The sequence below is a fragment of the Cupressus sempervirens genome, chromosome 9, assembly GCF_028749045.1.
Source record: "Cupressus sempervirens isolate cs-2001-9-10 chromosome 9, ASM2874904v1, whole genome shotgun sequence".
NCBI classification, from domain to species: Eukaryota; Viridiplantae; Streptophyta; class Pinopsida; order Cupressales; family Cupressaceae; genus Cupressus; species Cupressus sempervirens.
Genome location: NC_143126.1, coordinates 448,754,998 through 448,884,065, shown reverse-complemented (window position 1 = coordinate 448,884,065; position 129,068 = coordinate 448,754,998). Strand labels below are relative to the sequence as shown.

The following is a 129,068-nucleotide window of genomic DNA, read 5'->3' as shown; positions in this document are numbered from 1 at the left end:
TCCATTTGTCATTTTGCTTCATCCATGTGCTTTTCCGCCTCACAAGTTTTTCCTCTATGATCAACTTGGGCCAACGATGTGTTTCCAGAACTTGGGTTTTCTTTAATTAGCTTATCAATCGAACCAAAGTAACGGCTTCTAATGGATAGGAACCCACCTCCACAAAAAGGATCTCATACAGAACTATGGTCTTGACTTTAAGATTGTATGTGATGAAGTGCTTTTGAATTCTTTCTACTTGCTGCCATTTCTGTTCGGACATACTACCTCCCCACACTTCACATCCATATAAAATAATTGGAGTGACCATCAAACCAAAAAGAGTTTTCATGGTCATCCAATCCCATAATTCTGCGTTCCTGCACTTGTTTTGTAAAGAGTATAACGCCTTCCAGGCCCCTTGGATCCTTTTTGATCTGCAAGTATCCCAACTGAGTTTGTTACGAAAATCGATGCCCAAGTATTTGTACTCTTCCACAATCTCAAGTGGGCTATTTTCCAATAGAAACTCGTCTTGTATGCCCCTATTCTTCTTCAGCGAGAAGATCATAATTTTGGTTTTACTAGTGTTAACTTGCATTCCTACTTCATTACAAAAATTTTCTAGTGTTGTCAAGTGCTCTTTCAAACCTTTAGCTGTTCTAGCAAGAATTATGAGATCATCTGCATATAAGAGCAATCTTATCACAAAGTGGGCTAGCTGCACCCCCTCACCATTGGTCTTGTTTATCCACTCTTCTAACTTGTCAATATAGAGCCCGAATAATGTTGGAGATAGCGGACACCCTTGCTTAACCTCAATGTTGTTGTCAAAATTTTCTGATAGCCCTTCTATCGTTCTAATTTTAGCTTTGACCTGCTCATATAATCTGTAAACTGCTGACCTAAGTTCTTTAGGAACTTCCAACTCTTCCATTCTATCCCATAATTTATTACATGGCACTGTGTTGAATGCTTTTTAAAAGTCCACGAAACAACAAAAAGCCTCATTCCTCAGAGTGTCCCAAACTTTCTCAATCAAGTATCTAAGAGTGATGCCATGATCTATAGTAGAGTGCTTCGGTCTAAAGCCTGCTTGCCCTATTGCACACTTGCCTTCTGTTTTAGCCCAGTTGTTGATTTTTTGTTCTACCAAGCTGCCAAATAACTTGCCAAAAAGTGGATTGATCATGATGGTTCGATAATTAGAAGGATTATTTATATCTCCACTTTTGTGGAGTGGGATCACCACACTTGTTGTCCATTTTACAGGGAAACCTTCTCTATTGACACTGTTGAAAATTTTAGTGATGTGTGGTGTGAGGGTTTCAACACCCCATTTTAAGTATTCAGCTTGAAGCCCATCTATATCTTGCGCTTTACTGGCAGCTAACCTCCTTATGCCTTGGATAATATCTTTTTCGCTGAATAACTCCCCTGTAGTCTCTGTTTCCATGGTTCTACGTTCTCCTAGATCACACTTGTAGAGAGTCTTGGCATATTCCAACCATTTGGTTACTGTTATGTTGTTCTCTATCTGAGTTTTTCTCTACTGAAGTTCTATCCAAAAATTTTTGGGGTTGTTTTTACCAAGATTAATCAACTCGATTATTCTCTTATTTACATACTCTCCTTTCTTCTTTTTAATTAGCTGATCATACTCCTTTCTACTTTCTTTATTTATGTTCTTTTTCCAATTTCTTTTTGCTGTTTTGCATTCTTCATCAAACCACGGATTAGCCGAAAAAGTGTTCTTGGCTTCTCTTGTGGCCCTAGATCTTTTACACTCCTCCAGTGCTTTAATGATAGTAAGAACAAGATTATCCTTGTCCATGAAATGTTGTTTATCAGATTCGGGATGGTTTCCCGAAACTCTAGACAATCGCAAAAGAGAGTTTTGGAAAGTAGCATGGTTTTCTTCTGTCATTAAAACTTTTCCAATTAGAATCCTCTTCCTCTTTTGTAAAGGTTTTGGGACAATATGTTGATCTTTAAAGTGAGTGGCCACTCTTATCAAAATGGGGTTATGATCAGATTTTAGCTCCATGGGGCAGTCCTCTATCTCAAAGTTAATTATCTTTGTGACATATTCTTGCGAGCATATTACATAGTCAACAATACTTTGTCCATTGTATCTTTTGCATGTGATTCCACCTGATTTAGGCCACTTTTCCAAACCATTACATATGACCATGTTATATAGGTAGCATAAACTTAGTAATTCAACACCAAAATGATTAATTTTTCCCATGCTATCCTGCAAAGATCTTTCCCATTTTTGTGTCCCTTCTTCTTCAAGCCAAACTAGGTTTCTGCTTTCCCTGTAGCTCTCCTTAAGATTGAGAGTTTGGTTGTTTGCTGTTCTAGCATTGAAATCCCCTATTATCATTATTTCCCCTAGAGAGCTAACGGCTGCTATGTCTTTTTTGAGTGCAGCGAATGGGTCTTCTCGATCCAATCTATGCTTTTTATACACTTTTGAGCCTTTTGGGGTGAAGTAACAGACAACCACCCTCGTAGTAATTTGATTCTCTATTATTTTAATCCAAATATACTGCTTGTTTACATCTTCTTTCTCTAAGTTTACAAATCTGCTCCAAGTTTCTTTTATTAAAACGATGATACCTCCATGCCCCTTACCATTATCTATCTTCTCGTTCCACAGTGATACCTTCTTATACCCTTCAAAATCTGGAACCCTACATCCATCATGCTCATGTGTCTTGGTAAGCATAATGATGTCATTATCTTTAGCTATCAGCCCTAACCCAGGTCCTCTTCTCCAAGGATAACCTCTACAGTTCCAACTAACTATAGTTAAATGTTCCTGGGTGGGCCCGAGTTCCTATTTATTGTGTGTGATTTTGTCACTAATTTGGGCTTTGCCATTTTGTAGCCACGCCCACTTACCGTTTTCTCTCACTGTTTTCACTTTTTCCCATTCCTTCCTCCTTTCTTCTTGCTGAGTTACGGTGAGGTCATCATCAAGATATACGTGTGTGCCTCTAAGAAACTTCCTCTTGTTGAAAATGTTGTTTTTATCTCCTGTATTCCTCATTGTCACTCTAACATGTCTGTCTTTGCCTCCGCTAATCCATTTTTTGATTCTTTGTGCTTGTATGGTTGTTCCATGCCAGTCTAATTGGTCTTTAAAGAAGTCTTTAACTAAATTCGTTGTTTTCTCCTGTTCTCCATAGTCTCGTAGTCCTTTGATGATAATATTTGCTGCTTTCTCATTTCTTTCTTTTTCCTCTCTAATCTATCTCCGAACTTGCTTTTCTATGTTGTCAATAGGAGTGTTTGCTGGTCCCTTTACTATGTTAGCCCATGATCTAACTTCTTCAATTTGTTCTCTGAGTTGATTCTCTTTTATTTTTATATTGGCCATGACATCTTGTATATTTTTCATTTGTGGAGTTTTATCTCTTTCCGTAGGCTCTCCTTCTCCCATAGTACTTGCTGCTGTCCTCTTTTCTCCTACTTCTTTCTTTAACAATATTAATGCATACTCTCTTTTTTCCATATTAAATTGCAATTTTTGAATTTGTTCTCTAAGTGACTTGACCTCCGCTGTCAATTTCTAGTTATCCTCAGTAACTCTTTTCATTGTGATAGTTTCTATTTGGCTCCTCTCTTCAAGTGCCCACACCCTCTCCTTCAAAGCTACCAAATCGTTTACAAAGATGTCTGGATACCACGTCATAGGTGTCCTTGTGGGGCTGTAATTATTTGGTAGCCCATCTTTCACTGTGTCTATCACCTGAGAATTATTTGTCTTCTCTTTACCATTAATATCTCTGATATTATCAGACCGCTTAATTGTTTCAGAGATTTCAGTCAGCCTCAGATTTATTTCTGCCTCCCTTGAGCTGTCTGAGGTATGTGGAATCGGTTTCAGAAGTAAAGCTGCTAACTTCCCTCTTTTTGCATTTTTAAACTTTCGTATCTTTCTCCGCCTAATTATTCTTTTATATTGCTTGGCATTCACATAGGTGTAGTTTCCTCCTATGGGTGGTCCACTGGCTTGTGAGAAGCTCAAAGTGTTTGTGGGTAAATTACCATTTGTCCCTCCAAGATTGAATGAACTCGTGTGTCCGGCTGAGGGTCCTGGAAGAATGAGGAAGCTCCCTTGATTCCACTTGATGATGCTGTTGTGCATTAAACTATCCCCGTATATCAGGACCAAGCCATTGTTACCAGAGATGTCATTATGTTTCGTAGCTTCTCCCAGATTAGTTTGTTGTTATGCTATAACAGGTGCCCTGACTATCAGATTCTCTGCCACCCTGTTACTAACAGATCCTGTGTTTTGCAAGGTGGACCCACCTAGTTCTAGCTGTGTCTCTATTATCTTTGGTTGATTAATCAATGATACTTGTACAAGTATATTCTCTGCAGGTGTTTCTGTGATTTCCTCATTTGTTCCTTCCATGAGGACACACTGGTGCCTTGATATAGATTCTTTATGTTGTTTTACTGTTGTAAATTTACCAAAGCCAGGAGCAATAATAAAGGAAGCCCAAACAGGTGTACACTAAAATGTAAGAGGTAAGAATAAGGGAAAAGGCATACCTGGGATCTACCTCTGGAAGCTCACAAATATGGACCCACTAGTAATAACAAAGCCTTTAGCACTAGATGACTGGGCCCACTGGTTGCCAAGACTGCCGACCAAACCAAATCTGCCCCTGCACCGATTGTCGCTATTGTTGACCCTACCTTGAGAGAAGAAACCTTTGATACCTATGCTACCTATGTAATGTGATCCTACTTACGTAATGTGCTTGTTATATCCGCTTCTTTTATCCCCTACTGCCTATGTCTAGCGCCTGGTTTTGGGTATTGATACCAAATCGATGACTTGAGTGTGGGCAGCTTTAAATATGTACTAGTTGTTTGGTGATGCCAACCACCTTGCTATGCCTTTCTCCTAGGCCATTCGACTTCTCCCACTCATGAAGCTTGGTTAGCAAAGTCAAAAAACTTGGGCTGCGTGTTAATAAAGTTTCTTGCCCACGTGAGAGGTGGAATTTTAGGTGCAGGGATGTAGTTTTTAGTTGGGAGCTTAGTTAGTATTAGGTAAAGTTAGTTTGTGAGAATGGTTTTAAATTTAGGTTTCTATTTTATTAGTTTGTTTTGTAATTTAGTTTGTTAGTGTAGTCCAATGTTAGTTTAATTAGTTTAATTTATTGTGTAGTATTCGAAATCATTTTAGTATGTTTTTTCTTGTTTTAATTAGTATTTTATAGTAAAGATTAATGAATAAGAATTAGTTTAGTTTTAATGTTAAATTATGTAGTTAGTATGGTTTTAAATTTTTTTTGGCTACTTTAAATGTTTTATTATATAAAAGATTATATTGTTTTAATATTGTAATAAGTATTTATTCTTTAGAATTGGACAAGTAGAGTTAGTTAAAACTTTAGTTGTTAATTAAAGTAGATTATAATTTAAGTTAGTGGTGTTAATGTTTTTACTTAATTATTTAGTTGTTTAATTTTAGTTATATTATTATCTTTATTAGAAATGTTTTTGTTTATGAATTAAAGATGTAATTTTTAAAGAGCCATTAAATATAATAAAGGGTTAAGTCTTTTAATCAATTGAAATTTGTTTGTTTAATTTAATTAATTGACTCAACAATGAACATTTAAATTTATCAATTTATTCCTACATGATGTCTTTTAATCTAAGTTGTAATCTTAAAAGTATTGATAGGAGACCTCGTATCCGCCTTGCAATGTACCTATATTTTAACTGTGAAACAACTTTTCAAACTTAGTAAATTTATTTATTACATCTTTAAAATAAATAAATAATTACATGTGTTTATGCCCCATGTATTTTGGGCATGACATATTTACATGACTAATATCTATTTTTAAAAATTATTTTCCATATATCCATACATACATTTTAATAAGAATCAATAAATTTTAGTCATTGTAGGATAGATTTCAAAATATTGGAATACTGGCAAACTGTGTACTATAACTACATATAAATATCCTTCAATCGAATACTATAACTAACCCATACACATACACATAATTTACATAAATATATTTCTTGATTTGATTTAGAATGAATTTATTTCAATCATATTATTTGAAAAGTAATAGTAATAAAAGTATATTTCACATTATGAACTTCACTTTAGTAACTCAAATATAATAATTATCTTTTTATGTCAAATGAGGATGACAACTAGAACTTCTTGCTCCTACAAATGATCTATCTCTAGCTTGCAAATTCTACCTACCTATTTTTTTGTTTTTGATTAAGTAAAACAGGTTTTGAAGGGTGCCTAAAACACTGTACAAGTCTAAAGATTTTCAATAAGTGCAGATACAAAAAATTCTACCTAATTTTTTTGTTTCTTTAACTATTTTTTGTTGAAACTCTCTTACATTCATGAATTTCACATAGATCCTTAGTTAAGGATATGGTCTTGTAATACCTTATGGAAACTAAAATATCCACTAAAATCCCTAATCCACCCTTTGAAGCATAGTTATAAGGCCTAGTTTGCTCAAATAGGAACATTTTGTCAAAATGGTTACAATGACTCAAAATGACTTCGTTAACCATAATTACATTATCAACTGATCACATTTATCTTATTGGACTTCACACCTTCATGTCTCCTCCATGGAGAACTTATGGTGAACCTTGTGTCCTCAAGTGCTCTTGTACTAGTCAATCTATAAATATGATTAATATTAATAAAAATATGACTAAGGCCTCTATCGATTAAAAACTATATAATTATTTTATATTTATCAAATGTAAACTTTTTTATATAATTAATTATATATTATTATATTTTAGAATATTTTCTAAATAAAACATATAAATGTAGGAACCTTTTTTTTTTTTTTTGCAATCAAGCATGTTTGTTGGAATGGATAACAAATCTAGGTGCATGTTCCTTGTTTATCAACATTATACTTAGACAATTTTCTAAGTATAATAACTTTAGGCTTATCCTCAAGTTCTATTATCTCACAATAGGTAATATGTTTCTATAAATGACAACCCTAACAACTACTCTTAGACAAATTGCCAACAGTATCCCCCTTTAACATTGATGACAACATATGGAAAAAATTGGCTAAGCATGCAAAATTTGTGAAGTGTTCACAATAGCCTTTGAAAAAATTTCAAAATGTCCAAACTATGGATCGTCTTATGATTATACCATCATTCATATTTACCGTGTCCCCCCTTATATTATACTATTCATTTATCTTATGACTCTTCCTTTCAATATGTTCATTATGCATGTGCATAGTACTTACAAATCTTCCTTCTTCTCCCCCCCACCATTTGACATCAATGACAAAGGTGAGTCAAAAACTATATATAAGTCAAAAATTTGGTGCCTTCTTCTTTCTTCAAGATGAATGCATGTCCGAGAGTGTCATATAACTAGAAAAGTTCTTCTTTAGGTTTGTGAATTCAGTGCCCCATGAAGTTCTAACTGCATTTGCAATACTAATAACGAGCTACACAATGCATAAGATGCCAACTCTCTGAATTTTAAGATCAGTAAAACCAATTTTATAATATGATGACTTAGGTTCTAATAGTATGTCCAATTGTCTTTGTACTAAGATATCTTGATGGATAAATGATCTCTAAGTAGATTGGATCTTTTCAAAATTCTTTCTTTGTTATTCTCCAACATCCTTAACTCATCATATGCCTTACTAATCCTTTGATCTATTTCAATAATCTTGGCATCCTCCTTCAATTATTCATCCATCTTTTCAAGTTCATCTTTTTCTTTTTTCTTTTAATGACATTAGTAATGGCATGAGTATGCTTGTGTGTTAAGGCACATTTAGCATATAAGTTATTACCCTCTAAAATGCATTTTCTCATATCCTTAATGCAAACATCCAACACTATTTAATCATTTCTGATATTATCACATAATATTCTGAAAAGTTTTGCATTATATTTTGTTCACACTTTGATATTTGATGTGTCCTCAAGAGTTGAAAAATGGTCATCAAATTCCTTAATAAATATTTTTTTCTTTTTTCTCAATGTCTTTCTCTGTTAGCTAAATAGGAAATGGAAGTGTACTTAGTAATCTCTTAGTTGCTTTCTCGAAAACATTTTGAGCATTCTGACCCAATTTACTTGATTTCTCTGCTATCTTGGAGAGTGAGAATTTTTTTATCTGAATGTATTCTCCAAGTCCATGTCCTTTGTAGTTAAGCTTGTGGTGTCACTTCCCATTTTGATAAATAATGCTTAAAAAGGTGAATTTGAAGTTCTTAGGGGTGTCCTTACCAGTCTTTTTCACATGGGGTTGCAAGATTTGAATATGTGTGTATTGACTGACCTCCTATGTTCTCTGACTTGTCTCATTTATCTTTTATGGCTTCCTCTACTTCCTACTCTTCATTCTCTCTTTGTCTTTCCTTTGGTCATGATTCTATAACTGGACCATGGTAGTCTATTACTCATCATTTTTCCTTTGTTTTGACAAACTAGTGTTTATGCTCTCAAAGATAGGTGGCAAGATAGATATACTTGGGTGTGGTCAAGTCAATAGAAGTCATTTAGGTGTTTCCTCACCCTATTGAATATCTAGGTCCTAATGATCTTCCCTTTCATGCTCCTTTTCCTCATCACTGTTGTTATCTTCAACATTATCACCAACCAAATTGCCAACATTGAATTTTGATTGATCTTTGAAAGGGTATTCAATATTCTCAGCAATAATTTGAATTCCATCTATACACATATATGTGCTATCAATTTATTGTGCAGATGTATCCAAAATAGTGTTGTCTCCTCCTTGTGTGTCCTTTGTTATGGTGGTATGCAAGATACCTAGTTCATTCAGTACTTTATGTATCACTTTTTCCATTTCTGCTTTAACCTCTTCACATAGTCCTCCCATAATATGAATAACTCTCAATTTATTCTTCAATAGTGGCTCTACTCTTTTTAGAATATCATCCAAATGCTCTTGACTTTTAATTTAAAAAAACTTATGAATAGTAGCTTCCCTTAGTTTCTTGTCTTCCTCAACTACTCTAAGTCTTGATGTATTTAATTTATTGTACATCTCTTCTGGTAAAGTGCCATGCAAGTTAATAAGGTATTTCTTAAATTTCAACATATATTTGATATCAAAGGCATAAATGAGAATATCAAAAAGCTGCATCCTATGATGGAGGTTACCATAGGAGGGAAATATGACATAGACAATGAGGAAAACATGGTAACTAAAAAGGATGTCAACCCCTTGGTTGAGAGCCCAAGCAATAAAATGAGATTGAACAAGAGGAAGAGGGACATGGAGGACTCTCTAGATGAAATTCAGCTGATGACTAATGCTGCTGAGACTATGGAAAAGCTAGAGCTCAAGGCAACAGAGTTGGTCAAAGATACAGTGCCTTGATTGTTTTTCCTGGCTTTTCTATTTTTCCTTTGGTTTTTTAGGTTTGCTAGGCTTGCCTACTCCTTTAGAGGCTGTGTTTTCTTATGCTTAGTTCTAGTGGCCTTCTATGGCTTGATTTTTTTGTTGTTTTTCTTCATGATCTGGACTTTAACTCAATTTTATTTTGTTTATTGTTGGGTTTCAGGAACCCATTAAAACCTATTTTTCTTAATCAAAAACATATATTTGATAACTGGAATACGAAGATTCCTCTTTTTATTTGGATCATAGTTATCATAATATTTCTCCAACTACTCAAGATTTCCATTATCCATAATCATGTTATTCATTGCGCTAATCTCAGGTTTCCAACCTTTTCTCTTCTTCCCACTGCTAGATTGAGGCTTATCTTGTGATGTAAACATTTGTCCTCTGATCCTTGGATTTTCTACTATTCTATTTGTATATTCACTTTGATTATTTCTTCCTTTGTAAATAATCCCAATCTTAGGATTTTTAGGGCCCGGTCCTTGAGCCATCTCTTTTACTCTCCTTCTTCTTCTAGGGGTTTCTTCTATCTTTTCTTCCTTAATATCAATCACAAAACTTACTGCAAGTTTTCTTGTCATAACAGAAGGTAAAATTCTTATATATCTTCTTGTCTATGGTGTAGTTTTCATATGAGTAATAGTTACTTCATCTTTTGATTGTGTTGTTGTGAAAGGTGTTGCCACTGGTACTAATGAAGTTGTTGATGTAGGATTTGCTTCAATTTCCAGTGGCTAAACGAGAAGTATATTTGACTGTGCACTAGCCCTCATTTCTATAGCTATTTTCATGTCTTCTTGAAATTATTGTCTAGTCATAACAAAGCCCTTAAGCATTTGATCAATTTTCCTATCCACTTTCTTCTTAATATCTTTACTATATAATTGGACTATCACTTCGTTAGACTTTTCTTCATAAGTTCCCCATCTAGGGAACTCTTCATCTCTCTCTGACTTTAGAATATTGTGTGCATAAGTATCCAACATTTTTTCGAACACCTCATAACCCATTGGTTAAATGGATATATGTCTTAGCTCTACAACCTCCATGCAAGTATAATCAGATTCTACCATAAAAAAAAAATTCATCCTTGTATTTCTCAATTACTGATGCAGGGATTTTCAATCTCTTCTTGATCTCAGTTTGAAAAGACTTCATCATTTAGAAATATCCTCTATCATCCTCTTAATAGGTTTCTTCGTGAAGTAATATGTAATCATTTCCATTATGAACTTATCTATAGTCCATTCATAGTTTGGCATACTAGGACATCTATTCATTACTTAAAAGAATAAACGGATTATCAATGATTCAAATCTAAAAGGTGAATACTTGTTTTTCTTTATCCTTACAATGTTGCCAATCAACTAGTGTCTTATAATTTTACACATATTACCTTTTATTTTTCAAAAATCATTTTGTCTACACCATGTATAAATCCAACTGATAAAGAATTAAGTTTTGAATTGTAGTTCATCTTGTAGCCAGCAATCTTACTTGTCAATCTTACATCTCTTTGTTTGATTTGTCCTAATCTCATGCCTCTTCCATCCCAAGTAGACATAGTGTTAACTTCAACCAAATGCTTAACCTTTTTTCTAGAGTTAGGTACATTGGTTCCACTGCTCAAACTAGTCAATTTATGAATTGCGTCATTAGTTATCATAACTGGTATATCTCCTACCCAAAACATTTCATCATGGATTCTGCTAAGTATAATCCTCGTCCATTCAGGTTGTTAAAACTTTTCATAAATATGTATTTGATTATGTTCAATTGACCTAAGTTCTCATACCCTTTCTTAAATGTCAAGTCATTATTGTAAACCTCATTAATATCTTTGTGAATTTCATTATCCCTAATCACTTAAAATTTTAGTAAATATATGAACATGCATCTTCCTCATGTAACACCTATCTAAAATTTGAGAAAATGCTCCCATAGAATCATCTCCCAAAGACATGAAATAATTTTTCTTTAATTGACATCTAGGTCTCTCTCTAACATCACCTACAACTAGTGTTTCCATATCTATAATAATATCTCAAATAAAATGTAAATAACAATCTTGCAAATCGAAAAAATACCTTTCCTCATGTTTTAGGGCTTCTTTGTAAATTCGTTGAAAATCGCCCCACTTGCTCATAATTTGCTTCCAAAGTGCTTTGTAAGCTTTCTTCACTTCTTTGTCATTCAAATGGTGATCAAAATTTATGATTTTAACTCTTAAATCCTTGCATGATTAGATTTGTATTAAATGCGCAAGTGTGTACATACAAACAATTGTTCTTCATACTAGTAACATTTATTTCTTCAACAACCTCACATATGACTATATAAACTTTTGTGGTGTTATTTGTAGACTTCATAATATAATTCCAAGCTACTATCAAGCTCACACAATCTAAGTCCAACATTTAGGACCTTGATAGATTAATTAAGTGTGATATCCCCTATTTATGCCAAAATAGAGATAGTTCATGTTGGTGTGAAGGGTTTACTCCTTGAGACCATGCCCATATTGTCTTCATATGTTTTTTTGATCTTTTTCACCCACACTTTAGTGTTTTCTAGTGCTCCTTCCCTAATAAATGTCTTATCAATGCTTTCCACTTGTTTTTGCTTTACATTCTCATTCATTCTTGCATTATTGTTCATATTTCTTCTAGGATTAGATGGCCTCATGTTATTTGATCTTGTGTTAGGTGTTCTCATATGCAAATCCTGTTGTATGTCCTAAGTTGTTAGAAATATGAGATGTCATAATTTGTTTCCATATCTTGGTTCAAATTGATTATAGTTTGTAATCTCTAGCAATATGTCTGAAGTTGTTGCACTTGTAAGACATAACTTGATGATAATGATGTTGTTTACTCCAAAAGATCTACTTGTTGCATTATTAATCCTTTCCTACATACTATTATCAAATCTAGGTTTCCTACAATCATTAGATCCATTGCCATAAACTAAGAAAATATAACAATAATTAGAAAAGGGTTAGAATACTTACCTATGCAGTCCTTCTTCATGTGTCCAAGTTGATTTCATTTGAAATACCTTCTATTAAATTGTCTCCTTGGAACTTTAGGTTCTTCAGGCTGATTTGATACTTCTTTGATTAGATTTGTTTAACAATTAGGTTGTTGATTCACACATTTTTGTTCTTCAGTAACTTCAAATCCTTTAGATGATTCTCCTTGAAAACATCCAGTTCTTGTCTTGTCTCCAACAAGTCTTTGTGCCATAATTTGTTTATAAAGTTTCTTAGTGCTTGTGTATAACTTCCCAAGACATTTCTTGGTTTCTTGGTTTGTATAAGATCTCCTTTCATAATAATATTATACTTCTCAAGTTATGCAAACTATAACTTTGTAGTCTCAAGTTTAGATGCCATCTTAGTAAGTTGAGATTACAGATCTGCACTCTTAGATCTCAAATATGATTTACCCTTCTTCTCATCTTCTATCTTAGTCATCTTAAGTGTTGAAATTTTAAGTTCATGCCTCAAAAATTCATTCTCCTTTAAAGTTTTGTAGTTGACTCATGATCCTTATTTTTTCAAGTGTTTTCTTAGATTTTGTGCTCTCAATTTGATCCTTTAACTTCTAAATAAAGTATTCTGCATCTTAAAGCTTGATCTTCAACTTGTTCCCTTCATCACTAAATGTATCAAGTTCCTTAGGAGATGCTTTAAGATTCTTCTTCAAGTATACCAAATCCATAGTGACCTCCCTCAAGATGTTAAACTTCTTTTGAGTAATTGATCTATGATACCAATTGTTATAAAGTAAAGTCTTCCAATATATATATATATTATTTTATTTATTTATTTAGTTTTATTTTTTGGGTGGGGCAGGGGGGGAGGAGGGTGAATCATTATATGCTTTAAACAACTTTTTGCCCAACTATGGATATCAATTACTAATCTTAAACTTGCATATATAAATAAACTAAAAAGTAAAAGCATGCACAACGTAAAGAAACTCATAATACCATATTTTGTGGGGATGGTACCCGCAAAATGATCCACTAATCAAAAGTATCTTGTGAAAGATATTGACCCTATTGGGACTCTATTACATTTGTATAGTGTATATGTCCTTATTAGATGACTAGGCCTTATCATAAACCTCAACCCTATTAGGAGTTGGTATTACAATACAAAATACAAGCTGAGGCAATTGGGCAAACATGGATCATAGATAACTTTACAAGTTATAGAAAAAAAACCTTTAACAATGTTGATATCTTCAATATTTGATTTATCCTTGTGGTTCCACTTCAAGCATCACATATGAAAACTATTTTCTCTACTATGTGCATCAATTTTTCATCTATACCAATCATATGATGTGCACATATAGAAATCATATCATAAAAATACAATTAGAATCTGTGTTAAACAATTTAAAGATTCTCCTTTATACCCAAACCTCTAATCTATCGGCCTTGTGCTACCTTGCACATTACCAAATCTTCAAATCAACTTTTTCCATGTGAGGGTTAACATATGGGATGTCATACCTACCTTGTTATGTAATTATCTTGTCAAGCCAAAATAATTCCTTGACCAAAAACTCAATATACTGCCAGTTACCTTGTTCTGCGTTATCAAGTCAATCCCTAAAAAACTTTCCAAAATTCAACCACATGTTCTATAGTGTCTACACTATCTTTCTTAAGGTTGCATAAGCTGATATGCTTCCAATGAAGCTTGCTAAAAAAAAAAATAGTTCATTTGTTTAATGCTTATCAATGTTATACCTAGACAAATTTCTAAGTATACTAACTTCAAACTTATCCTTGAGTTTTGTTATCTCACAATAGGTAATATGTTTCCATAAATGACAACCCTAACAATTACTCTTAGCCAAATTGCCAACAATATTCCTTTTGCAAGTAATTATTTGTTTTCTTGGATTCAAAAATGTGATATAGATTATTTTTGTATTAAAAAAATGTAATTATACCATCATAAATTGGAAGCACTTCAATTTAATGATGGTTTAACACCTATTTAGTAAGATTTAATGTTATATTTGTATTAAATTTATATTTCTCCCTTTCTTCTCATCTCCTTGTATTCCTCCTAGATGAAATTTGGGTACGATTTAATATATCCTCCTTAGTAGTCCTATTTTATGACACAAATATCAAGGTAGGAACTATAAACTTAGGTCCTTCTTTATGTTCTTCCAATCACTCAAAATCACTTGTCCACCTTGAAACTAGGTTTTCTTGATATCTGCACCCGATTTCCCAAAATCATTGATTATTTTAGGACCCTTGGGGAATCTCGAGGATTTCCAAGCCTTTAGGTTAGGGACATAATGTATCTCTACCCCTCGTTAGGGATATAGTGCATCCCTAAACAAGGACCTATTTTAGGTCCCATTTTTGGCCCTTATGTTGGGGTTGATCTGAGGCATAATTTCTCTTGCTCGGTTGGCCATCAAGAGAAAATTTATTTCAAATCCTTTATAAGCACCTTATTTTCTCCATTTTTGATCCATAATGTACCTATCTATATGCACACACATACAAGAATTCAAGTACATTCAAAGAGATCCTCTTGCAAGCTATTGGAGAAGAGGTCTTTTGCATTCAAGGTGCTTTTAAAGAGCTTCAAAGGAGTTCATTTGTGGACTTCATCATCTATCTTTCTTATTCATGCCACAACATTTCAGGATCTAGCTTCCTCCATTGGGGATAATGGAGCTTGTCATCAAGAGAGGGTTTCATATTTCATCCTTCTTCTACCTTCACCCCTTTTTCAATCCAAATTAACTTGGTAAAGTGAGTTCATTGCACTTGATTGAGAAATCCTAATTTGTAAGGTGAATTCATTTATTTTCTTTACATTTCCAACATATCCAAAATTTTATTATTTCAATTCCACAATTAATTCCTAAATAGGGGCTTGAGCAAGGAAAGCCCCCCATCAAAAAAGCAAAACATTTTTATTTATAGGTTACAGATCTTAGAAGAAAAAATAAAGTGCAAATTAGGTTACCCTTTGTGCGGAACTTCAAAGATCCAAAATTTGTTTCATGATTTGACACATAAGGTCAGGGAGATAGTGTGTTTGTACCCCTAGAGAGTGGGCCCCGACCTAGGTTGACATCGCCCTTCTAGATTGACCCTAACAAAGAGCTGAATGCCATCTGGCTTTTGTAAATGTCATAGTTCAAAGTCCAAAAACTAGTTTTGTTTGCTTCTTTAAGCAATATAAAAGAAAAAAAACGTAATCCAATGTTTTATCCACTTTTCAAGGTTAGCCATTTATTTTCTTTATTCATTTCAAGGCACTTACTTTTCATATCTATAGGCTCAATTGTATTTCATATCTCTTGCTAGGTAAGGGTTTTAAGGATCTTGCATTCTTTCTCTTACTCTATAATCATTAGATCTTGGTTTGCATTAGTGCTCCTTCATCATTTGGATTGCATTGATCTACTTAGATTTAATTACCTTAGAGTTAGTGTTGAAAGGATCAATCTCTTTAACTTCCCTTTGAGGTATAAGATTAATCAACCTCCAAAATGTGGAGTAATCGAACCCTTTTACGATTGTTCACATTTCACCTAATATAGTAACCTCTATTCATAATACTATCCAAATATTTTTGTTAACATGGCTAATATCTATTTATTTATTTATATATTTTCCATCTATTTCATGCATACATTTTAATAAGAGTCAACAAATCTTAGTCATCCTAAGATATATTTCAAAACATTTGAACATTTGGCAAGATATGCAATATAACTACATATGAATGTTCTTCAATTAAATATTATAATTAATAGATACACGTATAAAATTTACATAAATAAATTCCTTGATTTGATTTGGCATGAATTTATTTCAATCATATTATTTGAAAATTGATAGTAATAAAAGTATATTTCACATTATGAACTACAACTTCAGTAACCTAAATATAAAAATTACCTTTTTATGTGAAACAAGGATGACAACTAGAATTTCTTGCTCTTGCAAACAATCTATCTCTAGCTTGCAAATTTTACCTACCTGAAAATTTTGTTTCTTTAAGTAAATTATTTGTTGAAAAGTCTCTTCCATTCATGGATTTCACCTAGATTCCTAGTTAAGATTTCTCCCTTATATCCCTATAATGTTTCTTTTAACTATAATTTCTTGAAAACTCTCTTCCATTCATGAATACCTAGATTCTTAGTTTAGGACATGGTCTTATAAGACCTTATGGAAACCAAAATATGCATTTAAACCCCTAGTCTACCATTTGAAGCCCTTACATAGTCATACTGCCTAGTTTGCTTAACATAGCAACATTTTGTCAAAATGGTTACAATGAATTAAATGACTTTGTTAACCATGATTAGATTATAAAATGAGATCACATAGACCTTATTAGACTTCATGCCTTCATGTCTCCTTGCTAGAGACTTTATGGTGAACCTTGTGTCCTCAAATGCTCTTGTACTAGCTAGACTATAATTTCTATGATTAATATTACTAAAACTATGACTAAGGCCTCTACAAATTAAAAAATATATAATTATTTTATAACTTTATATTACTTTTATCACGAGTAATCTTTTTTATATAATTAACTATATATTATTATATTCTAAAATATTTTCTAAATAAAACATACATATTTAAAAACTTGAATTTTTTTACAAATATTACTAATTTACACTTATTTTCTAATTTTGCATTATTTGTATTCATACAAATAATTCATATCATCAAATATTTTCATTTCTTCTCATTAAGAATTGCATCTAAATTTCACCTCACTTCAAACTCTACTTAAGATATATGATAATAAAATGTTTATTGTATTTAATATATGCATTATTAACAATATTGATAAACCATTTAAATTTAAGATAATTTATTAAAATATTTGTAAACTAGAAACATTGATAAAAGTATTAAAAGGATCAAACCATGGTTTAAAAAATCACATGACTCATAATTAAGTGTGAGAATCTAGGGGAACACTCCTAGAATCCAAAGACAAGGAATAAAAATAGGACAATGCATATGCAATAGACTAAAATGTAAAAACTTAGAGACAATTTAGTTTGTTATTTAGACATATGCCCAAAAATAGTTGTTAATAATAAACACATTTGCTATCAAGTAGTGTGGCAATGAGAGACTTCAAAGAGGTTGTCTTGGGCCTAATTGAGCAAGCATATGGGGGACTCTGTGAGAGAAACAAATTTCTAGAGTTAAGATCAATTAGTAATTATATTCACCCTAGCGAAGCCAACAAGGATGATAATCATTATGTCAGAATTTTTGTCAATCTGAATCTCAAATGCTAGAACAATGTGAAGAATGCTTTCATTGGAGAGTGTAACAAATAAAGTGCATCCAATGAGATAGAATTTTGGTGGAGATGTATAATAAATAAAATAACAATTTTAAACTATTTTTGTTGATATCATTCATTATCTACTTTTATTATTATGAAAAGAAAATATTAGTAGATTTTAAAAAAAATACATATTTGTCAAAATCTTTATTAATTAGAAGAAGATTTGTGAACAACAAATGTCAAAATATAAGAATAATTCATAATGATTTAAATATTTTTACTTTTTTTTATAATCCTGAATATATTCTAAAGTCTATCTTATATCATAAATTAATAAATGAATTTTTAAGTACAACTGCTCTACACCACCTCCCCCAATTTATTTAAAAAAAATCTAAAATTCAAGAGTTCACATTAAACTCCAAGATGAAAAAATAGGAAAACGAGAAAACTGTAATGGTGATGTAATAAATGAATGAAAGAAAGATTGCAAGGTCGTTAGCATCATTCAAAAGTCAGAAAATTAGGAAGCATCTAGTTGAATTAAAAAAAAAAGGTCTATGTTAAATTAACATGAGTTGTGTCACAAAATAATTTTGGAGCTCACATGCCTTGTTTATGCCAGAGCTACAACATAGGACAAAATTTGAAAAATGTTTCTTGCATGCCATATGTCCATACCTATTCCAAAGCTCCCTCCAAGTTTTGGTGGCAACAGTTTATACCTTTAGCCCAATGACATTGGGTTTTGGAGACTGGCTTATCATTTGTTAATCCTTTTCACTAGTAGAATCATTACGCTTTGTGTGATGTTTAAGCTAAGCCTAAATTGAACAAATACACAATAAACTTTCATCAAGAAGTCTAACAAATAAGGTGCATTCAATGAGATAACATGTTGGTAGAGATGTATATTAAACTAGCACTTGCACCTTTTAAGAGTGCAAGAGTTAAGTTGATACTTTTATATAGTTTAATGAGTGTTTATTAAGATTTGATGATGAAATTTTCAATTCAATCATAGATTTCAACATTATATATAACAATGTTATAATTAACCACTCTAGTGTGTGCATTTCCATAGATTTGGGATGGAAGGAAAAGGCAATATCATGTATAACAAATTTGTACATTCCTCGCAGGCAACTAAACAAAAAGACAATACATATCAGGTAAGATTTGATGACGAAATTTTCAATTCAATCATAGATTTCAACATTATATATAACAATGTTATAATTAACCACTCTAGTGTGTGCATTTTGATAGATTTGGGATGGAAGGAAAAATCAATATCATCTATAACAAATTTGTACATTCCTCACAGGCAACTAAACAAAAAGACAATACATATCAGGTAAGATTTGATGATGAAATTTTCAATTCAATCATATATTTCAACATTATATATAACACTATTATAATTAACCACTCTAGTGTGTGCATTTCCATAGATTTGGGATGGAAGGAAAAAGCAATATAATGTATAACAAATTTGTACATTCCACACAGGCAACTAAACAAAAAGACAATACATATCAGGAAAAGATAATAAACATGCATACCAAATCTATACATTTCTTAAAGGAAAATGAAAGAAAAGATAAATTATATATATAATAAATTTCTCATAAAAAGATGAAGGAAAAGAATATAAATATGTATAAGAAATCTATACATCTCTCCTAGACATATGAGGAAAAGGAAAAGTCATGTTCATCTTTCATCAGATTTAACCATCATCCCTTGCATGCTAACATAGTGTCAAAATTATGTCAAAGTGTAGAGTAATTACTTTAATATATTTCATAGAAGATGCCCCAAATTATGTAATAAATCACAGACATTCACATTGATATTACTATGTGCAATGAGTTTGCTTTGTGTCAGATATTAAAGATCATCCGTCCGTTTTTGTTCTTTGTTTCAAGTTTTATAAGTCCAAGTTTCTTTCTTTTCCTTCAATTTGAAAAAGTGCCCTATGAGCTTACTTGTTTAAAATGTATATTTGTTAACCCAACCCATGATTCTATGAAAATATAATTACTAGAAAATAATAGTATTATTGTCATGCAATTTAATTGATATATCTGCGACCCACCATATAAAAAGAGCAAGATTTTCCTGCTTTAACAATTGAAAAATCCCTAACACTCTAGTATTTGTTAAAGCTTACTAAATCTAAAAGAATTGAAAATTAAAATCTACAACCATTAAATAACTGATAATTGATCACAAAAACTAATCTTGATGCTTTGGTTTTAGACCTTGGGAAGGATTTATTTGATTTGATTCAAGTGGAACTAAAAACTTGAAGTAAGTGTAAAATAATTAAAAAATAATTCCTCTTTTTTTTTTTTGGGGGAAACTTCTTGAAAAGTGTCCTTGATAGCTAAACTAATATAGCATATTCCATAAAGAGTTCTTTAATCATACCAACAATCTTTCCATAGACTTCAATTTCTCAAAAATTGAGTTAATATTGTTCATACTTTTTCACAAAATCAGTTGGAACTTGTAAAACATAAGAAAACTTAAGTACCAAAGAAATAAGCATGTGGGCAACCAATCTGAGAGCTAGGGAAGGATTTTAAAACATGAATTGGTCATGGAAATATCTATTACTACTTAGTAACTCATTAATATGCTTGAGACAATACAAAAGTTATGTTTGAATTGCAATATTTTTTGTTGTTGTCATAAGTATTTCTTTTCTACCCTTTGTATTATTTTTGTCTTCCTCATTCTTGACCTATCTTTCGATACTCTATCTCTACCTCAATTTTCATATATATGCAAAACTACAAACATTAAAAATGTTCCACTAGTGGCCTACCAGAATTCTGGTGAATCTCTCCATACTATTGACTAATTCCTTGTTGATGCACACAGTGAGGGACAACTTGTGTGGGTAACAAATAGAGCTTTGACAGCAACCCACCCATTAATAGGAATAACAATAGAATTCTATTGGGGAGAATCAACACGATTAAACTTTTGAGGAATTTAACCCTCGACCTCCACATAGAGAATAATACGTCTTGGTTTGTCATTCAAAAAATCATGTAAATAAATATTTTTTGGAGATCATATGTAGACTCAATCTAACATAAATTATAGTAATACAGGACAAACATTGGATTCACCAATAAACATCTATGCACAAACAATCTAATATAAATGACCTCAATTCTAGTTAGATATTTAACTTCAAACTCTTGCAGGTTTAGGAAGAGAAGCGTATGTCAGAATTTATGTATGTTAATTGTTCTCAAACAAAATTCGAATCCTCCAAGCAAAAGAAAAAATAGAACAATTTTAATAGAATATGTTAAAGTTCTTGATACTTGCATTGTTATGTGATGAGATTGGAGAGTTTTTTCTCATGCTTCAATCTTTTTGTTCCCATAAAATCAGATGATTGTAGTTTCTTAGATGCCTTGCATTTTTATAGATTTTGTACAGGTGGTTGGCCAAATATGGTGGTGAATATATAAGGCTGATCTTCAGGTACTTCTACACAAATATGCATTTAATTGCATTTCGTGAGACAAATAAACCCACCACTCCTCATGTTGTCATTGAAAGCGGAAGAGTGGTGGTTTATTAAGCCTCCATTAACAAAAAGCAATGAACAAAATAAAAACAAAATTTCTCAGGTGCACGGATTTTGCATCATAATTTTTGGATGAGACATTTTACTTTGTATTGAGAAAATAAGGGATTAAAAATCGTCACGAAAAAGTGGAATTTTCATAGGTATCCGACACTTTTCTAATGTCAGATATTTTTTCTGTCTATCAACTTAATAAAAAAATAATAATTTTAAAGTATTTTTGTTGATATCATTCAATATCTACTTTTGTGATGAATATAAAAAGTTATAAGATTTAAAAAATTGTCAAAATCTACATCAATGAGAAGAAGACTCGTGGACACCAAATGTCAAAATATTTATCTATAGGAAAATAAGTCATTTGATTAAAAGGGAATAAAACTTTATGTATTTGAAGATACATTATTATTGTATTTGGCTAGTACTATTGCATGCACTAATAATGAATTAGTTCTATACATATCAACCAATTACATTCAAATATTTTAAACTCATTTCCATATTTCTAAAGTCTACATATTTTTTATCAATTAAATTTATTTTAAAAATATTTTTCCTCAATGATAATTGGTTCAATTCAATTGGTCTTATAGGACCCATTTTTCTGGCTCCCTCCATATTTCATTTTTAATGACATGATTTCCCAAAATTATTTATAAACATAGATATATAAAATTGTAATTAAAAATTATTAGTTCGCTCTAAAGCAGTGTATTTATTTATTTATTCTTCAATCTATTCCTACTTATTAATATTTAATTATATTAATTTTTTAAAATCCATCTTAGAAAATTACACAACATACATATAGTTTTTAAAAAATATATAATATAAGTCTTAATTATCATATAAATAATTATACACTTTTTAATTCTTTATTTTATCTCTTCTAAATAGTTAATCTCTATCCTACTTTACGTCTATATGAATATTAAATATATTGATAATTATAATGATTTAGCTAATATTCTTAAATACATTTCCATTTTTTTCATAGTTATTATTCATCTAACGCAAGTACATGCCACTATATAAATGGTAGTTATTTTTTAAATTAAAATTATTTTTTGAATCTAAACATTTAGAATGTAAAGTAATAAGGAAAATGATTTAATTTAATTTTTTTATAGATCCTATAGTCTAATAGCTATCTCAAATTGATATGTCCATTTTTAAGTGCAACACACTTGACCCTTATTTATTTTAAAAAGAAAATCCCACCAAAAACTACTACTTTTTGCACAAATAGATCAATTGTAATAAAAAATAATCAACTATTACTACATGTGTTATTAATGCCAATAGACATTCTACAATGACAGAATGGGTGGAGTGGGATGATGTGAGAGTGTTAATGTTATCTTTTATTCTTTTAGGTTAAATTTGACAACCATCCACATGTCAAAAGTTTAAATCTTATTATAAATAGAATATACTTTCTAAAATAATTTAAAATAAAAAGTTTAAGTTAATAAAAAACTAAATAAATAGAGATAAAAATAAATAAATAATTTTAGATGTAGTAAATTAAATTATAATTATTTTGTAGTGGATATCTATCATCATTTCTTTAGATAGATTTATTTAAGATATCTATACTAGTTATCATTTATTTTTAAACATTTTTAAAAAGTTAAAAAATGATTAATGTGTTATTATCATTTATTTTTTAACATTTTAATGTTGGGGTCGTATGGGCACCCACTTGTGTTATAAAATTTAAAAATAACAAGAGTTGCATGCTTTTGTGCTTGCAACAATAAGCCAATACGTGCTTGATAATAACCTTATTTAAAAAATAAATTTTCAAGCGAACAAATTAGATTATTAATAATTTTAAATTTAAATAACATAATATTTACTAAAACATTTTAAATATATTAATAAATATTTTTCATTTAAATTCAATTAATCAAATATACAAAAAATAATTAAAAAAATTCTATTATGAAAAATTAATAAGATAGAAAAATAATATGAAAAAATTAAGGTCTCTAACAAATATTATATTGATTAAAAAAATTATAGAAACTAAAAAAGAATATTTAACTATAAAACTAAACTAATATAAAAAATAAATTAAAATAATCTAAAAACTAAAACCTAAATCAGTTTTAAAAATAGAAAGTTAAATATATAGAGATCATGAGCTAATGTGATCACAAGTAATTATTATTTTAAATAAACAGGAAAATAAAAACAATAATTAAAAGTGAAGATTTAAAATATAATCTTATGTGAACAAAATAGATTATTAATAATTTTCAATTTAAAGAAGATAATATTTACTAAAATATTTTAAATAGATAAATAAATATATAAATATATATATATATACACTTTTAATGTGCCGAGTAGACTTTTTAACGTGACCGATAGCGCTGGCACGACACACCCACCGGTACCACGGGGAGAAGGGAGACTAGAACTCGTGACCAACCCCCTGCAACAAGGAAGATTTAGCCAACCAAGCTAGGGACCCCGCCTATTAATAAATATTATTTATTTAAATTTAATTTATCAAATTAAAAAAATTATTTATAAAAACTCCATCAAAGAATCTATTATGAAAAATCAATAAGGGCCCGTTTGGTTGCTGGAATACAATCAGAATAAGAATAGAAAATTAGAATTCATTTTTAATTCTTTGTTTGGTGCGTCAAATTGGAATTGGGAATAGAAATACGTATTTCCATTTTGCCCCAAAATGAGCATTTGTCCATTCTCCAAAATACTTGTAATTGAAATTGCTATTCCCATTCCCATTTTGAATTTTTTTTATTTGAAAATGTTTTCAGATCCGCTTCATTATAACTTTCTGTTGGAGCTCCCCAAAATGAAAAATCATGGCCATTCTCAAACTGATGATACTGAAAAAATATATATATTCCTCGGATTCTACTCACAGGAGACCAGTGCACAATGGCCAACGAATCACTTAGCAGCGTGATTTGATCGTTCGATGTGGGGATTTGGATTCACCCGCTTTATTGTTTTTTGCTTCAAATTCTTTTTCATGAATTTGTTAAAAATAAGCGTGTGAGAAGATGAAACCCTCTATAAATTATGTTTTTTCTTTTTCACTCATAAAATTTGATGGGGTTCGAACCTTCAATCTTCAATTCAAGTTTGTGCAACCAAACAAGAGATAAATGAAATTGGATTATAATTTCATATTCTCATTCCCCATTTTCATTCCCATTCAAATTTCTCTTCTAATTTCCAATTCCTATGACTGCAACCAAACGGGCCCTAAGAGAAATACAAAAACATAATATGAAAAAATAGCAAGGTCTTTAACAAATATATATTCTATTGACTAAATAAATTATAGGAACTTACAAATAATATTTAAAGAAAAACTAAACTCTTATTAAAAATAATTAAAAAAACTAAAATCTAAATCAATTTTAAAAATCAAGAAGTTAAATAAATAGAGAAAAATAATAATGTGGAGTAATCTTAAAAAAAAAACCCAATAGTTAAAAGTGGAGATAACAATTAATTAATATCTAAACAAGAGTTAAAAGTGGAGTGAGATAAAAATTGACTGGTAAATAATTAATGGGAAGGATTTACAATTTTTCGGTCAAATTGATAACTTTTCTATCAAACTAACAATTTTTTTAATTAATTGACAACTTTTCCATAAAAAAACAAGAGCTCTTGTGAGCAGGAGTCTCTGCCTTTACGTGGTTGGAAAATAGTGAATTTGGCAAACAAAAAGCAAAGTGACATCTTTTACGAAATTCTGGATGCATCAGACAATTGTATATTACAGTCGTCTATGTGAAAAGAAAGGCATGTGCTTGATGACAAACATAACACTTCATAAGACATAATTACATGCATATCTATAATCACAATCTTTTCTCTAGAACTAAGCTTTGAAATAACACTTAGCTGGATATTAGATTCTTCTTTAGGGGTCCTTTTCAAACTTGACATGCTCAGTGTAGGAGGGCACATTGGGATTTATTCAAAATTTCAAACATCAAAACAAAAAACCAAAGATAATACAATTGGAAGTTTGTTACTCAAGGTGAGATAACTTTTTATGCTGGCCCTATGCCAATTTACAACAATACATGGTCAGTGTGACCATATATTACTTTGTTTGCTATAAAGCTGCTCAAATTTGCACTTAGTTCCCTTGTTAAATCTATGGATGGTTTAATCTTTATAATTCTGATGAGGTTGTCCTTTTAGCTTTGACTACAAAAACTCAGAAAAGAGACAAATTGCTTCCTAAACTCAGGATTCAAAAGAAGAGAAGTCGAAACTTACAATGGTTTATCATGGAATTCTGGATGCATCAGTACTTGGTGGCGACATAGGGGCATGTGGAGAATGCAGACACTTTTATTCGCAAGCTGTAGAATGAAGTGGACACATGATGGCAAGGATGGATGCTGCGTCTATAATTGTCGAGTAGCGCTGCACTGTTTTAGAACAAAAATATATCTCGCTTTGTGAGCAGTTTACGCAGGTAGAGAATGAGAAGATGCGGCTTACGACTGCTTTGTATAAGAGGGCGATGGAACTTGCGTAGGCGGTGGTCTTATGATATTAACACTAATAAATGCTACTCTACTTGTATTGTCGGTGGTCTTGTTCTGATAATAGTAATAAATCAACTGCATTAATATTCTTGCCTTTCGCTACTGACTTAGCTGATGTTGTGTTTTGTTCATTAATAATTTTTATAAAAGTCAATAAAACCCCAACAAAATAGTGTCAACCAATCATAAATTTGTATTTAGCATATGATAATTTCATTTTCTTAATAATATTCCTCAAACTTTGCATATGGCAGGTAGTTACCAAGAAAAAAGAGATAGGTGGGTGAAAAAAATGACATATCAGCTAAAAAATTTAATTTCTTCGTTAAATTCTTTGGTGGAAAATAAATAGTAGATTTTGACAATTAGCAAGTAGGGCTATAGCCTCACCCCATTTTCACCCAGTGAATTGAGAAAGCTAAAACGTCCGAGCTCCACTTTTACAGGAGTAGGTTTCAACTAAACCTGTAGCCGGATTACTCCAAAAAAATAGAATCCAGCCCCTCCTACGGTAGCTCTGCCTAAAAAGGATTTGGGAAACCTGCGGCTCCTGCGTCTCTTCCCCTAAACTCAGATTTTTTAATGAACCGGAAAAACTGCAGTTGCGATGTAAGGTAGTTAGGATCAGTCAAAACTGGAAAAATCAGGAAGCTTCTCTTTAGGCTATAAAAGCTTGTGTTGAATTATGATGAGTTGTGTCACGACAACTGTGAAGTTAGGTGGGCTGTTTCATGCGACAGGGCCGCGATTAATGCCCAGTCTCGCCTCCCATGCTGTGTGTGGCGAAGTCTATTCCCAGTAATTATTAGCAGGTCATTAGGACAAATTACTTTTAAACTAATACTCACATGGTGCCGTTGAAATGATAGTCACGATCTTGGCAATGTCGTGCCATTTGCGAAGCATAGAATGCAAATGGAACTCTTCTCAAGCCCAACCCAAAATGGGGTACTCAGGGACTGGAACCCGGATCGCACTCATACTCAACCAATTTCCAATTCAGACAGGAAATTGATATCGTTGATGAGAGGCATTATCGAGAGAGAGGTTCCCGATTCCCAGGTTCGCCTATCCTCCTGCTGCGTTATCTGTAGAATTTATTTACGACCATGTTGGAAATTGGCTTCAAATTTGATGCTACTCATTGGCTAATACATAGTTTTACAATTGAAAGGACTCAATTTGAAAGCGCTTTTGTAAAATTGAACCATACAATGAATTAGTTGGCTCTATTTGTTTGAATTCAGGTATTGAATTTCTTGATAGGAACTATCCCTAGGGTTTTTATGTCTTACTTCAGAATAAGTAAAGGGATAGCAGTGATCTTGCCAGTGTCAGACGGTATTAATGTGTCTGGTTTAGTTATATTTGTTGGTCAAAGCTTCCATTATAAGAGAAAATCCACAAATTGGAGAAAACCTTCCATTTTCTGTTGTTTCAGATGGATAAGCCGAGTGTCGAGCTCCGGATCTTCTCATTTCTATTCCAGATTACATGCCCATTTCGTGTGTGGAGTCCAAATTGTTCTTACAAGTTTTTTGTAGGTCCCTGAAAATTATCGATTGCTATTTTAGTGTGGATTTATGTGTACAATATAGAAAGGTTAAAACTTATATTCTGTTGGGGCCCAGCTAGTGGCTGATCACTCTTGGTCTTTGTTACCCCACTCTTGGTCTTTATTGCTCCAAAAGTGCTGTGGTGGTTTGACACTATTCTAACTTTCGGCTTTAGAGGGGTTACCATAATTTATCTAATTCTGACTATGTAAATAAAGATTTGAACTTCGCTCATAGCTATCAATACTAATATTTTGGAATATTTGAGCTCTTGCTTGAGAATGCGAAATGATGTTTTTGGGCATCTTCATTATATGCTGAGAGTAGAAAGGATTGTTTGAGACTTAAGCCTAAAAATCACAGTTGCAGTTTTTCTTGATGGGCCACTTCTAGTTGCAGGAGGTGTCAAGACAAGTTCTTTTATACACAATCTTTTGTAAATCACCTTAATTTAACTATGAATTGTGAAAGCTTAAATACACTAAAGGAATTGTTTTAGAGACTTGAGCATAAAAATTGCATTTTTCCTTGGTAGGCCTAACATAGTTGTAGGAGGCATCAAGACAAGTTCTTTTATATACAATTCTTTTATGAACTACCTTAAAAATGTATGGATTGTGAAAGCTTAAACACTCTTAAAAATATAATATTTTGGCATCTTGTAAGTTTTACTTGAATATCAAAAATAACTCTTAAAAATTGAAAACATTGATTGCCAAGGCAAAATTTAAACTTGAGTTTGTATGACTATGGATTGAACCTTTTTACATTCTTAGTTACCAAACCTGGCCAGATCTGGGCTTTTTGGACTGGCAGAATTTGTTCGATTTGGTCTGAAGTTTTAAATTTCTATAGAAATTCTACCAAATTTTATTTCGAAAATTCTGGACATCCAAAGGTTTTTGACTTCCTGAATGAACTTAATTTTTTCAACCATGTAACTATGGTTGCATGTGTAACTGTCAATTTTTGTTGAAAATTCCGGAGATCAAAGTTTGAATTTTTTGAACTGGGTAACTATAGTTACATGTGTTAATGTCAACCAAAAAATTTAATGTTACAAAAAACATAATAGCAATTGAGAACCTCTATATGTCAATCGAACATTCAATTTCAAGAGAAACATAACAGCATTTGAAAGCCTTTCCATACCCTGCACTGAGATTTGCCCATTCAGAGAGAAAGCTCTATGTGCCTTAATGAGAACCCAGCTTTTGGTCGTTTAGTGTGTTCCTATATTTACAAGTAAATTAAATTGAGTTTACATGTTGTTGGGATCCATGGATATAGTTATCATTCATTCTTTTGATGTGCATAATGTCTACTGAAATGTTTGAAAACAGTACTAAATGAAATCTTGACTTTAAAGAAATCCGGTCGGATGACTTTAAAGAAATCCGGTCGGAAGACTTTGGGGTCAGTGGATAGGGAATCTGAGACTTTGTTGAGAGCTTTCCATCATGGTGTAGATTATGTAGAGCTGAGAGAATTGTTAAATGGTTATTACAGATGCTGGTACTAAAAATATTGTAGCCAACAGGTGGAATTTTCATCTTTAATTGCAGATTGCTTTAAATCTTTGTCTGCAACACTCACTGAAGCTTGAGAAGCTTGAGATAGCTGTTGGAATGAGAGGTCACCATGGATTCTCATTTAGATGCAGTTGAGTCATCATGGATCATCATGGGTTCTCATCTAGTTGTGGTTGAGTCATCATGGATCATCATGGATTCTCATCCAGTTGTGGTTGAGTCATCATGGCCCTTTCATCTAGTGCACCGCTAGGCACTCGCTGTTATGCATCCTACTAGTGGCACATTTTTATTGAGACCTACTATAAATAGCAAGTATTTGTTAGCAAACTTACTGTAATTTTGTTTGGAGACTTACTATAAATAGTATTTCTGACGTTAAACATGTAGTTGTGTGAATCATACTTACTAATTTTAGTAAGTTGTCTTCAATTAGGACTTTGCAACTCGGTTGTTATATGCTACTCAAAGTCATGTTTTGAAGTACATTTTTGAGTTTGTTGTAATTGTAAAACTTCCTGAGAAATAATATTGAAAGATATTTGCCCATGGTTTTTTTCGTAGTATAGTTGTACCAGGTTTTTCCACATAAATCTGTTATGTGTTTTTGTTCTTCTCTGTAATTTTTAGCACTTGTAATTATCATGAAAATTGGTATCAGAGTGAGGCTATTTGTGTAGAAGTTGTTTGTTTTAAGAGGTGAGCAATGGCAGGAAGTTCTATTACCAAATTCAAGGTGCAAAAGTTTGATAGTTCCAATTGTCCTCTATGGAATCTTAAGATTCAATCCTTTTTAGTGAAGGATGAAAGTGATAGAGTTCTTAGAGGGGTATCATCAAAACTTGCTAATATGGGCACAACAAACAAGAATATCACGGATAATACGTCTAGAGCAACAATCCAGTTAGCTCTAGAAGATCCAATTTTGTTCAAGGTTGCAGAGGAGGAATCTGCTCACGACATGTGGAATAAGCTTGCAAAGTTGTATTTGTCAAAGTCATTGGCATAAATAATCCTGTAATGAATGTAGTTGTATAATTTGAGAATGCGCGAAAATCATCAGTCACAGATCATTTAAAGATTTTAACAGACAATCAAGTTGGCTTCAATGGGTGTGAAAATTGATGAAGAAGATAAGGCAACAATATGACTATGCTCCTTGCTAGAAAGTTGGGGTCAACTAGTTATGACTCTCAGTAATTCTGCATCAAGTGGCTAGTTGGCCTTAAAAGATGTGCTAGCTGCAGTAATCTATGAAGATTCAACATGGAAAACATCTCAAGGATCTTTAAATGAAGCCATAGTCGCTAGAGGCAGAACTCAAGAAAGAACCAACATTGAGCATGAACAAACCGGGTCTGATTCCAAGGAATGGAAAAAGGCAAGTGCTGGAACAGCGGCAATAATGGACATGTCTATAAGGATTTTAAGTTGCCAAAAGCAACGAAGGAGAGTCCTAGTACTTTGAGGAAAACATTGTAGAAGTTCAAACAAAATTGGAAGATGGAGAGGTATTAACTTCTAATCTGAAAAGTTGTGTACTTTATGTCTGTATTCTTGATTTTGGTGCCTTCTTTTTATATGACTCCATATAGTGACTAGTAGTCTACCTACTGGGCTTGTGATGGAGGTATGATTTACATGGGAAACAACAACCCATGTGAAGTTGTTGGTGGAGAGGTAAGAATCAAGATGTTTGATGGAGTAGTTAGAACTATTCAACATGCTTGACATGCACTTGGTTTAAAGAAAGAATTGCTTTCACTTGGAGTGTTTGATGAACAAGGTTATCGTGTCAATGGTGAATATAGTTGTCTCAAGGTAACAAAGAGTTTTAGTTGTGCTAAAGGAAGAAAATGTGAACGATCTCTATAGGTTGGTTGGAAAAAATGATAATGGAGAGATTGTTGTGGCATCTAATGTAGAGATGGACACATTGACTGACATCAAAGGCTAGGCCATATGGGTGAGCAATGTTTCAAGGTATTGCTAGATTGGAATCTTCCCCCAGGTGCCAAATCCAAAGATTTGAGTTTATGCAATCAATATGTTGTCACAAAAGTTTGCACCCACGTCCAAAGTTTTTACCTAAGGACAACCTTGTGAAACATGGAAACAACCTCCAAGTTGTGGGACTTGAACTGTGAGGTTGAGTCTTCGGAGAAGGCCGGCTTCCTTTACTATCAGGGTGCACCTAACTACTCTTGGAGAGGAAAAGGGAGAAGGAATGCATGAAAAGCAAATCTACCTATTCTAATCTAAGGGGGTGATGCACCAAAATAGAGTGTTCAAACCAATCTCTGCCCATACATGCACTATTGAACCATCATGACACCAAAAGATATACACATTTAGATTTGCTTTAATCTAACAATCACATGTAGATCAGAAAACCCAAAATGAATGACACAAGGAAAGAGAAGATTCACTTATATATCATTCACAGGCCAAAAGAGATACAGTCATGCAGATTGCAGATCTCTACAAAACACCAATGAGAGGCAAATAGCTCTTGCACTTTCACATTAATGGCTGAAGGAGATAAAGCAGAATATCATACAGTTCAGAGGCAAAGGGAATTTACACTGAAGTTGCAGAGCAATATTAGAGAAGTCAGACAAGAGTCGACTTTTACAAAATCTGCAAAAATTGCCTTTATAGTTCAGGCATAACTGAGATATTTTCAAACTGAAATTACTCTACAACCATTGCCATTAAGTCCTACAGAGAATAATCATGGAGATCTGAATAAAATATGATCTAAGCACAGATCCGGATGCAATGATATTTGATCTTTGTTAGAACAGGGCCCTGAGGAGACAGAAACGACGCCATTAAATTTTTTGACCAAGTAGATGGATCGGATTAGAGGTGATGGAGTGTTTTCCCGCGTTCATTGAGTTCAGCATTCATACAAGAGTGGTTGGCATTGATCACAAGGATTAGATTGCGAAACAAAACTTGATTTCCCCTGTTTCTAGCTCGTGAATCAGCAGGTTCAAATAGTCAATTGAATATTGCACCCAAGTTAGGCCACGTGGGCCAATAACTTCATTTTATTTTGCCACCCCGCAAGTCTCCACGCAGTTGACCGACATCTCCTTATTAGTTGTGCCACCTCCTCAAACCCTAACCGCATGTAACCGCCAACCGCTCAGCCCCAACTGTGCTGCCTTCACTGTTAATACTTTGGCCGGGCCCGCAAGGACATGTGTTGTCTAGGCGCTTCCCCGCAATGTTTTACTTCCTCATAACTTCATAATGCGGGAAAGCCCTGATCATTGATCTTTGCAAGATCAACAATCGAGAAAGACTCTCTATTCACTGCGCCTGTCCATGAAAACTTGGGCCCATGAAACACTTCAACATCTGACTTAGCCTGACCTGGCCCCAACTGGCATCACCCTGGCAAACAACTGGCACCACCTGGAACAAAACTGACTCCACAAGGACACACGGCAGCGAGGTGCATGCCCGCATTATTTAATTGCCTTGCATCTTGTTAATGCGAGGAAGCGCCAACCCTTGATCCTCTTCAAATCCACGATGATTATAAATTCTGCAGGACGGTATACCTAGTCAGCTAGACGGACCAATGGGATTTCTTCGTTGTACTCTGACTTGCCTGACAACTGCCACCGAGGACGAGCCGTCAATACCTCTGAGAAAAGTGGGTCCATGACGTCACACCAGCCATGTGTCGTAAGGGCGTATATTCGCATTGTTTAATTTCCTTGCAACTTCATCTTGCGGGCATGTGCCAGCCGTTGATCAGATCGCATCAGACAGTGGAAGGTGAATTGGGAACATGTGAGGCCGTGGGACAGGAGTCACAAAGGGGCATGCTCGCATTCCTTAATCTTCTTGCAACTTTATCTTGTGGGCATGCGCCAACCCTTGATTTCGGGAGATCCAACAGTGCTCGTAACATGTGCCCACTGAACTTGTGCAACTATCCTCCGTGATGTCATTCAGACACGCGTCACCAGGGCGCTTGCCCACATTGTTAGGAGGTCTGACAGAAGACAAAATGCGGGAAAGCAGGTGCCAATCAAAATGCCAACTCATTAGCCACCTTGTCTACCCTCTGCGGCTCACAAGAGAAAGCGGACCCACTTGCCACGCGTCGCAAAGGGGCTTCCCCGCATTACGTAAAGGTCATGCATTTGGAGAATGCGGGAAAGCGCCCATTGTAGATCGCCAAAGATCTAATGGCGCAGAAAGTTGCAGGCCAATGAAAACAAAACATAAGGTTTTAAATACTTTATTTTTTTGACATTTCCAGGGCATTTAAAATAATATAAAAGATGGAAGGTGACCGTTGGGTGAGGTTTGCATTCAAATTCAAATTTTGGCGGGGAGGGCATAAAATGGCAACACAATATTTATTTGGAAAACATAATAGACTAAGTTTTTCTAGAAGCACTACCAAAAGCAAAGATATATTAGATTCAATTCATTGAGATATTTTGGAAGCTCCTATTACATCTATTAGAGGTTCATCATTTTTTTCCATTCATAGAATGACTATTCTTGTAAGATATAAATTTATCTTCACAAGAAGAAATTTGAGCGTTTTCTTTTTTCAAGAGGTTTAGGGTTCTGGTAGAGAATAAATGGGTAAGACAATAAAATGTCTAAGAACAAACAGTGGAGGTGAGTTTTGCGCAACAAAATATAACTAGTGTTGTACTGAGCATTGAATTGCAAAGCAATTGATGGTTGCTAGGACACCACAAGAAAATGGTGTTGTTGGACGCATGAACCATGCTATTATGGAGCGAGCCAAATGCATTTTGAGAATTGATGGTTTGGAGAAGATGTTTTGGGTTGAGGTTGGTAGCACATCTTCTTTTTTGATTAATTTGATCACCCACTCCTTCTCTTCATTAGTAAATTTATGAAGAAATAAGGAAAGGTATACCAATTAATTACTCATTTCTCCTTGTTCTTGGTTGAGATGCTAATGTACATATTCGTAGAAAGAGGAGAAATAAGCTGGACAAGAAGTCCACAAAATGTATTTTTCTTGGTTTTGTAGAAGGTTCAAATAGGTACAGGATGTGGGATGCTGATACCCACAAGATTATAATTAGCCAAGATGTGTATTTTAATGAAAAGTCAATGCAAAGAGGTGAAGAACAACAAGCTATTGAAGTTATTCCACTAATGGTGGAAAAATGTGATGATAATCTAGATGTGCTTGTATATCTGTATACAAACCACCTCATTTACATAAGTGCAAATTATCCAACATTGGGCTTTCCTTTGTTATATTTTGAAGATAGTTGGGGGAAGAGCCAGATCTAATGGCAATAATACCTTCTTTTGAATTGCCCATGGGTTTCATTTCTTTGTTGGGGTACGTGTCATGCATGCATAGGTTTTTGAAGAGAAAGGGAAGGAGCAATGTGCGAGAGCATACATCGGCGCGACATGTGTCAAGGGCAGAGTTTGGGGCAAAAATTCATTTGAAAGTATTATAAGGTCCAAAATTACTAAGAGTGGGGGGGGGGGGGTGTGCGTGAATCATTAATCTATTAGATTCAAACTTTTACCAAATATGCAACTCAAATCAGATCCATTCATTAACTATACAACCACATGCATCCAAATTTAACTTGTGAAGCAATAAGTAATGAAACACATAAAACCATCCAAAAAATACAACTCAAGAACATCGAGATTTTTCATGTGGAAACCTTGGTCAGAGGGAAAACCCATGATGGGAATTAGTACTCACAAATATTTTCACTATAATGAAGTATGCCGGGTTAAAGGCCTTGTGCTGTTAGGAGCTTACAATAATGCTTGGTTAACAGAAGACCCTGTTAAGAGTCGCCAAGTAAAGGGATTTTCCTATGGCCCTATTAGGAGTAACCTTGTGAAAGGATTTAAAACTCAATTAGTGAGCCACCCACTTAAAGAATTTAATCTTCAAACCCATTAGGATCCTTCTTATCTTGTTAGGAGTGACCCGGTTAAGACAACCTGTTAGGATTCAATGAGTGAGATGATCTGAGAGTAATGTTTCTTCTCTTCTTGTACAGATCTAGCTAAGCACAAATTCTATCTCTTCTTGTAGATAAACTCATGATCTACACTTCGCAAATACATCCGACTGAAATACAAATATATCCTTCATTTGTTCCTTAATAGAGACATATTACATTTGAATTTTACCTTTAGCTAGCCAAAATGCATTACAAATCCCTAATCCATCATTTTCCAATTTCAGTCAGCTTCCAATTTTAATCACTCATTGAACTGACCAAGAACACTTAAACCTCTTCACCTTTTCCAATATACATGCATGACTCCAAGAAACTCGATCACCACAAATGATACAAGGCCATAACATTGTTCCATATCATACTGACACATCACCACAACACCTTTATCATGAAAAGATTCATTGGAGTCGACCATGACATCACATTAGCGGATCAAACATAAATGGTCCAAGTATTTTATGAACTCCTTGCACAATGATTTTCAATTGATTAAAACAATGTCTTCCAATACACTAAGCACTATGTGATCGAAACATGAATCACATGACTGAGTCAAGACAATATATCTTGAACCACAACAGTTGATGCTACACAGATTTGATAAATCAATTGAATCAATCATCATCTGTCAGTACTGTTCTTCTTGGTTGCCTTGTCATTCTTCAATCGATTATGACTTTCATCAATCTGACCATGGAGGTATAACAAGGTACATACATCTACTTTGGATTGGTTGTTATTAGCACACGTATTTCGATCTTTTTCTAAGATAAACATGTCAAACTCTCTCCTAACATTGTGATATTACTATCAAGATTCAACTGTGTAGTTTTTGAGCCAGTACTCATGAAACATGGGTTAATGAGTCTGATTTAAAAACTACATAGTTGAATCGTGATAGTAATATCACAATTTGACTTGTTGTGGAAAAATATCTCCTATTTATCAATTGATGAGCTTAAGGGGCTTTCTAATGAATGGTTCATAATGCACAACACTTGGTGAAGGTTTTGCAAATGGGGTTGCAAGCAGAGTGGGTTTAACCATGGATGAAACTTCGGAGTTAAGTGCGCTCAAGCTGGAGTAGGACTTGGATGGGTGACTTCTCGAGAAGTCCCAGTGCTTCACCTTTGTGAGAATCACCTAAATCCAATGAGTGTTAAGTGTTCCATTCATCCTCATGAGAGATGGGTTCGTGTGAGCCACTACTCATTGTAACATAACGTTTTCCCAGGTCTAAATTAACATCTATCATACTCAAAGAATACAGTTATTACTTTGTTTCATAGGAAGACAGTTATATCATTCAAATTCATGTGAATAAGATTTACCGCTAAAATCAGTTAGACTAAATTTCTTAACTTAAAAACTTGAAATATCATCAAATGAAATTATTATAGAATTTGAAAACTACATACCTCGGAAAACTGAGATCGAATTCAAACTAGGGATGCTTCTGCAACCACCCGGGTTAGTCCACAAATACACTATAACAATTTCACATGACAACTATCATCTAAAAACCACTATCTTAAAATCAAATGATAATTACAATTAAAAAATTCTATTAGTTTAAATTAGGGCATCATTTACCATCGGTTCATTTAGGGCTTCTGATACCGCTATCTCACTTAGGGCTTCCAATACCACGGATTCATTTTAGAACTTCTGCGACCACAGATTCAATTTAGGGCTTCTGCGATGATGGATTCAATTCCAAGGCTTCCCCGACGATGGATTCGATTTAGGGCTTCTGCGACCACAGATTCAACTAGGGCTTTTGATACCATGGATTCAATTAGGGCTTCCAATACCATTGTATCATTTAAGGTTCCAGCTGTCACACAATCATTTAGGGCTTCAGATTTCTTTCCTTCCGATTGCTTAACTGTGATAGTAACTCAGGGTTAGAAATATACTTATATTTGATATGAAAAACAATCCACGATTCTATAATGGTAACAATAAATTAACTGAATTTAATCTTACCTCCACATAACTAAAAATGATAATACCTGTTTTCGATAAACAATTGAATGCATAGCTTATATTTGTCTGCCGCAAATCCGACATCTTGAGAGAGGTGAAACATTGTCAGGGGCTTAACCACCCAACTTCGGACCACAATATATCCCCACAGAATCTCTAATGAGAAAGGCCCTCCCTACCCGGAAATGACAGGGAACATCATTCCATCCACTGGGCATCATGATATATAACACGCCATACGACTTGGCAGCAATAGTTCACCATAATAGGAATATGCATGAGCTATTAATTAATTCATTTTGATTGACAAATATTGAAATGTCATAACTGATACTGGTTCATATTAATGATGGTTCCTTTCTCACACCTCATCACCCATCTTCTTGGCTACACAGGCAGGTGAGTCCTAGGTATCTAGAATTCTCAGAACAACCGGTTTTGTCAATTAAACATGCATCCAACATTTCATTAGCTGTGATTACATAATTATTTTCTCTAAAGATCTCTAAATTGAATGACTAATTAATTAATTCCACCATATTGCCTGGTGAGTTCCATGGTGTTCGGATTTACGATAAAATTTTCATCTTTGTATGGTTTGAATAAATGTATAACATTCTAAGCCAAATTTAATTGCTCTCAGCTTTCATTGCATTTCTATCTCTTATATGCATGATTGATACACTCTAATGAATAAAGAATCATCTATGATTTAAGAATAGTTTCCAAGAACTAGAAATCTATTACCGCCCATCATGTTTCAGTCTGTGATTATATTAGTACTAGTACATTGGATTTGCTTTACATTTCTTCACCTTATCATGCATCATTGTTGATCTGATATTCAAAATCTCCATTGCAAATATATAACTAGATGTACTTGGTTCTAAACTGAGATTGTTAATTTTTACATATGTCATGAATTACATCGAGCTACAAAATGAATCTATTTACTATCCCATGGATGAAAACACATATATCATGTTATGGGTTCATTATCTCAATCTTAGTTTTTCAATTTATAATAGAATATATTTGATTTTACTAGAGAAGATAACATTCTTAAAAAGGGAAAACAAATAATTACACATTCGAACAATATAGGAAGATGTCTGAATTATCATATGTTAATGGCAATGATAATAAAGTAAACAGACGACAGACTAGAAACATAAGCTTCATTGTTAAAAACTGGAATTATTCATACTTCAAGTCGAAGATATATGGAAAATGATTTACTGGTATAAAAAAAAATGTAGTATCTTATATTCTATATGAGCTTTCCTTTCTCATAATAGATTGCCGACCCAAATTAGCAGACGTGTTAACAAGGAAAGTATAATTAAAAGAAAATGATTGTAAGAAATGGGTAATCTTACTCAACTCTCTCTCAATCCAAACCTGGGAAGAGTCCGCACCTGGTATTAACTGTCTACCCTGGCTTAGTGGTTTGAATACAATCGATTTAACTTTCCAAGCGGATTACAGGCAGGGCCGAACTTAACCTCTGCAGACGGCTAACATAGAATCACAGGTTGCTAAGAAAAAGAAGGACGATGATGGATACAGATGCAGGATGCCAAAAACAGGATGATGCTCAGCGGCATGGGAGGTGTACTCCCAGTATCCCCCTCATGGAATTTGAGAGGTACATAATATACAAACCCGACCATGTCTGTAAAAAGCTGAAATCGAGACTTATTGGCTTCCACACATTATCAAGAAAACTATACGATTTCCAAACATTTAATTCAATGTAAATCAATTAAAAGCAAGAACATAAGTTGGAAGATTATAATCGATTCAAATTTCCAAGCATTTAATCGATTAACAAGGAAAACATAAAAGAATGGAAAAGAGAAAAAAAAGTTGAAAGATTATGACTCAGAAATTATAATAATCAAATGTTATTATAATTGTTAAATTCTTATATGTACAAGCAACATCAAGTTATTTATTATTAAATTATAATGGCACTAAATCATTTTTATATTTAAATGCACGTAACAAGCAACCTTGGCCTCTTTGCCCATCTTACAACATTAACATTTCATAATAATCATTTCATGATAGAATATACACTTTATCTTCAAAGCAATATACAACAACTCATTCTGTAAAGTCAACATTGTGTGTATCATACATGTATATCAGTGTGTCAAAGGGTAAAAACATGATATACTATGCAAGATCATCATAAATCTAATCAAGATCATAGGCATCTGAAACAATTCAAAAGATTCTCATTCATTTGTAAATACTTGGAAATTCATCTTTCCCATTTCTGTGATTCAGGCTTCCATGCCCATCTCATCAAAAGTTTACATCTGTAAACAAGCATTGATAGTTCCAATTATGCAAGTGTGTGCTTACTCCTTACTGGAGCACATAATGATCTTGTTGTTTAACCAACATCAGAAAGGATCATGGTTCACAATTTTGCTTGCATTCAGTTCAAGTTCAAATAGGTAACAATCTATTTCTATCATTAATTTGGGTTGACAAATCTGATCATGATGGATTTAGATAACATTTTGTCAAGATTATAAACTGTGTTTGGATTGCGCAAGTCTCAGCATCTGGACCCTTTTTAATCTTCTCATTCTCGACAAAGAATGGCCCTCCCTCCAGGGATGAGGCATATGTATCATTCTGGTCCTACCATCTGAGTATTCAGGTGAGTTGAAGTCCCAACAGTTATTCGACAAAATAACTGAAGCGTTTGGACAATCAACAAGATCAATTGTTCTGGCAAATCTGCCTAATTAAAGTCCCAACAGTTATTTGTCAAATAACTGAAGTGTCTGGACAATCCACCTTGGCCAAAGATTTCAAAATTTGGGTCATCAAACCCAATCTCCACCACTCAACTTGCCAATCCTATTTATCTTTTTAATTAGGTTTCGTCTTTATGATATCATAGTTTATACATTTGTCCACTTTATATCATTTCAGCCTTCCTGGCTATTCTGAATGATTTTCTAGTTTTGATTGTGATATCCGGATATGCAAAAATAAATCTTTTTCAACATATACATTTTTAGTTTCTCAAAAACAGTGCTGGACCCAAGGTTTCAGCATTGAATCCAGTGCTTTGATACCATATCTAACATAACGTTTTCCCGGGTCTAAATTAACACCTATCATACTCAAAGAATACAGTTATTACTTTGTTTCATAGGAAGACAGTTATATCATTCAGATTCATGTGAATAAGATTTACCGCCAAAATCAGTTAGACTAAATTTCTTAACTTAAAAACTTGAAATATCATCAAATGAAATTATTACAGAATTTGAAAACTACATACCTTGGAAAATTGAGATTGAATTCAAACGAGGGATGCTTCTGCAACCACCTGGGTTAGTCCACAAATACACTATAACAATTTCACATGACAACTATCATCTAAAAATTGCTATCTTAAAATCAAATGATAATTACAATTAAAAACTTCTATTAGTTTAAATTAGGGCATCACATACCACTGTATCAATTAGGGCATCATTTACCATCGGTTCATTTAGGGCTTTTGATACCGCTATCTCACCTAGGGCTTTCAATACCACGGATTCATTTGAAGACTTCTGCGACCACAGATTCAATTTAGGGCTTCCGTGATGACGGATTCAATTTTAGGGCTTCCGCAACAACGGATTCAATTTAGGGCTTCCGCGACCACGGATTCAACTAGGGCTTTCAATACCACGGATTCAATTAGGGCTTCCAATACCACTGTATCATTTAAGGTTCCAGCTGTCACACAAACATTTAGGGCTTCAGATTTCTTTCCTTCCTATTGCTTAACTGTGATAGTAACTCAAGGTTAGAAATATACTTATATTTGATATGAAAAACAATCCACGATTCTATAACGGTAACAATAAATTAACTGAATTTAATCTTACCTCCACATAACTAAAAATGATAATACTTGTTTTCGATAAACAATTGAATGCATAGCTTATATCTGTCTGACACAAATTCGACAGCTTGAGAGAGGTGAAACATTGTCAAGGGCTTAACCACCCAACCTCGGACCACAATATATCCCCACACGATCTCTAATGAGAAAGGCCGTCCCTACTCGGAATCGATAGGGAACATCATTCCATCCACTGGGTATCACGATAAACAACAAGATCACATGATCTCTAACGAGAAAGGCCCTCCCTACCCAAAATCGATAGGGAACATCATTCCATCCATTGGGCATCATGATATATAACATGCCATATGACTTGGTAGTAGGAGTTCACCATAGCAGGAATATGCATGAGCTATTAATTAATTAATTTTAATTGATAAATATTGAAATGTCATAACTGATACTGGTTCATATTAATGATGATTCCTTTCTCACACCTCATCACCCATCTTCTTGGCTACACAGTCGGGTGAGTCCCAGGTATCCAGAATTCTCAGAACAACCGGTTTTGTCAATTAAACATGCATCTGACATTTCATTAGCCGTGATTACATAATTATTTTCTCTAAAGATCTCTAAATTGAATGACTATTAATTAACTCCACCATATTGCCTGGTGAGTTCCATGGTGTTCGGATTTACGATAACATTTTCATCTTTGTATGGTTTGAATAAATGTATAACATTCTAAGCCAAATTTAATTGCTCTCAGCTTTCATTGCATTTCTATCTCTTATATGCATGATTGATACACTCTTATGAATAAAGAATCATCTATGATTTAAGAATAGTTTCCAAGAACTAGAAATCTATTACCGCCCATCATGTTTCAGTCTGTGATTATATTAGTACCAGTTAATTGGATTTGCTTTACATTTCTTCACCTTATCATGCATCATTGCTGATGAATTGGTGTTCTGATATTCAAGATCTCCATTGCAAATATATAACTAGATGTACTTGGTTCTAAATTGAGATTGTTAATTTTTACATATATCATGAATTACATTGAGCTACAAAATGAATCTATTTACTATCCCATGGATGAAAACACATATATCATGTTATGGGTTCATTATCTTAATCTCAATTTTTTAATTTATAACAGAATATATTTGATTTTACTAGAGAAGATAACATTCTTAAAAAGGGAAAACAAATAATTACACATTCGAACAATATAGGAAGACGTTTGAATTATCATATGTCAATGGCAATGATAATAAAGTAAACATATGACAGACTGGAAACATAAGCTTCATTGTTAAAGCTTGGAATTATTCATACTTCAAGTCGAAGATATATGGAAAATGATTTACTGGTATAAAAAAAAATGCAGTATTTTATATTCTGTACGAGCTTTCCTTTCTCATAATAGACTGCCGACCCAAATTAGCAGACGTGTTAACAAGGAAAGTATAATTGAAAGAAAACGATTGTAAGAAATGGGTAATCTTACTCGACTCTCTCTCAATCCAAACTTGGGAAGAGTCTGCACCTGGTATTAACTGTCTACCCTGGCCCAGTGGTTGTGAATACAATCGATTTAACTTTCCAAGCGGATTATAGGCAGGGCCGAACTTAACCTTTGTAGACGGCTAACATAGAATCACGGGTTGCTAAGAAAAAGAAGGACGATGATGGATACAGATGCAGGATGTTGAAAACAGGATGATACTCAGCGGTATGGGAGGTGTACTCCCAGTATCCCCCTCATGGAATTCGAGAGGCACATAATATACAAACCCAACCATGGCTCTAAAAAGCTGAAATCGAGACTTCTTGGCTTCCACATGTTATCAAGAAAACTATACGATCTCCAAACATTTAATTCAGTGTAAATCAATTAAAAGCAAGAACATAAGTTGGAAGATTATAATCGATTCAAATTTCCAAGCATTTAATCGATTAACAAGGAAAACATAAAAGAATGGAAAAGAGAAAAAAAAGTTGAAAGATTATGACTCAGAAATTATAATAATCAAATGTTATTATAATTGTTGAATTCTTATATGTACAAGCAACATCAAGTTATTTATTATTAAATTATAATGGCACTAAATCATTTTTATATTTAAATGCACGTAATTAAATATTAATTAAAATAATATGATGAAAGGTAAATTAAAATCTTTTGGGATACTTTATATATTTTAACCCAATTGTTTTAATTAAATTATTTATTTAAATAACTCATACAGTTTGACAGATTTACCCTGTTTCAAATCACTAGGTCCTCTACCAGTCTGCCCGGTGATGATGATGCCCCGCCTAATTCTTTTCTAACAATGCTTCCACCCCTTCGACCACTTATTGCAAGGAATTTCTCCTTAATTAAATTATTAATTATTTTATCATAAATAATCATAACAGTTAATCTTTCATCTTAATTCCATGAATTCGTGATTAACGATTGACTAACATGTCATCTTCACTTGAAAACATATCGACCAACCATCTTACCATTTCACCAGATTATATCAAATTAAACTGCCATTTGACTTCATGCAAACCTCAACGGCTATATTTCAAACTTGGTCAAAAATTGGGATGTAACACTCATGAAACATGGTCAATGAGTTTGACTCAAAAACTACACAATTTTTATCCTAACCGTAATATCACAACTTGACTTGCCATGGAAATAAATCTCTCCTAAAATGTCCCATCATTTCTGGATCTAAGAAGAGTCTAGCAAATGTGTTCTTGTACCTAGTAGCAACTTCACTATCTTATATTGTGGAGTTCTCTCTAGCAAAGAAAGTGCCATATTGCTATAGTACTTGGGGGATAGTTTATATGCAAGGAGGAAAATGGTGCGTTCATATTGTTCCAACGATGATGAATGATTATTTCCACCTTTTTGAATTTTTTTTCTTTAGTGTCATTTTGGTGCAGCCAAGGACAGAGGGACCTCAAGGAGATCTGTCCAATCCTTGCAGCAAGAGTAACACAATAGAAACAACAAAGAGCAACTGAAATGAATAAGATCAACCTCCTTATTATTAGAAATTTAGTCACAATGGGCTTGCAACATGCATTCTTTTATGCCAGGCATATAGGCTTGATTACAAATTGAAATCCCTTAACCTCAAGCTTCTAAGAGCTAATCTTCTAACTAATGCCCATGCTAGGATTAAGTACCTAAAGTTATACAATTGTGTGACCAAGTCGGCCTAAAAGGATTACATTTCCCAATATGAAGAAAATGTGTTATAAAATATATTGGAAGGCAACAAAATGTTTCCTAAAGATCTTCGTGATTCTAGGAATTGGACAAAAGTATCATCAAGCTACAACCTCTACAAACTATGCAAATTGATATAGGATGAAGATATTCAAGATTTTGTGGCATGGACCAAAAAATCATTGAGAAATGTTCTTGCTTGTTCCATGTCAAAACTACCAGAGATGATTGTAAAGCAATGTTGGATATGGGCACAAGAGTTTGAGGAAGACAAGTTATGGGAATCACTTCAGTTGGCGGGAAAATGCAAGGGAATGATGGAAGAGAGCAATTGGTTGATGTAGCAAGAATCCGATGGTACCCCTACTGGAGGTAATCCAGATCCCTGCAAATAACCACACAATGGAAACACAACACAAGTGTAAGGTCAGATACCAAATGCAACTCTTTATTCATAAATAACTGTTTACATGCAATGTGCTTGGTTGTAAGGCCTTTCGGGTTAGGGCCAAATACAAAAGCAATTACAAAAACAGTTCTACAAGATCCCTTAAGATCCAACTCAATCCTAATCCCAGCTAGTCCAAATCCACACTCTGGTAGAAAACTCCAAGGAAATCTCAACTTGTGCTCGCAAGCCCACTAAGCAATCTCTTGGTTTACCAAGCCTCAACTACTAGCCCTTCAAAGTTCGCTCCTACACTTCATCCTCTTCTCCAAGCTGGATGATCTACTTTCTCATGCCTTAAGATTGTTAGAAACAATAGTCCGCCAAGATAACTTTGGGGGGGGGGGGGGTTGAATCATTATCCAATAATTAAAACATTTATCAACCTTAAACAATGTTATCCATTCAGCCAAAGTAAACAACAACCATAACAAGATGCACATAGACAATTATGCCAGATATGTTAACTAGGGAAACCCTTGATTAGAGGGAAAACCCTGGTGGGAATGATGCCCACAAGATGATGTACTAATATAAATATTCCTTGTTAGAGGATGGACCCTGTTAGGAGTCTATTACAACATTTAGTGCATACGAGTCCTTGTTAGAAGACTTTGAATCCCTATTAAGAGATTCCAACCCTGTTAGGAGTTGTGGAAGACAGAAGGACCCACTGTCCAAATAGCTTTTGGAGCAAGATTGCTGAACTCACTATCCAACTAATCTCTCAACTATTCCTTGCAGAATAATTGTATGTATTGAACTTTAACTTCTTTCCTCTGTCCCGTTAACCTAACCAATCACTGTCAAACCTTGTACACCAGGTCATGAACCTCGGATCCAAGTATCAAACTTCGGATCACACAATAAAACCTCACCTATGAAGTTAAGTTCACTTCCGCTTTGCTCATCTTATCTTTGCATTTTGCTCTTTGTGCTACTTACAATCATTCGCATTCCTCCATACATGATAAAGGAAAATGTCCTTCCTTTATACCGAATCCATAAAACAATTCCCTGAGTCGACTGTTACACCTTCTCAATTAATTATTATAGGACCACATTAAGAACATGTTACACTTAGCGATATCATTAATCTTTTGCCTTGCAACTTGAATAACTTTTCATACACGTAACATTATGACAAGCGAGCTTAGCCACGTCATCACCAACATGTCTTCTTCACACCTTTAACTTCGGCTTCTCGGAATAACAACTCTTCTAAGAGATATAACAAGTTTACCAGAACATGCCTCTGTAAACTCTATCTTAGAACAATCTTCACCGAAACTTGCATAACTTCTTCCAGACTTAATATCTTATTCTTTTGAGGTTAGCTGCATATACTAGACACATAGTATAGTCTCCCTTTAACCTTGCTACTGAAAGTACTCAACGATTTGTCCGTATCAACTTGATCTTTACTGCTATTCTTTTGTCAGATACCACAGAAAACTGTTATGTTGACATCAATGACAAACACAGTCATGAATGTAACATATCATCATGATAATGATCTAGTCGTGTTTCTACCATACTCCCCCATAGGGATGAACAAAAGGATGTGTTCATCTTGTTCAAACGACGATGAATAACCACCTTTTTGAAAATGTTTCCTTGGTATCATTCTCTTTTTTGTTGTTTTTATGACCTTAATATTTTCTATCATTGAGTCTATGCCATCATAGATCTCCTACAAACATCGTGTATCTATATCAACAAACTTGATCATACTCATGATAAGCTCAATGAAATTCAAGATATATTCCACTTGATCCCACCAATTGTCATTTAGAATCAATGACTTGACTTTCTAGGTCCTGTATGAATTTGACCACTTTGAAGCTCTCCATTGCCTACTAATCCAACCATGGCACCCAATGCCCCTCACACCTTATAAAGTTATCTCAAAACAATTGTATGTGATACAAATCTGGTCTTAGAACCTAGGATTATGACTAAATGCTAAGATAAATTTCTAATCTGTTAATGGCATGAGTACATTTGCCTATCTAATTTCAAAATTTTATGTTTCTGCAGAAAAAAATGACGTTTCTTTTTCCTATTTACAACTGTAGCTTTCATGTGTTCTTACCTAAATATTAACTCCTATTTTGACACTTCGTTAATTTCATGCTCCCTAATATAACTCATAAGTGTTAAACTATTATGCAGCTTGTGGATGATGCTACTCTTCGACGTTTCTTATATGCTCGAGAATCAAATGTGAAAAAAGCTAGTGAGCTATATCTGAAGTATAGAAAATGGAGAGAGACTTTTGTACCACTTGGCTATATCTCAGAGTCAATGATCTCAAATGAACTTAAGAAGAACTTGGTATGCATGCAAGGGTTTGACAAAAAAGGAAGGCCAATTGCGGTTGTTCATTTTGCAAGGCACAAACCTTGCCATAAGACTTTGGATGATTTAAAACGTAGGTTACATTTTTAATTGCTGCTAATATTGTTCAATGGCTAGTTGCAATCTTAAGATCTCCAATACATGGTTAAAACAAATTTAATAACGTCTACCAGATCACGTTTACCTGCAGTAATTCTTTAAGGCATTTGATGCTATCGTTCCTGTATAATTTTAACTTATTTATAAATGTTGTGCAGGTCTTCTTGTCTATACTCTTGATAAAATGTCTTCTAGGTATTCCTCTTTTCAAGTATCTTATTTCTGTTGGTCAATTATATAATCTAATACTAATCTATTTCACTTACTATTTAAAGTTTAAACCTTAAAATAGATGTTTGTATTTGAGCAATTTTACAGTACACAAGGAGGACAGGAAAGCTTTTCCGTCATAGCAGATCTTGATGGTTGGACTTTCAGGCATATAGACATTCGTGGAGCCCTTGCATGTGTTGAAATATTACAGGTTGTATTGCAGAGGCATAAATACCCATATTTTTTACCATTGTGCATTGATGCTTTTATTCTGTTAAAGATATAATAAGATTCCTCTGCCAAAATGCCTGTATATAGTATATAGTATGTTTATATGGGGTATAACTATGCCCCATTGTTGCATGGTGCCTATTTGTTTGCTCTACATGTTCTTATTATAATACTTACTGTGCATGCTTGTTTTAAACTTAAGAAGGCATTCTATGTGAAGCCATAAAGTCCATAAACTTGATGCCAAGATTATAACCTGCATATTCAAAACTCACTGTTGGAGTGGGCAATTTTAATGACGCATTGCTCATTCATCGCCGTATTACTGCATCAGCTTCATTCCATCAAATCAGAAAAAACCAAAAACTAGCCATTCTGCAACTTTTCAATTATGCAATATACATAAGGAATAATACAAGCTTGAAAATGTATAATATGGGTTATATTCTACGTGAGGAGAAGTATAGGACAAGTCAGACCAATTGAATATATGAAGACTATATTCAAATCTTATTGTATCTGTATAAATTATTGGTGGAAGTCAAAGAAAAATTGAAGACTATATTATGCAGCAGACAGCCAAGGTCAAATCAACGAGTATTTGACAATCATATGTTACTGTTTAGAGATAAATTATTTTGCTCTATATGATACTATACATTGTTTTTGCTCTAGAATGTTACTAGTGTTAATTATGCACGACCAAACATTTTGAAAACACAACAAGTGCAAATATAGAGCTGTCTATGTCAATCCTCCCTATCTCTAATATTGTATTATGGATTGAGAAACTAACCTCACAGTGCAGGAAAAAGAATATGTCAACTATCATACTCTGACAATTGACCGAGATGCAGATGGAGGCAATTCTGATTGTCACTTGGACATGGGAGGTTTCCACTGCTGCTTTGCACAAGGCTTAACTTCCTAACCATTGGGATAACAAGGCAGGTCTGGTTGTGGTCTATGTGTGAATAGATGGTTCATATCAACCAGACAAGGTTCTATTTCAGTGCACTCTGGCAGTTCCTGGCTTTTACTCGAGAGTCCTGAGGTGACCTGTTTCCTTGATGCTTGGTCATAGTTGACCAAGAAATAGGGATTTGTTGAACAAAAACAAGACATAGAATGCCCTTTCCACGTTATCTAGAATTATCTTGAATTATACTGATTACTATAATTTAAAAATTCATGACTTGCAAAATTCAAGAGGCCCAGATTTGACCCAGACTCTGCAACTTGGCAAAAGATTCTGGAAACTTGGCAAATGACTGTAAGCTGCTGTGCTTGATTTAAAATGTTCAACATTCTTTAGTCCACAAAAAAGATAAATGTTTAATCATGCTTCCATGATCACATGACATGCCCTTGACAGGAAGATGTGCACTATCTGGGCTGTGACTAGAAAATCTGTCCATGAAATTGCTCTTTATTGACACTTGGCATGTACATGGTGTTGGGTGGATATTTTGCAACCGACAATTTGTTTAAATCCAATTGCAAAATAGGTAGACCAGCCACAGCGTATGATACAAAGTCTCTCCTACCTTTAAGGGAAGCCTCCCCCTTCTCACCGTTCCTTGGATCAACTCAAGGTAAACAAGAAGTTGAGAGATTTTGTAAGGGGTGTTACCAATTTTATTTTCTCTTATCTTTTAAAAAAGAATTCACTTACCCACAGAGTGAGTAATGGGTTAGATGAAATCTATAACTACACTTCTATCTAATAGTTGGAAATAGTGATACCGATAAACCAACACCAACTCAAAGGTTGATTGAAAGCACACCGATTTGACTTCAAGTCCTGTTTTATTCTATTCTATAAGAATAACCTCTACCATTGGGGCCCAAAGACTTCCAGAAGTAGTCAATTCTAACTATTTTTGTGAATTGAGACAGTAATAGAAGTAGTCAATTCTAACTATTTTTCTGAATTGAGACAGTAATACAAGCTACAATCAAAGCTTCTAGTTTATGTATCACCACAATCGCCTTAGTCAAAGCTTCGGCTCCGATTGCTTCATAACTCGTTATGCTCAATTATTTAAACAACAATAACAACATGGATCAAAGATAACAGTCACAAATTACAATCAAAGCTTCTAGTTTACACTATTACAATTGCTCTCAATTAAAGTTTAAGTTCTAATTGCTTCTTTGTATTCACTTTTCTTCAAAATAATACTACACAAGCAAAGTTATGCTTGCACAATTTTTCAAAGCTTTCTTGCATACAATGAAAGATGATTTTACACTGAGAGTACACTTCTTATATAGCAAAACAAGTGAGAGAAAGGAGGAGGAAAAAGTGGGAGCAACTCAACCACTTTGACCCGGTAATGTTAGATAAAAATTATTGGATTACGTGTCATGAAGACATGCAATTGTATTACATGCAATTGCATCACATGCAATTCATTTTCTCCAATTACAAAGAATGAAAATACACTTGAAGCAAAAGTTGAAACTTGTTGAGTGAATATTTTGCAATTGACATTTTTGTGAAAATTTAGTTGCAAAATAAGTAGATCAGCCACAACGTATGAGACAAAGTCTATCCTACTTTAAAGGGAAGGCCCCCCCTTCTCACCATTCCTTAGATAAACTCAAGGTAAACTAGAAGTTGAGAGATCTGTAAAGGGTGTTACCAATATTCTTTTCTCTTAGCTTATAGGAAATAATCCCCATACTTGCAAAACAAGTAATGGGAAAGATGAAATTTCTAACTACACTTCTATCTAATAGTTGGAGACAGTGATACCGATAAACCGACACCAATTTAAAGGCTAATTGAAAGTATACCAGTTTGGCTCTAGGTCCTGTTTTAATCTATTCTATAAGAATAGGTTGTACCATTGGGTCACAAAGACTTCCAGAAGTAGGGAATTCTAACTATTTTTGTGAATTGAGATGGTAATACAAGCTACAATCAAAGCTTCCAGTCTATGTATTACCACAACCGCTCTTAGTCAAAGCTTTGGCTCTGATTGCTTCTTAATTCACTATGCTCTATTATTGAACAAAATAAGAACATGAATCAAAGACAATAGGCACAAACTCCAGTGAAAGCTCTAATTTGCTCTATCACAATTGCTTCTAGTCACAACTTCAAATCCAATTGCTTCTTTTATTCACTTTTCTCCCAATTTTGTACTACACAATCAAAGTTAAGCTTGCACAAATTTGGTAGAGCTTTCTTGCATACAACAAAAGATGATTTTTTACAATGAGAGGGCACTCCTTTATATCGGCAAAGGATTTGAGGAAAAAGTGGGAGCAACTCAACCAACTCTGACCTTTTCTAAATAAACGAGAGAAATTATTGGATTACATGTCATAAGGATATGCAATCGAATTACATGTAATTACATATTTTCATGCAATTCATTCTCTCCAACTACAAACATGAAAACTAAAGAGGGAAAAAGAGAAAAGAGAGTTGAAACAATCCTAGGGATTGTTCTGAAGGGCCTTGTACTTGATGATACAATCCCGAATGGTCATAGGATCAAGAGTTCCTTTATTTTCTGCCATTACATTCACCTTGATAATTGCATCTTTTGATAGTCTTTGACTCTCTTTGATAAATTACTCATTGTCATTTGAAAACTTGATGTGATCAAGATTTTTCTCGTTCGAGCTATCGTGAATTCTCCTTTGTCGATTTACACATTCTGGAGTCTCTGACATTGGAATCTTTGACATTTCAAAAACCATCTCAATGGTGTTTGGATGTAAACTTGGAACAACATTCCATCAACACCTTTAACTCTTTTTTTTGAGAGCAAAGTGCTTGGCGCCTTGCCACATGAACTCAGGTTCTCGGACAATCATTTGGATTGCTTCCTTGGATTTGAAACACGTTTTCTTGATAGGATATCTATATTCTTTGAAGAAGTTTTGACATATCTTGAAGAGTGCGCTGCAACATGAAGATGAAAACATCTTTCAATGAGATTGGATCCATGTAAACTTTTGGATTTGAGTTAGAATGACGAATCTACAAGGGGTGAGTGTTTGAAGTATGGATTAGATACTTATGGAACACATGATGTTTGAAACTGAACCAGAAAGCATATGTATTTGGGTGAAAAGGGCTAAAATTGGGCTCTCAAGGGTGGATTGCATGTAGGCAAATATGGGCTTTGGTGGGTATGGCCAAGAATGCAAGTTGGGATGCATATGGATGTGTGCAAATGATGACTTGGTGTTTAAAGAGTGACCTTCTACCAAAGCCAGATTCTTCGGATGCAATTACATATAAAGTGATTTACATATAATCATGACTTGGTGTAAACATGTAATTAGGTTTGGAGGATGGAACTACATGTAAGTGGGTATGAATGTAGTTACATGTAAATGCGGATGGAGAATGAGATTACATGTAAGTGTGAATGGAGGATGGAATTACATGTAATAGCTCTTGGAATGTAATTGCATAGAAGGAAATGGATGCAATATGCTTTGACATGAATTGGTGGGATATCGAAAGATGTGATGCACTTGCATGGAAAGGTGAAAATGAAATGGTGTGATATGCTCTAGCATTGTTGGAGAAGAATGCTTAACCTTTCCAAAAAAGAAGGAAATTAAAACAAGAAAACATCAAACAAAAATATGCACAAAGCAAAAAACACACACCTTTGGTTATTGAATCAAACATGACAAATAACAAGTTGGCTTCCTATATGCAATTTCAAAATTGGAGTTTGGGAAAAATCCAAGCATGTGAAAATGAAGGTTTTCATCTTATTTAAAGGAATTTTGCACAATACATGGCATGTCTTTGAACAAGTGTACAATAGCAAGCCATAATATGCAACAAAATAGCAAGATACTCATGAATTGACAAGCACAGTTGAAAGTGTCTACTTACTTGGAGATAAAAAGCCAGAAATGGAGGAGATATAAGTTGTAATGAAAGACTTCTCTCCAACTTTGAAATTTTCAACCAAATCTATAACCTTTTCAAAACTTGCAATGATGGATTCAAATGAGTAAGGAATAGGATGTTTGTGGATATTAATGCCAAAAACGTGCTCAATAACTTCCAAGTATGCAAATGTTTTTGCAAAATACCAAGTATTTGGGCTTTTTTTTACCAAAAATGTGTTCTCATGTTACCATGACATGAAATCTTTTAGCCATGAATGGTAAAAATGTGAGTCCCAAAGGCAACAATATGCATCCAAACTAAAAGACGACCCTCCATTGATGGAAAATGTGAGCTGGAAATGCCAAAATGTGGACGTATTTAGCAAAAACGTGGCTCCAAAATGCATATATATTGGTCATTTTTGACTTGTGAATGCAAAAATGTCTTCCCTAAATGCCAACACATCAATCCAAATGCAAAAATGTGGCTCCAAAATGTAAAAACGTGAATGAAAACACAATCTTCTGGGAATTTTTAGCAAAAATGTGCCCTAAAAATGCATGGGAATGCAAAATTGTGGTCTCCAGTAGCATTTGCATGTGTTGAAATGCCAAATCAAGGTCTATGGATGCATTTGCATGTTAAAATGTATTCATATAATGGCAGGAAGTGCAAATCGTACTTTCGAGACCTCATTACATATTTAAAATATGTAATACATTCCATGTGTTTGGATGTTTTTGGCTTTGGAGTGCAAACATAGAGTCTTGGAGGGTGATTACATTAGGTTTGAATGCAAAATTGGATTCTCCAAGACACATTACATATAAAATCCATTGGTTGGAAGTGCATTTACATGTAAATGAACACTTCGAAGTCCATTACATATTTCAAATATGTATTTACATGTTTTAAAACTTGTCAAAAACAAGCATATATTACAAAACCACACTCTTGAAGGCCCTTTGTATGTTTTAAAATACATTAAGTGTAAAAGAATGCAAATCACACTCTTGGAACCTCATTACATATTTCATTTTAATATGTAAATGGTCATTTCCGTGCAAGTTGCACTCTTGGAGGATCGTTGCATATTTTATCAACTTAGCTTTTATTTGTGTAAGTCCATAAAAATGACTTTATAGTGCAATCACACTCCTGGGATGCAATTGCATGTAAAGGACTTTTTTCATGCAAAGTGGACTCTAAAAAGTTCATTACATGCAAGCATGCAAATGAGTTTAAAAGGTGCATTTGCACAACTTAAGTGATCAATTAAGCACATGTTTAATTGATTTTTGAGGAAATATCACTTAATTGGGTCAAAAGTAATTTACACAATATAGTTTAATATATAATGTGCAAATATCATTAAAAAAGTAATATTAACTTGGATGTTTTGAAGTAAAAGATAAAGTAACTCAAAAATTAAATCAAACTATATAATTAATCTTTTCACTTTAGTGAAAAATTAAAAAGCAACTCAACTTAAAAATATAATATAAAGTGGTCTATAGTCACTTAAGTGATAAAGTAGCCTAAAAACATAACATAAAGTGAATTTATGGTATATTTTTCAAAAAATGAATGTGAACATTAAAATTTAACATGATATTTTAAATTATGCAATTGCATTTGGAGAGTCCACCTTTTGGGCACTAAAATAGTCATGTCTTTTCACTGCCAAGCCCGATTAAGCCCTAAGCTATATGGAATCGAAGGGAAAACCGAAAACAAGAGATTGAACAAAACTAAAAGACCAAAAGCAAACAAACACATTCAAAAAAATGTGAAAAAGGATGTTGAAGGCTTCAAAAATCAAACACAGGCTTCTTAAAATGAAAAAAGAATAGGATTTGACAAAAGACTTCAGTGAAAGGATTCATTATACCAATTGGGTTTGATTGATTGATTAGTGTTGGCCAACTAAATAATGAACTAACTAAGAGAAAAACGAAACTAAGTTGAAAAAGTTTTGTACTATTACCTACATTTTGTGGTGACAAAATGCAGGACAACAAAACTATTGATTTTGAATGAATCAATCTTGTAGAATCATAGTTTAAAAATTAGGTTTCGGCAATATCTCGATTGACTCAAAAATTTTGAAAATCTTGGAATTGGCAAAAGTCGGCGAAAAATTCAGCAAGAAATTGACACTTTTTTCAAACATTTGAAAATATCCCATATTTCCATAAAATGTCCTCTTTGCCACCAGCCATTATGTGAAGAAATAGTAAAAAATAGTAAAATACATATTAAAAATATATAATATTTTTGTAACTGTATATAAAAAATAGTAAAATACAGTATTTTCCAATAAAAGTAAGTATTATAAAACAGCACCAAAAAAATAAAAAAACAATATATATATATATATATATATATATATATATATATATATATATATATATATATATATATATATATATATATATATATATATATAATGAATAATATATATAAGCTACAACCAAACTATCATACAGTGAAGTATTAAAATGGTAAAATTAAAATAGATTTACTAGATTAATATTGTATGACAGTATTAAATAATAATAAACATAGTATAATAGTATATAAATTATAAATTCAAGTATTACTATTTAATAATATTGTATTTCATAATATATGTATTTTACTATTTTATATATATTGTAAGACTGTAAGTCTATTTTATTAATTAATATAGGTAATATATTATTTAATAATACATAATAGTAAAGTTACATATAGATACAGTATTATATTATATTGATTGAAATATTGTATAATTTAATTATTACTAAATGAAATATAATTTAATAATGTAAAATTATAAAATGCTTGTAAATCCATCCAACCCGGTCGATTATTCCTACAACCGGTGACTTTGCCCCAGTCGATTCAACAAATGCCCACACAATTCAGCAAAATCACCAGACGATACCAAAAAATCTCGATACCCTGCCTTTTGTCGCATTTGCATATACGCAGCAAGCGAACACAAAAATGGTCAAAACAAAATATGGATTCAATGCTAGCTATGCATGGTAAAACCTAAAAAGAGTTTGACATTCTTTAATATAAATGGTCAACGAAAATCCACATTTTCAATGCTATTTATCCATGGGATTTGGCAATTAAAAAAAAAGACGCTACGCTTTTTTGAGAAAACCAACACCGATACATTGGGCGATTATATCAGCTGTAACATTCACCTGCGATATTTCGTGCAATTGGCAATATCTCTCCGTTTTTTTGAAGTATGGTATAGTGCAATGTCGTGTTCCTTGGTGATAGGTAGATGAGTAGAGGTTGACCTATTATTCGAGTTCTTGTAGGTCAGTAATATGGACAAGGGACTTAGAGGTTTATGGTTAGATGGAAGCTCCAACATTTCACGCGTGATGACTATGTTTAGGGAATGATTGAGTGTTGGTTACAAGGTGTTTGCAGACCATTTCAAAATTTTTGAGACCATCTCCTAAATTTTAGGGAGGGGTTACATTTTAAGGGAGGACTGCTAGTTGACTTGCTGACCACCTTGAGGGCTGTGGAGTAGAGTAGGATCCCTTTTGAGTAGTTTCGGTTTGTTTGAGACAAGTCTCTACTTTTTAGGACAAATCCCTATTTTTTAGGAGAAATGGACAATAAGCTAGTAAGACAGTCAATATCAATCAGCCCAATGCTTTAGTCGGAATTCAGTTTTGAGTTAGATTTGGATTATATGAATGACTTCAGAAATATTTTAATATTCCCTAAGTTGGCTAGAATAAATAAATAATAATAATGTTACTTTATATTATTATAATAAAGTAACAAGTTGCCCCCCTCTCCCCCCTCGTGTCATGATGCTTAGGAGACATAGTTTTTGATTAAGGTAAAAATAGGTTTTGAAGAGGCCCTAAAACACTTACAAGAATTTTTTGAAGGGGATCTCGAACCCTGCCAACATGAATAGCTACAATAATTAAAGCATTACAAAATAACTACCCTAAACTAGCAAACGATCAACAACTTAACATAGATCGTACAATGCTTCAACTGTCCACACAAACTCGACATAAAGCCAACGCCTTAAATAAATAAAAAAATTAACCAAGCAAGGAGAATCTTAGGGTTGTAGAAGGCTCTCAAACCTTAACATTGGGTTTTAACATGGTTCCCAAAACCATCATTACAAACAACTAACAAATATTGGTGGTCACAAAAAACTAACTGAAACTATGGGAATTTTAAAGGCTCCCCAAATCATCATGGGATTTAAATGGCTCCCAAAACCATAGTCCATGAGGTTTTGAATGGCTCCCCAAACCATGAAAGCTAACAACGTAAACAACCTTAAAGAAATGATCATCAAAGAACTAATTAGAGCTATGGATTTTTGAAAGGCTTCCCAAACCATCGTGGGTTTTAATCTAGCTCCCACAACCATCATAGCTGAAGCACTGGGGTTTTGGAGAGCTCCTGAGCCTCTATGGGTTTTGTATTGGCTCCTATGACTTGGATTTCACCAGCACCCAAATTTCGAATTGACCTCTCAGCAAAATATAAGTCTTGATCTCCTAGTCAGACAAACGCCGAGCTCAATTTGGTGTGACAGCCTAAACTCCGCTACTACTTGGTACTTCTACCTAGTGTAAGTGTCATGGCCATTCAATCCTCCTGGTCAGCTTGATGAATGATGCCAAAGCCCAACTCTCAACAGAGCCATAGTGAATTGTCTTCAATATGCAAGAACTCACTTCACGTCAAACTCATAATCCACACATAAAGTTGCAATTAAGATGGTCATCTGAATCAGAGTAAGAAGGGGTTTCATCCTTTACTAACTCAAGCTAGAAATTTGAGTGGAGAAATTACCTATTGCAAATTGCAGAATATGTCCCCGTTCTATAGCCTCCTTTGTTCACTATATTCAGCAATAGGGGGGAGGGGCATCATCAGATACCAAAGAGAGAACATGCATGTCACCATAAGGAATCTTTATAGGGAACATACAAGAGATTAAATGAGGAGTTACAAACTAAACACAGTTTGAAGGTAATGTCCCACCATGCCATTCTAAGGATAATCTAGTCACCATCATAACTTGGTCAAACCATGCAAGCACATCTTCCTAGGGCCTGCGTCAAAGTGAGTCAACCAAATTTTAGTTGAGGCCTGTACATCATCCCTTTTGGGCTTCTTCTAGTCTATCAGGATGAATGATAGGCCAAGAGAGGCTAATGCAATTCAAGTCGAGGTGGGGGACATGACAACCCTCCCTTCTCAGGATTGCTTGCCTTCAAGCAATCGCAATGTGGGGTGCTGCAATATGTACTCACCTTTGAAGGTGGCATCCTCTATGGGTAGACTTGCTCAACGCACCAAATACACCTTGATAGACTTGTTCCTCAATCATTTCTCCCTTACTTCCATTACCTTAGTAGGAACCAACTCTAAATTCCCTTCCTCATCTAGTGGGCGTAACCTAGGTAAACTCATGATATGTTGTCCAAGTGCCTTCTTGAGGCATGAGATGTGAAAAAGATTATGAATCCTTCCCTCTGGTAGCTCCAACTCTTAGGCCACCTCCCCAATCCTTCTAATCACCCGATATGGTCTTTAAAACCTTGGCTTAAGCTTCTCTATTTTTCTCTTCTTCAATGAACTCTGTCTACAGGGATGAAAGTCCTAGGAGGATCATGCCTCCAACCTCAAAAGATCTCTCAGTCCTGTAACTGTCAATGTAGATCTTCTAACTTTTCTGAGATTTCTGCATATTCTCCCTAGGAGCTGCAAGGATATCTTGCTGTTCTTCTAACTAATCCTTTGCTAAGGGAGCTCGACTATTTGTCGAGGCAAGTCTATAAAGGACAATGGGTCATGCCATATAGGGCTCTACATGGAGACATGCTGATAGACATATGGTAAGTAGAGTTATTACAATATTTACCCAAGTACAATGTTACATTCCAAATTTGTGTAAAAATGTTCATATAGCCATTGAGGTTTTACGTAAAGTCAGTAAACAAGTAAAATTAGTTATGATCATGTGAAATGGTAAGATGGTTATTTGTTATAATTTAATGTGAAGATGACATGTTAGTTAATCGTTGTGATGTTATTATGATTATTGTTATTGTGAAATCATGGAAAGTTGGTTATATATTATAAATTCATGGGAAGTGAAATAGTGGTTAGTTGCTACGATGTTTTATGAATAATAACTTGTTATAGTAATTTTGATTATTTTGTAGAATATGATACCATTGTTGAGAATCTTTTTTTTGTGGAAGTGTGTCGAAGGGGGGAAGCATTGCCAGAGAGGAATTGGGAAAAAAACACTACTCCACCTATAGGTCGAGAGGTATGAATTCTAACCACCAAGGCTAAGGGGTAGACGAGTAGGCAAACAAGAGTATGCTAGGGACCACCATGAGCTACCCGCTGAATAAATGTGCATTATTAAAAAGATCACTAAGCATGAAATTAAAATGTGTTACTTTATAAAGTGGTTGATCTTAGAGCTTCTGGTGATATTGTCATGCCTTAATACAATAATACCAGAGTATCTACTTATGCTTGCACATACACACACACACATATGTATGTATGTGTGAATTAGAATAATATGTATGTATACGCCCACTTGATATAAGACATATACGCTAGCTATGTTGTTAAAATATCACACACACACATAAATTAGCATGAGTTATTTTTATTCTTTGGCAATAGATTTATAATTTCAACTTGAGTGGCCATATTTCTATATTATTTCATTGGGTCATATAATATTTAGTGGTCATTTTAATATTATTGCCACTTTTAATTCCTCGCCACTGTCATATTCTTACTCGTAAGTGAGCATGGAGCCGAGAAGGCAAAGATTTATGGAACCATAGCTCATTTGGAAACAACATTCTTACCTCCGACAGAGTGATTACCGTCACCTTCGATTTGAAATACTTTGATTCCATTCTTGCTTCACATTCTTTCTCTATGAGTTACATACAATTCTGCAATAGACACATACCACCCGCTATCTCCATTTTTCATTAGATAGTGCTCCCGCCTTCTTCAGGCTTTGCTTTTGATCATATTATTATTTTGGTGACGAGCTCCTTGCACCAGACAACAATAGTCGATTGATACGATTCTTACATTTCATAACAATGACTGACCATGATTCAAGCATTGCTCAGGAACCATTCAAGCCTTTTCAAGGGGTGACCTACAGTTAGGTCATGAAATTACCGCTGCTGAACTTTTATTTTTATCTTTTAATTTGATATAGTGAGGCGTAGTTGAAGCCTGGATTGGAAAGTAATATTAATGTTAGAGCTCGATCAAGATATGATCTAATGTCTTCTTTCTCTATGTATAATATAGTAAGAATGCTTCGGATCGAGCAAAGCTATGGCATTTGTCATATAAGTAATTTCCTTTCAGAATCATAGATAATTGAAGTGCGTGTTGTCCTGCATTTTGTCACCACAAAATGTTGGTAACAACATGAAACTTTTGCAAGCTAGTTTCGCGTATCTCTAAGTTTTAATTTGATATTCAATTACTTAATGATGATCGATCAGTTGATTTCAATTCGAATATCAAATTGTTTTACTGAAGGTTTTTGTCAAGTCTTTTTCGTTTTGCTTTCTGTCAAGCCTTTGCTTGATTTTTGATGCCTTCATCGTCCTTTTCTTTGCTTTTGAGTTTGCGTTGGTTGGTTTTTAGTCCTTTGGTTTTGCTTATATCATGCCTTTTGGTTTTCCCTTTGATTCAGTCTAACCTAGAGCTCAATCGGAGTTGTTAGTCAAGAGATATGCTTGTTTTAGTGCCTCAAAAGTGGACCTTTTAGGTGCAACACAACGAATTAAAAATGTGATGTTATATTTTTAATTTGACCTTCTCTTTTTGATAAATATATATCTTAAATTCAATTTTATTATGTTTTTAAGTTACTTTAATTGTAAATTTTTCACTTAAAGTGACTATAGTGCACTTTATGTTATAATTTTAAGTTGAGTTACTTTTAAATTTTTCACTTGAAATAACTATATAACTATATAGTTCCAGTTTAATTTTTGAGACTTTACAAGGTATAGCAGCTGATTGGCTCTATAATTTGGAACCTAATTCCATCATAGATTGGGCATCCATGCATACTAAGTTCTTTGAAAGATTCAAGCTGATAGAAGATGAGCATGCTCTCCTAGCACAACTCATGCAAATGGAGGCAAATGATGGAATGTAAGAGTTTATTGCTAAATTCAATAAATTAGCTAATAGAATTTCTACTGCTTCTCAACCCACTGCCACGAATTTGAAGTGTTTCTTCATCAACACTCAACTTCCTAAAGTTAGCTATTTATTAAAAATGACTACCCCTGCAACATTGGCTCTTGCGCAATCTTTGGCAATTGAGATTGAAGATGATTTGATACTTGCGAGAAGATTTACAAAGATGCTAGCCGATTTAAGAACAATTCCTTCTCGGAATCTTCTTCATCGGGTACATCTGATTTACTGGTTTAGAAGTTGGCAAATGAACTTATTGCTCTTAAGAAGCAGATATCTCAAGGTTCATATGCAGCACCATATAAGGATATTCCAAGGCGATCTTATCCTAATGCTGCAAATAATTATGCAGCTAAGAATCAGAATAAGCTTTCTCCTCCTTCGGAGAGGCTTGTGCTCGAAGCACCACCAAGTAACACAGCTACTGGTTACTTCGAAGTTGATCCCATGAATGATAATCAAGATGAATATCCTTCCAAGGATAATGCTTCTTTGTATCATGATAATCCTCAAGAAGCTGGCAACTCCACTATTGGTTACGTACAGTACAATGATGAAGATCATGAAATTGATTATGCACAAGCTTATGCGGTGATGACGCGTTCACAAACTAAGTTGGCTCAACAACAAGAGGAGGCTGTAAAGAAGTTGGACGTTCCTCAAATGCCTATCACCATTGCAAAGAGGGGAACACCACTACCTAGCCTCCTTAATGATCCAACTAAAAATCAAGTAAGTGCTGATCAAACTACTCCTACATCTAATGTTTAAAGTCCAGTATGCCTAATACTAGTACTAAAACTCAGGCTAAAAATTTCAATTCTTTCTGAGCAAATTCATTCCAAGATTTTGGTATGATAGATCATGCAAAAAAGACTAAAATTCAGATGTCTGAGGTAGGATACCTACAAGCCTATCCGGATCAGTTGGATAGACTTGCTAAATTTGTCAAAGAATCCTAGCCTACCCAAACTCATTTGGTTACTCTTGAAGTCAAAAATATGCCAAATAACTTAGTAACCATTCCATCCTCAGTTGCAGGAAAAATTGAGCTTTTCTATCTTTCTCTTTTGATAAATGGTTTCAAGTTAAGCAACTACGTTATAGATTCTGGTGCCTCTGATAATGTCATGCTTGCTAAGGTTATAGATGCATTAGGTTTGACTTTAATTAAGTCTTTTGGTAGTTGTTATTCTATGGAGAACAAACAAGTGCCTTTGAAAGGGCAAATCAAAGATGCTTAGTTTGCCTTTGCATCTTTCCTAGACAAAAAGATCAAAATGACAATCTTAGTTGCTGAAGTACCAACCTCCTATGGTATATTACTTGGTCGTAATTTCTGCAAAGATTTAGGAGAACTCAACATGGATATGACTAAAGCTAGAATCCTTGTTAAAGGTGTTATGCAAAAGTTGTATCTTGAAAGAGAAACGAAGTATGTGGTAGTTAAGTCCAATGATCCACATGCTCAGATTTTGTTTGAATCAGTAGGGATGGGTAATTACTACCTACATGCTAATGAAGTGTCCAAATTTGCTAAGATTGGAAGATTCCAAAAGTTCATCATTACTTTCAGAGATTGAAAGATTTGCTGATGCCATAGAGGAAGATGTCATTCCCAAGGAAAAAACTATTCTCAAAGATGATCCTATGGATTGTTTTAAAGATGAAGAGATGCATTCTAAAGGTGGTTCCACCGATTCTCTTGAAGGAAGAAATATTCTGAATGATTCTGGTGCATGTACAAGTAACTCTACTACTGTTTGGATTATGGAATTTGATGGTAGTTGCGCTTCCATGGGATTTGGTGCTGGAGTTGTTTTCATATCTCCTGATGGTGAATTCTTCTCTTTTTCTTACAAGTTGCAGTTTCTTTAACGTCAATAGCATGGCTGAATATGAAGCCTTCATATTGGGATTGAACATGGCGCAAGCTAGAGGAATTTATAACTTGCATGTTAAAAGAGATGCTGTGTTGGTAGTGTGTCAAGTGAAGACTCAATATCAAGCAAGAAATGACCGACTTAGACATTATTGTGATTTAGCTTGGGATTATATCAAGCTATTTGATGCCTTCAATATTTTAGTGATTCCTAGAGAATTGAATGACAGAGCTGATGCACTTGCTGTTTCAGCCACTCTGCTACTTCCACATCAAGATTTTGAAGACAACATATATGAAATATAGTTGGTCTATCGACCAAGTATTCCAGATAATTGTGAACATTGGCAAGTATTTAATGATGATACTCAGATCATCAACTTTCTTGAAACAAAGGAAGGTTTTGATGAGATGTACTTTGAAGGAGGTGAATATGATCCAAATGATGCTCTTTTTGAAATAGATCTTGTAAATGGTCATGAAGTCATTCAACTTAAAGGAAATAAGATTTTGAAATGATTGGTCTCCTTGGAAAAGTTGTTTGATAAACATGATAGGCATATTAAGGAACAACAAAAGACAAGGATTAAGTCTATGGAATAGTATGAGAAATACAATATTGGAACAGATGAAGACCCAAAGAACATTGGTAATTGGTGCACGAAGGAAGAGAAGGAAAAGTTTATAACTCTTCTTCGTGAATACAAAGATGTCCTAGCTTATTCTTATGAAGATCTTAAGTCTTTCCGTCCGAAAGAAGTGCAACATGATATTCCTTTGAAGTTTGGTGCAGCTCCTTTCCGCCAAAAGCAGAGGCAATATAATCCTAAGATTTCAGGTACTATTTTGGCCAAAATTCAAAAGATGCTTGAAGTAGGTATCATTTTTCTTATTCATCATTCATCTTGGGTAGCCAATATTGTTCCTTTCAGAAAGAAGAATGGAGAGATTCACATGTGTGGATTTGCGCAATCTCAATCAAGCATCTCTTAAGGATAATTATCCATTGTCGGTTATGGACCAAGTTTTGCAAGCTATTACTGGTTCTGAGATGTTGTCTATGTTAGACGGCTTTTCTAGATATAATCAAATTGAGGTCCGTGAAGACGATCAGTATAAGACTACATTTACTACCCCAAGGGGAACTTTTGCACATAGGTGGATGCCTTTTGGTCTTATCAATGCTGGGGCAACTTTTCAGTGGGAAATGGATGTTTCTTTTGATGGTTTGATCAATGACAATATTGTTGTGTACTTGGATGATGTGACTGTTTATTCTGAGAAACGTCAAGATCATTTCTTTTATCTATGACAAGTTTTAGAAAGGTGTAGATAGCAGAGTGTGTCTTTAAATACGAAAAAGTCAGTTTTTGGTTTGATGGAGGGAAAAATTCTAGGACACATTGTGTCGAAGGAAGGTATAAAGATTGATTCTAAAAGGGTACTAGCAATTCAAAGCTTATCTCTACCATCAAGTAAGACAACAGTTCATTCTTTCTTCGGAAAGGTGAAATTTCTAAGAAGGTTTATATTGGATTTTGCCGAACAGACTCGTCATATTATTGAGATGATGAAAGGCAAAACTTCTTTCCATTGGAACCAAGAAGGAAGGAAAACATTTGCATAAATCAAGGATGCTATATCACATGCTCCTGTGTTGGTCTATCTTGATTATACTAAAAGCTTCATTATTTACAGTTATGCTTTAGAGCATACTCTTTCTGCTATTTTGATGCAGAAAAATAATGAAGGTATTGAATCCCCTATTTCATTCATGAGTTGTCCTCTGAAGGCTCATGAATTGAAATACAATCAAATGGAGAAACATGCTTATGCTGTTGTCAAGGTAGTGAAGCATTTTAGGTTTTACATTTTGAATTCTCATATCATTGCTCTAGTTCCGGATACTACTATCAAGACTATCCTGACTCAGCAGGATTTTGGTACAAAAAGAGGAAATTGGATAGCCAAGATTCAAGAGTATGATATGGAGATAAGACCTACCAAGTTAGTTTGTGGTAAGGGACTTTGTCAGCTTATGGTTGAAAATGAACCGTTGCTGGTAGAAGATAAGAATTCATCCTCTCTTCCTACTATTTTGTTTATTAGCACTACAAATGATTGGTTTTCCAACATGGCGTATTATTTGAGCTACGGTGAATGTCCTCCACATTTGATAGACAAAGAACGAAGGACTCTCAAGTTAAAAGCTTCAAGTTTTGTTCTTTGGGAAAATGGTCTCTATAAGCGAGCATTGGATAGAACATTTTAAAGATGTGTTGATAAAAGTCAGCAAATCCAACTTTTGGATTATTTTCATTATCAAGTATGTGGTGGACATTTCTCAACACTTATCACTCAACATAAGATCTTGAGATCACTATATTATTGGCCCATGCTTTTTTAGGATGCCTATCAGTGGGTAAAGAAATGTGAGTTATTCTAGCAGTTTGTTGGTAAATAGAAACTTGCTGCCCTTCCATTGAAGCCAGTTGTGATTGATGAGTCATTGCAACAATGGGGAATTAATTTTATTGGTACTATTAATCCACCTTCAAGCAAAGGTCATACTCATATCTTAGCAACGACAAATTACTTCACCAAATGGGTTGAAGCAATTTTGTCGAAAGGATCTGCATTTTAGATTATTTGTGACTTTCTGAAGTAGGACACCATTTCACGTTTTGGTGTTCCAAATAAGATTGTCGCATATAATGCATTTGCTTTCTCCTCCAAGGAAGTCATTGAACTCTGTTTTAATCACGGGGTTACTTTGGCACATGCATCTGATTATTACCCCTAAGGTGATGGTCAAGCGGAATCAAGCAACAAAAATTTGGTGAATATCATGAAGAAGTTGATTGATTCAAATCAGCGAACCTTGCACAAGGCTTTGTTTGATGCTTTGTGGGCAGATCAGATTACTTTGAAGCTGACAATTGGAATGTCACCTTTTCAATTGTTATACGGGATCAATGTTGAGATTCCAATAACTTTAGAGCTTCCCACTCTCAAGTTGGTACGTGTTATCGAAGATGAAACTTATGCAGATGCACTGGATAAGAGGATTATGTTTCTTCAATAGTTGGAGAATGAAGAAAAGAAGTGGTTGACACGCTTGCTGCTCAGCAGCAACAAGTAAAAGTTTTTTTTGACAAAAGGCCAAGTGTCGAGAATTTCAAATTGGTGATCTTGTCTTACTTTGGGACAAGTGGCGAGAATGAAAAGGAATGCATGGCAAGTTTGATTCTCTTTGGCGAGGTCCTTTTACAATTCATTAGATTGCGGGTGAAAACAATTTTTGGCTTGCATATCGTGATGGAACACCAATTCCACTGCCCTACAGTGGACAACATCTGAAACATTACTTTCAGCAATTATCAGATACGTACCCCTTGTACATAGTTTTGGTTTTTTGAGTCGTAGTTTAGTTTTTGTTTTCTTTTGTCACCTGACTCTATTGCCCAATGGAGTGGATAAAGACACTTAGACGAGTAACATTTCCCAAATAGAGCCAACTGGTGTCTTGCATTTTGTCACCACAAAATGTTGGTAATAACATGAAACTTTTTCAAGCTAGTTTTGCGTATTTCTAAGTTTTAATTTAATATTGAATTATTTAATATTGATTGATCAATCGATTTCAATTCGTATATCAAATTGTTTTACTGAAGGCTTTCATCAAGTCTTTTTCGTTTTTCTTTCTGTTGAGCCTTTGCTTGATTTTTGAAGCTTTCATTGTCCTTTTCTTTGCTTTTGAGTTTGCGTTTGTTGGTTTTTAATTCTTTGGTTTTGCTCATATCATGCCTTTCGGTTTTTCCTTCGATTTGGTCTAACCTAGAACTCAATTGGAGCTGTCAGTCAAGAGATATGCCTATTTTAGTGCCTCAAAAGTGGATCTTTTAGGTGCAACGACACGAATTTAAAATATGATATATTTTTAATTTGACTTTCACTTTTTGATAAATACTACTTAAATTCACTTTTTGTTATGTTTTTAAGTTACTTAAAATTTTTCACTTAAAGTGACTATAGTGCACTTTATGTTATAATTTTAAATTGAGTGACTTTTTAATTTGACTATATAGTTCCAGTTTAATTTTTGATTTCTAAATCAAATGCTCATTTAAATGTTACTTTTTAAATGATGTTTATATGTTGTATTTTCAAATATGATATATAAATATTGTTTATGACTCATTTAGTAACATTTTATGAAATTAAGTGAAGTAAGTGACTTTAAGTTATCAAAAGTGGACATTTTACATGTCATTGCATATAAAGTCCAACTTGGTGGCCCTTTTTGATGTCACTACATCAAAAGGCTATGATAAGTGGACTTTTTTGATGTCATTGCATCAAAAGTTAAAGTTTTTATGTCTTTACATCCAAAATGTGAGATGTAACTTAAAATGTGCATTCCCCTTCAGAAGGTGCGATTATGATTGCTTGCACATTTTAAAACATGCTATTGACCCAGAAAGGTCCGATTTTAAACTAAAACATTTTAATATGTGTATTGACCTCCAAAAAATCCGATTATGAAGAAATGGATGTCTTTGTCCTCCAAGAACCCTATTTTGATCATAAATGGAAATTTATGGATTTGCATGGGATTTTCTTTGTTGGAGGCATTTTTACTTGGCAATATTTTCCTTGCATAAAAAATGGATTCAACATGTTGAAAATCGATTTGGAGAGCTCAAATCTAGGGCACATTTTTGAAGAAATAAGAAAATAACTTCATTTTTGATCAATGTTTTTGCTCCAATACAAATTGATTTGGGTTTATTTGAGGATTGCATTGCATGTTGATGCATATTTTGGTGTTTAAACACCAAATCGATTTGGTCTTGCATCTTGGTGAAAAACGTTTTTCACCAAAAATGTCCCAAGCACATGCATCTCAAAAACGTTGGATCTTGGAGCAATCTTAGGGCATGTTTTGGCATCTTTTAACATCTATTCCTTGTTTGCTGCCCTTTCCCATTCAGATTTGCAAAGGTTTGAAAGATTCAAACGTTTTTGGAGAATTTTTCAACATTAGAGCATCTTTCTCCTTCATTTTTGGCACTTAATCTTCATGTAAGTGGACTCTTTCTTCTTTGCTATTTAATTTGTGCTCATCTTGCTGATTTTATGCACATAATTGCTTGATGATTGCCACTTGTTGAAATCTATGCCATGCAAAGTGCATTTTTCTTTCAAAAATGAAGAATTTGTTTATTTTCATGTTTTTGGTTCTTTCCCAAGTTCCAATTTCAAATTTGAGTGTTGAAGTGTTTTGCATCTTGGCATGTTTGAGTCACTTTCTAAAGGTACGTTTTTCTTTGTGTTTGTGTTTTGTGTTTGCATGCTAGTTTTCTCTACTTTGTAGAAGTCAAGTTAATTCCCAAGAACTTGTTGTGGCTTCACTTCATGTGAAAGCATCGTCACATTCCACATTCCGTTTCCATGTCACAAGACCTCAGCTCTCATTCGACGAATGTGATTACATGTTTTCCATCTCATTCACCATCCGCACATGCATGTAATCTCATTTTTCACTTCTATTTTCACTCATCTCACTTTTCGCATCCACTCGCACGACACGATTACACGAAATGCTTTATGAGTAATTGCATCTAAAAGGTCCGATTTTGGTTAAAAGTCATTTTTTGAAAAGTCAAAAAGATGTAATTTTCATCTTCTATATACTTTGTCTTCATCATTTCACCAAAAGTGACTTTAAAACTCATTATCCCTCTTCCATTTTCCATTTCCATCCCTCCATATGCATTTGTGCCTTCATAAGCAAATGCATGTTTTTGCATCCTTCCATGCTTTCCATCTCATCCGTCATTCACACGTGTATGTAAAGTTCATCCTCCATCCACATACGCATCTCATCTCACCTTCCATCTCCCAATACATGTTGCACTTACATGTATTCACTTTTCATGCAATAATGCCTTTAAAACCCTAAGTCACATTTGAAAATCAGCAATCTTCATTTGCACGCATTCCCATGCATTCCACTTTCATGGATTCTCATTTCATTCCATCTTCAATGTTTTCACCTTCATAACACTTGATTCTGTATTCCATTCATTTCATTTTCATCCATTGCATATGCATATGATTTCTTTGAGATCATTTCGTTGGATCTACCAAGTCTCCAATTTGTTTCCAAATCTTTGTTGATCACAAATCAACTTGTATGGCAATTCCATTTGATGATGTATTTATGTTTTGGGATTTTTGTGTTGCAGTACAAGCACAAAAAATGTCCTCACCATCAAAGTCCAAAGGCAAAATGAAATACTAATATGATAAAGAATTGGCTCATGCAGCTCCCTCATCAGTTATATCTATTCTTGATAATGTGATGGACATGAAGATTGGTCATGTAGACATGGCTGATTTTTTGCATAGAGTTAAAACTCTAGTTGATCGTGAAATGAAGTGTATTAAAAGAAACAACATTCACTTGGTATCTACTTCCCCTATGGTGGCCATAGAACCTGATTTCATTCTCAGATGTGCACGACATTTTACTCAAAAAACAAAGACTATACAAGATGTTGATGACAAGGTTGTTATTAGCCTTGATCTTGAGGTCATTGAACAAATCTTCAAGGTACCGCATAAAGTAGAATGTGCAAATTTGACCAAGGAATCATCTTTGGCATGTTGGAATGGGTTGAAAGGTGGTTATCAGAAGTATGTCAACCTATAATGGTTAGACAATAAAAGAAACTTCTTCAGATGGCCAAAGACCGTTCATCGATCTAACTTCAAACAAGAATATAAGGATCTCAATATCCTTCTCAGCAAAATATGTGGCCTTAAAGATTCTATTGATCTCGAGCCATGGATGTATAAGTTCATGTTTCAAATCATTTTGGGGAGAGCTCATCAACATTGGACTTTGCCAGTAGATACTCAATGTGGGAACTTCAGTGCCTTTCTACATTAACTCTTACTTTGTTTACATTGCTGCTGCCATGGGATCTTTCTCTGGTCTTTCAACCAAGGGAGATGGTCTTCAGGTTTCTATTTGGGATTACGATAACAAATCACTTTGGCAAATGGTAAATTTCATTACAGAAGAGTCCAAGATGCCTTCTTTGGACATTTCCGGTGCTTGTTCAATAAACATTTATTTGTCAAGAGAGTATCTGATGTGGTATGGAAAAAGGTGAACCAATACAGTTGTATTTTCATTCAGTTTCCAACTTTCACACACTTAAGAGTTGGATATTTCAAAGGCGAGCCATATACCTTACCTAGGTATGCTACAGATCGAATCATCTTGATGGAGTTAGCTAGATAGCTCATAGATGTGCAGAGTGATCAACATGCTATGCATAGGCTTGGTTTTGGCATTACCTTAGCTAAACCTTTGTCTATTGGCAACTATTCGATTATTTCTGTACCTAAAGCAAAGAACATAGAAGCAGAGTTGTAGTTGATCACCTTGAAGAAGTTCAAAGCCAGATTTGACTTTGATTATCGAGAAATGAATTCTCAAAAGAAAAGAGCTTACACTCGTGTTCATCGCATCGAGGACATCTGGATTGATATGAGGACAGAGCTTGATATCATGAAGATGGACTATTGCAGATTAACCCTGTAGCAGATAATCGATTTTAACATGGTGGAGATCCCTTCAGATTTCCAAGTTGAAGATGATAGTGACATCCTTGATCCAGAGTTCCATCAAGCCAACTTTGATAAGAAGTGCCCTTTTCCTATCTAGTGGTAACAAAAAGAAGGTACATCTATCATGGATAGATTTCAATCCATCTTGGTAAACAACAAATGGTTGAAAAATAAAGGCCTTAAAAGAGTAAATCCTAAGATGGGCTTGGATTGTGAAAGTTTGGGTCCTCTTGACAGGATGTCATAGCTAGAAATCACAGGGAAAGATGGTGCCTCATCTTTTGATGCTAAGGGTTCCCTCAAATTCAAATTGAAGGGTGGAAAAGGAGCCAAATCATTTCAAATCTTTGAACCAATTCAAGAATCAGGGGAAAAATCAGAAGAAGAATTGGAAACAGAGTCTAATAAAGAAGATTCAGACGAAGAAGGGGAAGTCATGATTATATCTCCCCCAAAGCGTGCACAAGCTTGTGCACCTTCTATACATGAAGAGCCATTTTTGCATGAAGTAGATGACGATGTGGATTCATTCTCCACTATTTTCACTCCTATTCCAGTGTCGAAAGTCAACACAATGGCTCTTCCTATTTCTTCTACTCCTCATATACCTACAAATGAACAATATGAACATTTAGCAAATGTGTTTGAGGATTTTTCAACTCTTACAAGTGGTCAAGTTTTTCAACTTGATACATCTTTGATAGGGTTTGAGCTTTTCATGACGGAGTCTTCTCAGCATGTTCCTATGCCTTCAGCTGTGCAGACTAAGTCTTGTTCTGTTACAATGGAAATACAATCTGGATCAATGCCAATGGTTTCCATTGTATTTGCTTCTACAGATGAAGGTTTGAGCCTGCTTGCATGGTTGAGCAAAATAACGAGGAGGAGAAAATTGGTTGTTCCTCTGGACAATCTCCTTGTTAAGAAGACCAAATCCAAATTTTTGAAAGATAAGATTATTTTAAGGATTTTGGTTGATTTCGATAAAACCAAATTTGTTGAAGTTGCTGAGCCCTTGGTGGATAAACCTGTCGAGGAACTTACTCGTTCTAATTACAATTATACTAAGGTTGAAATCGGAAAGCAATCACGTTTGAGTTGTTTGCAAGATGCTCAAGATGGATTGGCTAATGTATCAAAGAGCAATCATGAGCTATTGGAAAAGAAAAATCAACTAAAACAAGTCTCTCATTTGAACGAGGTCATTCGGCAACAATATTCTCAGAGTGTTGTCATTATGTCTCAAACATCTAAGGAGAGAAAGCTGATTGAAGCTGCCAAGTCTTGGATACAAGAAATCATTTCTAAAGGAGTTCGAGCCATCACTGAGACATTTGCAATTTTTAGACATGTCAAAGAGATTAATGAAATGGAGTGAAGCTTACTTTCTTCTTTGACTCAAGAAGCAGATAACTTGAAAGAAATCCTTGATGATTGGGATGAAATGGTAAGATTTGATCTAGATGCCTTGGTCTCATGTGACGTTCTTTCGTCATGTGAAATGTTCTTCAGATATCAAGGTCTTATTGGTTACAAAGAAGAAACATTGAGGAAGCTGACCACAAAGTTGTAGGTGGCCTTTGGAGATTGTCAAACAGTTGAAGCAAGTGTTACTTGTGATTTGGAACAGATGGGATGCCATGTTATTGATGAATCTAGTAATCTCATTATAGTAGAAAGAGTAAAATCAAAATATATAATCAGGATCAATGCTGATGTAGATTCCGAAGACTTTGGTTCACACACAATGAGCAAGTTTGTCTTGTATAAATCCTTGACGAAACTCTTGTTGGATACTATGGTAGCAAATTCCAAAGTTGTACAATCAGCATATGCAAATGCAGTGAGGGTGGAAGCCATATCAAAGACTATGGAAATTGCCGATCTTCCCACAGTGTGTGACATCATTGTCAAATTCAAGGCATTGAAAAACAATATTTGAGATTGTTGTTTTTGTTTTTATTTTATGTTAGTAGTTGTAAAAGTATGCATTACATGAAAAAGTGTAATTACATGTAATGGGAGTTGCATGTATGTAAAAGGATGTAATGCGAGTTGCATGTGCAGTAGCAAGTAACCCTTTATTTTCTCTTGTAGTTAGATTAGGTCAAAGTTGGTTGAGTTGACCCCATTTTTTCCTCCATCTTTTTCTCAACTCCTATGCCTATATAAAGGAGTGCCCCCTCATTGTAAAATCATCATTATCTTTATGCAAGAGAGCTCTGGAGAAATTGTGCCAGCAGAACTTTGTTTGTGTAAGCACTATTTTTAAGAGAGTGAATACAAAGGAGCATTTGAGACTTAACTTTGATCAAGTGAGATTGTTATTTGTGTGAGTTGTAAGCTTTGTCTATAATTCATCCACGTTATCTTTGATTCATGTCATCTTGTGTTATTGGTAATTGTATCTCGTGAATTGAATAGAAAAGAGTTAAGAAACAATTGGACCCAGAGCTTTGACTAGGAGCAATTGTAGAAATGTATAGCTAGAAGCTTTGTCTGTAGCTTATATTTTTTTCTTAATTCAAAAAATAGTAAAGTTATTTTTACTTTTAAGAGTCATTGTGCCCTAATTGTAAAGCTTTTCCATATAGTACGACCGAACTTTGAGCTAAATTGGTACATTTTCAGCTAGCCTTTGAGTTAGTGAATGTTTACCAGTATCATTGTTTTTAGCTCTTGATAGAAGTATAGTTAGAGAATCACCTTGCCCATTACTCACTCCACGAGTAAGTGGATTCTTTCTTGAAAGATAAAAAGAAAGGATATTGGTAACACCTATTTTATAAAATCTCTCGACTTCTTGCTTACCTTGAGTTGATCCAAAAAACGGTGAGAAGGGGGAGCCTTCCCTTTAAGTTAGGAGAGACTTTGTCTTACATGCTGTGGCTGGTCATCCTATTTTGCTACTGGATTTTTATCCAAAACTGTTGATTGCAAAATGTCCACCCAACAGTGCGAACTTATATAGAGATATTTGAAATATATTCTCTTAGATAAGAGACTGCACCATTATGAATCAAGCATAGATTTCAAGAATTATTTATCTTTTATAATGCTATGACCCAGGTCGGGCAGATGGAATGGTTGTGATTATAAATGATTATGAATCCACCCATTGATTTCTTAATGAAGACCAGTATGGTCGAGATGAAGAGTTGAAATGACAATCATTGAACTAGGTTTTTTTTTACTACATGATAAAGTAAGAACAATCAGTAATGTAAGCAAGTAATAAAAGATGTTTAAAATCCGTGTTAGCTCATGGTAGTCCATTGTATAAGTCTTGTTGTCGAGTCAAGCGGTGGGTGATTGGGTACATAGTGCCCTCACAAATCCTTGCCCAAGCTAGGTTAGTGGCATGCTTGCTGTTGTGATCACAAGTGGCCAGGGATGCTAGTAGTTGGCACATAAGTGTATGGAAGGTATCCTAGGCCTAGTTGGTTGTTTAGTCGATACTCTAACACCAGGATGCTTAGTGGCTGGACAATGGTGCCCCAAGCCTAACTCTAGTGTAGGGAGGACCTTTCTGTTTAGAGATTGTGTGGGGAGACTTAAGGGTCCACGGTTGGGAGGTTAAGCCCTTGGCAATACTTCTCTTCTCTGAAAGCCAAGGCTTGCACAACTCAAGGATCAAGTTTATATGCAAGACATGTGGAATTCAGGTAGTTTATATTTATTTTCCCCATTTTCAATTATGTATTGTAGATGGATATAATGGTTAAGGTTAGTTTCTCTTCATTGAATTAAGAAGCAGTTAAATCAGTTATTCCTTACTTGAATGTATATAAATTGAAATGAAACTAAATCATGCGTAGATGATCTTATGGTCATTATAATTGTCTTTCATGTGACTTTGGAAAGAAGTATGAATTGTTGTTTTTAATTCAATAAATTAGTTAGAAAATTTTAGCATGTTACATATGGTATCTGAGTACTAGGTTCGACATTAGTTAGAAAATTTTAGCATGTTACATATGGTATTAGAGCATTGGGTTAGACACTGAACCTTGGGCTCATCACTATCCTAGCTAAAAGATTGAAAAATGCAGTGTTACGTGGAAAACATGATGTATATCTGGACTATCCTTGAAAGAAACCCCGTCACCTCGTATTCTTCTATTTGATTAAGAACATGCCAAAGTACGACTACTCCCTCTGTTCCATACCCAAGGATGACGAAACTTTAGCCCATGCTTTGCTTTGGATTAAGAAAGAGAGTGTCAGATGGACTCTTCCAAGAAGGCAATTTTAAGAGCCAAACTCATTGAGGCCTGGAACACCAAGCAAACAACTCCACTCTTGATTTACCATAAACCTTGTAAAGTGTAGGATATGCCCAAGGAAGGAAACATACATAATACCCAAGAATAGGGTGTCCAATTCCCTTAAAAAAAGAGATCTATGTTGAGCTATTTTGTTATATGCTCAGGAAAGGAAGTTTTGTAAATAAGATTTGGTTGTAGTTGCAACAAGAGAGAACATTTTATTTTGTAATAAAATAAATGACATTTGCAATCAAATTGTTTTGAGAAAATAATTGAATCTTCTCTCTCTTCTTGAGCATATGTATGAAGACATAATCTTGATAAAAGAATCAATTGTATATTTTAGGCAAACAAGCATCATGGAAAACAACAGAAACAATGTAAAGAATGAGATGTCCAATGGGACCATTCCTCAAAATTCTGTTCCAAAGACTTTTGTTTCCTAGAATTATGCTCCTTTGAATCCCACTGACCTGTTGGTCTAAGTCTTGTGGAAAACTCAAACTAGGATTAAAAACATGGAGAAGAGGAAGAATGCCGTTGCAAGTCAACTTGGGCAAGGTCAGGAAGATATCCACTTTGCCCTTCCTAGAACTGAGTAGGAGTTGTCTACTCATAGTGCACCAAAAACCATACCTCCTAGAACCCAGTCTGAAAATCAAATGAAATAGGAGATAGTCAGTGATATGTCAAATGACATTAAAAAGATCAAACCCCTTAGATTTTCTGGATTTGAATTCAGTGAAGTAGTTGTGGCTTGGTTAACTGAGATGGAACAATACTCTGAGATTAGAAGTTTTTTTGAAACCTCCGAAGCAGTTTGGGAGTTTATCATCTCTCGGGAGAGGCAGCCACATGGTGGGGAAACATCAATATAGAACTAAATCTTAAGACTACCGATGCCACCTGGGACAAGTTTGTCTCTATTTTTGAGAACAAATGGCTACCCCAAACCTTTTATGACCAGAAGCTGCTGGATTTTTAGAATCTTAAGAAGAGGGATTTGATAGTACATGAGTATTGGGAGAAGTTCACTTGTCTCCTAAAGTATGTTCCCCCATATCAATAGTATAGGAACCTGAAGGTTAGAAAATTTGTCATGGGGTTAAACAATAGGATTGGGGGAGCTCTTGATGTTCTTTCCACACAAACCATGGAGGAAGCTCTTGAGAGAGCCATTCGACAGGAGAACAAGGTTAAAGGGATGATTCTATCCACAATAACAAAAGGAAGGCAAATTGGAGTGACTCCAGGACTCACAAAAAGCATTTCAAATTTTTTAAGCCCAATAAAATTTGATACAGGGGAACAATAATAGAGAGTTTAAAGGTAACTCCCAATAGTGGTAGTGGTAACAAGGGAAGTGAGATTAAAGGACCACCTAAGTGTTGTTTCACATTTGGTGGAGACCACTACGTAAACTAGTCTCCTAATAAGGGCATCTCTAACCAACAACCATGACCTCCTTTACCTCAACAGGTTGCCTTTCAGCAGAAGATTCAGGCAACCTTGGATAAGTTGTAGGCAAAGAAGCAATTGGGTTTTATAGAAACCCCTGCTAAGACATATGGAAATGCTATCTCTATTTTAATTGATAGTGGAGCCATTGAATGTTTCATCTCCCCAAAATTGTTAAGTAGATATCCCAAAAGGACATGATTTATGGCTAGACCTTGGAATGTTGAATATGCAAACCAGTCAAAAGCTCGGGTAGGTCATGTCTGTTTGATGCTCAAGTAGATTTCCCAAATTTCTCCACCGAGGTTAATTTGTATTTAGCACCTATAGGGTCCTACGATATCATCATGGGGATAAATTGGCTCAGTGAGCACAAAGCAAAGGTAGATTGTCTTTGCAAAGACAACAGAACGCCTAGATGACCAGGGAAATTCTATGAGCATTCAAGGAATAATGCATGAGGTGAAAACTCATTAGATCTCAGCCATTTAACTTAAAGATGCAAAAAGAAGGGGTGTGAAATTTTGCAGTAAAGTTAAAAGACTTGGGAGAACTTTTAGAGACCACTTATCAAGATGATTACATTTTCGAGGATGGGAAGATTAGAGAAGGGTTGAAAGAATTGTATGAAGAAAATATCTATACCTTAAGAATTTCTAGGATGTATTTGCAAAAGAACTTCTTGGTCTACCCCTTCCAGGGTATTTGCTTTTACTAGAGACTTGGTACTCGGGGCAAAGCCTATATCAAGAGCACCACACCGTATGACCACTACCAAACTGATGGAAATACAGGTTCAGTTATAGGATTTGTTAGACAAGAAACTCATCTAACTGAGTGTTTCTTTTTGGGGAGCCCAGTGCTATTTGTCAAGAAAAAGGATGGGATTGTGAGGCTGTGCATAGATTATAGAAGGCTTAACAAAGTCGCCATCAAGAATAGATATCGACTCTCTAGGATAGATGATCTATTCGATCAAATGAGGGGAGCAGGGGTATTTTCCAAAATTGACCTAAGATCAGGTTATCACTAGCTTCCAATTAAGGAAGAGGATATTCATAAAATTTCCTTTAGAACTCACTATGAGCACTATGAGCTCACAATTTTACCCTTTGGATTATCTAACGCCCCTTTTGCTTTTATGAATCTCATGAGAAACATATTCCAAGACTGTTTAAACAAGTTTGTGTTAGTTTTATTGATGATATTCTCATCTATTCCCAAAATGAGGAAGAGCACCACGAACATCTTGAGATAGTATTGCAAAGATTACGTGAGCACAAGTTGTACGGAAAGCTATCTAAGTGTTCTTTTTATTGAAAGAAATCCAGTATGTAGGGCATATTATATCAGCCAAGGGAATAGCAGTAGACCCCTCCAAGATAAGGCAATCAAGGACTGATAGATGCTTAGGAATGTGTCAGAAGTTAGAAGCTTCATAGGTTTGGTAGGGTTTTATGGGTAATTTGTTAGGGATTTCTTTAGGATAGCACATCCCATCACCAACTTGCAAAGAAAAGGGAATAAATTTATGTGGTCTAAAAATTCTCTAGCAGCATTCAAATATTTAAAGATTAAGTTGATCTTTACACCAATACTTAGGGTACCAGATCCCAAGGGCCATTTTGTGGTTATAACAGATGCATCAGGAGAAAGACTAGGGGGTGTCTTGATGCAAGAAGACCAAGCCATTGCTTATGAATCTAGAAAGATGAAAAGCTATGAACAAAATTATGCACCACACAACTTGTAGCTAGCAGCTTTTGTTCATGCTCTATAGATGTGGAGACATTATCTAATTGGGAAACTAGTTGAACTTAGATCAGACCATCATGGATTGAAGTACCTATTCACCCAACCCAACCCTAATGCTCGTTAGAGGTGGGTAGAATTCTTAGCAGATTATGATTTTGAGATTAGATATATCAAGGGTAAAGAGAATAAAGTTGCTGATGCCTTGAGTCAGCGAAGACATATTTCAGCCATGGTAGCAATAAATACTAGGCTCATAGAACATGTACTGTAGTGTCTGCCAAGAGATGACTTTTACAATGAGGTTCATTGAGCACTCCTTAGGGATCCTCAAGATGGTTGGTATGAGAATACCCTAGAAGGAGATGGACTCTTAAGATATAAAAGTAGGATGTATATACCTAAGGATCTAGAGATATGAAAGATGATTTTGGGGGAGACACATGCCACACCTTACTTAGGGCACATTGGAGTAACCAAGATGTTGGTTGACCGAAAACCTTTATACTTTTGGAAAGGCATGAAGAAGGAAACAACAAAATATGTCGCAGAATGCCTCGAATGCCAAAGGGTTAAGGAAAAGCACCGATATTTGGCCGAATTGTTACAGCCGAATGAAGTTCCTAAATGGAAATGGTAAATAATCACTATGGATTTTATCCAAGGGTTGCCCATGACATGAAACTGACATAATACCATTCTAGTAGTTGTGGATCAACTAACCAAGGTAGCACATTTCATCCCGAAAATTTTACAGATGGAGCGTTAGAAATAGCTTACAAGTTTCTGAGAGATTTTTCTGACTTCACGGAGTCCCAGAAAATATCCTATTTGACAGAGATGCTAGGATGACATCTAGATTTTGGGAAACGTTTTCAACTTTAGGAACAAAGCTAAACATCAGTTTAGCCTACCCCACCCAAAAACGAATGGTCAGACAAAATGGGTAAACCAAGTGTTAGAGAATCTCTTAAGAGTATATTGCATGGATCGAGAGTATTAGTTGGAGATGTATCTCCCCTTGGTTGAATTTGCATATAACAACTCACATCAATTTGCTACTAAGATGACATCGTTTGAGGCCCTATACAGGCATCAATGTAGAACCCCTGTAGCTGGAACAAAATAGATAACCGAATCATCATCAGGCACAAGATACTTCTAGAGATGGAGGAACATGTAGTTCAGATCCATTAGAGGTTGAAGGAGGTGAATGACCAAAAGAAAAGTTACGTAGATGCAAAGAGGACTCCTAGGGAATTCTTTGTAGGAGAAAAGGTTCTCCAGAAAGTTAAACCACATAAAAGTACTATCAAGTTTGGTAGGAATGACAAATTATCCCCAAGATACGTGGGACCCTTTCAAGTGTTGGAAGTTGTAACCGTGTGGCCTACATAATTTTTCGTACTAATCGCAGAGAAATGTGAAACTAAGTTGAAAAAGTTTTGTATTGTTACCTACATTTTGTGATGACAAAACGCAGGACAACAAGATTGATATTAGATTCAGAGGGAGTCTGACACTTCATCAGAGGTAACTTTGGACGAGGAGCTCAAAATATTGATATTAGATTCAGAGGGAGTCTGAGAGTGTATCATGAGCAATCTTGGATGAAAATATCAATAGATTGATATTTTTTAATAAGTTCTTCTTTGTGAGAGAAGTTCAAGGTGAAATCCCTTGCTGCGCCCTCTGCGAGTAGGTATGATGGATCAACCCTTTGCGCCAAGGCATCGTGGAAATGCATTGTTCTCTGAGAGAAGTTTTGAGGTGAAAGCCTTTAGTGCCACCCTCTGTGCTGAGGTATGGTGGATGTCATGTGAGTTATTTACATTACTATGTGGTTATTATAGCAAGGTGACGATCTTACAATAGTCTAACCTTCTATCATGATGTATATCATATGGTTGACATCTAAACAGATCATGATAGATTATATCTTGTAAATCAATATCAGCTGAGAGATATCTTCTAATAGATATATGTGTTGTATTGTATAGATATATGTCATGATGGATTAACTTCCTTAAACAAACCATGAATATAATGTTCCTATGGTAAGTATCATTGAGGACATGTGTGCACATACCTTATGGACATTTTGAGTATTTGGTGAATATCATTTGCCTTGATATTCTGAGGCCATTACTCTTGGCATTATGAGATGATACCTAATGGTGAATATCTTCTGATCAAGGATATTCTTAAACACACACACACACACACACACACACACATCTATATCTATATCTATATATTTGATTGTTCACAAAATGACTTTATCAATATCGGGCTCATGCCTTGAAAAGACTGTTGTTATCGAGGCCTTGCATTTATCTGTTCTGCCACTGATTACATGGAAACAGATTACATTTGTTATGATTAACTAATGGAACAGATTACCTTTGTTATGGTAACTAATGGGTAGTTATGCCCATGTAGAGGTATGACCCTACGTGACCTATGGCCACGTAGAGTCATGTCTCTACGGGGACATGACTCTCCACAATTATATATAATACATGGCAATTGATGTGGACTGATATCAATCACAAGTCATCTGCAGTCCCAACGATCGTGATCTCTCTGCAGGAAACAAAGACAAAGTTCATGAGTCCATTATTATTCAAGATTGAGGATAGTATCTCCCATGCTATTACTCAAGTTCAAAGGTCTGCAATATTGGAACAGGACAGTTGATCTATTACATCTGTAAGTAAATCTGAATTATACATTCTGCAATTATAGTTTATATCTCTATCAGAGATCCTGCAATTAACATATTGTCTGGTAGTACATTTAGAAAGGTTATATACTGATTAAAATGAATTTAAAGGAGAGCCCATGGATCGCCGAAACATATTGTGAGCAATTAATGTACTGTCTGTGATTATAGCAAATTACATACATACAAAATCATTGCATTCAATTATTAAAGTTGAGGCAATGAGGAATCAATATCATGATTTGTCGCAAACAATTTTTTCTTTCTAATCTTTATATACTTCTTGCATGCAATAAATGGAAAAATTACTCTAGTCTTATTTTGCCGAGTACTAGAAAGACAAAACACGGCATGGCATTGATTTTAAACTAATACAGCTGAACGTGACAGGATTATTATCCAGAGCGATTAGGGATGTTGTACTTAGTGCATCTCCCATATATCTTCTGGGCAGCGTGGAATATTGTATATCCTTTTATCGACAAAAGGACACGGGAAAAGGTACCTATTACTTGAAACTGTAATTTAATTGATGATCATAGCATTGCTCTAGGAATTTCTCCTCTCTCTAAAACGCATATCAACTTGACCAAAAGAATTAACTCCATTAAACAAATTATTTATAGTATTAGAATATTGGAGTGAATTTTAGCTCCCAAGCATGAATGGCTTTTACACTTTTACTTGTTCTAAACATGGACACCCTAGTATAGCATCATAATGCTTAACACATTTCCTATCCTTGACCTTGTAAATTCAACACTGAACTTTTCCCCTGCTAACAGTGTCAATTGCTCTTGCTAATTAACCAAGGGACTAACCTATTCTTGATTTTCAATATTTGACTAAAATGTGCAGGGATTGATGGTGGTCTTACCACTTTTTTCCATACTTTATAGGCAGTATATCCCCATTAAACCCACTATCGCTCGAAGTGTTGAGGAGAATCATGTTGTTACCCTTGATACTTAATTTTAGGACACCTTTTCTTCATAATAATACATTCCATTTTCTGCAGGCTTTTGTATTTCTCTGAGGATTTTTCTGTTTGATCTTGTGCTAATTTAGGTAGATAGGCCATTAATAGTATCTTAATTCCATTTCCATGAGCCAAAGATGCAAACTGTTGGATTGGACCATTTAAAAAAAAATCTTATCTTTTCCAGTGTGGTCATCCCTATATTATCTGATTGATTGCTTGTTTCGTTTACAACTGGGATCTCATTTTGCATTCTCTATTTTTTAAAATTTGCATATCTAATGTGTTCTTTTTTTTTTGCCTCCATAGCAAGAAGCAATTATTGGTCATTGTGATCTTGTTCAATTTTTGGCATGTTTGTTGCTTTTAGTTTTGGGTGATTGTTGTCTTCATTATTACTCAGCCCACAGAACACATAGCTTTGGTACTTGTTGGTGCATTAGGATGTTTGTTTGAAAAGTTTCATATTTTTGTAACTTCATATTGGAATTATGGGCCTTCGTTGCTCTATGCGGGTGGAATTCTTGGCTCTATACTTATGTTGCTGCTATTACATGACATGAGGTACATTGGTTTCTGTACCAACCACTTGATGGTGTGTATTATTCTCTCTCATACAATGTTTTTTCTTTATTTTCAAAGTTGAACAAGCATTGCTTTTATTGAAATTTTGCACATGCCAAATCACACAATTTTGAAAGGGCATTCATTCTGCTTGTGCCTTTGTATTAGTTATTTTCAAAGTCAAACACTAAAGTATTGATTTTTCTTGCACCATTTTTTAATCTTTCTTATTCAAAATATGTTTTTCCTTGTTTACTATCTTTTTTAATTTGAGTTCTGGAATCTATGTGGTACCCCAGCCCAAGAATCATAACTAAAAAGAGAACAGAAAATACGATGCCTACTAAATCAACTCGAATAGGGCAGATCAGGCCAAGAAAATGTGCCCAAAAGCTTGATTACCAAAATTGGACTATGTGTTTTTATTATGAGAATGGAAGATTCTAACAAATCACCAGATTTAGCACCATATGACTAACGCATAAATGCAATATTTGTTGATGAACAGGCAATTTTAAAACTTATTGCAATAAGTTTTATCTGGAAACAAGCTTTCATCTGAAAGATTTGTTTTTACATTTAACAATTTGTTTCCAAGAACGGTTCTCTACTCATAACCAGTTTTCATTTCAGAGTCCTTCCAAAATTTTCAGTTCCACCTAGGATAGTCACAAAAGTGGAGAGCATCAAACCATTAGTTTTCAAGTCTAAACCAAGGAATTGATCTAGAGTATCACTGACACCGTATAAACATGATGTACCAAACTGTATTGGAAGATAAGGAAGTTGCATCCAAATTGGAAGGACAAAAGGGATTTCCTTCAGTTGGTTGAATGCTAGAACCAAGGCTTTATGATTAAGATATTTTAATGCTAGAATAAGGGCTTTATGATTAAGATATTTTAATGCACCAGAATCCGGACGGGCAGGGTGCACACAAGCGCTAACTAAGAAAAAAAGTTTAAAAATCTTTAAATGGTATCTCTAATTTCACACACCAAATATCTGTTTCTTTTTTTAATCCATTTCTTTCTCATTTGATATATATCAAAAATGAATTATCATACTATCTACATATTTTCAAAATATTCACATACCCCAACATAGCATATAGGAGGGATTTTTTTTTCTTTTTTTGCAGTACCAAAAAACTCATCCATATTAGGTTTTTGGGAGGGCAGTCAGTTTTTTGGGGAATGGTAGGGGAGACAGCTTATGAAATAGGGAAAATAACAAATTTCAAAATATAAAAAATTATAGCAACTCCTAAGGCAACTGTCCATGAGAGTTAGAATTTCTTTGGTTCATGTTATTACATGAAAATCTTAAATTCATTGATTCAGGATGTTAGTACATAATTCTTTTAATCTTTCCCTTATGAATACAAGGAAAAATGCCCAAGACTACAAAATTTAAAACATAAAAAATACTAAGTGGACCTTCTGCAGACCTTACCTGGAACAATTTGTATCTAAATGTATGGTGTTCTGAAGGCCACATGTTCAGAGTTTCAGTAAGCAGAAGTAACATTCTAGGGACATTTCAGAATGTAGTGGAAATTTGGAGACAGCCCAGCAAATCCTTAGGGTTTATGTCTGTGTAACTGCAACTAACTTAACATGTCAATGGGACTTAAAAATTTGCCTACTTACAAAAGAGACGGAGTATGGTGAAGGGACGGGGATATATCTTTTAACTTAGGACTAAACTAAAGCAACGAGTGAGCAAGGCAGGAATATCAATAATTTAATCTCCCAAGCCATAAAATCTAATTGGATATATTATCTTTTTCAGTCACCCTTTCAGGACTTGAGAATATATTAAAAATGACTAGGATGACGAGGAGTAAGATGTGCTTAGCTATGCTGGTAGTTCTAACATGGATGGTTTAACCATTACAAACGTATTGTGTTTTCTGTGTCTGTTTGTTCCATTTTCAATTTAATGGTAGAAAAAGTAATCAAAGGGCTATTTTGATAATATTCTGTCTCTTGTTTTTCTTACAGATAGTAATAATTGATAACAAAGACACGAAATCAACTTTGTTGAATGATATTGATGAAAGCCAACTGCCTGAAATTTATGGAGGTAATTTGCCCTTGGTACCAGTTCAGGATGCCGTTGTACCAAATCAGCCACCAAACTAAAAGTCCTCATATTTAAAGGATTGACATAGCCATAAAACATTTGGCACCATGCCATAGATGTGAATTTTGGCTAGTATCAGATCATATGATAAGAAATCTCAGCCTGTACTAAGACACTGGCAATGACTGGTTTACAACCCCATTGTTCTATATGTACCGGGCCTATTACTTTTTAAAATCTCGGGCCTCAAAATTCTCAGACAACATCATATTCCAAAATGTTGTTTTTGGTATAAGACGCCACCTTGAGAATGGATGATTATTAAGATATTGTACTTTACAATTGACTTTCTTCTAAGAATTTCAAAGATTTAAAAAAGATTAATTGAAGAAGAATACCTTGGCAGCAATTGGTTTTGGGTGTTTTAACATTTAATTAATTTAAAACATGGAACAAAAAGATTTATGTGCAGTGTTACATGAATATTGAAGTTCCATCATCATACAAATTCTAATAAATTTTTATAGTTTAACCCGAAGAGGTACATTTGTGTGCCCCTGCAGTCGTTCTAAATGAATTTGGTGTATTGTATATGGTAATCTGCAGAAGCTTTTGTCTTGATTCATTTTCAGGACACTTATTAACATACAGAAGCTATCGTCGTGTTAAAGCTTCTCTAGTGATATGTTTCCTGCTCATATATTCTGCCTCTGTGATCAGATTAGATCATTTTTAATGTACATCGCTTGAATTTCTTGAAGGATATATATCAAGCCTTTACTTAATGTGAATTACCACATGGGACTGAATAAACTATCTTGTGATTTTATAATGTTAACTCAATGCTGTTGTCACTTAGCTTCTGGATGAACTAGCCTCGAAACAATTTGCATGAAAAACAATACATCAGCATTATTTACACCATGGATAGAAGTTTCCTGGCTCAGAAGTATTTTAAGCAGGCATGAATAATTTATGAAGATCCTTAGCTATTTTTATTTCTCCTAGGTTAATTAGGATTGTGCAAGGAAATAAATCAAATAATAAATTTCGTAATTGAAGCTTTGGTGTTCTTTTTTTTGGCTGGGTTATAGGCCGAAGCCCAGATGATCTTCCAGATAAGAGGCTCACAATTTACTGTTGTCTTGTAGGCTTTTGCCTTTAAGTTTTGATGTTTTGTTTTTGTAAAATTTATGTTTAAAAGGGAGCCATAAATGGGAATAAAAAAGTAACACTAAATTCAAAGATTTCAAATGTCATGGAAGGAAAAAGTAGAATTAATAATAATTATATTTTATTGTTTTGCAAGTGTTTATAAAAAGAGATTTTGAGGAAATAATGTATGTAGGGGAGAGGACCTATTAATTAAGTACCCGTTCTCAGAATTCTATGTGCAAAGTTCATATCACTCTAAATTTTACACTAGCTTACTTTGCAAGTCCCTTGCTTATATAAGGTTTGAAATCATCGAATACGTTGCTATATCAACATTCTTTTCCATAAGGTGTCCAAAAAGGCTCAATAACAAAGTGAGACCAAACGTCGTGTTCTAGGACATGTTTTATTGGTGTAGTAATGTGGCATTACATGATTTGTTGCTTTTTATATCCAAGGAATTCATTTTATTCAATCATGAGTATTCATCATTAACACTAACAATCTTAAGTCACAACTATTGGTGTAATACAATAAAAATATGAAAATTAAATCAGCAAGTGCTATAACAACTCTAAGAAGATGTTCAATTATGAATCATCTCCCCTAATTCATTTTATCAAACCCCCTCTTATGAGATTAAAGATTGTTTGATTTGGTTATCTTAGAACTAGAGCACCCTTTGGGAAAGAATGGCTTCCAGAATGAAAACCTTCGTAATGGAGATATTTCATCCAAAATACTCAAGGTATTCAATATTTGAATTTTTTTTGAGGGTTTTATTTTTCAATTTTTTGGAGTTTGTCAGTGATGTGTACCATTGCTATAGTGAGCCACACCATTTCTATGGTTCTTTATGATTGCTTCAATGTATGTTTCAATTTATTGTGAGCTTTCTGATTTTTGGAAGTGGAATAATGTCATACTTATTTGTTTCTACAAATTTTGGTTTATCTTAGCCTTTGAGTTTGAACAATAGTCATTTTGTTGCCATTTTTTTCTTTAGTTGTAGTATATATACGAGCTAGTAAATATAGTAGCTATATTTGATGAGTAACTCAAGTACCTAAATTCTTATGTAGTGTTGAAAATTGCACGTTGTTACAAACACATTCCACATGACTTGTTTACAACACATGTTGTAACATCATAATGAGAAAGTAATGGTTCTTTCCATATGCTCAACGAGTCAAAACTTCTTTGTTTCCCACTCCATGCAACAAATGTGTGCCCCATCAAGCTTCACCTTTGTGAGCATCACCTAGATCCAATGAGTGCTAAGTATTCCATTTATTCTCATGAGAGATGGATTCGTGTATGAATCACTAATGAAACATGGGTCAATGTGTTTGACTCAAAAACTACATAGTTAAATCTCGATAGCAATATCTCCAATGTAGATATTCAAAAAAACTGAGAATCATCAAACTTAACAACACAAAACAAGATGTTAACCACTATACTTAGATTAATAACAATAGAAGATAATAGAAAATTAAATAAGAAATTTACCATAGAATAAATTAAAGAAGCTCTTTTCCAACACAATCTTGACAAATCTTTGAGGTCAAATGGATTCTATGCCTTTTTGTTCTGAAAATGTTGGGAGATTGTAGCACACACTTTATTGAAAGCTATGGATGTAACTAGAAATTCAAGCTCATTACTAACTAAAATAATTAATACCTTTTTAGCTTTAATTCCCAAGAAAGTTGAATATGAGGAACCTGGGGACTTTAGGCCTATAGCCTTATGCAATACCATCTACAAAATCCTATCCAAAGTATTGGCAAATAGGTTAAAAAGAGTGCTTCCTAAACTTATTTGGAATAACAAATTGACTTTGTCCCAAATAGGTCAATCTTTAGTCGAATTATAATATTCTGAGGACATTTACATTCTGCTCAATTAAATAAGGAATCATGTATGTTAATGAAATTAGACATAAAAAAAGCTTACGACAAAGTAGATTGGCATTTTTATGTAAAACTCTTGAGACCTTCGACTTTGCCCACCAATGAATCAATCTAATATATAATTGCATTTCAACACCTAAAATTTCCCTTCTCATTAATGGTACCCAAGAGGGGTTTTCCAATATATTGAGAGGAATTCGACAAGGGGACCCAATATCCCCCCTTTTGTTCATCATCATGGCAAAAGCCTTTAGAAAAGCTATTACAAAGGCACACTTAGAAAGGAAAATCAGAAGAATACAAGTAATTGAGGGAGCCTTTAAAATAACACATCAATAATTTGTTGATGACTCCATTCTACTAGGCAAAAGTAGCACGCAAGATGCTCAAAATTTCAAATAAATCATTAAGACTTATATGGAGTGTACCATCTTAAAATGGATGCACTTCAGTTTGAGACCTTTTATCCCTCCTTAGTGTGGTTTCGATCTCTTTTTTCCTTCTTCCTTCCATCTCATGCTTCTTCATTATCTCTTGCCCTCTGATATGGTGTTCTAGTGATATTTTTCCACCTTTTTGGCCATATCTTCTAATAGGCCCTATATTTCACCATTCTTTTTGCACCTTCCACTTGAGCTTTTTGAGGCTCCACTATCCCATTCTCTTGAAGCAGTTTGACCTAGGTCAACTTGGACTAGTCTAGGTCAATCCAAGTCAATCTTAACCCAAGGATTGTCGAGCCCAAAGCCTAAAAAAGTCTCAAGTGTTTTAATTAGTTTAACTCTGTGCTTTCCAGTAAGCCTGAGAAAATGGGTTTTAATTAGTCAACTCTCTGCTTCCCAGGAAGCCTGAATTATTCTCTCACTAGAAAAATAGTATAAAAGGAGGCTTGGGGGATTCATTTCATATCTCATCTTTGTTAGAGTAAATAATTAATTAATTATTAATTATTTATTCTATTTACTTAAGCTTACTTAGGATAATGCATTTATTTAATATTTAGTATTTAATGCATGTAGTGATGAGTTGTGGACAACACAGGAGTTTGTTCCCTTCTAGCATGTTCCACTTTTTTGTGGAAGTGTGTTTGGTTGTCAACCTTATCTTCTACCACTTTCCAACTTGTTCTACAAGCTTCCATGAGGCCTTTTATTCGGGCTCTTTCTTTGTATTTTCACATTCCATTCCACTGTAAATACAATTTCATTGTTTTGCATTATTTCTCTTTCATGTCCGTTTAGGGTTTTTCCAAGCTCCACCTCTTCCTTCTTGGTTTCTCTTCGGCAAGCTATTTGCACTGCAGGTGATCTTGGCGACTGCGGATTTGGATTTCATCAACTCCTACATGGTATCAGAACCTCCCTACTGCTGCTTTGTTGAAGGATTTTTGAAGCCGCGATTTGGAGACACAAACCCTAGTTTGTTTGTACATTTTTCTTCAATCTGGGGGAAGAGCATTTTTTCGAAGCACTTTGGACCCAAACGGACGTTGCCATTGGATTCGGAAGACCGTTTACAATCAGGATTCATATAAAATATTTGTCAATTTTGGAGACAGGGCTCTGGGAGGCAAATTTTTTAAAGTTCGAGGGCTTCCGTATGGTAGCATGGATGATTTGTGCATTTAGAAAATAATAATAATAAAAATTTACGAGCGCACCACCGTGGCACCGCCTAGCGGCCACAGCAGGGCCGCCCGTGCACCGCTTCCTAGGCGGCTCTCCCCAGTTTGCTCTGCTGAGGTGGCTTTGTCTTTGGCCGCGCCTCCTGTCATTGGCGGCGCCCTTGCCGATCTCAGCTCCGTCGGCTTCTTCACCTCCAGTGCCACCTTATCCCTCCGCTTTGCCAGTGATCACAGCTCCAGCGCCGCTCCTGTCATAGTCACCACCAATTTACTCATGTGGACGTCTGAATAGCTTCCGCATGGACGTTTTTGCATCGTTAGCGCTTTGCCAGCAGCGCCCACGTGGAACATTGTATAGTTAGCATTTGCAGCACAGTTGGTAGCCCGCGGGGGTGACACATGGCCAGGGTGCCACGTGGTCCTGCCACGTCAGACATAACGAAACGTGGCCTCTTTTTTGCTATGACGGGCCACATGCCTTCAAATTTACTTCATGAAATGCTGACGTCAGCGTTGCATCATCTCTTGCACATCTCCAAGGTCCTTTTTGACCTACCTTGGTTTTTTGGCCATAACTTGAGCATACAGAGGCATTTTTTCGATCCAAAAGAAGCGTTGCAAAGCTGGTTCAGAGACAGAGACATTGGTGTAGGTATTTTTAGGTTTTGATGTAGTTTTGTTGCTTGTTTTTTCAGTTGAAGTCTGAAGTTCTATTTTTGACTCCGACATGCATATCTTTTGCATCCCATGTCAATTTTTTGAAAACATTATATTTTTGAAAAGCTGGTTTTATCACCTTTTCAGAAATGTGTTTTTTATCCTTAGATTCTAGCCCATGCTCTTTCTATCATATTTTTGGCATTTTTTCTCTATGGTGGATATCTTGGGTGTTTTAGGTCTGAGGATTGTTTTCCTGGCATGGTTTCTTTTGTTTTAGGTTGCACTTTCTTTTGTGTTAGCTTTTTCCTTATTCCAATCATTGAAGACATCATTTGTAAGCACTTTTTTGTATACGCCTTGAGATAAAGTGTCACTTTTGCATTTCAGGTTCATAAACGTTGTTTTTGAGTTAGTTGTACATGCACTTTTTTTATAAAGCACCATGGGGGGGATAGTTGTTTGCTGTTTTAGGTCTTCTCCCTTTGTCAAGTGAATGTCCCTTCTACGACATTAGCCCCATGCAACGTCGTTGTGACTGTGTCTTTATAGGTGTTTGTACCTCTTCCTCTCTCGTCGTTCTTGGTTCGTCTGTAGGAGATTTTTGGCCCACCTTCTCAGTTACCTGTCATCTCACCCTGCCTGCATTAAGGGGGGTTTATGCTATTGTTCTAATGCATCCTTGGTTCGATGGTTCGATAGTGTGAACTATGTATTCAGTGGTTGATCCTAAATACGAGGCGATTGCAGTGGCTGGCTACCTATGCATTTCAGTGAGATGGATCATCTACCATATAGTCACGCTCGATTCGTGCCTTCTTCTTCCATGGAGGTTCTTCAGATCAACAGTTTCTTTCTGATGGAAGATTTTGCGGCTTCTTCATGCTTCAATGATGCTCTTCATGATCACTCCTTGTTCTTATTTTAGAGGACATTTCTGTAGTTGAAGACTTCTTCAGTTCTTCACTAGGTTCTTACCTCTTTTTGGGGGAGGGTTTTTCCCACGTGGTTTTCTCTCTTTCCCCATTTTCAAAGGTTGCATCTCTTTGCATTGTACATGGGTACCTAACATGGCCTCGTTGCCGGGACCCATTCTACATTTCATCTTAGTTTTTGCGAGCTTAAGGCATTCCCTTAAGTTGCACTTAAGGGGGGGGTGTTAGAGTAAATAAATAATTAATAATTAATAATTAATAATTTGTTCTATTTACTCAAGCTTACTTAGGATAATGCATTTATTTAATATTTAGTAATTAATGCATGTAGTGATGAGTTGTTGACAACATGGGAGTTTGTTCCCTTCTAGCATGTTCCACCTTTTTGTGGAAGTGTGCTTGGTTGTCAACCTTATCTTCTACCACTTTTTCGCTTGTTCTACAAGCTTCTATGAGGCCTTTATATTTGGGCTCTCTCTTTGTATTTTCACATTCCATTCCATTGTAAGTACAATTTCATTGTTTTGCATTATTTCTCTCTCGTGTCCGTTTAGGGTTTTTCCAAGCTCCACCTCTTCCTTCTTAGTTTCTCTTTGGCAAGCTATTTGCATTGCAGGTGATCTTGGCGACTGTGGAGTTGGATTTCATCAACTCCTACAATCTTATGTACACAAGCTATCACTTCACAAGAAAGCAATCAAGGTGTTCTTCTTCAAGCATTCAAGTGTTATCATCTCCTTCTTGCATCAAGCTTCTTACTTCAAGGTGATAGTGGAGTTTGGTTCTAAGGAGAAGATATATCATTCTGATCCATTCAAGCTCTTTTATTATTCATCATGACATTTAACATACACTTCCATACATAACGTTTTGGCTTCTTTGATTTCTTTATGGTTTCTTTGTGTCAAGGCTATTACACTTACATACTTGATCACACATCAAATGCAATTGCATCCATGGAGGCAATTATATCTTTCACTTGATATTATTCGTATCTACTACATGTTAGCATATTTTTTTAATCAATCACATTTTAATTCAATGTTGATTCTCAATCTCTGGCTTAACCAAGGCAAGCCCTCATCCACCAAACAACAAAACCCTTATGGATCTAGAAATTACTTCTTGAGAGATTTTTGGAGAAGTTGGTTTGACTATGTTATAGTGCTCTTGGTATACATCAACCCCATCAACCCCATGAGAATTTGACCTTTTAGGTTGACCTGGACCTTGTTGCTTTTCTAGAAAAATGATTTTTGGGTTTTGTCTTCTTCATCATTTGATTAGGGAATATGCAATTAGACATTTAGAAAGAGGCTCAAATCTGCAATTTTTGGAGCTAAAGTTAGCTCTTCTACTACATATATCAAGGTGAGTCTTTTTTATTTCATTTCCTTGCATATTTTTTAAATCTTAGCTCTATATCTTAATTGGGTTATTTGTGTACACTTAGCATCTAAATCTACATTATTTAATCAATTAATTCAATCTTGCATACAATTTATTACACAATGGTCAAAGAGTGTATTTCCTTATATTGCATTCTTCCTTATAATCCAAATTTAGGACTGTCACCCTTTCTCTTTTGGGCCTTGCTAATCTAATCGAGTTACAAAGTGGAATCATATTTGTATATTCCCTTTTTCCTCACATACATATTTGAATGATTTAGTGGCATAAAGTAGAGGTTTGCATCTCATTAAAGTAGCTCCATTTTACCTCACTAATTTTTTTGGTGAACCCACCCACCTACCGACCCTTTCTTTTGGAGTTAGATCTTTATTAAGATTTTTCTTATTTTACATGGTCTTCTTGTGGATTTTGGAGTTGGATCTTTTGATCTCCCTTAGTTCCTTCTTTATGTTAGCTGTTTTATGAGTGTCTCTAGATCTACTTTATTGTTTGCATTAGTGGCATTTATATCTCTTTTTTGCATTGTTTTCAATTCATTTTGAAGAATTACATCTAGTCATTACATTTACTTTAAATGGGATTGTTCTCTTTATTTTCAAATTATCTTCATGATATTGAAGATATTCCATTTTATACATTTGATGATGCTTCAATATGTTCTTTTATTGAGGCCCACCTTTCTAAAGATGATTTTGATCAACCTTTGGATGATAATGCTACTATTTGGGTGAACTCTTAGCTAAGGACATGGATTATTCCCTTCCTTATGAGGAAACTTTTACACACTTTGATGATAGTATTAATACCCCTATTGAGTAACCATTTTCTTTGCATCCTATTCACATTCCTTCTATAGATGAGGCTTTGATGAGTTACGTTTTTCCTTCTCCTAGGTGTACCTTTGTGATAGAGGACCATACCCTTGATGCTTTTTCTTATCCCTCTCACAACATGTCTTACTTCAATCTAGGTATTGTTGAAAAAGATAATTCTTATGACCTTATTTTTACCAATTCAAGCTTGGATCATAATGATCCTACTCACATTGTCTCTATAATTGGCTTCTCAACTCTTCACAATTGGGAAACCCTAGATTTTAAACCAACATTTTCCACTCTTGACTTTATGCATCCAATGTCTTTATTGGATAAGTATATGCATATTGAAAGCTTCTCTTTACATTTCCATCTAATTACACCTAAGAGACCTTCTTTGTCTATGCTTCAATATCCTTCTTTTTAATTCATTACTTATGTTTCATATAGCTTTCAATGTTGAATGGTATTGTTTTCATGATCATCTTGCTTGATACATCCACAATCCTATTATGTTGCTCCTAGCTATGTGATATTGTTAACCTATCTCTTGAGGGCTCATTGTCCTACTTTGTAACACAATAGTCGTCCTCCTTGTCTCCTCACTTGGGGGTCAAGGTCATATTTCCTTTTTCTTTTTATCTCCTTGGATCCATTTTCTCCCTTTGTTGTCTTATTTTCCTTTTATATGATAACATGTTTTCTTACATTCATTTATTGTGATTACTTACACAATAACATCCCAAATGCAATCTTTTATTTTCTTGAAATCACATGTCTAGTATAAATTGAAACCACTTAGGAAGGTATAATGTGATTCTTCTTCTCTTCTTTTTTCCAATATCCTTTATGAACTTGCATTCTATTATAATTTTCATGTTTTCTCTTGCATGCATTTATTTTGTTACATAGGGATTAGCATCCTGAGTGCAATCTCATGTATGTAAATACATATTTATTATAATAGAATCTCTCATTTAGGGCATGTATTGGATTTCCTTTTTCTTTTCTCTTGATGATCCATTGTCCCTTTGTTGTTCCTTTTGTGATAACTAAGTAGGCATAACGTGACATCCTTTCATCTTCACCCTTTATTTCTCTATTGATTGCATTATTTCATGGTAGATTCTTATCTTTAGCTATGAAAGGTTTTGTCACATGCAAGATCATGTGTCTATTGCCTAGAAAATCTCTTTTTATACCTTGGATAGTAATGTTTCTTATTTAATAATCATCTATAGTTTACTTTACGAGTGATATCTTTTCTAACACTTTATGTTTAGAGTTGGGTATCCTATGATGTTTCTTTCTTTATCTATCTATGGTTTGACATTATTCTATAATACTTCTTGTTGATTTGGGGTGTTTATGTTCCGTGCATGACTATCAGTTGTTTCTTATGATTAATCCTTTATATCTAATGAGATTTTGTTATATAACCCTACAATAGATTTTCTTTCTTCTCTCATGCTTGGGAGAAAAGGTTCCTTTGTACATTCTTTATCTCTCTCTCTTTGTCTAAAGATTGACTTTCCTCAGTATAGTGACATTTGTTTATTATGTGACATTCTTTTCCTATAAGGAATTGCGTCTTGATCATGACTCTTTCTTATACAAGAGGTGCATGTCCTTGATCATCACTTCATCTTTATTTGCAAAACTATGCTCATTATAAGCATTTTTCCTTATTATGTCCTTTAAAGTTTTTCATCCTTCCTCCAAGGATCCCTATTCCACCTATATACAAGGGGTTGAAAAGGTGCATTCTTGTTCTTCTTCCCCTCTTTTTCCTTGAAGTTGTTATCTTTTTTCATGATACTCTTCTTGAAGGTCGATGTCTTACACATAAGATTAATTTGTCTATTTACTTAGCTTATAAGAGTCCATGATATTTGCTAACTTTATACATGATTGTTAAGGGATATCTCTTTGTTGATAGAAGTACGTATCCTTATTTCTCTTACTTACAATGACTATGGATTCATAGTCATCCTAAGGAGGGGCATACATACACCCTCAGTTTCCGTTGACAACCACAGGGTAGCAAATTCAGATTTAGAGTATGGCTTGGAGTACTTTATCCTCAAATGCTTGGTATGATTTATAGGCCATCCTCAAATCTATGCATTGTTGATATATCTCTCTTTTGCACAATAGTATAATTTCCTCAACAAGTTAGCCTGTTATTAATGTTCCTATTGTGTCTCATATCTCATGAATATAGTTCTTCTAAATGATATAATATTACTTTTAATCATAAGTTTTTGTATCACATGCATTCAATTTGTATTCTATGAACTTGTCACAAATCTCCCTTCCCCTAAATCCTACGACTATATAATAAGTTTAACTATTTTGAGACAATGTCATTAGTGGATAAGGTTAGTAGTTATAGCCTTTATGTTAGTCCCTTTGTACATCTAAACTGATAACATAATAATATCCCAATAGTTTTAAACAAAAGTTTTAAATTCTGAATTCATTGATTTAGTGATGCATCCTCTCAAGTACTACCATTATTATTTTTACAAACATGAATTCCCATAAAAATCCAATATTTGTTGAATTTCATCATTATGTTAAATTTATTTTCTCCTAGTTTCCATGACCTATGCCTTTCATTTACAGTGGGATTGTAAAACACTCACTCTTTAGTAAGACTATAATAACCTTGTACTTGTGAAGTGTATATTCAAAATGCAAGTGTCAAGTGACACCACAATAATACACTTCACATAAACACATGACATGTTCACTAAAAAATAACATAATTCACAAATTATATTATAAATTTAAATAAACATACAAACATTTACATTTAAAAATGAAAAAATTACCAATATGAGGTTTTGTCTCTTCATTAGGCTAAACCTTGGCTTCACTAAAACACATTGGTTTGGACCTAGTTCTACAGATTATTCTATGGCCACTTTCCCGCACAACTCAATTTAGAGCTTAGTAGTCCAGGAAACTATATGAATATAAAATATATTAATTTAGTTATGATCAGACACTTTACATTTAGCTCACATCTCCACATAATCAATTACATCTTATCACAATTAGAAATATAACATCTATATAATGCAATAATCTCACAAATTGACTTGCACAAAGAATTCATATTTAACATCTACATTAAGTTACTGTATTCAATTACCTTCCGTCATAATAAAAATTTCATTTCTAAAATTTTAAACAATTCTCATGAAATTTGGCTGTGTCCCATCACTATGTTTTTACATTATTGGAAATATCAAGAAAATAATAAAATTCACAATAAGAAATTAAAAGCAGCAATTCACATTGATCAACAATTTGTACATTATGAGCATGATGTTGCCTTACCAAGGTTGCTAAGGGGAATGGTGGTTTACCAACCAAAATAGTAATTAATAGTGCACGTTGATTTACAAATTAGATTGGTAGTACTTTGACCACATGAATATAATCAAAACTTGTCTCAAACACCTTGGGATATGATAAATATTGAATTAGTAATGCCTATAAATGAAAAGTCAGTGTATCATCCATAGGGTAAGAGCATGAAGTGTTGAGCCTGTAGGCAATCATAGTATTGACAATTAGTGCAAACCACTTAGTCATTAACTAGACAATGTTGGTTAGTCATCACTGCGATAGAGTCACTATACATGTTGATCTATTTAGTAGTGAATTGAACGAAGTTCATTTGGTGCCAAGGCAAGTATAGTTGCCAAGTGCATATTAGCTTTGCCAAAAATTTCAATAGTTGCCGAGTGATTAATGAGGCAAAATGCGCCGATAAATCTAGAAGGTAAACTTAGTTATATCTAAGTAAAGTTTATGTCGAGGGACAACATGTTAGAACAAACAACATCGACTATTAGACGCTATATGAACTGAGTGACACTGCTTGATGTATTTGAGTTTAGAACAACAAAAACTCATATGTAAATCATTTTACTAAGTTGGAAGTGTGTTTATATGGTTGAGGAGTCAATGATATAGGTAATTACACATGTAATTGCAAATCATTAATCCCCATGTTATGTGATTAGCCAATCAGAAAAATGGAAAGGTCAAGTGACAAAAAGAATGAATTACGATCATTGCTTAAGATCTAGAAGCTTCATTAGATAGCTATTTAAGGAGGGTTTTAGACCTAATTTTAGTTGTTTCAAGTTAGAAGTTTGGATGTGAAGCTAAAGGTGAATTCAACGGAGTTAAGTGTTAAAGAGTAGTATGGTGACTGAGAAGTGTAGAGAAAAGTTATTGAAGCTCTATCATAGAGAGGTAATATCAGATTGTATAGAGGTAATATGTCATCAACATTCAAGTGCGAACCGAAGGATCAAGGTATTGTTACATTCTAACAGGTGTATCAGGATAAATATCTTAACATAGTGGTCTTAAAAGGCCTATGTAAATCTCCTAACATAGTGCTCACTTGATTGTGTAGTTTAAATCCTTTAATCAAGGTAGAATTAACAATCTTGTAAGCTCTTAACATGGTAGATCCCTCACAAGGTAGATCATCAGAAGTGATCAAACTTTGTAGCCCTAACATGCACACTTTATTGCTGCAGTAGTGAAGATTTTGTGGGTGTCATCCCCACCGTAATTTTAGCTTCAACTTGGAGGGTTTTTGCAAATCCATATTTGGTGTCATGTGTTGACCTTTCACTTATATATTTTATTCATATTATTAGATGTTAGATATGATATTACATGTTGATATATCATATTGCATGTTAAAGTTTAATGTTAAGGTAGAGATGTGTGTGGTGAAGTAAGTATGAACATGGTTCATGTTTGAAGTAGTAAAAGTTTTGAAGATCTTGATTCACCCCCTCTCAACATCTTACTTTCCCAAATATATTTCCAACAAGAAGACGAGTCTCAATTCTATAGAAGTTTGCAGGGTAGATTGAGACATCTTCACAAATGGGCATAGCTTTTAAAATCAGGCACCCAATTAGGTTCGGGCAACTAATCCAAATTCAAAATTTGGGTGCTCAATTTTTAAAATCAGGCTCCCAATTTGTGAGATACTCAAAGCTAATTGGGTATTGAATTTTAAAGCAACTGGACAACCAATTTGTTGAAAATTGGGTAACTGATTCATAAAAATATTAAAACCACATTTTTATTCATTTTTACTCATTTTGCTCTTAGTAAAAAAATGTGATAGCAATTTCTGGTAGATTGGAGACCGATTTTCAAAGCCCTACTAACTCCTCTAGCTCATTTTTTTTTGACATTCCAGATATGTTTATTATTATTTTATTTCATTATTTTTTCGCTAAAAAAAAGGTTTATTTTATTGTTTTTGTTCATGGTTCATTAGTTTTATATTAAGTATTTAAATTATTTTGTATGTACTTTAAAAATAGGTTTTTATATAAATTTAGTATATAAAGCACGCATAATAGGCAACCTATAAATAAAAGTGTATATACATGAAAACCTAATCTGTCGGAAGCACGCATAAACAAGAAGACATTAGTTGTACATGTATATCAAGATTCAAGTAAAATCAAAATAGAACTAATCTACTTGGGTTTAAAAACTAATGCAACCGAAAGATAAGAGTTCCCATGCAACCTCAGAGCAGCTTAGCAAGAGCACCCACAAGAGGCCTTGTTGGTGTGCTCAATAGTGAGGGATGTGGATGACACAACTATGATTAAATCCCACAATGATGGAAGTATAAAAATGAGGTATGAACCTATGCTAGATGAGTGAGAAATACTTCAAGAGGAGGCTATAGAAGAAGCCATTCTTAAAAATTTATAGGAAATGGAGATGAATGCAAGAAAACAAACTAAATTATCAATGCAAAGAATAAAATCTAAAACAACTACCAAAGAGTTAGCAACAATGCATGAAAATCTCTAAGAAGCTCTAATCATAAACTATCATGATAACAAAGCATATGGAGGAGATTAAGAATGCTTGAGACCAAGGCTCTATTTATAGGCTTGTGAGAGGCCTTGAGGAGGTGACATCTATGTGGAATCCACATAGGTACCACAAGGGAGACACATGGGCTAAGGGGACAAGCCATGCAAAGGTAAACATAAGTCTTTTTGTGATTAAGATAGCTCAAGGTGTGCTCACACATATGTGAGCAATCTTGGACAAAGGAAAAGGGGGACAAGTATGTAAGAGTGTAAGAGACTTTTTGGAGGAATTAATGAAAGGGGGGCTTCTTGGGCTTTAAGTTGCTCACAAATGTGTGATAACCACTTACGGGCTAAAAGGTGTTTAAGAGGGTATTTAGAATAATAAAGTGGGATTAACTAGTGGGTAGGCTTAGAAGGATGAAAGTGATGGTTGGTAGGCTAGGCTTTAGGTGGTATTAGGATTAAATCAAATAAGATTTAATTTAATTATAGGATTAGAATTTAATAAAGTGGAGGAAAATTAGATAAATCAAAATTTATTTAAAAGAGGATTTATGGAACACCATGCATTAAATTTTTTTAACACATTAGGCGTGAGTATTCAAATTAAATTTAAATACATTAGTGAAGTGAACCTATTTAATTAAATAAGTAGAAGAATATGAAAAATATAATTAATAAATAATTAATTATAATGTCAAGGGAAATATAAATAAATTAATATAGTGTTTAGGACAATTTTGAGTGTCGACATTTCCCCCCTCTTTGATGTAGTGTCAGGATGACATTGCATCAAAGAAAAATAAAATAGGTTGCTCCAACAAGGAAAGGAGTGGAAAGAGTTGTGTTGTAGCAACGAAAAGGGAGAAGGGTGCTTCCTCGAGGAAATGGGATGAAAAAGGAATATATTTTTCCCCATTTTCTTGAAAATAGACATAGGAAGGAAAAGGGAAGGAAAAAGGCTTAAAAGAAGGCCTTGCATGACTTGTTGGTAAGATCAGAATGAAGTAGAGTGAATTGGATAATGATTAATCTAAATGCATCCTAATTACGTGAATGCCTAGGATTTAGTTATGTTCATATGGGAGAGCACACCCTAGTTTGATATTGCAAGAGGAGTTATGCATCAAATGCTATAGTGGCATATATGGCAAGGTTCATTTGCATGGACTAGACTCTTAAAAAACAATGTAGATTTCATAGCTATGATGGAACAAATGATAGATACACACTAGAGAGGTGTGGGCAAACTCAAAGTCTTGTTAGGAATCTTGGTGGAAAGTCCCATTGCCCCCAATGAGCCATGCATAACCATAACTCAAAACTAACATATATGTGCCAAAGAATTATGAAATAGATCATATCACAAAATGACCCATGTAATCAAGTTAAGCTATTCAAATGATACCAAGATATTGAAGATCGGGGCACCCTTGGGAAGGCTATTGTTGACACACAAAGATAAAATCAATAAAAGACCTTATGACCAAGTAGTCATTTAGTCCATAGTTCTTGCCATGAACTTTATTTTGATGGAAAATTTGTTAAGCCTATGTAGGAAGGATGTATCCTGTAAGGCAAAAATTGATCATTTGATTGAATTGTATTGAAATATTTGTGATTGTTCACTGGCAATTGTGTGAAAGGAACAAGGTTCTTAAATCATTTAGTCTTAGTGTGAATTTGTGTAAGTTTTCTTTGCAATCACTATTTTTATAAGCTCATTTTGATGGGATGAAGCTCAGTCTCATGAGAAGAGATGATGAACAGAATAATTTGGACAAGATGTGATTAGATGATGGAAGAACTTGATTGAATCAACATAATGATTGTGATAAGCTTAGGATAGAAGAAAAAGATAGTTAGATAGGATGGAAATTGATTTGTAGGAAATGACTGGAAGAAGGGAATTAGATTAGATTAGAGGATAAATGAATTTGATTGAATTGATTGGAAGACTTGTATGGAACTTGATATGAAATTATGCATATCTAATGGATTGGGACTAATGACAAGGGAGAATCAAGGCATGGTAAATGGATGAGAAGCAACAAGATTCAATGAATGGAAGATAAATGGGTGGAAGGAATAGTGAAAGGATATGGGGGACCAAAGGATATGGTATTGAAAAATGGGGAGCCAAGGACCATGTTACAAAGGAGTTAAAATGCCCCATACCAAGGATAGGAAAATGGAAGGAAATATGGTGGGAAAGGATGCATGGAAATGGACAGCTGGTGTGTACAGGATACTCATGGAGGAAGGGAAGGCATGTGTATTTCCAAAGCATGTATGAAGATTTTGTTGTTGTGCCTCTACTATTGATCACAAGCATAGGCCTAAAAGTGGAATGAATAAGGGATGTGGGAGGGAGGGTATGAAATAGGGATAATGATATGAAGAGTATGGATGAAATGTGGAACATGAAATGGGTGGGATAACCAAGACCAAGGATATATGAAAGAAGGATGGAAGTATGTAGGATAATGGATGGATAATGAGAAAGGGATATTGAAAGTGAGCATGAATGGATGGAAGGAATATGATAGTCAAGATCAAAGATGGAAAAGGATGATTGAAAATATATAAAAATATGGAAGATATATAAGGCAATGCAATATGGATGGAGCTTGTCCCCATTGTAGAGTGCAAGTGGAAGAGGACATGTGAATGGATGGATAAGTGGAATATAAAGGGAGGAATCAAGAATCTAGATACATGGATGGAATCCCTTGATATTTATTTCTCTTTCTTTTTAATTTTCAAGGAATTTTTACTATTTTCTCATAGATGCTGGTAGGATGGTGAAAGGAAGGATGAAATGGGTTGAGAAATAAAGGACAATGACTTATGAAAAAGTTTGGATTAAGGGGGTAGAATGGTTGAGAGGAAGAAATGGTTGATGGTTGCTAGGTTGGAAGACTTGTGAATGAGTGGATGAAGGAGGTGGAAAGATTTTCATTGACACACACCTTGAAGGGTGATGGAAAACATGAAATCTTCAAGAATATGTAGGAGAAAGTTCAAATTTTGGCATATAGGGACCCAAAATGGATGAAGGAGATGATGGATTTAGAATGGTGGATTTTGGGACATAAGGACCCAAAATAGAGTTGGTATATGGAAGTTTTGAGGATTTATGGATGAAGCCTTTGGATTAGCGAAATTGGATGCCATTTTGAATTTTTCTTTGAGAATAATTGCTTCATTAAGTAGCTTTAGAATCCATGTGGTTTTTGATTTTTTTTATTTTCACCCTTGTGGCCTTTGATTTTTCTTTCTTTTGGATCATTTTTTTCTTTTCTTGAACATGTCTTTGAGAGGGGACATGTTGATCCTTGGATTCTTGCAGATTTTTGACTTGATTCACTTTATCTTTGGCATCCAATTTGCTTCCATTGACCATGATATTGGTGTATACGGATAAATGGTATGGAGAGATTATAGATGAAATTATGGATGGTGAACACTGGAAGGAATTCAAGGAGGTGTGCCTTTGTTGATCTTTATTAGGAGCATGAGGGGATGAAGTGGAAGAATTGGATATTGTGGAAGTATGTATGTAAGGACCCAAAATGGATGGAAGGGATGGAGCTTTTTTCTTTGGAACATAAGGACCCAAAATGGATGAAAATGAGGAAAGAATGAGAATATGGATATAAGGGCCCAAAATGGACTTGGAATATGGATGATGGGAATATTTAGGTTTGGATGGAGAAATTTTAAATTTGGAAGGAGTGGAAGGCATACCAACATCTTGAGATATTCTTTCTTCAATGGGATACTTATCATTTTCAATACAAGATGCGAGTCCATGTATATGGGGTTCATGAGTGGATTGGATAGGTGTGATAAGATCTTGTGGAGGATTGGTATCGTGAGAGAAATCATGGGGGATAGTAGGATCATGAGATGGATTGGGATCATGAAACAAAAAGGAAGGGTTACTTTGATCTTGACTTATAAGAGGATCATGTACTGGAATGATTGGAGTATGAGGTAGAATAGGATCATATAATAGAGTGGAGGTAATAGAACCATGAGATGGAATGATTCGATCTTGAAATGGAGGAATCATAGTGGATGAAGTGGAAGGAAAATCTTCATGAAATGGAGGATCAATGGATGCTAACTCATGAGATGGAGGGGAAGCAATAATGGGTGAAATAGAGGTAATATCTTGATCTTGATTAGGAAGGGGATAATGAGATGGCTTAAGAGGGATAAATAGATTTTGAGGGAAAATGGGATTATGGGATGGGGAATTGCTTGGATCTAGAGGAGAAGAGGAATCCATAATGGCATGCTTTGGATCAATTTCTTGACATGGCATTGGGTGTATGACTTTGGGTGATTGGATCACTTTATTTTTAGTTTTGTATTTAGACAAGCTTTTTGCTAATGATTGTGGGACAAAGACATATTACAAGGTTGTTGATTTTGGAGGATTAGGATTGTGTGGTGATTGAGAGCTAGGTAGCAGATCATGATGATGGTTTTGGACATTAAGCTCAAAGTATAGGGAATTACAAGGAGGATTCGGGTTGAATGGGACATGAATATTATGGACTTGGAAACATGGGGGAAGAGGACATATGTTTTGGAAAGTAGATTTTTGGTTTGATTTGCTAGGCTCAAGATAGAATTCTTGAGTTCCTAAATTTCTTTAGAAATGGCATTTATGTTTGAGGAATTATGTAGGCTATGACTGGAATCATATGTGGATGAATGATAATGAGGTGGATTTCCCTTGTCAAAGATAGAAGAATAAGGAATGTGAGATGGATTATGATTGGACATACAATTTTGAGGATTGATTTGGTACGTAGGTTGAATGGGAGGTATAACTCCAGGTTGCCTTTGAAGATCTTCAACCATTGGGTTAAGCCAATTCTTATCCATGGAGCTTAGATGAAGAGTGATGAAAGATTTAATGATGGATGAAATATGACCTTAGGGCTAGGATCAATTTTGGAATTTTTTAAAATTTGATTTTGACTTGATATTGATTTGATTTGATATTCGATTAAGGTTTGAGATAGCCTTGATGTAGATAAAGACCTTATGATATTGCAAACAATTGGATGTTCGATTTGGATGATGATATCTTCTTCCACTTGGAGATGGACAAATGATCCCAAGTTGGAATAGGATATACAATAGATGGATCAATACTTGGCAATGGAAAAATGATCCCAAGTGAGAGAGAACAACTATGATAAGTTTTCTTAAGGATGAAGGTCTAATATCACACGTTGCATAAATATTTCTTCCTAAAGATTGGATTGAATCTTGACAAAGGAGAAAGATGATTGATGATATTGATTTGAGTCAATCAAGATAGCTAGGATTAAAGTCCAAGGTTTATGATGGTGCTCCTATGTCCAAAGTAGAAGATTTTTTTGAAAAATTAAATTAGAGGAAGATTTGAATAGATGAAATTAGAAAGATTGACTTTGGATGAAGATGCAAATAGATTGAATTAGGAATTGATTAGAAAGGAATGAATTTGACAAGGGATTGGATTAAGAATCATGAGAATGAATTATTGAATGAGGGAGTTGGATCTTGATGTGGATATAAATCATGAATAGGATGAATAAGATGAAGTAATGATTAGGATGGTTGGAGATGATTAAGGTTTTGAGGAATGATTTGAATGATTAAGAAGGTGATTAAGACGAGATGCATGATGGTGATGAAATGGTAAAGAAGTGATGTAGAATTGACGTGGACAACTTGAATAATTGGACTTAAAACAAGATTTATTTTTGTTTTTTCTAAAATGTTTATGTTTATGTTTATGCTTGATGATTAGTAGCATTATTTTCTAGATTATTGGATATTGTTTTCATACTCAGTTGATTTTATGATGAGACTACTTTGGTACTAGTTACTTCATGTATGCATGATAATACTTTGATGATGATTAATTATAGTGATTTCAATTATTTGACGATGTTAGATGGATTATTTGTATGTGCTTTCTTTGGATACTTACCCCATACTTGCATGTGTTTGGTGCGCGTGTATGTTTTCTTTATGTATGACATTTCTAATGTGGTTAAGGAAGGGAGTCGTAGTCACTTGCTAGTTGGGATCTACACGATGTACTACTTCCTGCCATTGTCTATTTAATTTAGAACATATGTGTTTGTACATGAATGGATTTATGCAGATTATAGGTACCGAATATCAACTTCTCTGAATTGCCAGGATGAGTGTACCCTATCACAATATCTCAATGGTAAGATAGGGGAGATAAATTCTTGAGTCCAAATCCTAACCTTAAAACCAATTGTCCTAGAAATTAAGACAAGTATTTTAGATGATTACCCTTCCAAATTTGTCATATGATGTAAATTCATGATTATAACCCTTGAGTTTGATCTTGTATGTGGTATTTTATGATGGGATTTCATATTTCATCTTTTAGGTCTTTGGTGATTTTTCTATTAATTAAGTCAAATTAAAAGAATATTTAATGATTTAATTGAATGGAAAATTATGAAGATAATTTAAATATTTAATTATATTTAATTAATTGTGAAATTAATTAAATAAAAAGAATTAAATTTAAAGAGAAAATTATAGTTCCAATTTTAGAGCGTAATAATATTATTTAATTTAATAATAAAATATTTAGGAGATCATTTTTAAATAAATGTTAATTATTATTACTTAAATTAATAAATATTTTATCAAAAATGCTTCAAAAATTAATTGATGAGTGAAAGAGAAATTAATTTATTAAAGATATTTTAAATTTCAAAAAGTGGGCATGAATATTAAAAAAAGTAAATAAAGAGTTAAAAGATTGTGATCAACGAGTTTCCTCGTGTGATTGGACAATAAGTGCCCCAAATTTAGGGTAGAACTCCATATCAGAGATTGAGAGTTCTTTTTGTAGGGACTAGGATTTTTGGATAAGAGATTTTTAGAGAGAAAGTTTTGAGAGAAAAGAGAATTCTCTCACAATCTTCAGGTGGTTGCATATTAACATCAGAACCAGATAGAGCCTCATGTTTTATTCACCCAATGAATTATGTTTCTTCAAAATTCTTGTCTACATCGTGTTTGTTGAATTGTTTTTCCAAATTTCGTTTGTGATGAATCTTTCAATCTTTTATTTTGAATTTATTGGTATTCATATTGAATTCTTTTGTATACGAGGATTGAAAATTAGGAAACCCTCATTCTATGAATCAAATAGATGTTATTTAAGTAGAGTTAGTTTTGAAAAGAAATCAATTTTAGATTGAATATTTGACTGGTTGCAATGTTTATAAAAAAATATATATTAAAAAATAAATAAATTGGGAGGGATTTGGTTTTAAAAAATTATATATATATATATATATATATATATATATATATAAGATTAAATCAAAAAAATTGGAGATGAGGCGAGGCCACCAAACCTCTACCTCCCTTTATCCCCCCCCCCCCCCCCCCCCACTTATGGCCTTTAAGAGGTTTGCACGTGCGCAGATGTACTGCTACACGTAGTAGCAGTAACAATATTACTGCCTATGGCAGTAGTCCCATCTATGGCCGCACGACAACCTTTAATGGCCGACCAATGAGCCTAAAATGTTGTACATTACGCATTTAAAAAAAATTGTTTATTATTATTAATTAATTTTTTTATTAAATTTAATTATTGTTTATTAATAAAATTTGTAATTAATTAATTAATTAATGATTAATAAGTTAGTAATATAGTTTTTAAAAAATAATTATTAATTAATTTAATTAAGTTTAATTAATCATGGTTATTATCTAATAAAGTTTAAATTTATTTATTTTATTATTATTAATGATTTTGATTTTTAATAAAATTATAATTATTTTATTAGATAATCAATAATTATTATTTTAATAATTTAATAAATAATTGTCTTTAAATTATTTTAGAATATTTAGTTGTAATCCTTGAAATTTTCGTAAGATAAGGGCAATTGTGCATTATGTTCAAATATGAGAATGGGTTAAGTTGTAAGGGTAAACTATAAATCTCATCTACTCGAGAACTTACATTGAAACAAAAATTTAAACCTTACTATTAATTTAGACCGCATGTCTTCAAATCAAACAAAATTATGAAACTACACTATTATTTGTATGTTGTCTTATGTTTTGGGGTTTGGGTTGACTAGAGTGTTGACCAATCTTATGATGTTTACTAGAGGCTTGGGAGTTCTGTGTTTGAGATGTCATGATGATGATTTGATCTTGGTCTTTTAAACTCAACCATGGTAATGTGTCTAGTATGCTCTATGATGAGTTTGGATCTATTGTTCGTTATCTCTTTTAGTGTTCTTATTTGATAATGAGATGAATGGTATGACATAATTGACTTAACCTTTAAGTCTTTGATCAGTTATTTTTGGGATGCTTTCTAGTTGCTTGTAAAGGATTGAGGTGTTATTATGAATTGTCTTTTGATGCTTTTCAGTCACTTATATAGGGCTGAAGTGAAAATTGTGATTCTTTGATTTGTACTTTTATGAGCCTAGGGTAGGTAATCTGTATGTTAAGTTGGGAAGTAGCTTGCAATGGAGGCTGAGGCCCTAAAGAGGCTAGCGGGTAATCCATTGTAAGTAGTTAATCAGTGAAAACACTATAGTAAATGAGAGTAAAATGAACCTAATAAGAGTCTTTTTCTTTCCTCACCCATGCCTTGAGTGCTAGTACAGACTAGGATGGGAGTAGAGAGGATGCTTGGTTGTGACCATGCATCATTGGTATGCCTTGTTAGTATGAAAGGATACTAGTGCTGCATAGAGTCACCAGGGGCCCAAAGGATTAAAAGACTAGTTGGGTAACCCTAGAGTTGGTTCATGCAATGATACTTGCCCACTGGCAGTATAGATTTCCTACATGTCTTTGTTTGCCTCTAGGTTTGGATGCCAACTTATCTTGGAACCTTTGAGTTCGATTACTTTCAGGGTTTTCCTTGACCTAGCTATTACTTCTAATTTGTAGGATTAATATCATTTTTGGGACTTGAAACTATCTCCTCAGCATGGTGGGAGTAGACCTTTGTGGGTTACCATGAGGTCGAGTGGTAGTGCTTTTTACTTTTAACATTGAGATCCATTTGTAGATGCCATGACTAGAGTTCCTTGTTCTACATTTCCTTTCATTCTATGTTTGTGTATTATGATGGATGGCTATATCTATATGATGGATGATTCTACTTATTGTATTGTACTTTGTTTCATGAATCCAAAAATGATGATCCAATCTATTTTATAAATGTATATTCTTTTAGCCTTCATACCTTGTGACATGTACAATGGATGATTGTGCATTCTGAATTTTTTACCAAGTGGCATTTGGAACAAATGTATATTATTTAAATGGATTGGACTTTTAGTTATTCTTTTATGTGGATACGTTATTTATTGGTCTTAGTATTATTTAAATTTAAATGTGACTCAACATCTTGGGATCCTTAAGGAATGTAATATGTTATGTTTGCTTGTGTATGAATGTATGTTATTGCTTCTGCAACTTTATGATTGTTGTACATGTTATTCTTTAAAAAATAATGTTTGCAAAACTTAGTAAAACTTTAGGTTAGTTCTTTTGGATCCCTTGGCAGGGCATTACACAACGAGCGTGTCAAAATATATACGTGAAAACCTAATATATTAGGAGCACAAGTAAACAAGAAAATATTAGTTGTACATGTATATCAAGATTCAAGTAAAATCAAAATACAACTAATCTACTTGAGTTTAAAAACTAATGCAACCGAAGGATAAGAGTTCCCATGCAACCTCAGAGCAACTCAACAAGGGCACCCACAAGAGGCCTTGTTGGTGTACTCAATAGTGAGGAATGTAGATGTGCTCTCCTCAAACACAACTATGATTGAATCCCATGATGATGGAAGTATAAAAATGAGGTATGAACCTATGCTAGATGAGTGAGAAATGCTTCAAGAGGAGGCTATGGAAGAAGCCATTCTTAAAAAATTGTAGGAAATGGAGATGAATGCATGAATTTTTTTTAAAATATCAATGCAAGAAATGAATTCTAAAACAACTACCAAAGAGTTAGCAAGAATGAATGAAAATCTCTAAGAAGCTCTAAGCATAAACTATCATGATAACAATGCATACAGAGGAGATTAAGAATGCTTGAGACAAGAGCTCTATTTATAGGCTTGTGAGAGGCCTTGAGGAGGTGGCATCTATGTGGCATCCATATAGGTGCCACAAGGGAGACACATGGGCTAAGGGGTCAAGCCATGCAAAGGTCAACATAAGTCTTTTTGTGATTAAGATGACTCAAGGTGTGCTTGCACGTGTGAACAATCTTGGAGAAAGGAAAGGGGAACAAGTTTGTAAGAGTGTAAGAGGATTTTTGGAGGAATTAATAAAAGGGGGGCTTCTTGGGCTTTGAGTTACTCAACGTGTGTGAGAAACCACTTAGGCGCTAAAAGGTGTTTAAGAGGGTATTTAGGATAATAAAGTGGGATTAAGTAGTGGGTAGGCTTAGAAGGATGAGAGTGATGGTTGGTAGGCTAGGCTTTAGGTGGTATTAGGATTAAATCAAATAGGATTTAATTTAATCATAGGATTATAATTTAATAAAGTGGAGGGAAATTAAATAAATTGGAATTTATTTAAAAGGGGTTTTATGGAGCATTATGCATTAAATAAATTTAACACATTAGGGTGGAGTATTCAAATTAAATTTAAATACATTAGGGAAGTGAACCTATTTAATTAAATGAGTAGAAGAATATGATAAGTATAATTAATTAATAAATAATCAATTATAGAGTCAAGGAAAATATTAGTAAATTAATATAGTGTTTAGGACAATTTTAAGTGTCTACAAAATGTAAATTAAAGTTCAACTAATACTTAAAAACATAAACTATGATTTCAATTGATAATTGAATATATAAACTATAGGTATATTACAAAAAACATAGAATTTAGATAGAAAACAAAAACATTAGCATTAGGTAAAACAATAGAAGCAAAAAACCATTAACAAATTAGGTAAAACAATTAAAAAATATCATCATGCAAAAAATCTAAATTTTAAAATCCTAAAATTCAAAAACCAAAAAATATAAAAAATCATGTTCATCAGACTCTCGTCCTGGAGCTCCTCCCTTTCTCTCTCCTGCCTCTCTCTTTCTCTCCCCTCCCTTGGATGCTTTCTCTCTCCTCTCTTTCCTTTTAAAATTTCCATCACCATCATCGCTTTCATTTATAAACCTAGAGAATCTCTCACTTTGATTTATTAGTTTGATAAAGATAACTTTATAGTGACCAAAATGTTTATTTGAAGATTTGATGAGTTTTCTAATGTTTAAGAGAATTATGTACTCATAATGTGATCTTAAGTCTAGGCCACAATATTCTTTACTCTAAGTAGAACACACTTTAGTCTTCTAAAATTTGTTAGCATGTGTTGGTACTAATATGTACCTTTCAATACATACTATATAAATTGATAAAAATATTTCTTCCTTGAGTCTTAGGACTAGTGTATTCATTATCACCTAGTCTAATTAGATTTATTTAGTCTTTTAGAATTTATTGGCCTTTGTTAGAACCTATGTTTGGGATATTAGTGATGATAGGTGTTAAGAGATTGCATTATATATATGTACATATGTATGTATGTATATACATACATACATATACACATATACATATATAGGTATGTATATATATGTATATATATATACATATATACATATATATATAAATGTATATATACATATATATATACATCTATATACATATATGTATATATATGTATATACATATATATACATATAAATACACACACACACACACACACACACACACACACATTTGTGTAAGGAATGGTTATGACTTAAATTTATTCACCTTTATGTCTTTCATAAAGAGATCTATCTATGTAACTCATAACAAGTACTGAATCCTTTTGTTTTGCATATACAATAGCTTCCCATTTTTCAAATTAGAATAAACCTATGACAAATGAACTTTATATGCTCTCTCCTTGCTTCCTCTTTCTCTCTCCTCTCTTTCTCCTCCCTTTTTTGGTATTTAGACATGTGCATTTAATTTTTATTTCAAAGATGTTCATTTAAATTTATGTTTTAGATGCTCATTTAATTATTGTTAATTATAGTTTAATCTATCTCCTCCCCTTTGTGATACATTTGTAATTAAAGACATATTAGATGTTCAAATGGTTTTAAAGATGTAATTATATTTATGTTTTGGATTTAAAGATGAATTAACTTTATCCCAATTTGAACCTAACCGTTTAATCCAATCCTAACTAGAGCCACAATACCATAAACTCTAATATGTGCACCATAATTGAACCCCAACTAATGCATAATCCCAAACCTTTATCCTAATCCTAAAAATAACCCTACACCTAAAGAGCTACAAGAGAGCATGAGGCATAGTATGCATGCTCTCATGTGAGACATTGATATTTTGAGGCATGATCTAAATCCTCCTCCAACTACTTTTCCTTGTAGATAATATGCAATGTATTGTAGACTTTGTTCACAACTTGAATGTTGAGATAGATAGTTTTTGTTCATGGAGGCAATCCATGCAGACATTTTATTCTAAAAGCCTTTCTTATAAAGAGGTCAATGAATTGAAAATATCCAAAAATTATTAAAAAATATATTTTTGTGAGCAAGAAGATTGGTGAAAACATTAGTGAAAAGAAGCCCCATGTATCTATTAGATGGTGTGACACCCATAGATATATGAGAATTTCTTGGAGCAATGGTGTATGATATTTGATGAGCCACCACACACTAATCATGAGGTGCCCATGCACTTTATTAGGATATTATGGGTAGAGTTTGAATTGGGTTTAAAACTCAATTATTTTGACATAAAAGCATTTCAGGGCATTGGTGGAGGGATGCCTCAAAATAGGCCTAGGGAAAAGCTTAGTGATAATATTAGGAATTTTTAGTGCCCTAGCCTCTTGTTCCTTTTTGTATGCTAGTTGTTAATACGCATGCACATCATTGAGTAGAGTTGTATGCTCTTAGTTTGCTAAGTGCCCTTTCAAGAAATTTATTAGAGCAGTGGGCACATGCGAGGGATATTTCTTTCATTGGAAGCATTTGTACGAGTTGTGGGTATATATATAGAGGACCCCAAATTGATCCAAATGTTGATTTCATGAACATATGATGGATGATAGGGTTCCTCCTAGGCCTCAGTATAGCCTTTTTCAAGACCTTATAGGGTATGCACTTTGAATTAGATATATGTTGAATTACACTTAAAATAATGTACATTGAAACTAAAATTTAATAACATGTTCTAATGTATTATTTTTGTTTGATCTTGTAGGGATTGTCACTTATTACAAATTTAGGTAGTTCTATAGTTGTTAGTCCATCCACCAGCGTGAGTCAACCTAAAAAAAACTATTGTGTGAAATTTTCAAGAAAATCATTTTTTTTAATGTACATTCTTATTAAATTACCAACAACTTTGGTTCATGGATAATAACATGCTGATTTGATGAATAGAGTATGGATGCTATTGTTCCTCCCAGGCCTCAGTGTAGACTTTTTTTGAGATAGACATGTGTTGGCATCCCTTATTTAGTATGAACTTTAAAATTTAGATACATTGAACTACACTTTAAAAACAATGTTGGAACTCGAATAAATCATAACATGTGCTCATATTTTCTTTTGCCTAATTTTATAGGGTTTCCCATCTAGTACAGAGTTAGGCAGTGCATCCACTAGTGAGGCTTAGCCTCAAATACCAACTATATGAACTTTTTCATGATTGATTCTACTATTTATATACATACATGCTTACTAACTTATGTCTACAACTTTCATTTATCTCTATTTATTGAAATTGTAGGCCATTGGAGCATGTGATTATCATACTACAATCACATGTCTAGACCCATCTGTGATAGTGGCTAGTACTCAGGTACAATATATATGCTTTTATTTCATAAATTTTTAGTGTAAATTATACATACTTTCTAGTTTATGTACTTTATAATTTATGTACATACAATTTTTACTCAAGGTTTATATATATTTATGATTCTTAGGAGGATGTCACCATGAGTGTGGATGGAAGTGTAGGGCTAAGCCATATGGAGCTATGCACATCGTCCTTTAAGGTCAGTATTGTGTCATTTCCATGTACATTTATTTTATACTATGATCTTTATCAAATTTTTATAATTTATGTATTCTTTTGTAGGACTTGACCACTGCCACACTTGATGGCCATGATAGTGCACCTACTCCTATCACTAAGGGAGACCATGATCACACGGTAAAATTTTAAACAGGTTCATTATTTAATTTTTTGTGAACCAAATTATGTAAATTATTTCAACTAAAAATGCAAATTTTGTATTCTCATATTACTTTTTAAAAAAATGTATAGGAGGGTGGATAGGATTTTGCACAGGATGTTGCACATGATGCCACACATGATGATCTATTCGAGTCCTCTTCATGTGGAGTGAGGATGATTGTAAATGAGATAGATTATATTTTCTTGATTTATAGTTTCATGTCTTATATTTTCATGTTAGGACTTGTTACAAGGACACCTGTACATTGTATTTTTATGGCACATTTTATTTATTATGATAGACCTTGTATTAGGACACTTATCTAGATATTATATTTTATGACTTATTATCATGTTATCATACATTAGACCATGTTATATTTTTAAGACTTGTTATCACATTAGTATATGGAATTTATATTGTTATGTTAGATCATGTTTGATTGAATCTTAGTTAGATTGAATGTTATCATACATTACACCATGTTATTATGTTTGTACAACACATTTTATAGATGCTAGAATGAAAAATTAATAGATAACATATAAGAGGTCATTAAAAATTGACAAAGAATAATATTGGGCACATTAATAACTTTCAAGTAGAAGTGAACTCATATATTTAAATCAAGTAAACTTATATATTTAAAATGATATGAAGGACATAAATACAAGTGAACTCATGTTTTTAAATGTTTACATCAACATTCAATTCAAATACAAAAATTGGATTACCACATTTCTTCAAATAAGGTCCTACAACATAAAAAATGAATTTATTGAAATGTTAGTAAAAACATAATTTTATAAGTGTTATGTATATAATTTAAAATATGTTTAATGTACACTCACCATGTGTAATTACACAAGATTTTTATGTCATCCATGAGATCATCAAAATTTTCATAAGTTGTACTTGACACCTAAATAAGAAGTACATAAATTAATATTATTGACAACATGTACATACATTTATTATACAAGTACAAATAAGAAGAGCACGATAAAAAGAAGAAGCTTACATGTGTATAAATTTGATTTAACCTACTATACCATTTGCATCCTCTCTATTTTTCAATGAATATATGATTGCCTCATGCTCTTCCATTGAAACTGTGTATGATACCTTAATGATGGGTCTTTGTTTGTGTCTTTCTAATTTGATATTTGTTGCGACCACTAAATGAGAATAGTGTAAACTCTTATTTTTTGATTGGTAGTCTTCAAATGCTAGTAAACCTTTCGTTCTTGTTAGGTATTTGCATATCTAGTTGCCAGCTACAACAAAAAACCCTATTATATATTGAAAACCATCATCATCTACTTGATCACATATCAATTTTTTCTTAAGATCCACACATCTGGCTAGCCAATACTCAGTCTGTTCATCATTAGCATCAAGTGCAATAATAACATAAACATGTCCTACAAGATAAGTTAAAGTACAAATTCATGTACTTGAATTAAATTTGTGACATATATAAATCAATAATATAAGTTAAAGCACAATCACAATAAACTGAGTATTGTACATACCAGGTTGTATGAGGTCTTAAATATGATTATAGTAATTTAATACCAATGGAATAGTTGGGTCTTCATTTATTATATCATCTTTAATGTGTCTATCATTTGGTGTTGATGATTTTTGTTGTCATTCTTCAACCCATTCCATATTTTCACATTCTTGCCATTCACCTGCAAGACAAAAATTGACAAAAACATGCAAGATCCCTACTCCATATAGTCCAAGTGTTAGAATTAGAACTCCTAAATTAATTCCATTTACTTGACCCTCTAATTGTCTCACAATCATATCTTGAAAGGATATTCTTCTCTTCAACTAGCTAGAAGAAATGTTTGATTGTAGAGTTCTTACTTAATCATGTATATAAAGATCATTACACCATTCCACAATGTCATGTGCATTTTTGAATGTCTTTTTCCTCAAATTTTAATTTCTTTCTACAAAGGGATCTCTTAACACATGCACTAACACCATCATGTTCTCCTTTATCATGTCTAGCATTAAAAAAACTCCACATATGTTGGATATTAGTTTTCGTATGTGTCTTACTCAAGCAATAAAACATTCTAACATTCTTGAATTTTGTACAATTATATGACCATATTAGATTTTGTGTCATTTGAGTTTCTCTCTCCCTTAAATTATCATAAAAGACCTTGAAGCAATAATGGACATATTTAGATGAATGCAGTTTATTATTACTTATATAGAAATGGCACCCTCTCAATATTTTTTGATCCTATTTTTTACTATAAGGTGCATGCATATAAACTATATGAACACAAATCTCTACTTGCATTGAATTGTAATATTGTGATTGTACCTCATCTTGGGGTGCAAGTCTGTAGTTCTCTGCAAAGTCAACAACTGGAAGTATACTACCAATTGGAAATTTATTCTTACATATACAAAATTGTCCTTCAAGCCATCTAGAATATTGAGAGTGTTTAACATATTTTGGTATGATCTTACTCTTAAACCCATTCAAAAATGCATGATAGTTAACCTTCTTCTACTCTTCCCATCTTTTAATGTATATTCAACAATTTTGAATATTTTTACATCAACTAATTGTTGTCCAAAATTGGTCAAAGGATTTTCATGTAAACATACATCTAACAAAGCAAGATTTCCACACATATCACATGTACTAGAAAGACATGCATTAAAAAAAAAAAACATTTCTCATTATGGAGGTTACAAAACAAACATGATATGAAATCCTATTCAGTTTGAGGTGGTGCTTTAATACCACATTCCTACAACATTTCATTAGTATGCATGCTACTGTGTATAGATCAAAATACATCATAATATTAACAAAATTGAACACGAGTTTACAAAAAACATATGACCTTCCTTGTTAATCCTTACATACCACGGTTTACACTTTTCAAATGACCTTTGACTAATGCTAATAGTTAACACCTTATCATCTAATTTTTTTTTGAACATTTTAGTTTGAATCATGTCCAAAAGGTGTTTAGGATTGGATAATGCATTTTTGATCCAACTCTCAATTTAAGAACATCTCTTGAATTATGTGATACTCTTGTATTATCATGCCAAAAAAATCAACCAAAATTTTGACTTCAATAGTAAGTTTCATGTCAGATCTTAGGAGTCTGCCACTAGAAGTCCACAAACTATTTGTTGGATTGCATTCAAAGTTAACCCTTTTCTTTACAACTCTTTCTAAAGTTTTACAACTCACATTGAGATATCCACTTATGTTATTGATCAATCTTTTTTCGAAAGTTACTTTGTTAACTAAAGCTATTATTATTGCTCGTCATGCTACATTCTTATCTTTAGAGTGACTTTTCTTTTCGATAACATTAAAGACACTATAAAAAATGGATTCAACTTGTTTTAAAAACTCATGTCTATTCTTGGGTTTCACATAAATTCCTAACCTGGTCACCACTTTTCACATTTTAGATAGTTTAATTAGTTGCAACATTAATTGACATTGAAATCCAAATTTCTTATTATAAAAAAAATGTATATATAATCTACTAGCATGTGTCCTTATCTATCTCCAAGAAACCAATCCAAAGAGATTATCTAGCACATCATTAGAAAAATGAAAATGTTCATGTACTTTACTATCATATTTTTTCATAAGTTGGTGTTTCCATGTCTACATTCATATTTTTGTTTTCAATTGGAGTTTCATTTTTCATGTTGATTGAAATTTGAATATTATTTACAATTTTTTCTTTGTATTTCATTTTTTGTTTGAATTTTGATTGGAGTTCATTGTGCATGATAATTTGTAACTCTATTCTCATGAAGAAAATATAAATAATTTAAATTGTAACATGCTTCTACTAAATTACCTATGGACACACACCTATATTAAATGTTTGATTAGAATGTGCACTTGAATCTCCTTGTATTGGGTTATCTTCTTTTACCTCTTCATCCATCACAATATCATCAATGTTCTTCTCTTGTGAAAAGATATTTGAACTTGAAGCCCCAACATTTCTCAACTCTCTAATTCTTGGTCTTCTCTCTCATTGACATTGTGCTTCCTTCTCTTTTGTATTTGCTGTAATCTCCTCATTTTTCAACACTTTCATTTTCTTCTTTCTTTATTGTTTTGATCCCATGTTTGCACCAAATTTGAATTCAAAAGAATCTAAGCTTGTGGAGTGAAAAAAGATGACAAGAAAATAGAATAATATGACATAATGTTGATGTTGTAGCCTAGTACTATCAAAGAATGATTGAAATTATTATTTTTTGCTCATGTGGGCTACCTTTTGGGTCCTAATGGCTATTTATATATTGAACACCTAATTTTTCAAATGATTAAGCGCTCAATTTGAAAATTGGACACTTTATTTGTTCTCAATGGCCAAATACAAATCATGCACCTAGTTTTTGAATTTAAATACTAGGCACCTAATTCTAAAGTCATGGGTGGGAACCCCCACTTAGCCATGGGTTTTCGCTTGGGGAAAGGCATGGTATAGGACTGGTGGGACCAATCCTATGCATTGGTCTCTCAAAATTTGGCTAAGGCAATTAATTGATGATTTGGCCTTGCCATAACTTTTGGAGGGTCTTCTTGATTGGATTCTTTTGACAAAATGAAAACCCATTTTAGATCTCACTGCCCTGAATATAGAAATGCAAATTTTATATTGTTATGATTTTATTCACTATTTTTATATTATTTATTAATCAAAAGTGTCACCTAAATGCAAAATAGCGAGGCTTACTAAAACCTAAATAAATTTTTAATTTTTGGTTTGTCTTAAATTAATTTACATGTCATCAATCTACATACAATTCTTTTGAAGTAATAAAAAGAAAATTTTGAAAGTAGTGAAATTTTGATCAAAATGTGGTGTTTGTACATGAGAGGTTTTAAAAATTAGCCTAATCACCAACGAAAAATTAAGGAAAAATATTTTTTCAATGAAAAATTAAGAAAAAATATTTTTCAATAAAAAATTAAGAAAAATATTCTTATCAATAGTTTGCATTGTCAGGTAACTTCCCTTAATAGGATTCACAAAAAAATTATTTATTTGTGTCAATTTATGGTGTTTGTACATGAGTGTAGTATGGTCCTAAACCAAGCATTTTGAAAAAGTGATTTTTAAAGATCCATATGTAAAACAAAATCTATCATATGAGTATTCAAATAAATTACATATTAAAAAAGTAGACTTTGAGCACTATGATTTCTATTATTGGTTTTCTAATATTCAAAATGCAAGTGCCTCAAATTCTGACATTATTTGACAAGAAATTCTAAAAATAGGAAAAACACTTCTACTTTCTGCCCAAAAGTGACACCCAACTTTTTAAACTTACCCCTTAATGTCCCAATATAACTATCCCAATTGACACCATCCATTTCCTATGGGTAATTGCATTAAGGGGTGGGTTTGCACTATAAATCCCACAATTGTAGTAGTAAATACATGGATGTATATAGGAACTAATTGTTAGAAACAATAGTCCACCAAGATAACTGAGAGAGGGGGGGAGGTGAATCAATTATCCAATAATTATCAACCTTGAATAATCTTGACCATTCAATCAAAGGAAACAAAAAAATACAAAGATGCACACACACAATTACACTAGATATGTTTACTAGGAAAGCCCTTGATCAGAGGGAAAACCCTGGTGGGAATGATGCCCACAAGATGATGTACTAATATAAATATTCCTTGTTAGAGGATGGACTCTATTTGGAGTCTATTACAATATTTAGTACATATGAGTCCCTATTATGAGACATTGAATCCTTATTAGGAAATTCCAACCTTGTTAGGAGTTGTAGAAGGAAGAAGGACCCACTATCCAAACACCTTATGGGGGAAGACCACTGAATTCACTATCCAACTGATCTTTCAACTATTCATTGCAGAATAATCATTTGTACTAAACTTTAACTTCTTTCTTCTATCCTATCAACTTGACTAATCACTGTCTGGCCTTGTAGACTAGGTCATGAACCTTAGATCCAAATATCAAACTTCAGATCTTATAATAATGCCTCAGCAATGAAGTTTTCTCCAACATTTCTCTGCTCTTCTTATCTTTGCATTCTTCTCAACATGCTTCTTGCATTCATTCATACATCCATACATGAAAAAGGAAAATGTCCTTCCTTTATACTGAATCCATAAAATAATTCCCTGAGTTGGCTATTAGACCTTCTCAATTAATTATTATAGGACCTCATTAAGACCACGTTACACTTAGTGATAACATTAATATTTCACCTTATAACTTGAATAACTTTTTTTACGTGTAACATTATGATGAGTGAGCTTAGCTATGTCATCTCTAGAATGTCTTCTACACATCTTTAACTTCAACTTCTCAGAATAACGACTTTGCTAAGAGATATAACAAGTTTACTAGAACATGCTTCTATAAAATCTATCTTAGAACAATCTTCACCAGAACTTGCATAACTTCTTTTAGACTTAATATATTATGCTTTCAAGGTTAGTTGCATATACTAGACACTTAGTATTATATCCCTTTAACCTCACTTCTGAGAGTACTCAATGATTTATCCATACCAACTTGATCTTTCCACTATTCTTCTATCAGATACCACAAAAAACTACTATGTTGACATCAATGATAGACACAGTCATGAATGTAACATAGCATCATGATAATAGTTTAATCATGTTTCTACAATACTCCCTCATAGAAGTATCATCAACATTTATGCTTCCAACAGTCTCCCCTTTGGCATTGATGGTAACATAGATGAAAAATATCTAGTTCCAAAAATACCAACTACAAAAGATTGTTAACCTTTCTTTTCAAATCCTATTCATCAATCATTCTCCCCCATTGATATATCTCAATGTGTTCTATATCAAACTATAATATCTCCCTTCAATGTACTCTATATCAAACTATTTTTCATGTCGTAATTTCTTCCCCATTGACATCAATGTCAAAGGTTCCAACAACCATCAATCTCTGCAACAATTATCTCTGACTTGCTCAAGTGTCCAAAGACACTGCTCAAAATAACATCCAACAAGAGTCCTATATGAATTTTTCATCATAGATGCTCCCCCATACAGGAAGCATCAACATTTAGTCTAGACAAATAATAATGCTTTGCTACACTGGCCTGATGCACTCCTGCATCATCTACTCTGCTATAGGAAGGGGCATAACCCCTAGCACACTTCAAAAATACTCAAAAGTCTCTTTGGGAAGAGGCTTGGGGAAAATATCTACAATATGCTCTTTGGTGCTTACATACTCCAATCTAATTTCCTTTTCTACAACTTTCTCTCTCAACATGTGATACTTGATAGAGACGTGCCTAGTTTTAGAATGCAACACTAAATTCTTAGACATATTCACTATACTTGTGTTATGACAATGTATGATAATAGGTTCACTAAATTCTATCCTTATATTCTTTAACATCTACTTCATCCAAACAACTTGATTACAATTGTTTGTTTTTGCTATATATTCTGCTTCAACTATACTCTATGAGATACAATCCCACTTCTTACTTAACCAAGAAACCAATCTGCCTCTAAGAAAGAAGGCTCCACCATTGGTGTTCTTTCTGTCATCCATACTGCCTACCTAATCAACATCAGTATAAGAACATAAAGTGAAATCATTTGATCTGTCATACCACAATCCAAACTCTAGTGTTCCTTTAAGATATCTAAATATCCTTTTAACTACTACATAATGTGCTTCTCTGGGATCATCTTGAAATCTTGCAACAATTCTAACTACATTTTTTATATTCGGCCTTGTGTGAGTCAGATATTGCAACCCTTCAATCATAGATTTGTACTTCTTTTGCTCAATAGTAGTTGTCTCATCCTTTGTAGGTAACTTGTGTCCAATTACCATAGGTGTTCCAACTAGTTTACATGTTTCCAAAGAAAACCTTCCCAGTAGATCTTTCAAATACTTAGTCTAAGAATTAAAGATTCCTTCTTTGTCTTGCACAATCTGTAATCCTAGGAAATATTTCATCTCTCCTATCATACTCATTTCAAATTCCTTCTTCATTTCTTTTGCAAACTTGTCACTTTTATTATCATATCCTCCAAATATGATATCATCAACAAATATTACCAAAATCATCAATCCATCATTTATTTCTCTCTAATATAGATTACTGTCTACCATACATTTGCTAAATCCAAGTTTTGTCAAATGCTTGTCTAACCTTGTATACCAAGTTCTGGGTGCTTGCTTCAAGCCATACAATGCTTTCTTCAATTTTCATACTATGTCCTTGTCATTTGTTAAAGGAAAACCTTTAGGTTGTTCTATGTATACCTCTTTAAGTTCTCCATTTAAAAATGCTGACTTGACATCCATTTGATACACTTTGAATTTCTTATGTGTTGCATAGGCTAAGAATAACTTTATTGCTACTATTTTTGCCACAGGAGCATAGGTTTTGTCATAGTCTATTCCTTCTTGCTGTGAGTAACCTTTACATATCAATCTTGCTTTATTCCTTATAACTTCACCTTGTTCATTCATCTTGTTCTTGAATACCCATTTTGTTCCTATCACATTCTTGTCTGCTGGTCTGGGTACCAATTCCCATGTCTCATTCTTCACTATCTGATCCAATTCTTCTTTCATAGCTTGCTTCCAATAGTCATATTTACATGCTTCATCTACATTCTTTAGTTCAAGTTGAGATATCAGACATAGTTCTTCATTGATCCTGCTTCTTGTCATCACACCTTTATCTTTGCTTCTGATGAGCTACTCTGGTGGATGATTCTTTGTCATATTCTTACTAGAAGTAGGAGTTGTTATCTCCACTCTTAGCTTTGTTGAAGGTTTTGAGCTTTGTTCATGCCTTTGCTCTCCTTCATTCCAAAAATAATTGTTATTGTCAAAGAATAGTTCATCATTCCTTGGTTTAGTAACAATATTCTCATCATTAGAATTGTAATCAACTACTCTTTCTTGTATCCTAAATTTCTCATCAACTCTTACATTTGCACTTCCAACAATAGTCTTAGTTCTCAAATTATAAAATCTATAAGCTTTGATTTTCAATGAATAACCTAGAAACATACCTTCATCACTTCTAGCATCAAATTTACCAACATCATCATCACTTTTGATGTAACATGTGCTACCAAAAGTTCTAAAATACTTAACTGTCGATGAGGAACCAAACCATAGTTCATAAGTAGTCTTGTTTGTGTCCTTCCTAACTTGCACTTCATTCATAGTGTAGACTATTATATTCACATCTTCTCTCCAAAACATCTTGGATACATCATTCTTAGCTAACATAGCTCTTGCTGCTTTTGTTATTGATCTATTTCTTCTCTCTACAATGCCATTTTGTTTAGGGGTTCTCAGAGCTGATAACTATCTTTTGATTCCATTAGCTTCACAAAAGATGTTAAACTCATTTGAAGTAAATTATCCTCCTCTATTTGAACTTAAACATTTAATCTTCATACCTAATTTATTCTCAACTCTATTCTTGAATATCTTGAACTTATCAAATGCCTCAAATTTTTCTTTAAGAAATGCAATCCACATAATTCTAGTAAAGTCATCAACTAAAATCTTGAAATACCTTTCACCATAGATTCCTTTAGTTTTTGTAGGACCACTAAGATCTATATGTAGAATCATTAACTTGGCTATAGTAGTGAACTTCTTGCTAGGAAAATAAGTTTTGGTATGATTTGTCAATACACACTCCTTGCAAATTGTGTTAGTAGGCTTAACAATCCTAGGTAAATCTATAACTATAATCATATTACTAGTTTTCATAATGCTGTTAATGTTTATATGAAAAAATATTTTATTCCATAACCAACTGTCATCAACCTTAGCAACCAAACATGTCATTTCAATTGGATTCAGTTGAAACATATTACCTCTAGATCTTATTCCTATCCCAATTACCTTTCCATCTTTGTCTCTGATCATGCATGTCTTCTCTATGAACTGTAATTGATAACCTTTATCTAATAGTTGTCCAACACTTAGAAGATTGTGTTTCAAACCATCAACAAAATATAAATCCTCAGTGTTAGCCTTACCATCAAGAGTCATAGATCCAATACCTTTAACATGGCATGCTACATTTTTTCCAACTTTGACAATGCCTTCATCATGACTTTTGAAGTCAACATACTTGTTCATATCACTTGTCATATGATGTGAGCAACCACTATCAAATATCTTATCGGATTTTGTTTCAATCTGTGATACCAAAGTCATCTTCTCTAGACTTTCCTCTTTAATAGCTACAAATCCTATTTCATCATCACTAGCACTTACTGCTTGTTCATCAGAATCATTTTCTTTATTTTAATACAAACACTCTCTATCTCTTCTAGGTTTGAAATTTATTTTATACTTTTTCTCTCTTTTAGGAAACTTAGATGCATAACGACCAAACTCATTACAATTCCAAAATTAAAATTTTTTCTTACCATCCTTTTCTCTTCTTACCAAAAGGGATACTCCTCATTTTATTTTTCTGTCCTCATTAGATATGCTGCTACTAGGAAATTCTCCTTTGGCATTTGTGCTCCTAGGAAATTCACTTCAAGTCTTCCAAGTAATGTTTCCTTTGTGAAATATTTGGTACAAGAGATCAAAAAATGTATCATTTGAAATACTTGCTTAAATGGTGGTGTTAAGCTCTTTAATATCTTCCAGATCACCTCATCATCTTCCTTGGTTCCTCCTTGAGATCTAATGCCCGCAGTAATTTATGATATCCTACCTACATATGTTCTTATAGATTCATCTTCCATCATTTTGGCATCTTGAAATGCACAAATCTAGCTTTGTAGCCTCAATTTCTTAGAATTTTCATCACCTTCAAAACTATTTTCCAAAGCTTTCCAAATCTTATGAGAAGTATCAAGTGTTTTTACCTGGTTGTACTCAATTTTAGAAAGTGCAGATAATAGTGCTTCTCTAGCTCTCATGTTGGACATGAAAAGTTTCCTTTCTTCCTCAGTACAAGTTTCCAAAGCACTTTTAGTAATGATTGTCTTTTTTGATTTTCTCAAGATCCAATATCTTGGACCCATACACAACAGATGTGTCTTCATCTTTTTCTTTCAGCTATCATAATTTGTTCCATCGAACTTTAGACTATTCTTTTTTAATATGTTTTCCATGGATCTCCCAAAGTTTTTATACTTTATCTTCAAGGACCCGAAGCTCTAATACTAATTGTTAGAAACAATAGTCCACCAAGATAACTGAGAGGTGGGGGGAGTGAGTCAGTTATCCAATAATTATCAACCTTAAATTATCTTAACCATTCAATCAAAGTAAACAACAACCATACAAAGATTCACATACACAATTACACTAGATATGTTAACTAGGGAAACTCTTGATCAAAGGGAAAACCTTGGTGGGAATGATGCCCACAAGATGATGTACTAATATAAATATTCCTTGTTAGAGAATGGACCTTGTTAGGAGTCTATTAAAATATTTAGTACATATGAGTCCCTATTAGGAGACTTTAAATCCTTGCTAGGAGATTCCAACCCTATTAGGAGTTGCAGAAGCTAGAAGGATCCACTGTCCAAACAACTTCTGGGGCAAGGTCATTGAATTAACTGTCCAACTGATCTTTCAACTATTCCTTGTAGAATAATTGTCTATACCAAACTTTAAATTCTTTCCTCTATCCTGTCAACCAGACCAATCACTATCGGACCTTATAGACTAGGTCACAAACCTCAAATCAAAATATCAAACTTCAAATCTCATAATAAAACCTTAGTAATGAAGTTTTCTCCAACTTCAATTTTCTCTGCTTATATTCACATTCTGCTCTTAATCCTTCTTGCAGTCATTCATACATCCATACATGATAAAGGAAAATGTCCTTCCATTATATTAAATCCATAAAAAAATTTCATGAGTCAGTTGTTACACCTTCTTAATTAATTATTATAGGACCTCATTAAGAACATATTACACTTAGTGATAACATTAATCTTTCACTATTTAACTTGAATAACTTTATGTATGTGTAACATTATGACAAGTGAGCTTAGCTATGTCATCTCCAAAAATGTCTTCTACACATCTTTAACTTCGGCTTCTTAGAATAAAAAATCTAATGAGAGATCTAACAAGTTTACTAGAACACACTTTTCAAAAATTCTATCGTAGAATAGCCTTCACCAAAACTTGCATAAATTCTTCCAAACTTAATACCTTATCCTTTTGAGGTTAGCTACATATACCAGACACTTAGTATTATCTCCCTTTAACCTCACTTGTGAGACTACTCAACAATCTATCCATACCAACTTGATCTTTCTGCTATTCTTCTGTCAGACACCACAAAAAAATTCTATGTTGACATCAATGACAAACATAGTCATGAATGTAACATATCATCATGCTAATGATCTAATCATATTTCTACAATACTCCCCCATAGAAATATCATCAAAATTCATGTTTCCAACACTAATGTCCTTCAAAATATTATTGTTAATGGATGTCTTCTACCTCTTAACATAGTGTGTGTCTCATATTGCATTAATTAGGGAGTTACTATCAAAATAATGTAATATAAGATATAACTATTAATATCCATTTCTGAATAAAATCACTTCATCAATGCACCATGATACATTAGCACATTTTTATTTTTTTTAGATATATGGAACTTTCATAAAGAGTACTATTAGGTAGGGAATCCATAGTGTCTACCCTTGTCTTACCAATGTTGGGTGAAAGATATAACCCACTTGAAATGCATCATACTTACTATTCTTATTAAATGTCATCAAAAATATATTTTTCTATTAGTAGCCCACTATAATTTACATATTGATGTATCTAAATTGTAATCCCATACTTTTCCATCTAGATCAATCCTCACCATTTCATACTTGCTGAAATTTGAGTTATTAAGTTAACTAGGTTTGGTATTCTTACTTGTACATATGAGATATAGCTACTTGATCTACATTTTTCCATTGCAACATAAGAATTTTCCCATATCTAACATGGAAGGATTCAATTAATCTATACACACTTAATAAAATAGAGATTTTATAGCCCTTTGGCCTTTAAAAGTACATGACTCATCATCTTTATTTTATAGAAATGAACCCTTATACATATAGTATAATTATAATTTAACATTTCAAAGTATACGACATAGTGCAAGGCTGAGTGAACCCCCAATGGAGGTGACCAAGCCCCTAAAAAACAACCATGTTGCAAAAATACAACACAAGATACATATTTGATAGAAAGTCTAACTCTATATTCATCAAATAACTAATTAAATGCAATGTGCCAGGCCGTGAGGCCTTCCTAGTTATGGAAAACATACAAAGAAATTAGAGTAACAGTTTTCCAAGACCTTGCAAGATCCAAATACTCCCAACCTTAGCTAGCCCATATGTGCAACACCACAACAATCTGGTAGAAACCTTAAGCAAGATCTAAACTTGTTCTTACAAGCCACCAAGCAACCTTCTTGTTTTCTGATCCCACATTCAACTACTAGCTCTACTCACAATTCACAACTCTAGATTCATAACTTAGCCTCTATTTCTCCATGCATGCTTACAACTATAACCAAATCCCCCTATTATACTTGTATAACCACAAGCTAGTCTATTGTAAATATAATCATCTAGAGCCCAAATAAACATAAGATTCCTTAGTCAACTTACAACAATCATTAATGCACATAGGAGAAAGAAAAAAGACCCCAAATAGGTCCTCACACATCCCATAATTGATCCACACCATGGTAATGTGAAACACATATTAAATGCACCAAGTTGGTTGATAAAATCTCCAAGAACATCCAATCAATGAGCCAACCCATTGAGCATCAAAAAAAACCACTAAGAATTTCAAGTATTTACGATAACAATGAGCTCCCAAAAACATCATTAAGTCAAGTTCCATCGAGAGGATCATCAATTGAGCACCACAAGCATTATCGAGTTCCTTTAATCATTGATCTCCTCCAGTGAAACTACAACCAAGAACTATCCCAATAATGACCGAGCATCACCTTCTTCAATCATGTCCTCCAACTCCAAGGTCAAAACCACTCCAACATATAAGATTTCTAACTTCTCTAGGATGTTCCTGAATCACACACCCCCATTTTACATGCACCAAATGTCTAAATCCAGTGACAAGCATCCACCTTTCCCAATTATAGACCACTTTTTCTGTAATTCACCTCTCAGCCTTGTATTTGAGGGCATATTTTTCCCATATACTTTATAATTTATTTGTGAGATAAATGACTAACAATATTTCTATAATGGCAGTAAGGATCAAAATTAGATCTAGTGTTGGATGCTTTGATGCAATACAACCGACTTCCATTTTCTTGGGCCATGCTAAACATTTTTTTTCAAATGGGTACTAAAGTAGTTTTGTTATTGACCTGAGGTGAGAGTAACTCCCATCTAATTGGCTATCAAAAATATGTTCTTAATAATTAGAAGAACATATTTTGGGATTCAACACATAAACCCCAAACTAGTTCTTCACATTCATATCTTCCAAGTTGGAAGCTTGTACACTCTTGTCTTTGTCCCACTTTTGGAAATCTTTTCTTGCAATAGACAAATCCTTACTCTACCTCTTCACATCCTTCCTCTATATACCATAGGTCTATTTTCCATGATGATCTCTAACCCTTCAAGAATCATTCAAATAAACTTTCCTATAAAAATTAGGTTCCTCCTACTGAGTTTAGCATTCCACAAAGGAATCGGGAAAAAAATCTTGCCATCCTTCTCAATAGTAAACACATTCATGACATTGTAATGCACTACCCTGTTATAATACTTCCAAGGTCTACTAAGTAGTATGTGATAACTACTCATGTTAATAATATCACACAACAATTGATCCACATACTATCCAATATGAAAATCAACAAGACATTGCTCCCTCACTTCTAAAGCATGTACATCTTGCAACCTATTGTTCTGTATTTTGTCACCACAAAATGCAGGTAATAGTACAAAAAAATTTCAACTTAGTTTTCCATTTCTCTAAGTTTAATTCATTATCCAATTGGTTAGTATTGATCAATTATTTATAATTGATATAATGAATCATTTTACTAAAGGTTTTCATCAAGTCTTTTTAGTTTTTCTATTTGTTGAGCCCATGCTTGATTTTTGAAGCCTTCAACTTCATTTTTCTCATTTTCGATTGTGTGTTTGTTGGATTTTGGTCCTTTGGTTTTGCTCAATTTGTTGCTTTTGGTTTTCCCTTTGATTCAATCTATTTTAGGGCTTAATCAAAGTTGGCAATCAAAAGGTGTAACCATTTTAGCACCCAAAAATTGGACCTTTTAGTTGCAATTGCATGAATTAAAATTCCATGTTATATTTTGAAGTTGACATTTACCTTTTGAAAAAAATAACAAAAATTCACTTTATGTTATATTTTTAAGTTACTTTATCATTTTAATTTTTTACTCAAAGTAACTATAGAGCACTCTATGTTATATTTTTAAGTTGAGTTACTTTTTAATTTTTCACTTAAGTGATTATATTAACAATATAGTTTAATTAAATTTTTGAGTTTTAATTCAAAACATCTTAGTAAAATTTACTTTTAAAATGATATTTTCACATTATATATTTATCTATATTTATTTATGACCCATTCACGTAATATTTCATCAAAAAATAAATTGACATGTGCTTAATTCATCACTTAATTTGTGCATAACATGTCTACAAGCACATTTTCATCAAAATATGCAATTGCACCCAAAATGTGTGATTTTTATTGAAAATTCAATATGAAGACACATAAAACATGTTATTTCATGTGTTTTAAAATATGCAATGACTCCCAAAAGGCAAGACATGCATATTTATGTATTTTTAAAATATGCAATTATTAGAAATGTAAGAGGAGTAATTGAGAGGGGAGGGTGAATTAGTTACCACAAAAATAAATCCTTGTCCCTTAGATGTCAATACAAATTTACACTAATCATATAATATTGAATAGCTTGGTTAGCATTAGAATATAGAAGATGCTTGATAAAAAAAGAAATCTTAAGATGTGTTAATCTATTTTATCCTTTAGTGATTTAGTTGCAAAAATATAAAGCATTAGTAAATAACATGAACACAGATGACACCAAGATTTAATGTAAAAACTCAATTTGGGAAAAACCACCTTGCAACTAGTCACAATAATTTTCACTCTTCTTAAATGAGGCCTATTAGGAGCCAACCCTGTTAAAGGTTATTAAACATATTGTTAAGTATGATCTTGTTAGAGGAT

At 33.7% G+C, this 129,068-nt stretch overlaps 1 protein-coding gene and 1 long non-coding RNA gene across 2 annotated transcripts; both read left to right on the top strand.

The window, feature by feature from the left end:
* The first annotated feature begins 26,278 nt into the window (after positions 1–26,278).
* LOC149539243 (sec14 cytosolic factor-like) lies at positions 26,279–84,396 on the top strand. Its single transcript, XM_089800570.1, has 6 exons — positions 26,279–26,987; positions 46,755–47,013; positions 47,198–47,234; positions 47,358–47,463; positions 80,747–80,857; positions 83,906–84,396. The coding sequence occupies exons 1-6, from the start codon at positions 26,835–26,837 to the stop codon at positions 84,044–84,046; spliced, it is 807 nt and encodes a 268-aa protein (XP_089656696.1). The 5' UTR covers positions 26,279–26,834; the 3' UTR covers positions 84,047–84,396.
* A 27,881-nt stretch (positions 84,397–112,277) lies between these two features.
* Positions 112,278–113,010, top strand: LOC149539242 (uncharacterized). Its single transcript, XR_016355886.1, has 4 exons — positions 112,278–112,351; positions 112,479–112,550; positions 112,634–112,708; positions 112,823–113,010. It is a non-coding gene; the product is annotated as an uncharacterized LOC149539242 (long non-coding RNA).
* Positions 113,011–129,068: the final 16,058 nt, after the last annotated feature.

Excerpts from the sequence above, each read along its gene's own strand:
- LOC149539243 (XM_089800570.1), top strand. The coding sequence starts at position 26,835 with ATGCAAATGGAACTCTTCTCAAGCCCAACCCAAAATGGGGTACTCAGG. Across the intron at positions 26,988-46,754 it reads GAGAGGTTCCCGATTCCCAG|CTTGTGGATGATGCTACTCT; the intron begins GTTCGCCTATCC and ends ACTATTATGCAG. Across the intron at positions 47,014-47,197 it reads GACTTTGGATGATTTAAAAC|GTCTTCTTGTCTATACTCTT; the intron begins GTAGGTTACATT and ends AATGTTGTGCAG.